This window comes from Hyaena hyaena, unplaced genomic scaffold (genome assembly GCF_003009895.1).
Source record: "Hyaena hyaena isolate Hyena2069 unplaced genomic scaffold, ASM300989v1 scaffold_506, whole genome shotgun sequence".
Lineage (NCBI taxonomy): Eukaryota > Metazoa > Chordata > Mammalia > Carnivora > Hyaenidae > Hyaena > Hyaena hyaena.
The window spans coordinates 349,274-493,452 of NW_024081138.1; the positions used below are offsets into that span (position 1 = coordinate 349,274).

General features: G+C 41.6%; 2 protein-coding genes across 3 annotated transcripts in view; one reads left to right on the top strand and one right to left on the bottom strand.

Annotated features, from left to right (window-relative positions):
* The first annotated feature begins 24,325 nt into the window (after window positions 1-24,325).
* Window positions 24,326-97,535, top strand: SESN3 (sestrin 3). 2 transcript variants are annotated; one of them, XR_005532236.1, is made up of 11 exons: window positions 24,326-24,644; window positions 68,251-68,316; window positions 71,111-71,308; window positions 72,793-72,975; window positions 76,766-77,002; window positions 77,544-77,718; window positions 83,804-83,922; window positions 84,761-84,951; window positions 87,686-87,830; window positions 89,665-91,788; window positions 91,990-97,535. XR_005532236.1 is itself a non-coding variant. In XM_039254994.1 (10 exons), the coding sequence occupies exons 1-10, from the start codon at window positions 24,567-24,569 to the stop codon at window positions 89,749-89,751; spliced, it is 1,479 nt and encodes a 492-aa protein (XP_039110925.1). In that variant the 5' UTR covers window positions 24,326-24,566; the 3' UTR covers window positions 89,752-97,535. The 2 variants fall into 2 exon arrangements, 1 of the variants encoding a protein (XP_039110925.1); XM_039254994.1 differs by having other exon boundaries at window positions 89,665-97,535.
* A 42,499-nt stretch (window positions 97,536-140,034) lies between these two features.
* The window catches only part of ENDOD1 (endonuclease domain containing 1), a 26,137-nt gene continuing 21,992 nt past the window's right edge, over window positions 140,035-144,179 (bottom strand). The window contains exon 2 of the mRNA XM_039255009.1: window positions 140,035-141,668. Coding sequence (XP_039110940.1) covers window positions 140,466-141,668 — 1,203 coding nt within the window. The 3' untranslated portion in view covers window positions 140,035-140,465. The remainder of the gene's footprint in view (window positions 141,669-144,179) is intronic.

Consider the following 144,179-nt stretch of genomic DNA (forward strand, 5'->3'; position numbering starts at 1 on the left):
ACAGGGTCTTTTCTTCTCTAAACCTCTTGCAAGCTCTCAAGACAGCATTCTTCAGGTTTTCTTCAGGGATGTTCTTAGGTACACATTTATTTTAGAAATCTCTAGGCTTTCACAAGCTTTTCCTTATTAAGTGAAGCTTTCAGGGGGAAAAATAGCAGGCTAATAATTCAGATGCACATTTGCATGTATTACATAAGGCTTCTATAAGGGGTAGGATTCTCTCGTTGCAGGCTTATTTTAAGTTTTAATAGAATGACTTTGACAGAGCAGAAATAGCAGACTCCTTACCCAGCTCAGTAACTTAGATGGCAGAGGCATTTCTGCGGTGGAAGGTTGGGCTCCTCCTCCTCCCCGAGGAGACCCTGGATTTCTCTGGTTGATCTCCCGCAGGGCTGATCAACCACCATTTGCTTGGCTTTCATCTTGCCTGGCGGGCTTTGCTTTCATCTCGTTCATTGCTCCAACCCCTTCCTCTCTTAAACTGTTAAGACACATTTGAAATATTTTGACCTCCCTAAGTAATTGGTAGATAAGCAGAGCAAAAACCCATGGAGTTACTCCTTGGAGCCCGCCACATCTGGTTTGCTTAGGCAATACCCCCTCACTCATCTTCATTTTAAAATGAGACAAAAATCCTTCCACAACTTTGGAAGCTAAAATGTTGGAGGAAGGAATGAGGGAGTGAGAGGCATGGATGACTCAGACATGGAATTGTAGGTGTTTATTTCCTGTCTTGATCTTTGTGACTGCAGCCCCAAAACATAGTACTGTGACTTAGGCGTCACAATTTACGTAGTTGATCTCAGGTACTTTGCATGCTTCTGTCATTCTCTCAACAGTTACCTTTTCCCCCTTTGGGGACATTGTGGGGCTGTGTGTCCCTCTCAGTCCTCACGTTTCATGACTCCTGTGTGTGACTTATGTATTTACAGGTCACTTTCAATTTCAGCAAGACACTGTATCTGAAACTGCTTCGTTTTACACTGCTCAGGCGTCCATGTTCTCACTGCCTGTGGAAGTACAAACGTACTGATTCTTCTCTTTCTGTGTTATTTCAAGGCAACAAATAATTTTTCATATTGAAAAATAGAATCGTGGTCTCACGAACCCTCCAGAGGGACCCTAGGCAGTCTCCACAACCAATCCTCTCCTCTCTGTTGAGTGAACACACCACACCTTTACCCCTACGGTCCCCTTGCTGGAAATGTCTGTCTTAAAAAAGGCACAGAGTTAGCTCTCAGTAAATGTTCAAGGAAAAGAAAAATCCCTATGGCCACATAGCTGGTTGGTGGCACTTAAAACTAAAATTAGATCCCGACCTCACTGACACAAATATTTTTTTTTTTGATGAAGAAACGCATTCATGTAGGCTAAGAAATGTGTACAGAAACCATCTCGTTCCAAAGCCCCAGGCATGAAAGTTCTCTCCTGGGATCCCAGGAACCAGATCACCCCCTTTCTCCTAATCCACTCAACTTCTGTTCCCTGCCTTGCATTCCCTATTGGATGATTCATTTTGCCCAGAAAGTGACAGAGCAAACCAGATCGCGAAACATACATCATTTTCCGAGCTCGATAATCTCAAAGGGCACTTCCAGCCTGGCACCCTAAGTCTTCAGGTCTTTCGCAAAATCACATGGACTAGGTTACGAATTCAAGCCCTGGAATCAGGCCTCATGCAAACCTCAACTCTGCAACACACCAGCTGACTGAGAGGAAGGGCAGAAACCAATGTAAACGTGTGGATCGTTTAAGCTCCTCCATTTCCTTCATTTTTTTTTTTTTTATTAATCAAGTACAGTCATGGAGGTACTTTTCATAGATGAGGCTTAAAGAAGATGAGGCCCATGAAGCCCATATCACAGACCTGAGATGTAGGACGTTCCAATAAACGTCACTGTGTATTTTTGCTGAAGAAACAAAAATTCAGATGCAATAAGGAAAAAAATCAAGGCAGTGAGGGATTCAGGAAAACACATTTCAAGAATGAGTGCCTGTGGTACCCATAGTCTCATTAAAGGAAAAAAATGTAAGGACACCTCAGTGGCTCAGTTGGTTAAGCGGCCGACTTTGGCTCAGGTCATCTCATGGTTCGTGGGTTCCAGCCCCGTGTCCGACTCTGTGCTGACAGCTCGAAGCCTGCAGCCTGCCTTGGATTCTGTGTCTCCCTCTCTCTCTGCCCCTCCCCTGCTCATGCTGTCTCTCAAACATAAATAAACGTTAAAAAAAATTTTTTAATGTGAAATATGCAGGGAGAGCACGAAAAACTACAAATATATCTAGAAGCTTAACATCAAAAGGAAGGACTTCGGGTGTTGTTCATGAGCTTTGCCAAATAAATTGTGGCTTTTATTGTTTTTGATATGTTTGTTAATTAGAGCTCTATGGGCAAAATCCAGCCCTTCTGATATGGTCTGTAGATGAAATTGGGGATTGGTAATACATAGAAGGAGTTACACATTTCTTTCCGCCTGGTCTCACCGCATCACTTGTAGAATCTGTAGAATAAACTCCAGAGACCAAAAACCTTCACAAAATATCAGAAAATGTTGCTAGAGAGCAAAGCACATGAGGCTGTGGCGCCGACTCTGGGGAATGAACGTGAGCCTGCGTTACTCAATTGTGGAGACCTGGGAAATGTCTCAAGGACTAAACTTTATATTTCTGTCTTGGAAATGTATCAAATTGCCTGGCTGTTCTGTCCAATTTCTGCAAGCCTATGAAAAATTATGCAGGCTAAGCTCTTGAACAACTGTGGACTGAGTGTCCACCACACGTAATATGCCGGTGCTCGGTAGGCGGAATCCGCTGATGGTAAATCAGCCTCCCATACAGACAGTCAGGTAGGCAACAAAAGTAAAATACAATGTCACAAGTACTGTGACGTGGGGATTCATAGGGGCCCTGAGTTCCCATCAGTAGTGCACTTATCTCAGGCTACAAGGTAGGAAGACACTTCCCAGGATAATAATACCATGTGGTATCCAACATGCATTGATGAATCAATCAATAATCACCCAAAACGGAAACTCTAAATACTGCCATGCTAGGGGGCTTCAGGTCCCTCTGAGACCTGTCACCAATTTTAAAAGTAGGATCTCAAATTAGCAAAAAGAAGACATGTTTATCAGATCTGCATATGGCATAAAGTTGGGAGAGAGCGCTAGTAAATTGACGACTTAAAAAGCAAGATTCGAAAAGATCTAGCAGCCTGGGCGGATGGCCTGATACCAAGAAAAATGTAAAAATTTGTATTAAAAAACCAAATATATAAAAACAGGAGGAGAGAGAACTGGCTCTGAAGCAGCCTATGTGAGAAGCCATAGAGAACGATTAACTGGAAGTTCTTCTTGGTTTGACTCCAAGCTTCTTTAACGAAACAAAATGTCATTATTAAACTGTAATAATCTTAAGGGCAGGGATCACATCTTAAATATTTTAATATCCCTCCTTTGTCTACCGTAGAGCCTGACGCAGAGTAGGAGCTCTGTTGAACTTTCTTAAACGCGGTCAAAAGTAAAAAAGCTTAAAGCAATGGACTCCGCTAAAGAATGGGTTGTGGTCAGAACCACCCGGAAAAGCTACAAACTCTCCTCCTACATACAGTCTTCCTGGTACTGCTCTGGGTTTTGTCCTCCTGTTTTCTTAAGCTGATAATCAAAATCAGGATCCTTCGCATGACTTAGAAGTCTGACCCGATGCCCATCTGACCTGCCAAGTCCAGTCCCGCTTGGCAGGATTCTTCTTGCTCACACACCGCTCCAGCTTTTTCACTTCCTCCAAAACCAAGACCGAGTGCTGGACTCTGCATGAAGACTCCTCCCTCGGGCCCCTCATCCCGCTCTGCCTCACACACATGTTTTTCACCTGTTTCTCCCGATTCAGTACGGCATATTGCTTGAAGTTGCTCAGGGAGCCCTCCCCTGAACCACAGCCGAGACTGGACTACTCTATTGCGCTTTCTTCCAGTTCCCAATGTGTCCCCTTTCTAGCACTTTCTGCAGGCCTCTTTCAACGTTAGCCACGGAAGTATTGTTGAAAATCTGCCTCCCTTGCTATAGCGTGAGCTCCGTGAGGGCAGGGGCATTGGCTGTCCTGTGCCTTCACCACTGGATCCCGAATATCCAGGCCAGTGTGTGTTAAACTTTAGTGCCTAGGATGACTGACCTAGGAGATCCTGTCAATCTGCAGATCCGATTCAGGAGGTCTGGGGTGGGGCCTGAGACCCTGCATTTCTTCCAGATGAAGCTGGTATTACCGGTCTTCTGATCCACTTTGCATAGCCAGGTTCTGCAGAACAGCCTATGCAACACCCTCTTCTTCCCATCCTCACCTCTGTTGTCTTTGTGGACTCCCCTTGCATCTCTCACTCAGATGGTCTGGTCCCCGAGCTGGTCTTCCTGCCTGGGGATCCTAGCGGTCCAGCTCCTGGGACACGCACCTTCAAAGTGTCTTTCTGCAGTGTGAACCCAATCATGTTTTTCCCCTTCTTTTCAAAGCTTTAGAGACTCCTTGCCACCTTGTAGGAAACAAACAAACAAACAAAGGAACAAAAGAAGCTTCTGGGTATGCCGTTCAAGGCTTAACCCTGCCTACCTTTCTGGTCCTACCTCTTCTGTATCACCATTTAACATCCCACAAGCCTGCCCTCTCAAAGCCGTTGCAGATCCTTGAACTCACCAGGCTATTTCATCCCTTTCTAGCTTTGCTCGGACCACTGACTTCCTTTGGAATACCCTCTCCAGCTCCATCTGCCTGTCAGAAGTCCACACTCCTGGGGCACCTGAGTGGCTCAATCAGTTGCGCGCTTGACTTTGGCTCAGGTCATGATCTCATGGTTCGTGGGTTCGAGCCCTGCATAGGGCTCTGCAAGGAGCCAGCTTCGGATCCTCTGTCCTCCTCTCTCTCTCTGCCCCTCTCGTGATAATGCTCTCTCAAAAAAAATAAAATAAAATAAAATAAACTTTCAAGAAAGAAAGAAAGAAAGTCCACACTCTTCCTCTGTACGAGGAACATTTCCAGGATTCCCCTCTCAAGGAGAACTGGCCGCTGCCTCATTTGGGTCTGAGCAACCTGTGCTGTTCCAGCTTATTTGCAGGGCAACCGTCTCCTATCTGGCAGTGAGTCCTCTGAGCACAGAGCTGTGTCTCATTCATCCCTGTTCCCTTTATACCTGGCACATGGCTGGCACTTAAAGAATGTAGAACACGAATGAATGGGTGTTACCGTGCTCTGCTCCAAACGCCATATTTTAAGGGGTATCTTTTGACACAGTGGAGTCCTCCTAAGGAAGGAACACCAGTATTGGTCCAAAGCCCACATAATATGAGAATATGAGTCAAAAAATGGCCTAAACATAAAGCGTGGAGAAAAGATGTGTCGGCATAGTAGGTGCTCGATAAATATTTATTGAATGAATGAATGGCTCAAAATGTGGAGCTCTCAACTAGAAGAGAGATTACCTGCATTCTGAGTCATCTGCAGTTCCAGGAGCTTGAACACTGTGTCAAAGGCAGAGATCTCATTCCAATAAAGTGACAAATTTCCTAACAAGACCAAGATGTACCAAATTTCTCTCTCTCTACTCTAGGAGACATCTACACCACCTCTTTCTTCTACATGACATTACTAAGTCTCTGGACCAGTGAGAGTTATGTTGGTGACAAATGACAGAAAAAAAATAAGTCGTGGGTGATTTACTGCGTCCGATGATGTCACTAGAAGCCCCTCTTTCTCCTCCCACCGCCGGCTCCCTCTGCCCCACCCTCCACCCCGTGCTGGCTTTAGCACAATATCCCATATAGCTCCAGCTCACTTCTCCCAAATCAAGGGAAGGACATCCTCCCACTCCACGCTCCTGTGACGGGTCCAGCTGAGACTGTGGCTGAACAAAGCCCATGGCCCTAGGAAGGCGGTTTTCTGGTAGAACAGGGAATCATCCGCCAATGTTGGACCTAGGGCACCTGAGGGAGAAAGACAGGGACAGGGCTGAGAGTGAAGGAGAAGACGATTTCCCAGACTAAGACTGCAGACGAGTCGCCCAACAGAATAATAAGAGCAGGGAGACAAAAAACCACAGTGAGCCACCAAGGTCCAAATCTTTGTTCCTACTACAAAATGTATAATTGCATTCAATAGTCCATGTGCACATAATATACGTTTGGTTGACCACCACTGGTTATTAAAAACTCCCCAACAATTCAACGCACATGTTACTAACCTGGTAAGAATTCATTAGACCAGAGAATAACAATGCTCTATTTTACTTGTCTCTCTAGCCTCCGTCATACAGTTCAAGTTCGCTGGGTCCCGCATGATGGCAGTGGTAGCTGAATTACAAAGCTTACCAGAATTCTGTTCTCTGCCTTTCACCTGATTTAAACGTTTTTTCCTGTTGCTTATTGAAATCTTAGCTGCTCATAAGTAGCACGCTGTACTTACACAGAGTTAAGGAACATCTAGGAAAGGACTCTGGATTATTTTGTTATCCCTTTCACAGGAAGCACAGATGTGCTACACTCAGGTGATCTAAGAGGCAAGAGGCTCCATTGTAATTGCTGGCCCACACTGTGGGCCCAGCTGGGCTGACATTTTAATTTGTTTCTTTTGTGGCTTCCATTATCCTGGGGACCAAGGTATAAACGTGTCTGGAATCACAATTTGTGGAAAGGCTAGTAAAACTTTGGAACAGTGCCAGGACCATTCAGTGCTTGGGATGGATTCTTTGGATTCTCTCCAAATGCATGGGTTGTCCATTTGTGCCATGTGGCCAGACTTGAGTCTAGAGTAGACAATTAAGACAAAATGATGTTTACTGCAGCCTAGTTGTGCAATGGAAAAAACCAGGGGAGCGGTCTCGAAAAGGTTGCTTCTGTGTTTTAGAAGGCTTCAGAAGGTTCCACGGAGGTATGCTGCTCACATGTGGAGAAGCTCTCAAGTGCTTAGAAAGCAGTTACGATACAAATATAAAGGATGATTTAAAGGGGAAATGATGGCTAAGGATGAAATGGCTCTGTTTCTTGGCAAATGTTCTGTCTACTGAAAACGAAGGTAGCTCTATGTGATAAACCAAAGCATAGCATTCTGGTTCAGCCTGGGTTGGTATCCCAGCTTCCCCACGGGTTGGCTGTAAGACTCTGAGAAAGTGAACTTCTTCTCAGAAAAGCAACAGTATTGTGAAGTTAGGGTTAAATTAGGTAATACATACAAAATGTTCAGCATAGTGCCTGACACTGGAAAGTGTTCTGCTAAGGCTCAAAAGCATACAATCTAAAACATTATATAAATTCAGTGGCTTATAAGGCTATTGGGATCTCAAACCTTCCTAGGAACCTGATGAAAAATACCGGTCCTTGTTCCTCAGGGGAAAAAGGCATATATGCAAAATTTTTGTGCAGTCTTAGGGAGTCCAAAGACACAAGGCTGCACAACAAGGTTAAGAGCCTTTGTTCTAGGGTTAAGTCCATTCCAAAAAGAGAAAAATCCTCAATTTTATTAATTTTGTATAATTTTTGATCGCTTATGATCACAACTTCATAACTTCAGATTAAGAAGGAATTTAGCTAGTTTAAATCCCCTCCCCTTGTTTGGAATAACAATATTAAAATCCCAAAAAGAAGTGTTTCAGATAAGCAGGGAACTCTATCAATTTCGCCTTTATGTAATTTAAAAGATATATTTTCTGAGGCGCCTGGGTGGCTCAGTCGGTAAAGCATCCTACTTCAGCTCAGGTCATGATCTCACAGTTTGTGGGTTCGAGCCCCACATCAGGCTCTGTGCTGATGGCTCAGATCCTGTTTCAGATTCTGTGTCTCCCTCTCTTTCTGCCCCTTCCCCACTCGTTCTCTGTCTCTCAAAACTCTCAAATAAATGCTAAAAAATTTTTTTTAATTAAAAAATTAAAAAAAGATAAATTTTCCTTTTAGTAATTACCATTCATTTTGAGACCTTCCTTAAGATCTATTGTATTTCCACTCTGTTCCTAACTCTATACTCTGAGACACATTTACAGCACTCAGAAGCTCATGTTCATTCAAAGCCCCACGATGGATACAATGACCAGTTTTTCTGTGTATTTTGATTGGCATATCAAAATCTACTCTGCTATAGATTTGATATTGTGCTATTTATTGAACTATATTTCTAAAGCATAACTTCATCAAGTAGGAATTTGTATGAACAGAGTTATTGAGCACCAATACTGGGGCAGTCTCCATTCCCTCCTCCTAGGATATATGAATGCATAGAGCCCAGACATAGATGTGTGCCCTCCGGAAGCTTACAGTGAAATTGATCTTTTCTTTTGGATGAACATAGAACAGGGTTGAGATTCTATTGGCGGACAGGAACAGAGGTAACCTGCAAGTTTCCATTCAAGTGAATGTCACCAAAGCCCCCATTAGCACTCTTCATTTGTCTAAACAGTAGTTGACAGCACAGACAACACTAAACGCAGAAAAGCCAAAGTGTGTCTGGACACAATCCCACCTGTAACTTCCCTCTGGCAGGAGCAAGAACTGTATCAGGTGGTAAATAGGCCGTGATTAGATAGGCCATCCCTTGGTTTTTCACTGCAAAATGTTTTTAAACTCTTTTACTTTGCCTTCAGGGTATTTTGGGTGACTTGAGGAGAATGTGAACAAGAGAGCAAAGGCCTTTTAGCAGTTTGCTGTAGTTTTAGCGGAGCAGGGAATATGGCTGCCAATGTGGAGAAGATGCAGATTCATAAAAGGAATAGGAGACTAGAAGGTGAAAAACTGGAAGTAGGTCAGGTAAGGGACAGGGCCAAAGGCAAAAGACATTAAAGGCTTTGAAGTCATGTAATCTTGTTCAGTCTGCTCCTGGAGCCCCAGAAGCGGTGGTGACCCAAAGTCAATGTCGCTAACATGTTGCTGGGATGCGTGGGCTCTGGGCAATTCACCTGATCTCACTCAGAATACAGGTAGAGTGATGTTGCCATAGCCCTGAAGCCACAGGGCAGAGACAGCAGTGTTGAGGCGGTGCTGACCTGGCTCAGGAGATGGCACGTTGGGGCTACAGCCTCCCTTGACCTCAGCTGCTTGTCCTGTCTAGGGGACCAGACTACTGGCCTTCCATCCTGAAGCTACTTTGGGTAGCACCAGGGCTACGGAAACTATGGTACCAAGACACCCAACCATCTGCCTTCCCTTCTTTGCCTTTTCTACCTAGAAAAATCTTATCCATTTTTGTTGCCCTCCACATCGACAGCCTTCTCTTTGTCTGGTAAATATGCTCCACAGTTCTTTGGAAAAGGGGAAGCACTCTTCTTCACGTTATCAGGAGGATCTAACTCAGCTTTCACTTCAGGCCTTTTACACCTGGACGTGACTGTGCAATAGGCTAAGAACTACAGCGAAAAAGCAACAGTTATGTTCGCCACATCCAAAGAAGGTGAAATTCAGTGAGTTGTGTTATTTGCTTAAGAGAACAAAATCATTTCCTTTTGACCTGTTAGTGCAGTGACCTTTCTTACGTGCACCCATAATGTGCAAGCCACAGTATTTTTGGCAGATGACTTCATCTCCTCTCCCAGTGAACGCTTTGATAGACAACAGTATAAATATCCTGTAGCCTGGGTCCTTGGTTTTGTAAACAACCAGGAAACAAATAAGATATTTTGCCTGATGACCAAGACAGACTCACAAATAAGCTTCTATAAACAGAGGGCAATTTTAAAAGGCAAAGGCAGAACTGATGGCTTGGTCCATGCTTTATATTTATCTTGCCCATTACACCTCCCAGAAGACCCTCACGGCCCAGACTTATGTTTTTTTTAAAAAAAAAAGGACCTATAAATATGGTTAGGCCCTTGCTTGAGTCATGCACAATCCATCAGGCATATTATCTTTCATGATTTTGTTCATATCACAAAAGGTAATTGCCTCCTGCAGACTAAAACTGGGTCCTCAGCTATTGGCTAGTAGGCAAAACTCTTAAAGTACGCCCAGGCCCTCTATCTTAGAATTCTAGCTCTTAAATGGATATAATATTTCCTTTTCCTGAGCTGTCAAACTGCCATTCTTCAGTTCAAACTTTAAGTTAAGTATGACTGGCTATCTCTAGCTTAGCAAAAAGAAAGCATTGAGTACAAGACACATAAAGGTACATACACACACGTGTGTGTGTGTGTGTGCGCGCGCACTCACGTATATACATGTACAAGCCCAAGTTCAGGAGAAAAAAATCTTTCTGCACCCAGAGAGCGGTTAGAATGAGGAATACACCTCACTTCTTCAAGCTCTTAGGTGCTTCACTATTCGACGTTATCTCTGACATGGAGTTCTCTATCTTGGAATGCAATTGGATAGGCTAATGGAAAACAAAAATGTTCTTTGCAAACACAAGTGCAATAAAGATGCTTAATGATAAACCTTGCATGTTATCAAGTACTTGAGGCCCTTTTAAATCAAAACAAGAAGTGGCAAATGGTATGAGGGAACCCAGAACATTAAAATTCAAGTAAACTTCAATTCCTCTTGGAAAAAAGTATGATTGTTGTATGAAACCTTTTAAAAATCACAACAGCTAACATCTGCTGAGTGCTCATAATAGGAGGAACACTGTTCTATGCTCTTGACATACATTTTTCATTTAACCCTCAAAATACCTTCTGAAGTTCAATACTAAAAAATGAAATTTGAAGAGTTGCTGAACAGTGGCTAGATTATACAATGTCATGATAGAACAAAATGTTTTCGATTTTGTCCTTGCAGAACTCTTTTTATTTAATTTTTAAAGTTTATATCCAAGTTAATTAGCATGTAGTGCAATAATGATTTCCAGAGTAGAATCCAGTGATTCATCCCCTACATATAGCACCCAGTGCTCATCCCAACAAGTGTCCTCCTTAATGCCCCTCGTCCATTTGGCCCATCCCTCCACCCACAACCCCTCCAGCAACCATTTATTCTCTCTTTTTAAGAGTCTATCATGTTTTGTCCCCCTCCCTTTTTACATTATTTTTGCTTCCGTTTTGTACCTTAAATTCCACATTTTAATGAAGTCATATGATACTTGTCTTTCTCTGCCGGACTAATTTTGGTTAGCATAATACTCAATAGTTCCATCTACGTTGCTGCAAATGGCAACATTTCAGTCTTTTTTCGTTGCCAAGGAATACTCCATTGCATGTGTATATACACCACATCTTCTTTATCCATTCATCAGTTGGTGGACATTTGGGCTCCTCCTATACTTTGGCTATTGTTGATAGCGCTGCTATACACACTGGGGAGAATGTACCCCTTCAAAACAGCACACCTGCATCCTTTGGATAAATACTTAGTAGTGCAATTGCTGGATTGTAGGGTAGTTCCATTTTTAATTTTTTGAGGAACCTCCATACTGTTTTCCAGAGTGGCTGCACCAGTTGGAATTCCCACCAGCAGTGCAAGAGGGTTCCTTTTTCTCCGCATCCTCGCCAGCATCTGTCGTTGTCTGAGTTGTTAATTTTAGTCGTTCTGACTGCTGTGAGGTGGTATCTCATTATGGTTTTAATTTGTATTTCTCTGATGATGAGTGATGTTGAGCACTTTTTCATGTGTTGCTCTTACAGAGCTCTTAGGCAATATATTTCAGGACACAGCTAAATTTATATCTTTATATTTTCCTATATAAAGGTATATATTTATATACTTATGTGAAGGTTTTTCATTTGCTTCCACTCCTTGGCATTCTAACTCCCCACAGACATGTGAATCTCTGGATGTTCATGCTTTCTCAGAGACATAGGAAATGCAGTGACAAGTTTGGTACACACGGAAATAACAGCAGAGTGATGTCATCAACAGCAAGTCCAGCACAACCACAACCCTTCCCATACAGCCCAGGGAGAAGCGCCATTTCCTTTTCTTCCCCATCCACAAAGTTTTCGAAGGTGTGGCAAGGCACACCTGCAATGATGATCCTCATTGATAAAGTGAAGTACCTCCTTCATTTTCCAGGGGTTTAGCCTATCCTAAGAACTATTTACCTAGGAGATAGAGAACAGTTCAAGGGTTGCTGAATGCAGAATGATCCCAATATAAAGGAGAGAGACAGAGAGACCTTAGAAAAAGAAAGGAGCAGTGGCAAGAGAGAGACAGAGAGACCTTAGAAAGAGAAAGGAGCAGTGGAGGGAGGGAGAGAGAGAGAAAGAGAGAGAGAGAGAGACCTTAGGAAGAGAAAGGAGTGGTTCCTGCACAGGCAAGGATATGAGGAACAGGAATAGAAACCAAGAAAAGCCCAGATCTACCAAGGCTAGCGATTGGCTCTACAGAAACAGCTCAGTTAGTTAGGAACATTCCATATCTGGCAAATTGAATCAAATGAAAACACTTATATGTAGTTTATATTTCAAAACAAAATGACTTCCTCGTACATGCCTGGTCCCCTTGGTACCCCATAAAGACCATCACAACAATTTTTAACCTGCAGACTAACACAAAGTCACCCTCATTCACTTTATCTTTTTCTCGACTACTTAGTTCTTGGAAACTTTTGAAAAAATTGAACTTTCGTTTCTGTTTAGTTTTACTTAAAAAAAATCTTTGTAGTACAAAAACTCTAGAAAATCATTAAACCGGGCTGGCCGGCATTAAGTCTGAATGAAGGATAGAGTGTGGGTAAGGAGAAAGCATTTTGCCTCCCAAAGTTTTCTTCACAGGCAGTTACTGGCATAGGCAGTCTGGAATCACTTTGGCATTAAACCTGAAGGGGAAAAGCAGTTTGGGTAATAGATTACTGATCTCCATTCTCCAACTAGGAACACAAAAAAGTTTCTAAAAAGTTTGAGGTTTGTGCAGAGCAGACTTTCTTAATGAAACGTAGGCTGAAAGAATTTTTTACGCGCAAAAACTAACATGGGGTTTTTTGGCCCAGTGAGTTCTAGTTCTTTCTTTTGGGCTGTCTGACTTTCACATCCATTTACTAATGAGAACTAAAAGTAATAGTTAGTGCTTGACATGGAAATGAAGGAAGACTGTTTCAGTCAGTCTTTTTTTGTTGAAAGAAAGAGAGGTGCATTCAAGTTACTTCAAAAAATTGGTGGTGGGAGGAGGTTAGATGGGGGAAGAGAATTATTACAATATGCGGGAAGGACTGAACAGGAAACACACCAGCACTGAAGGCATCTCTACTAGTGTCTTAGTGTCTTTGCTTTCTTTCTGTGTGTTACTATGGCTTCCTCAACATTCACTCTCTATCTGTTCTGATCCTTCAAAGTTTGAGCTTGCATATGGTTCACGGCATCCTCTTACAATCTGACTTTGCTGCCAACTGGCTTAGCATCTTAGTTTCACAATGCCAAATCTCCAAGAGAAGCATCTGATTGGCCCCAGTTATCATTTTAAGCTAGTCTATACAGATGGCTGGCCCAGTTACAGAATGGGTGCCTTCAAATCAAATGTCTACCCCTTGGTCCACTCATCTGAGAAGAGGGACAAACACATAGCATAAGAGCATGAGTATTTAGAATGAGGCCCGAAGTGGAAAGAGGAGGATATGGATGGGACAGGCTGAGACAGATATCTCTAGTTTGCTGGCAGATTATGGGGAAACCAATTTATCCATATTCCTTCTGAGAGGAGCTAATCTTAACTAATCACTGTAGACCTGGGCTATTTTTGGAGTGGCATGTGAGCGTGACAGCACCATCTTCTTTCCTCTCTCCTTTCCCTCAACTTTATCTCCTTTATCTCCATTACATCTACCACTCAATGGCCGTGACTGACCAAATGACTAGGAATCTTTAGACTTATGTATCAGAGTATTTGGAATTTCAACTTAGAGTGCCAACAAAAGTATTTTTCATTTTCCAGGATCACTCCATTGTTTTATTTTAGAGTAACATGCCAGAAGACAATAAAATATTGGAATAAGGATCATAGATACTCCTTTGCCTACTCCCATGGCATTTGTTTCTATAGGAATCCAATCAACAGAGGTGCCCAAACGACATTTGGTGAGTGTTGGGAGATCTACCTCACCATTTGGTAACCTAATACAGAGAATTAGTTCAACGAATATTTATAATAATGACTGATTGTATAATGCCAAGACATGATTGCATAGCACTATAAGCCCTGGCATCAAGCAAATATGGATTCAAATCACAGCTCTGTCTTATAAAATCTGTGTGACTTTGACAAAACTACCAGTCCCTATAAATCATATGTTAAATGGATATAATAAGAACCACTTCATAGGGGTTTTGTAAATATGTAGGCAAGATAAAGTTTATAGTATTATTTAAAATAAACAAATATTTAGGCAAGATAAACCTGCATAGGTTACTGCAACATGCCTGTCACATAGTAAGCACTCAGTAAGTGGTAGTAATGGTTTCTATTACTATCACTGTTATGATGAGACTATTAGCATGTATTATGGGGATTGCAGAATGTAGATGAGAGATATGAGTATTATCTTCAAAAACTATACATCTTAGGAGAGATGATAAAGATGTACTTATTAGAAGTGGGGCATGCATAGAATTTGTACATACACAAGCAGGACTCAGCAGAATGGTGGACTAAGTGGGAAATGTTATGTGTGAAATAATGTTAAGTGATAGTCTTTAATCAGGAAAAGGAGGTTCAAATTCTGGTGAATTTTTAATAGGAATAATGCCTCTTCAAAAAGAAAGGAGGGATCGCTCCTCATGTGAAAGTGTATCTGCTGTAATGTAACAGGATGCCTAGGAGTTTCATAACTGGAACATGAACTCTATTAAAAGGGGGAATTAGAGCTTGGAGCATTGCAAATGGAAAGGACCTACTGGGTGGAAGACATGGAAGTCATTGTCAGAAACTAGGGGACAGCCTGGTGCGTGGGTGTACATTTCACTTCCCTGGGGAGGCCTAAACCAGTTTAGAGGCCCCTGCTGTATATTCTCTGTGTTGTCCTGTCTAAAATACTCACTACACAGTGGTATTACTTGTTTGAGGTCCATCTTCTGCTTATAAGTTCTGTTTGACCCTGACTCTCCATTCATTGCTTTGTTTCTGAGAGTAGCCAAGTTCCTGGCGCATGGTAGGTGTTCTGCAAACATATGCTGAGTGAATGAACGCATGAATGCAAGACTGAATTAAGCAATGAACATGGAATTCAGAGGTGATTTCATCATATACTGCTCTGCTTTGTTCTCTAATACTTATAAGGGTGAGTCCTACCTTCCTGCTGACACTGTAAATTGCATGGAGACACAGCAAAAATTCTGCATCCTATGCCTCTACCACAACAAGCTATCCAATTACAGGCATAAATGCATAAAGGTCTTTCTGAGCTCTCTACTAATAATCCTTTCTACCCTCTACTCTACATTTTCTGTTCTTTCTATACCAACCCAGAGATTACACCTCCATCTCACTATTACATTATAAACATGTCTTTTGCTATTTTTATCACCAGGACTTACTACTTGGTAAAGGCCCCATAAATAAATGAGTGGCTAAGGGAATATCTGGACAGCATATATTTTAGAGCATACTATCCAAGCTTGCAGTCTTCTAGAACCTCATACGTTCCTCTTGGCATTCCAGGCTTACAGTTCATGCAGGAAAGCATCATCTCGGGTCGCCTGGGTGGCTCAGTCGGTTAAGCGTCCGACTTCGGCTCAGGTCATGATCTCACAGTTTGTGGGTTCATGCCCCGTGTCAGGCTCTGGAGTCTGCTTCAGATTCTGTATCTCTCTCTCTCTCTCTCTGACCCTCCCCTGCTCACCCTTTCTCTCTGACCCTCCGCAGTCTCTCTCTCTCTCTTTCAAAAAAAATAAATAAAACGTTAAAAAAAATTTTAAAAAGCATCATCTCAAGCCAACATTTTACATTGAAATTGCTGTCTTTGTTGTCACCATTCAAACAAATGTTGAAAGTTTCTTCTTACTAACAAGGAAAATTTTACCTTTGCATGAAAATAAAACATTCTGACAATTTTAAGATAACTTGAGAACTTTTGTGGGTAAAAGTAACTCGCTCAGTTGCTTTCTAGTTAACAAACCCTAATATATCCCATCATGGCATCCAACAAGCTTTTCTGAGCACCTCTTAGGTTCTAAGCACCTGAATTACAGTTGAATAAGACTCGTCCCTGAAGATGCTCCAAGTCCTTATGTACCACAGCTGCCTTCTGAGGGCCTGAAAGTTGAAGTGTAGACTATTCCTTTCTAAGGGCCCCTTCTGTCCTGCGTGTTGACCCTTACAAATACCTCACAACAGAATACTATGGCATTTAAGACTTCTGAGTCTATAGATTATATCTCCTCTGTACTGTTAATTAGACCCTACTCCCAAACTTCCTTACTGTCCTGTAGATTTTTCTATTTTCTCCACCCACTTTCCCTTTTAACATCTAGACAGCATATTTTACAATAATCTTGCTTTAAAATATATAAAATATTCCTTTATCTGAGTCTTCTCATCTCTGAAAGAAGGATATTGAGAATTTGGGAGTGATTTTGGAATATCAAGGAGACAAGCAGGTTAACAAGGAGAAATAATCCCTGAGTGAACAAAGGAAAACCAACACAACTCTGGCAATTTTTAAGAGTAAAACTACTTTTACTTTCTCTCTGCCTACTTGAAGAAATTCTCCTCACTTCTCCTTTATCCGTTTTACACTAGATTCTCATGGAAAGACTAAGACAAAAAGGATCCATAAAATTTTAGAGCTTGAAAAGATCTCTGTAATTTTCTACTCCAACATGAATTAACCATAAATAAAATAAAGTTTATGCTTTAGGGTCATTGCTGGCATTGGCTCCTTCCAAGGCCCTGGGAGAGGTCCAAGCAATGTGTTCACATGATTATATTTTTAATTAAATATCAAAAGTAAGGTATTCTTTAAAGCTTATTTATTTATTTTGAAGGAAAGAGAGAGCACAAGTAGGGAAGGGGCAGAGAGAGAGAGGGAGAGTAAGAAGGAGAGAGAGAGAAAATCCCAAGCAGGCTCCACACTGCCAGTGCGGAGCCTTAAGTAGGGCTCGATCTTACAAACTGTGAGATCATAACCTGAGCCAAAATCAAGAGTCAGACATTCAATGGACTGAGCCATCCAGGTGCCCCAAAAGCAAGCTATTTTAACCATTATTGGTAAAGACTAAGTCTCTGCAGCCCAATTTACTTCCTTCAAACTTCCCCCTCATGCTGGAGGAACTGGGGCAGCCATGGGTATTTTTGTTGATCTGGTTAGGAGCAGCTGAAATGGAGATACCCTTAGGCTGGGTATACTGGGTTATGCCCGTGTACATGTGGATCACAGTCATTTCAGGGGGTGGCTGTTCTTTTGAGTTGTTCCAGTATAAGGATGGATTCTAGGAATACTTCCAGGGCCCACCGAGCTAATTAACTGGCACCATGTCACAAAGATGTAGGATTAGAGGCTGTTTCATGATGCATATCTGTCTTAAGGCATTGAGCACTGGCAATGGATGATAGGGAAAAGATAAAATTAACTTTCTATTCTCTCTGGAGAAGACAATATTACAAAAACCATTGTCATATGAGAAGGAAGTCAGCCCCCAAAATGTAGGAAAAAAGTAATAAAGGGTGATATCAGGTAGTTAACTGATAAACATTTATTTGGATTTTCTGATGTTTATGGTATTTCACTCTAAAAATTTGTTGTGATTTTGTTACTGATTTTAAGTAAGTGTTCATTTTCATAGCTAATTTTGCATCTATAATTTTATATTTTTTTCTTTAAAAAAATTCTCATAATATAAGCTTCAGTCTCCCTACCTGGATTAGGCCCCAGCCATACTAATCACCTCTCATGTTTAACAGATGGGGAAACTGAGGCCCAACCATATCCCATGGTTCACAGCAGTACTGAACCGAACCCGAGATCTCCTGATTTTTTGTCCATTGCTATTTTTACTCACATTATCTTACTTTTGAGAAGTACCTAAAACAATCAAATATCTCTGCCAAAAAAAAAAAGAATCAAAATAAAATCTCTTGACTGCAGTATGTGATAATAGTAAACCCTTACATAGCATTTCTTATATGTTAGACATTGTTTTAAAGTGTTTCACATATAGCTCATTTAATACTCAAAACACCCCTATGATTAAGCTAATATTAATATCCTCATTTTCAGAACAAAAATTTGTACAGAGAATGGTGAAAAAACTAAAGTAAGGTCACAGTTTGCAGAGAATATAAGGTCCTTTGTGTTGTGTATCCAGCAGCAAACATTTTTTAAGGGTTTACAATGTTCTAGACACTTTGTTGAGCACTATAGTTAGTGCATTATCTCATTCAATCTTTACAATCACCTGTTAAGATAAGTAGCATTATTACTTCATCTTACGCTTGAGAAACTAAAGTATAGAGAAATTAAACAATTTGCCCAAGGTCATATGTCTGGTAAGGGGCAAAGTCAGGACTCAAATCCAAGCTTGGTTCCAGGGCCAGAGTTTGGAGTTTCTGCATGATAATGCCCATCAAGGAAACACCCTCAATGACCTACTATTGCCACAATTCTTGTGGTTCCTTCCCCCTAAAGTGACCATTAGAATGGGTATGTGGTTAGAATTAGAATAAGGAGTGGGGTTAGCTGCATTAAAGATATAGTAACCCCTTCTTTGACGACCGTTCTCCACCTTGTGGGATTTATATATAATCTCATTGTACACACACACACACACACACACACACACACACACACATTTGGATCTTAGTGGAATATTTGTTCTTTGAAAAATGAGCTTTGATAAGAATTTTCTAGGTGGAGATGGGTGATTGAGAGAGAGAGAGGGGGAGAAAGAGAGAGAGAGAGTGTGTGTATGTGTGTGTGTGTCTGTGTGTGAGAGAGAGAGAGAGAGAGAGAGAGAGAGAGTCAAGGCTGTACATCATGATACTCCCTGCATCTGATTCTGTCCTCAACTTTCACTGTCCCTTAGAGATAGCCCTTTATTTGTGATTCATATTCTGTGATAAAGTTAAGAATGACAATTAGCAGATCAGTGATTTAGATGCTGAAGAAAGTCTATTGAAGTTGCAAAGCCCTACAAATGTCAATAAGATCATGTAAATCAAGTGGCAAAATGTAACCCCCAGAGAGTGACAGAGACCTTGGTAAAGTAGAGAGCGCACGCCCAAACCCGAAAAGCAGATACTGGGCTCCAGTAAATGGTTGTCATGTGGCAACATGGGCCTAGGATGGGGGACCAGATCAGACAATTTTTCAAGAGAAACTAGAAAGCTAGACGTTTGGCGTAAAATCTCCTAAACTGTAAAAATTTTAAAGAAATTCAATTTTTTTAAAAGCACTGTGCGGCCTAACATAGTGCAGGCCAAACACGCAACAACAAATCCCACATCTGTAGGCCTCTGCCTGGCAGTCTGCTCCGAAGGGGGTTAAATGCAGGAAACTCTGAAATGGGAATTACAAGAGAGGACTGATGGAAATTTGGATCTTGGTAGAATATCTGTTCTTTGGAAAATGAGCTTTGGTAAGAATTCTCTTGGTGGAGGTGGGTGATTCAGGGTGTGGGATGAAATGGGCACTAAAGCAGTGCCCTTTTTGGATCAGATCCTCTTAATTTCTCCTTCAGTGTAGCATTGGTCTTGGGCCCTAGGAAAAAATAGCAGGGATCTAATTAACAGCTCAAAGGGAGCAATCAATTTACAATTGTGTGAAGTGCAAATTCCTTTGTGCAGGAAACAAATCACAGTATTTGCAAATTTGTAAATAATGCAGCATTTTCTGCTATCCAAATGCTTTGGATGCCCCCGGGGAGAAGGAAAGAGAAGTCTGAGCAGGCAAAATGTTAGAAAATGACCTATTGTCTCAAGAAATGGAATTTTAAAAATATCTTTAGTAATTGATTTTTTCAATTGAATCCTTATTTAGGAACTATAAAGGGGCCCAGTTCTTAGGTCAGTAGGAGAATATCTGGAGAAGTAAACAAGTTCAAGTCCAAAAGTCACAGCATGTTATGAACAGGGTAATTTCTTTCAAAATTACTGAACATAAAAAGTTGCCCCCAACTCTTCCTACACTCTTAGTTTGTGGCAAGAACTTCCAATGTATAAAAGAGATAGCAAGCCCCAGCCATAATAATCATTATGTTCAATATCAGAGAAGGAACCAGTGATAGATAAGGACATGAATTCGATCTATCTGCTCCATAGCAATAGTTTTGTGAACTGTTCAATTCACAAATATTTATTGGGGCCATTTTATAAGATGCTACAGCTAGTATTAGAGATTCAAAAGATGCCCCAGAAGAATGTAAGGTGTATTTACGTTCATTCGTAAGAGTGAAAACTCACTATTTTTCCCCAGGATTTTCAAAGCATTTCTCTTTGGGTTGAGCTAGGAATTGAGAATAAAGCAACAGTAACTTCATCCCCACCCTGAAGGTGTTCACAGTCTAATGAGAAATAGAATTTAAGCCAATCATCTCAATGCTGAGATCGGTGCTAAAGAAGAGATATGAGGGTGAGAGCATGGACACTTTGACAAGTGCTTGACTCTACCAGGAGATCTTTCAACAGGCGATGAAAATCACCAGGCAGAAGGGCGTGGAAAGCATTAGAGATAGAGGTAAGTGGACTATTTATGGGCCTTATGTAGGAGAATGGTGGTTCAGATTTTCAATCTGAAAACTTTTCAAAAGATTCTCTCTCCTGTGTTCTCATTCACTGGAAGAGGAGTGTAAATTGGTTAAACCTTTCCACACAATATTTTAGCAAATGGTAACAGGACCCTTAAAACATATTCACATCCTTTCAGTTAGAAGTTCCATATCCAGGAATCAGAGAAACTTAGGTATGAGGAAGCTTATCATAGCATTATTTATAACCATGAAAAACTGGAAACAGCTTCCATGTTCAATAATGGAGAAATGGCTAACTAAGTTATGGAACATTCAAGCCATGTGATTTTAAGCACTAAATGAAAAAGAAATCACATCTTAAAAGAGTATTATAAAACAAGCAAAAAATTTATTTTTAAAACAATGTAAATAGGGGCGCCCCAGTGGCTCAGTCGGTTGAACGTCTGACTCTCTGTTTTGGCTCAGGTCATGATCTCATGGTTTCTGGGTTTGAGCTTTGTGCTGACGGTGCAGAGCTGTCTGGGATTCTTTGTCTCTCTCTCTCTCTCTGTCTCACTGTCTCTCTCGCCCCATCCTGTGCACTCTTTCAAAATAAATAAGCAAAAAATAAAAATAAAAACAACGTAAAACATTTAATAAAGTATCATCCTAATTCTGTCATGAAAAAGTTAAAAAATACTTCCCATTGTTGGTTGTAATTTTCACCAATGTCTTAACTTTTCTGAGGTTCTTTTTTATTCTATACATACCACACAACAAAAGGGAAGGGGTTTCTCCTTGTTCTGTGTGAAATCTGAAGAACTGACTTTTGTTTTCTTCCCTGTTAGAAGTGTGATCCAGATTCACAAGTTACTTACCCTTTGAGTCGTATTCTCTTTACAATAACTGGCTTTTCTGACTAGAAAAGGAAGGGAGACCAGGTAAGGAATGGAAGAGAAAGGAAGGAATCAGGAGTCGAATGTTAACATGAGGAGAGAAAAGAACAAGCATGATGAGAGTGTGTGGGAGGTGAGGACCAGAAGAAAGGGTGGTGGTTGTGTGCTGAGGAATTACTAGATTGAAGATTTCAGGGGATAAAATGTAGACACATATGTAAGAGTTTGATGTCAGAAATGTCACAATGCAGTACATGGTTAAATGCCAAAGAAATGGCCATCTGGGAATTACTGTTATGAAAGTTTGGAGGAGTTTGGTGGAGACAACCATCTTTTGGTCACATACAGGAATCTGACTATGCATCGGTGAAGGCATTCTTTTAAAACCTCCCTTTAGCAATCTTTGTCGGAGGGTCTAATTGTGTAGGCCCCACTCTCTTGGCCATCCTTTCTGGGGAATTTAGTTACTGAAGGGCTTAAAGAACTTCATTGTGAAAGGATTTTAACTACAATAGGCTTAAGAAGAATATGATAGAAAACAATTTGAATCTAAAATATTATTTGAGAAAATTCAACCTCTGCACAAAAACTCACTTCAGCTTTCAGTATCTCCTAGCCTTTAAAATGCATTCACATAAAATCTGCTTTACAAGGGAGAACCAGCCAGGAATATAGCCCAAGAAATTTACCACTAAACAGGGACACATATGTGTTTCAGTTCTTAGGAAAACTGCCTTGCTAACTTTCTCCCTAGATTTCTTGGTTCTCTGCACAGGAGAGCCCATGGTAATTTCTCTGCTTCCTTAATGTTCTTGCTTTTACAGTTTCTTCTGATTGTTAAGCACCTTCCCCACACCACTGCTATTCTAGGCTATGCTGTCTACAACAGCACCAAGTGACTTTTAGCTATCACTAGTTAAATGGATCAACACATTTACCCAACCACATAAGTCAGGCCCTTCAGGGGTTTTCCAGTCAATTTCAGTGTATTTCAACCTGACACTGGCAGGTTTCCACTTCCTTTGTTCCTTGTGTAGACTTGGTTTATGTGTGTTGGTCTCTAAAAGGGACAGAGGAGGCAGCTGTTGAAAAATAAGACTGACAGTTTTAACCACACAATTTGGTCTAAAAGCTTTGATATGCTAAACTTGCTAGCTCCTCCAAGTGTACCTTTCTGATTTTGCATTACAACACCACTCTGAATCCCTAAGGAAACTAGGCTCTCTGTGTGTGTGTGTGTGTGTGTGTGTGTGTGTGTGTGTGTGTTAATTAAAAAGAAAAGGAAGAGAAGAAAGAAATGCAAACCAGTGAAACCGTTCTTTTACATCATCTCCAGATTCATTCTGCGGACTGCAAGCCTTCCCAAATCCTGGTACACTAGAGACCTTTACAAAAAGGAGAAGCTGAGAATACAGATCATGTTCTAAAGAGCGAAAACAGGTGATGTCATAACGCACAGTCCTGTGCGGTCACGGCCAAGGCCGGGTGGGGAGCTTGGGCTCCAGTGAGCACGAAGCTCTGCGCCAGTGGGTGAAGCAAGTTGTCTCCGGGGCCGGGAGGACACCGGTGAGGACCCGGCACCAATCAGGTTCTCGCTCGGCGCCTGCCTTTGTTCTCACTGGGGAGCAGGTTTCCGGGCGTCTCGCGTCGGGAACCCGCATCGACCCGCAGGCGTGTTGCTGGCCTCCTCAAGAGACCTGGCTCCCCTCTTTGCCTGTCTCCCCACTCTCTTCCAGCCAGAGCTTTCTCCATTTACATGTGCCTTCTCTCCCTAGAGCGTGGACGCCAAAATCCTGACTCACCATTTTTAGCTTTGGAAGAGGCAAGTCCAGCCCAATAGTTTACAGACGATTTGTTCTTCCTTCCAAGCAAGGCTCTATGCTCTGCATGTTTCTGATGAACTGCCCCCAAAAGGACTGTTGGGTGAGAGGATAACCCTGTTTCTTTGGCCCTTTCGTGCTGGACGAATAAAGGAACTTTCATTGCTGAGAGAATTGCGAGAAGGTGCTTCAGGAGGAGGAGGAAACCGCTAAACCAGAGGTTTTGTGTCCCTCCCCCCCCCCACCTCGATTAATGGTGTAAATCTAGCTCAAACATCTATCCCTACGCCCAGCCCAAGCCTTAGGTAATCGGTCTTTTGCAAAACAAGGATCAAGATAAATGATGCATAAAGTTCTTTGAGATCCCTGGGTGCCAAGTGCTACGTGACTGCAGTCTTCTTTACAGCTAAGATTTTGGCTGAGAGAAAGCCTAATAACTGCCCTGACAATATGAACGTTTTACCGACCGCCCCCTCCCGTTCCTAACATTTCTCAAGAAATCAGCAAATATTTAGCTCAGTCTTAGACCCTCTACTGAGGCTCTAGCTCCCAGCTATTTATCTCGCTCTCCTTACCGTTTTTGCAGGGACCTAGAGAAGGGGGCGTGGCCAGTCTTCGGGGAGGGGCTGGGTTTCCAGGGATAATTTGCATCCGACACACCCCCTTCCACCTATTGGTGGGCCACCACAAACTATTCCCTCCCACCCCACTCTCTAACTAACCCGCCATCTCTCTCCAGTTCCAAGCCTCGGAGATAAACTTAACTTGCCCGGAGATTCAAGGCGTCCTCAGCGTCTGTGATTGGCCGGCGCAGCTCCCAACCGGGCTCTAGTTGCTCATTGGCTGCGGGCTAGAGGCCCAGGGGCGTGGCCGGGGCTGTCCGATTGGCGGGAGGGGGCGGTCCCCGAACGTGGAGGTGGTGAAGGTGGTGGGGAGGCGGGGGCGGGGCCGCACTGAGGCGCTGCGGCGGCGGCGGCGGAGGCGGCGGCGGTGGCGGCTGCTAGTCCTAGCCTGGCGGGGGCGGGGGTCTGGAGGATGGGGGCGGGAGGAACAACGGGCCGGTGAGGAGCAGCTGCCGCCGTCTCCGCCGGCGCTTCGGCAGCCGCCGCGGTGGTCGCCTCGGTCAGCGCCGTTCACTCTCGGGCCGTCGCCTGCCATCCCGACATCCCCGCCCGGGGGAGGCGGAGGCTGAAGCGCGGCCGGCGGCAGGGGGACGGTTCGGCCGCGGCCCCGCAGCGGCGCGGCGGCCACAGTGATACCCAGCCCCGGGCCCGCCGTCCGTCTTCGCCCTCGGCGCCCGCAGCCAAGATGAACCGGGGCGGCAGCAGCCCGTCGGCCGCCGCCAACTACCTGCTCTGTACCAACTGCCGGAAAGTGCTGCGGAAGGTACGGGCTCGGCCTGGGGTCCAGCCCGAGAGGGGCGCTTCCTGCCGACCGGGCTCGGGCTGCTCGGCCCGGGGGCGCACTGTTGGGGCGAGGCTCAGAGGGATCCCGGGGCACCTTCCCCACGCCGAGACCGAAGAAGGGGGCGTGGGTTGAGGGTGGAGGTTTGCACTGCTGCTTTTTATCTCCGCCGGGACAGATGCTCGTCCCGAGGGGTTGGGGATTTTTTTTTCCCTCCGATTTTCTTTTTGCTGCCAGTAGCCTGTTTTTCGGCTCACCTCCCTGCCTTGCCACCTCCGGCCTGCTCCTCGGGCGGAGGGAGGAAGAGAGGGAGCGGTTCGATCCTCTTCCCGGTGCTGTTGATGGAAGTCGGTGTGAAATCTGAACGGCCTGAGCTGGGCTTCAGGAACCTGGCTCCGTCTTTGCTGTGGCTAACTCTTGGCGGGGGTTGTTTTTGTTTATTCGGTCGCTTTTGCCTTCCTTGCGCGTTCTCCCTTAACATCCCCCGTTTTACATTCTTTTGACGGTAGTCTTGTGTCTATAGTTCAGTGTTGAAAGGAACCGGTAAAGCAGCTTGAACTTTATGCCCATGGGAAATGCTGTTCGACCTTACAGTTCCTCCGGGGTTGGGGGAGGAGGAGACGGAGGTGGACGTAGGTTATCACTCCTTAGCAGCCCCCCCCCCACGCCCCCTGTAAGTCCAAAAAAATCAGAAGTACAATCAGCTTATTGCTCCCCAGAGTGACTGATAGAAAGTTTACTCCAGAATTGTTTAGCTTACTTGGCTTAATCACTCCGTTGAGGGGTGGGGGAGGGGAGTGAAAAGATGTCGCTTTAGACCGAGAAAAGCTTTTAATCGGACTTTAACAGCCTCCGCTGGGTAGTATTATAATCAGTTTATTTTTCTCCAAACTCTATTTTTGCATTTCATCAAGTGGAAACATTAGTTGAGGTGCTTCTGTTTGTCCAGTACAAATGAATTAAAATTGCTGAGCTGTGCAAATGCATCGGGACTGAAAGACTCAGAGGAATACGGCACCGTTTTTAGTCAATTTCTCTAAATACAGTTCAATTGGGATTGTTATTTATATATTAAAAATAGAAAGAAAGCATGTAAGTAAGCAAGCTCAAATATTTGCGCTCTTTGTCCAAAAACTGTTTTTCCTTCTCTGTGGGTCAGGCCAAGTGCCAATCAAAGTTGTTTTTCAAGCCTCTTTTCCCTGCAGTAGGGCTGCTTCTCTCACCCCCCCCCCCACTATTTTATTTGAGATCATGAAGAAATCAAAGAGATTGCAGATTTGAAGTTAATCGAACAGTTAAATATGCCTTAAATTGTGTTTATTGGATATTTTTCTCTTGAAACAGATTTTTATTAAATGTGCATGTTGAGTATGTGCAGTTATTTTTTTTTCCATAAACTCTGGGATCGAATTACAGTTGATACTTGCTCAACTCATTGTAGGGCTGCTTGTGAGAAATGTAATGGATCAGAAGTGCAGATCAGCTTAGTTGAATGTTAACTCTTTCACTTCAGGGTCAGATGTCATCAGAACCTAGCTTTAAAAAATTATTATTATTTGCTAACTTCAGAAGTGGTAAGTTATGTTTTTAACACAAAACAATTTGTTGTTTGAGACACATTTACTTAAGCTCACGCCTGGTTAAAAGAACAGCTAGGTTTTTTTTTTTTTTTTAACTGAATAAGGAACAAAAGAACTGTATTGACTTTGACTTTTTTTTTTAATGGCTCTGGCAATTTGGTAGGCCAATAAAATGTTTGGAGGTGATATTAGGCTTCAGAATCTAGTTTTTCTTTTAAGAGAACCATGGTTATGAATCCATCACACTTTGCTAGCATTCTTTATTTCCTTCACTTAGCTTTTAAGAAACTATTACTATTTACCTAGAAAGAACATCCTCATTTCTAGTCATTATTAAAAGAAAGAGTTATAAGGAAAGTGGGTATTCACCATTTTCATATTTGTACCTCTGCCAATATTCCAGTTTTTAGTAACTCCAAGGTATTTAATATTGATTCATGCAGTAGCATGAAATAACTTTAGATGGAAATGGGATTGTTTGAGCCAGTTATGACATGACTTGGCAACATTTGTAGCTTTTAAAGAGTGCTATTCTTAAGTGCTCTTAAAAGATATCAAGTGCTTAGCATTTTAAATTCTTTGTCACTCTAAAAATAGCATGTAAGAGTTTATTTCTAATAAAGAGATGATTCTCTTTTGATAGAACGTATATGACTTTAAAATTCATCTGTAACTCTCAAAATGTGATTTTTAAAAAATTTATCTTGTGTTTTCCACTTAATGATGTGTTCAGTAATGACCAAGTGAGTCATAGCATACTGAATTTTAGTTCAGTGCAGTTCATAATGAGGAATGAAGCTCCAGTGTGTATTACTCTTTGCAGTTATAATCCTCATTAATGATGGGGAAAGAGTCACCTTTTATGTGGCATGAAGCTTTTTCTTTAAAGTAGCTTAATTTGTTGCAATGTGTTGGATTTGGGGGGAACTTCAAAAGCACTGGATTCCTCAAATGGAATAACTTGGTTTAACCCAGTGTCTGAAAATTGAGTTACATATTGTATGAGAGTCAACATTTATTATCAGAAGTGCCTTTACAGTTCTGATTCAGTGTCTTTGAAAATAGACTTCTTAACGTATTGAATACCTAATTTGGTATCTTAGGTCAGTAAAAACAATATATTTCCCAGATAGGAAAACATATGAACAAACAAACAAAAAAACTATCCTCACATCTATAACTATAAGGTCTAACTTGCTCTGTTATCAATGAAATAATTCAATAAAGCTTTTACTAAAAGAGGAATTGCTTCTACTTATACTTACTTTGGGAAAGTTAATGAGTTTTGAAGTGTAATACATTTTACTTGAAGAAATTCCAGTGACGCCTAGATAAATTTTAAAGTGAAGTAGCAAACGGCATTAAGGTAGGTAACTGTCAAGTCCACTCATTTTTTGATGAGTGAAAGGGGGCATATTACAATGTTCTTTGAGTATTGAGCAGCTAGCACTACTGAAGTGAATAAAACTCCTATAAGTTAGAAGATTTAACATTTAAAAATTCTTCATGTGTTTAGGTAGTTCTCGTCTTAGATCTTTACTGCATTTTCCTGCTTTGTTTATAATCACATATATTTTGACAACTTTTGATGGGTTTTTAAGTGAAAAGACTGAAAATAAAATGGGGACTATTAGATGGAACTGTATGAACCTCATTTTTGTAATTAAAATTGTCAATAGAATATAAGTGCTTTGACTGATTGGGTAGCTATAGTCTGCCTTGGTTAATCAGGTTTCTTACACATACATTTTTTATTAAAAAACAGTTTTTTATCTTAAGTGAAGTAGGCAGAGAGCAAGCAGTGAATATATGACAGCAAACCATTAGGCAGTGGTTTTCACACTGCTTTTTGGGGAGCCCTAGGATGCTTCAGTGTTCAAAAGTGAAATGTTGGATTACGTTTTTTGGTACATTTAAAATTATTTTTAAGTTAGAACTTAAAAATACAGCTACTCAAAAATATGTTTTCCCAAATTTTAACAAATTGTTTGAAAGGTTATCTTTTGTTACAGGATTATTCTCGTGCAGGCCTTGAATGAAAACTTGTTCTGCTACCTTTGTACATGTCTTTGAACTTTTTGATTAATGTGATATTGATAAGAAAGATTCTCATTGGTTATGAAGGCTTTGGTCTTCAAAATAAAAGAAAATCCTTCCCACACATATTTGCTCATATTTTTGCTTGTGAGAACACAAAGGCATTGTTATCAGTACTTGTTCCTTTATAGCTAAAGCACATTAAGATTCATTGTTTCGTATGTTTATATGTTTGGTAGTTCAGGTCCAATTGAAAGTTCTTTTTTTAAAAATTTTTTAAATGTTTTATTTATTTCTGAGAGAGAGAGAGAAAGAGAGAGAGAGACAGAGTGAGCAGGAGAAGGTCAGAGAGAAAGGGAGACACAGAATCTGAAGCAGGCTCCGGGCTCTGAGCTGGCTGTCAGCACAGAGCCCGACGCGGGGCTCAAACCCACGAACTGTGAGATCATGAACTGAGCCGAAGTCCGATGCTTAACCTACTGAGCCACCCAGGTGCCCCCCAAAAAAGTTCATTTGTAAAAGGGATTCTGCTGCTTTCTCCCATCTCCCCACCACCCAATAAGTAAAACTGCCAAAACATAACTGCTAAAGCAGTGATGCTAGAAGCCACAAGATGTGCTCATAGGGAGGTCTTGTCATTTGGGGCAAATTAAATTCCTGGAAGGCTAGTTTCCTCTGCAAAATGTAGACAATCTCTACTTGACTTAGAGGTTGCTGCCTAGCGCGGGAGAGGTAATGTGCATTCACGTACTTTGTAAACCATAAAGTACAACTCTAAATCCAAGAAAAACATGAGCCTATTTATGTTCCCAGGATACTGTAGCTCTTGGTGAGTTGTGGCTGTCTATTTCAGTACATACTGACTGATTTGGTTAGTCTTCACTTTTCTGTCCTTTTTAATTATTGTCTATAAGTGAGAAGTAATGATCAACCTCCTGATTGTAGATTTGCATAGTTAGAATGATCAACCTACTGATTTTTGATTTGCATAATTCTATTTGTACCTACCCCACCCCCTCTTAAACAGCGATCCAGTGCACTTTGCTTTTATTTTCTCTGATAATTAAATAAAATGAAATTGCCTTTTGGGCACTTCAGCAGATGAGGGGACTTAGCATTTAGTTTGAAAAGACTATGAGTCAAAGATGATCTTATTTAACAGAAGCTGGGGCAAATCCAGGGTAACACAAAGAATGTTTAATAATTCTGATTTAGGAGAAGAGTTATGGGAGTAAAGGTGCCTTAATCTTTTCATCTTCTCTCTTATCCCTTTTTTCCCTTTTGAAAGTACTGGGTTCTAACTTCAGTTTTTCTAGACTTTCACAGTTTTTCGAGTGCTTTCGCATGATGTCAGCTGTTTCTCACAAACAGAAAATTTAAGTGCCGTGACCTCTGTCATAAAAAAGTCCATTTAATTCTTAGAACTGCTTCTATAATAAAACTCTATTCTAATTGTCCCCTGCAGTATTGAAGCTGCCAGGGACCATCCTCACTTCCAGCTTCTGCATCTGTGAGTGCCAATAGGTCCCCACAACACTCCCATCTGACCATTCTTTTTATTACTAGCAATGAATGTTGTCAGGTGTTCCTGAATTTTCAGGATCACTTTTTGCATTTTGGAGCAAATGGTTATCAACGTCATACATGAGTAATAGAGCCATTAAAAAAAAAGTGCAGGCTAGATTTTCATATATGAGGGTATAGAAAGTTAAGTTTACTGGTAGGGTTTCTGATCCCACGTTGTAACTAACAAGGAGCTCTGCTCGTGGAGTTTTGGTGTGCTATCAAAGAAGATTCAGTTAACTCTTGCATTTCTCAACTTCTTATCTGTGTCAGGCCAGATTTTCCTCACATACTTCAGTCAAAACATTGCAACAGATTGCATGCAGAAATCACCCATGAAATTCAGCTGTCTTATATTAAACAGACACTAAAGAGATTTGCACAAACATAAATGTCGCTCTGCTCAGTGTTTTTTTGTTTTGGAAAATAAAGTTATTTTCATAAAAATATGTGCCTTATGTTATCATGTAATGGTTTTATTATTTTAAGTGAATGAACATTTAACATTTTCTCAGTTTTAACTTCTAATACAGTAAACATTGGCAGTTATAACCCACACAACAACAAAAGCTCTTCAGCGTCCTCAGTAATTTTTAAGAGTGAAGGAGTTCTGAGACCAAAACATTTGAGAACTGCTGAGCCAGAGTTCATATAAATGTGCGGTACATATAAATGCAATTCTCAGGAGCCTATGGCAAAAATAAAAGGCTAATACCATTGACAGAAAATGTGGATAAGGCCAGCCTCTATTCTGTGTGGGTATCATTTGCACATGCTGCCTGGCACCTTTTCAGTGACATTCTAGAGTCTTCTCTACTACCATAGTGAGACTGGGTCTGACTAGAAGTAATCTTTACTTTTTGTCAGCATCTGGTAGAAACCAGGGGGGGGGGGGAACACGCATCTCTTTGGCTCTTAAGGAATATTCTAAGTTCTATGCAATGACTGAAGAATGGTCAGATCCAAAGATTATGTCCATTGTGCTCTAATTGGTCCGTTTGGGGCTGAAAAGGAAAAAAAGGCTCTGAGTAGCCAGGTTAGCCTTTTTTCTTGAAAACTGAGACATGTGGGAGAAGCAACCAAAGAAGAGACCAGAAAGAATCAGAAAAGTATCGTGCAGGCTGCTGATAACAAGCATTGCTAGAATGAAGAAATGAACACCACCACAAGAGACAGGATGGCCCTGAATGTAGGAGTTCCTAAATACTGCAATCCCCAAAGATAGAGGCGTTTTCTATTTATGTGTAGGGGGTGCGGGTGGTTACCCTGTCCACACAAGCTCAGTTCAATGTAGTCACCAAGGCACCTGCATAAGGATCAATTTATCTGATTAGATCTGATGACACCCATAAGTGACAACCGGTATCTGAACTGTTCTTAGATATCACTATGGTGTGGGGGTGGGGATGGGGGAGGAGGTAGAATGCACCATATACAGTAAATACACGGCAAAGCCAAATGGTTAGTCCTGTGTCCCACAGTTATGTTAAACATAGAAGTAGATGCGGTATAAACTATTTAAAAATACATATCCCATACCATCAAATTCTACTGTTAACATGTAGAATTCCTGCTTGTCTTTCAGAAATTTTCTTCAAAACTCTTACAGCATCTTGAAAGCGTTTCCTAATCTTTAAACCGTTTTACTTCTATCTCGACTGCCATTCTGTCCGTTTATCACACTTCACACACTAAATCACAGGGAACAATTTACATATATCTTTCTGCTACTGCATTCCCTCTTACGTGGGATGTGGTTAATAGAAAGTTTATTTTTAGCAAAGTAGAATTTTGATTTAGAGATCTATTGCTCTTATAAATATTGGTCGCATACTTATATTGGATACATAGAATCATGATAAAATGAAGACTTTCCTCTTTTTCCAATATATGTTTGATATTTGTCTGATGTGTCTGTTCTTTACAGCCCTACTTTGTTCTCTCTGTTTCTGTTTATAGGGACACTTTGAGAAGTTCAGAACAAGTTCAGATGATTTTCATGATAAAATCATCTTTGCAACCATGGGAGTCTTTCAGCGAAATATCTATCTACCTTTTGGAGGGAGTTCTGATAGGGAGCACGAATGTCAAGTTCACTAAGAGGGTCAGGACATGGGCATTAGCCATTGGTCCTTTTGAGAAACAGAAAAAGGCCATTTCTTTGATATGGACACCTGTTCTATCTCCTGGAATGTGCTAGTGTTTTGTAAGGGATGACCGTTTTGGAGTACTTAGGACATACCTTCAAACTTACAATGTTCTCTGTAGGCCATCTCCTAAGGTTCTTTTCACATATTATCCTGCTCAGGGCTTTTCCTCTTCTACTTCCCCCAAGTCCTTTATTTTGGAAATCTCCCAAGCCAGCTGTGATGTCCTTGGCCAGCAGGCAATCCCTTGGTAACTGAACCAGAGAACTGGTCCTAGGCCTGGATTGCCCCTTAGTTAGCCTTTACTCTTTAGATACACCCAGAAGTGAGTCACTTACTGGTCCGTGGGCCAGGGTATTGACTGTCCCCTGTGGGACACATCAGTATTCTCCAATATTTAATGGTGGGTTGGAAGAAACCTACATTTTGTTGCTCAAAGCTTCTAATAAGGAGTAACAGGCATTTTACCTTCCATTTCATGAAACATGTATTGAACATACCATACATACATAAGTTTGACCAAGTATAAAAATGGCTGATTGAGGGCCATAGTCTTTCTTGCACCAGATATTTCTTAAGAGACAAAATAATCTATTTGAGTAAGACTTAACTTTTTTCTACTAATTAATAGCAACTTGTAAGGGGGCAAAATGTTCTCATTTCTAGATACATATTTTATTTTTACATCTCCCCTATTGCAAAGATGAAACTAGTGACTTGAAGAAATGAAATCTCTCTTTCTAGTAGATAGAGGCTGAATATCGAGAAGGCTAAAATTAACCTCATAACTGACTGAAGCTGGATTTTGTGGAAGATGATGGTGATTATCTGAGATTGTAACTCCTAGTTTTGAAATGCATTTTATAATAGCAATAATGATACTAGCATCTTTTGAATAGCACCTATGTGCCATAGACTGTACTAAATATTGAAAATAAACAGCATATGTGTCCTGTTTAATCGTCACAATGAACCTATAAAGAATTATTACTCACATTTTAGGTATGAAGAGATTAGGGCTCAGAGAGCTTTAGTTATTTGATCAAGGTCGTAGTACCGAGAGGTGGCAGACTCAGGATTTGAAAACAGGTCTAACTCCAAAGCCTGGCTCATCTTACAGGTGTAAGCACTACATGTCTTTACGTTCCACATTTTCTTCATGTTAACAACTCTTAGGAGATGTAAAATTTTAATGAAACTTAATAGGACTTGGTTACTTAAGGGATTAATAAGAGGGATTTCAAATTCAGATATTTTCTACTACTTTATTTTTACATCAGATATGCAAATTTCTCTAAAAGATTACATCAGCTGAGAAACAAATTGAAGTTCTCATTGACAGTTTGGCCCTATCTAGTTAACTCTTCTATCTCTGTAAATCTGTTGTTAATTATGTGACCTGTTTCTTTAGCCAGTCAGTCAGTCATTAGTTCAGTAATGTTGATTCGCTCAATACTGTTCAAATATCTGACAAGAAACACCGTCAAGAAATATTTTAAGTGTTTTGTCTCTTGAATAGGACCTCTAAGAAATGTTCTCAGCATTTGGTAATATTTTATGGTAAAAGAGTTATTTATGAAGATAAGAGATAAGGTGAATGCTCATTTCCACCATTCATCTGAGCTTTCTGTGGTAAGGCCAAAATGATGGTGAAAGGAAGCAAAGGGCCCTGGGAATGCTGTCCTTCCAGTGGCTTCCCCACCCGCATTCTGTGCTCTACATCTACAGAAGACCTACAGAAGAGTTTCCAGTCTTAACCAAAGGTGTATGTTGGGGAGAGGAGTTTGTGGGAAGATGTGGTTCGGTTCTGCTATTCATAAATTAGAACTCTTGAGAGTTTTCCATAGAAACACAGAAAGAGACCTAGTTAAGTACTATTAATATTACAGATATATTCAATAGGCATTTACTGATTCTCTTGGAAACGTAACCACTAGGTAGAACATTGTTTCCAGGGGAAAATAGGTTCCGAAATCTAAGTAACTGACTCACTGGAGGCTTCCCTAACCTTGGTATACTTAACACTAAAACGGGCAAATGATTTTGACAAAAAAATAGCTTTTAGTATGTTCATTCTGAGAATATGTTTGGTTATTACGTTAAAGGAACATTCTGTTAATGCAGCTCTATCCAATATTCAAGTAATGATTGAAAAGAAGAGGATACAAATTGGTGTATAATCAGGTGTTGGGATAACCAAGGGCCCAGCATCAAGCTGGCTTATCCTTGTGTGCTTTGTGTTTACTAAGGCTCTGTCCCAGGTTGGCACATTTTAAGCTGGGTGGCATAGTCTTTATTACTCATTTTGTCTTTAAGGTAATATAAATGAAAAAAAAATCAATTTTATTTATTTTTATTTTTTTTAATTTGTTTATTTTGAGAGATAAGGAGAGAGCAAACAAGAGCAGGGGAAGGGCAGAGAGAGAGGGAGAGAGAGAACCAAGCGGGCTCCGCACTGTCAGCACAGAGCCAGATGTGGGACTTAAACTCATGAACAGTGAGATGATGACCTGAGCCAAAACCAAGAGTCAGGCACTTAACCGACTGAACCACCCAGGTGCCCCCCAAGAAAATCAATTTTAATACCTTAGCAAGTTTCCTTTTTATATGAAATTAGGAGCTTAACTTGTATATCTTATTTTCAGGTTTATAATGTGATAAAGAAGACAAACCCAGCCAATTTACTCCACCAAAAAGAATTAAAATAAAAGTCACCTAAGCTAATGGTGCCTTAGCTCTAAACCCCAAGTAATATTTGAATTCTTTTATATAAACATTTTTGTGTGTTAGTTGAAATTAGTGAATTCTCAGGTGAGGTAAAGAATATTTGTTGTAGTCTTATTTTTTGAAATACAGTATAACCTATATAGTTAATAATCTTCTAAGGTATTGTTTTGTATTATGTAACTGTTAAGATAACTACGAGGTCTAGGTTTTAATATTCTTGAGGCAAAGTGCATTGTTGAACACCCAAGATTAGCATGAATTCGTAAGGGTTCTTTTATGCAAGAGAATTACTTAATATTTAATGCCCTTAAAGTGAGGGAAAATACATGTTTAGGTAAATAAGTATGTAGAAAGAATTCTCTTTTTTTGGTAAAAATATATACATTGCGATTTTATGCTTATTCTGTATCTCGATGTTATTACCCCTTCATGACCTTCATACTCTTAAGCAGGCATGAAATGTAAAGGCTGTTAACATTTATAAACCACTCCGCATACTATATGAATATGTTATGCTTATTCATTCAGCTCCTACCTGTTAGGTACTGAACACACAGACAGTGATGACATCAGGACTCTTGCCGAAGCTGTGTGATGAGTTGCAACATACATCTGGATCCCATAAAGAGAACTTCAAGGTCATGCCCTGCATTTGACAGATGGTATAGAACAGTGTTTGGCAGATTTTTTTTTTTTTCTGTAAAGGACTAGATAGTAAACAGCTTAGGTTTGCGAGCCTAAAGTAAGGCCTCAGTAGTTCTCTGTGTGACAGCTACTCAGCCCTGTCCTTGTATTGCGAGAGCAGTAGGTAACTCATTACAGAATGGAGGTCACTTTGTTTATGGACACTGCAATTTTGACTTTATTGACTTTATTAACTATTAATTTTAACTATATTTTCACATGTCATGAATGTTCTTGTGTGTGTGTTTTTTTTTTTTCAATTATTTAAAAATATAAAACCCAGACGGTACAAAAAGAGATAGCAGGCTGGGTTTAGCCAGCAGGCTAGCTTGGTGACCTTCTAGTGTAAAGGATGGTGCAGGGAATTTGACATCATCTGAATTGCGCCAGCTCATACTAACATACAGGGAGTAATAGTACCTATTTAAAAAATTTCTATATTATTCTAAATGTATAAAATTAATCAGGGGCGCCTGGCTGGCTCAGTCTGTTAAGCGTCTGACTTCAGGTCAGGTGATGATCTCACGATTCGTGGGTTCAAGCCCTGCGTTGGGCTCTGTGCTGACAGCTCAGAGCCTGGAGCCTGTTTCAGATTCTGTGTCTCCCTCCCTCTGTGCCCCTCCTCTGCTAATGCTCTATATTTCTCAAAAACGAATAAACATTAAAAAAAAGATTAATCAAACACCAACTTTGTAATAAACACTGCATTTACAAAAAACATCTAATTAGAATGTCCTGTCTATTTAGTACCCGGATAAGTGCAGATGGGCCCAAAGTAAAACTTCTAAAAATCTGTAGATACTAAACACACTAGAAAGCACGTGTGTCAAGCCATTTAGCACTTATAAACACAGAGTGCTTTTTCACCTCTTTTGAAGTAACAACTTGTCACACCTTGTTTGATTTTTAGTAGTAGAACCAGTATGTATTACAGACACATTTTAATTACAGTTGCATTTTGAGAGTTTTTTGAAACCTAATTTTATACAAATGGTTTGGATTGATTATGCCATAGTGCAAAACTAGTTTCTTAAGAGTCTGAATGTGTTTTGTGCCGGTCAGAGTCCCCATGTTAGGATTTCAGAGCTGAGTCATTCATATTGTCCTTGAGGTCTTGGGTAAAGAGGACATATGATATTTGCATAGATATTTCTTAGGAATGCAGATAGGCAGAGCAAGAAGCTTAGTACTTTTTCTGTAGTAAATGTTAAAATGTTGAACTCATTGTCTTATTCCCTAACTACCTTCTTCCACCATTATCATAGTGGCCGTCACGAAATGTGTCCTACGGCAAATGAAAAGTAAAACCCACTCCAGAGCCGACAGGGGTAGTACCTGAATGCAGATGTGGGCTCTGTGTGTGAGGGGAGGGTGATTCGATGGAAACAAACCCCACCTCTGGTGAACAGAAGTGATAGCTGTCAATAATTTAAAAATGGAAAACCATCAATTATTCAGAACACTTTTTAGGGCGATGAGCTTTAAAATTTTCACATTATTTAGTCAGTGAATATAATATGGCACCATTTGTCAAGGCTGACCATTTGTAAAAGCATCAGTATGTGATGTTTTACCATGGTTGAGGTCTAATGATATCCAAAGCAATGATGCAGTCAGTACAAAATGCAAGATTTAGACCTTATCCAGTCCAGAACTTTCATTGTAATGAAGATTGACAGCGATGCATTTTAATATTGTGGGCTTCAAACTAGATCTGATAGGAAGTTCTTTTGACCAACTCCTGTTATGATTGCATATTGTTATGATTATATATGTGAGAAATGTACGTAACCCAAGTAATAGATATGGTTGAGCATTCTTTTTTCTCTTTTATATTATGAAGTAACCACGAATTTGAGGCCCATGGTTTTGTTTTAAGTATAATTGACATATATTAGTTGCAGGTGTACAGCATAATGATTCGACATTTATATACATTGCAAAACGATGACCACAATAGATCTAGTTACCGCCTGTCACCATGCAGAGTTAACCCAATTTTTCTCTTGTGATGAGAACCATTAAGATTTACTTTCTTAGAAACTTTCAGTTTTGCTATACAATATTATTGACTGTAGTCACCCTGCTGTATGTATATTACATCGTCACTCCAGGTTTTATACCTGGAAATTTGTGTCTCTTGGTCCCCTTCACCAATTTTGCCCACCCCTCCACTTTCCTTCCCTCTATATCTCCCCTCTCCACCAATCCATTCTCTGTATATATGAGTTTGATTTTGTCCTGTGTGTTCCTTTATTTTTTTTTGTTTCCACACTTAAGTGAAACCATACAGTATTTGTCTTCCCCTGTCTGACTTATTTCACATAGCATAATACCATCAAAGTCTATCCTTGCGGTTGTAAATGACAAGATTTCATTTGCTTCCATGGCTGAGTGGTATTCCATTGTGTATGTATACCGCATCTTTGTCCATTCATCCACTGATGGGCATTTAGGTTATTTCCGTATCTTGGCTGTTGTAAATAATGCTGCAGTGAAGATAGAGGTGCATATATCTTTTTAGATTAGGCTTTTTGTTCTCTTATGATAAGTATCCAGAAATGGAATTGCTGAGTCATGTGGTAGTTCTCTTTTTCATTTTGTGAGGAGCCTTCATACTGTTTTCCATAGTGGCTATACCAATTTACATTCCCACCAGCCGTATACAAGGGTTCCCTTTCTTCACATCCTCACCAACACTTGTTATTTCCTGTCCTTTTGATAATGGCCATTCTTATAGGTGTGAGATATCTCACTGTGGCTTTGATTTGCATTTCCCTGATGATTAGTGATGTTTAGCATCTTTTCATGTGCGTATTGGCCATCTGGATGTCTTTGGAAAAATGTCTGTCTAGATGCTCTGCCCATTTTTTAATTTGGATTGTTTGGTGTTTATTTGTTACTGTATGAGTTCTTTATGTTTTCAATATTAACTCCTCAGATATATGATTTGCAAATATTTTTTCTCATTCAATAGGTTGCTTTTTTATTTTGTTGAAGGTTTCCTCGCTGTGCAGAAGCTTTTTAGTTTGATGTAGTACCATTTTTGCTCTTGTTCCTTTTGCCTTTGGAGTCAGATAAACAAACAAACAGACAAACAGCACCAAGATGGATGCCCAGGTGCTTACCACCCTTGTTTTCTTCTAGGAATTACATGGTTTCTGATTTTACATTCAAGTCCTTAATCCATTTTGAGCTGATTTTTTGTGCATGGGTTAAGATCGTGGTCCAGTTTCTTTCTTGCGTACGTGATTGTCCGGTTTTCCCAACCAGTTATTGAAGAGATTGCCCTTCCCCGTTGTATGTTCTTGCCTCCTTTGTGTTAAATTAATTGACCATATATGTTTGGGTTTATTTCTGCGTTCTCTATTCTGTTCTGTTGATCTATGTATCTGTTTTTATGCCAGTACTATACTACTTTGATTACTATAGCTTTGTAATATATGGCACCAAGGAGTGTGACCTTTGCTCTTTTTCTCAAGATAGCTTTGGCTATTTGGGATCTTGTTGTGTTTCCATATACATTTTAGGACTGATGCAGTTAGTTTAAAAAAAAAACCAACAGATCCTATTATACAAAAGCAGCCATAAATGGAAAATATTTTACTTTTAATTGATGGTAAGCTTTTAAAAGGTAAGTACATCTGTGCATTTTTCTTTTGTTTCCTTTACTAATGGTCTTTATTAAAGCTGTTGCCGAGAACATATTTGTCACAGTGGCAAATGGAAAGAATTGATAACTAATGAATACCTTGATGACAACTCCTTTTCACTGCAGGTATTTATAGAAGCAGTAGAATTTTTTAAAAAACTGAGTAAGAAACTCAGAATCCTGCCATCTAAGTGCTGGCAGGTGTTGCATCTTTTGTTTTAGAGGGCCACTAAAATTTGAATCTGTCGTGACTGCATTCAACAGTTATAGCTCTTAACAAACCACTGTGTTACCATTTATGAAAGGTACTCTGATGTCATAAAAATGAAGTAGTTTGTCCTCTCATACTTCTGACTTGTCCATCACTTTGTCAGTAACAGGTATGCATTTTCATGATCATAAAATAGTAGAGGAGGATTTTGTTATTGTAAAAAAACCACTTCTTTTTATTCAATTGTTATAGTCATTTTAATGCCTTTTAGTGTTTCTGGATGATTAACTATTTGACAGAGCTCTAGAGCACTTGAAAACCAAAATCCAGTGTGCTGCCAGTTGTAGATCTGTCCCAGATGAAGGATTTCTAAAATGAAAATGTAAGTCCATGGGAAGTCTAGACTGGACTCACAGAAACTTGATACATACCTTTTCTGGAACATATATAATGCATAATTGGTTTACGGTTGTTTCTAAAAGAAATTTATATTCAAATACTAAATGCCTTTGCACAAGTTTATAGTAGATAGTTGCTTTTCAAGACCAGATGATTCACAGGAGACACAGGCCATTTTCTGATGGTCAAAGGTGTGTTTTCCTCAGAGTCTTTGTAACCCCAGCAGTTACCTAACCACTGGATAGCAAGTTATAGGAATAATCTTGGTTTTGATTGAATTAATATCCTTTCCAAATTGCTAGGATTGACTCTCCCCTTCCAATCCCCAGACTGAAGCTACTGTTGTATGTAAAATGGTTCATTTGGGGAAAGATTGAAGTCATTTATTAAACAGAATAACAATTCTGTAAGTTAATAAGCTTGTTTAATGTCTAGGGCAATGGTTCTTGAAGTGTGAGCCTGGAAGCATCAGCATCACCTGGGAGATTGCTAGAAATGCACTATTTTGGACCCCACCCCAGAGCTGCTGAATCAGGAATGTTGGAGGTGAGGCCTGTCCATCTGTATTTTAGCAGTCTCTCCAGGTGATCCTGACGTACTCCTAAGGATTGCAAACCCTGGTTTATGATCAGACACTTAGACAAATCAGAATTGTGTGTGTCCCTTTTATTTTCAGTATGCATTATTAATTGAGAAATATGGTTAAAAGAGGGAATTGTTTCAGATTAAATCAATACTAAACCTCTACTCTTTACAGATAGTAAAGGTAGGACCAGCTCTAGAATCAAAAGGATTCCTTTGCCTGTTTAAAAACTATAGATTTGAGACCACCTGGTACAATATGCTCTCACCTAAAGAAATCTAGGGTCATATTTCTCGTTCCTGAATTCTGAACTTTAGCTTCTGGAGAAAAAGAGAGGTGGGTTTTGGAAGCTATTTTATGACTGAAATCAAATGAAAATATCTTTTGGAGTTGCTTGTTTCCATAAAAATAAATGTTTTAGCACCTGCATTGATAGACTTTGACGGGCCTCACCATCTTAGATTATTTTTATCTCACAGAAGATTGATGTTTTAAGCTTTCATGGAGAAGATCATGCTGGACGTTTTGTTCTCCTTAAACAGAAGGAGAAGTGACAATGTTTGTCCTAAAGACAGGTTTAGGATTGAAAAATGTTTGTTTGTTTGATTATTGTTTTGAGTCTTTTAGACAAATTTAAATATGCATGTAAATTACAGATATTCTTTTTTTATCTGTAAACTGGTAGCTTACTGTTCCGTTACACACAGGGTGTCAGAAAGCCGAATCAGGAAGTCTGAAAAGTAACACAAAGGAAACTTAAGCACTATATATTATATGTGGGCTCTATATAAATCAAAAGGATAAAAGATTGCTCGGTTGAAAGGTTGAGAGGAAACATTGTTTTGACCAGTTGCAGTTCTGTCTAGGATAGTGAATGTGAATAATTTTATTTTCTTATTTTGTTGCATATAATTTCGAGGTCATGGGAGTTTTTCTCTTATTGTCTCTAGCTGAGTAGTAAAATCTAACCTGTGTTGATCTAACTCAGGACAAAGAATGGATTGTATTAAATCCCCCCGACCCCATTCCCAAATTCCCTTATGTGTTAGCTGCCCCAGAAGCATATGTAATTACTTGATTCTATCCCATGGAGAGTGATGCTTTTGTATTGACCACTTTTCTATCCTTCTGTGAGGAAAGGACTAATATAGTACCTTAAATAGAACTGTCTCCATGGCAATGGGCAGTCAGCTTTTGACTTTGAGACTCATAAAAAAGGAAATTTAGAGAGGCATTTTCATGGTCTAAAATAGCAGTGCAGCGAAAGTGAGGTATGAGAATATTTCCTGTCAGCTACTGCATGTCTGATTAAGCTAGCATAACATATCTCTTTTTTTACATAGCACTTTTTATCTGAGCATTTCAAAATGCTACACCATTCCTTCCTTAATTAATGAGTGATAATCATTATCTTCAGATTAATGGAAAACTTGAGAAGCTCGGATGTAAGTTTAGGATTGGGGCCTCTACCTACGGGGAGATAAGGGGGTTGCCTAGCTCTAATTGTAATTTTTATTCTCATGAAGAATAAAAATACTAAATTATGGGTCGTTCTTGATTATATTTAAATAGAGTTCTCTGGGGTACCCTGGAAGCACTGACGAGATTACCGATCAACACTTTATGGCTATATTTCCCCCCCTAACTGCTCCCTATAATTTTGAGTCTCTGGATCACTTCTGTTTAAAAGATTTGCTGGCACGCTGCCTGCCTGCCTGTTCCTTCTTGAGTCTACACCCACTTAAGAGGCAAAACTTTGATTCTCACTGTTGGGTCACCTACCTTGCAGTAAAGGTGAGTGAGAGTGCTGTTTCCTAGGGGCTAAAGAATAAGACCACATTACCATTTGTAATCTTTCATCTTTTCTATATTTCCTTCTTGACTACCCTTATCTCAGTATATAGGGTTAATTTCCAGTTGAATCATGTCTCACCTTTAAAGTATCATCAGTAAATGCTTAATAGTCTGAGGTTATTTGTAACACGGGAATTCATGAAACAAATATGTGACCTAAGTGCAAGGAGTACTGCTCTTAGGATTAGATCTATGTATTGAAGTGAACTAATGTCCACAATAGGTTATTGAGTGGAAAAGGCTTTTTTTTAAGGATGTGAAATTTGTCATGTTTATTTATTTTTCGTTTTCATTTTTAAAAAGGTAAAGAGATACAGAAGAGTTAGACTCCAAAATTAATAATATCAATCCCTCTCTGATGGGATTACTGGCAACGACTTTTACCATTTACTTCCCTTCGTTGTCTTTTGTTCATTTGCTTTCACAATAAACATGTATTTCATGAAATTTTAAGAGCTATTACCATTTTGAAATAATACGTAGAAGAAATAATTTAATGGAAGGATAGTGCCGATCGTAAATCCAAGTGAGATGGTAAATTAAAGGCCCATTGAGACCAAAACAAAAGCTCATAGATTTAATAGATATCCATAGTAGCTGTGGGTAAATTGCCAAGGGAATAATAATGTGTGGGTAGGGCTTAATCAGAACTCAGTTCTGTAAACATAGATGTACACAATCTGGAAAGGAATGAAGGTATTGTAGCTTTCTGTTATCCTTTCAGTCATTCTAGGATGTCTCTTTAGGAACTTGATTTACTTACTAATATTTAAACAGAAAATTAGTTTTTCTCTTTAATTTTGGATTCAGAACATAGCTGTAGTTGTATTGCTCTACCTTTTTACCATGTGGTAGATAAGACTTACTGTTATAAGTTCTAGGAATTTATCAATTATTTAACTTGAACACTCTATATTAATCTAGAGGTGTTACTTATTAGGGCCTGAAAATAAGAAAAGATGGTTATTTTATGAAATAATTTACAGTTACTTAATTAATACTTATATTCCAGCATTTTTGAAAATAAGAGGGTATACATAGTATAACCTAGGTTTTAGAGACCTTGCTGTATGGTTGGAGAGAAATATATTTTTTAGATAAGTATGAAAGAAGGTAAAAATGGAAAACGTATATGGCTTGTTATAGATATTCATCAATTATTGCTTGTCTGTAGCAATCGCGAAGGCATGAATTAAACGTCAATCATCTAAATACAATGTGTGGAAAAGGATAGTCAAATATTAAATACTTTTATTAATTTTCAAGGCAGAGTGATATGATCTTGGTGACTGTAGTTTTAATGATTGTTTCAATCTAAATTCTTGAAAATGATCATCTACTCATTAAAGAGTATCTATAACCAATTATTTTGTTAATGAGGGTTTTTCACTTAAGTGGCTATATTTTCCAATTCTGTTTTCCATTTTTAATTGTCTGGGTCATTTGTTGAGCAAAATATTGAATTAAGGGACTCCTGTGAGCCAATTAATAGTTTTGTAAATCCAGTCTATGATAAATCTTTCCTTTAACTTGTTTGATATAACGTTTAAACATTTCGACTAGTTACATTGTGCTTTGAGAACTCAGCGTTGCCTAATTCCAGTAATAGCAAATATGTAGTTGGTAATATGGCACTGTTTTAAGAAGTTTACAGGTATTCATCCACTCATATAATTATTCTCACTGCTTGTTCAATAGCTTGCTATTTACCCCTTAGGTGAGGGAGAGATTCCCAGCTCTGGGTCATGCGGATAACCAGACACACAAAACACTGGACAGGTGAGATCAGCAATTGGTTATATATACTCACCGCCCAAAGGAAGAAAACACTATACATCACACGGGGCCACATGGAGGTTGCCCTCAGGAGGGAACAACCAAGGGCTGTGGGAAAAAGGCTTTGTAGTATCAAGAGGTTGAGCTACACCCTGGTTCCTGTGGGAATCTGTGATTGGCTTGTTTGAATAATTTCCTAGGCTGGTAGGGAACTGAAACCTGCCACTTGGGAATAAGCAGAAATTGTACCTGGTCCATTTGGTGAGGAGGGGACCTTATCCACGTGAACAGTGTGGGGATAGGAATTTGTAGTTAGGCCATTTGAGATCTTCCTTATTTTATTAGATGTCAAGGCAGCACATGATAAGTGAGCCTTAATTTTCGACTTTACACCATCCTACCCTTTGAGGTAGCTACTATTAACAGCCCCATTTCATGGGATGAAGTTATCAAGTACACAGAGTAACTTGCTTAAAACTATGACAACCATACCCTCAACTGTTTTCTTGTATGTTTGCTTTCCCTCAACCTAGATGGAAATTCTCAGTATCCAAAAAGAAAAGAAAAGCATATAGAAATGAACTAACTCAGTATTTTTATTACTAATTGCCAATGAGTTTTCATCTAAGTGCCCTGATGATTTTGTTTCATTTCTTTTCACAAGTCTATAAACTCTAATATAGTTAAATACATTTGTATTTCTTGATTGAGAATTGCTACATATTGTTCTTACCAAGAGAGATGATAGTTTTGGTTTCTTCTTCGGAGAGCCATTGAAAGCAGAAAAATAGTAAGATAATTTGGATTTTATTTTATCTAGCAGAGCAGGAATGGTCTACTAGTCTTCATTTCTAAAGGCTAGTATTTCTAAGAGTAAGTTATATTTTTTATAAATATATAAGATATCTTTTGGTTGATAGAAATTTTGCTGGTTTGTGTGATTGCAACCTTAGAATTTACAGACTTGATGTGACAGTTGATTATCCCTATTGTTTTATAGACATACTTTATTGTACACCAAGAAGCAGTTGGTTGTTATCTGAGATATATATCCTATTTTTTATTCTAATGGTGTCAGGGCATCTCAATATTCTTGATAAAATCGGTTATCTTTTCCTGTAAGTTTGGTTTTCAAATAATGGAAATCTAATTATAAAGTGCCTAAATTAACTGTTTTTGTCCTTTTAAAAAATAGGGCCAAATCTTTGATGTAAGTAAGAGAAGTATTTTTATAGAGTATTATTTACAATAAACTATATGACCCATTTAAAAGCCGATTTTCCACATTTGAGTCCTCTCATTCTCTTCATCTTGCCTGTGAACTTTGTCAAGTGAACCTTTTTTTTACATGAAACAATTTAAACTTCAATGTGTTTGAGTCTGATATAGTGGGATAATGATAATAAATTTCTTTAGTCTTTCTGTGTTTTTTTTAAGTTTGTTTATTTTTGAGATGGGGGAGGGGCGGAGAGAGAGGGAGAGAATACCAAGCAGGCTCCATGCTGACAGCCCCATGTGGGCTCGAACTGAGAAACTGAGATTATGATCTAAGCCAAAACCAAGAGGCAGATGCTTAACTGACCGAGTCGCTCAGGTGCCCCTGTAAGAGTTGTGTTTAAGTGATGTAGTGCTGGAATGCAACATGCTGTCAGTTCTGCTAGAACACTTCTGCAAATCTGTTCCAGTTCATGGGTTACAGAATGATTTGAGCATAACGGTGAATTTTGTATTTACTCTGCACGGTTTCGTCTGTGAGAAGCACTAGGTATATTCAGAGCAGTGCACCCATCTGATCTGAGCTACCTAGGAACACCAGACACACGCACGTACCTCAAACATCTGCCCTCTTCCTCAGTGCGCTCGTGTCATGAGCTCCACCCATACTCCTCTGTTGTTAGAGCGGTCCATCTGATTTCTCATCATCCTCTTTCCACTGCTTTGTAACTCAGAAGTGGGGGTGGGGGGATATAGCACTAAGTTAATTCATTTCTTTTTTCTTTTTTTTTTTTTTAAAGTTAATTCATTTCTTAATGCAGGAGGGTCTTAGGAAAACATAATCCAGAATGAAGAGAAATTAGTAAATCTTATAAGAAGTTCTATTTAAAATTTGAATATAGGGCTACTTTTCATTTTGTGCCCACTGTATTCCTGACCCAGCACTGGGCTTTTTCTTCATACCTTATCTCATTCCGTTTTCATAACAATCTCACAAAGTTGAGATACCATCCTCACTTTATGAAGGAATAAATTGAGGCTTGGAGAGATTAAATATTTACCTGCTTCTTGGATGCTACTGGATTACTGTTACTAATGTATTACCCTCCTGTTTCTCTGGGGAAATGTATATTTTTTTAAACACTTGTTTCTCTTTTTGTAATAAGAAAAGCACTGTCGTTCTCTAAATTAGACAAAGCACATTTTCTGGGGAAAAGAGTTTGTTAGCTTTTGTGGAGAAGGACACCAAAGCCTTATAGTGTAGTGGAATATTGCCATTCAAGACTGAAAAATCTGTATTTTGTGTTTTGTCACTATAGAAGTAAATGTGACTTCAGTGCTTATGAATGAAATTAAACTATGGCCTCTGTTCCATGTAACATTCTTATTTGAAACATTCATGCTTTTCTCAAAGATCAAATAATAACATTAACAAAATACAAAAGAAACTATTGGCTCTCTGAAGTGCAAAAGCCTGTTTAGTATGTTAAAAGTATTTAAATATTTAGCAACTAAATTTTGCTTGTTAAATAATCAGATGTATAATCAAACTGTTATTAAAAATAACTTTATTCACATTATGAGGAAGAGTGATTTAACTTTGGTAACTTCACTTCTGCTCTTGGTCATAATTTAAAATCACCATTTGATTAGTCTTTGTTCATTTATTTAATTTATTTTTAAATGTTTATTTTTGAGAGAGAGAGACAGAGCACAAGCAGGGGGAATGGCAGAAAGAGAGGGAGAGAGAGAATCCAAAGCAAGCTTCAGGCCCTGAGCTATCAGCACAGAGCCTGACACAGGGCTTGAACTCATGAGCCATGAGCCACAGGATCATGACCTGAGCTGAAGTTGGACACTTAACCAACTGAGCCACCTAGGTGCCCCAGCATTTGATTAGTCTTTAACTGCTCTAAAAACTATCCCTGGACTAGTTCTATTGGTTTAGAAATGTAATTTCATACCATTCATAATTGTGCTGAAGAAACCATGTTGTTCCCATTCTAATACACTCATCTTGGAGCAAAGATAGTCTGGGGTGTGACTAAGAAAACTAAAAGTCTTTGCTTTAGAAAGTAAAACTAGGCTTTGAAGGGCTAGCAATAAAAACCCATGGGGAAGATCTGTAGCTTCAGCCTTTGCCATTTGGATGCTGCTTTTTGGAACCCAGCTGCCATACTGGAAGGAAGCAAAAGCAGCCCATGTAGAGGAGAGCATGACACCCCAGCCAGTAGCTAGCACCGGCCAGCCACTTGAGGGAGGGACATTGACCTAGTAGCCAACCTATATACTCTGATAGTTGTATACATTTTTGACTTACTGATGGTCATATGACTCTTCCTTTAGAAGAGAAAAAAAAATGTATTGGGGGATACTGCATTCTAGTGAAGAAATACCTGAATTTGAAGACTGGTTAAGATTATGTGAATTCCCTAAAAAGTAAATTATGGAAAATGGACTCAGTGAGTAATCCTTAATGGTGAAGCTAAGATTCTACAATACATTATTCTTTTAAATGTTTATTTATTTGTGTGTGTGAGAGAGAGAGACAGTACATGTGCCTGAGGGAGGAGTAGAGGAGGGAGGTGACAGAGGATATGAAGTGGGCACTGTGCTGACGACAGAGAGCTTGATGCAGGGCTCGAACTCACGAACCATGAGATCATGACCTGTGCCAAAATTGGATGCTTAACCTACTGAGCCACCAGGCGTCCCTACAATACATTTTTAAATAGAAATATCTGAGAACAAGACCATACATCATTATGAGGGCTTTGAAAAATTATTTGTGGTGTGCCTGGGTGGCTCAGTCAGTTAAGCGTCCGACTTCAGCTCAGGTCATGATCTCATCGGTCATGGGTTCGAGGCTCGCGTCGGGCTCTAAGGTGACAACTAGTTCAGAGACCGAAGCCTGTTTAGATTCTGTAGCTCCTTCTCTCTTTGACCCTCCCCTTTACAAGAAGTAGATTTTTTTTATTTTAAGGTTTTTTTTAGAGTATGTTTTCTTAACTGGATCATTTACACAGAACATAGAGTAGAGAACATTAGAAAGGTTCTTAGATATATTTAAAGTGAGTCATTGCATTATAAGAATACGTAAATTACATAGTATATCTATAACATGGGTTATTTTCTATTTATAGTTCTATAAAATGTTTTATAACATTTTACCAAAAATTCAAAATCTGAGTTTATCCACTTATTAATAGATTAAGTAAAATGGTTATTTAAAATATGATGTTTGTTTTAGAATAGTAAAAACAATGAGAAGCTAATTTTAAAGTATTTTGGTTATTTTGCTTCTGAAAACTCTTTTTTCTTTCGGCTTTTAGAGTTGCTCATGGCATTCTGTAAAACCAGAGAATGTGAATACAAAAAGGCCCTTAGAGATCATCTCTTTCATTTTTCAAATGGGAAAATTGATGCCCTGGAAACTGATCAAGGTCTCTCAGTGCTTAAGAAGGGGAAAGAACCCAGGTTTTTTGTAACCTTTTTCATTATATCACTTTGCCTATAGCTTTTAGCTACATACTATTCTGTTTATTATTGTTTGAGGTATCTATGTCTAATTGCACCAGCTAGTTTGTAAATTCCTTTAGGTAGCTTTTCTACTTTTTATAGTCTTAAAAGAGCAATTACGTAAGCTATTGAACAGTGAAGAATTCAGGTAGTGCATACTGATTGGTTGGTTGGTTGATTTGAATGGGATACTCCGGTTCCTAGTCTATGCCCTTTCAGTGCTTGAAAATTAGTAAAACTTAGATCGTATGGATCATCTTTTTTCTGAGTTAACTAAAAAACTAGGGATTTAGTCTCCTAACACTCAAGCCTTAGGAAGAGGCTGTCCTTAGTTAAAATAAGTTAAATTAGTTCCATAGAAGGCTAAAGAAGAGAAGGGTGTGTGAATAGCACTTGTATACAAGCTAATCTGGAAAATGGGTGGGGGGGGAGAGATCAGAAGAATAATACATTGAAGAAAGTCTTTTTGATAATTAGAAGATAACTTTTCAGAGATTTTAATTGTAACATAATTACAGCTCTTTAAATCCAAACGACACTCTGAGAATTTTGTTGCCAAAACAAATTTAAAACATTTGGATGTGGAATAATTCTACTCAGTTGTGTGTGTGTGTGTGTGTGTGTGTGTGTGTGTGTGTGTGTGTTAGAAGTAGCATGAGTCTATGATGACAATAATTGTTTAAGGTGGTTATTGTCCAAAACTAGCTGCTTAATATCATTAAATGTGTAATAGTCCCAGTAATTTATAGAGATGTTATATGACCAGTCAACATTTATTGAGCATCAGATTTGAATAGATTATCAAGATGGAACATTTCTTTTACTTTTTAAATTTTTTAAGTTTATTTATTTATTTTGAGAGAGAGCACGTGAGTGGAGGGAGGGCAGAGAGAGAGAGTGAGATAGAAAATCATTCTGCACTGTCAGTGCAGACCCTGACATGGGGCTCAATCCCACAAATGTGAGATTATGATCTGAGCTGAAGTTGGTAGTCAGACACTTAACCAACTGAGCCACCCAGGCACCCCTAGAACACTTCTTTTAGAATTATGTTAGTGAAAGAGAAGGAAAAGCCCTTTAAAGGTATGATCAGGTGTCATTTAAGGGAGAACCCAGAAGAGCATACAAGTCACTATTGGTTTGAATGACTCAATGTACAGAATGTAGGAACTGAGTTAGGCCTTATGAGAGAAGTTAGCAACACTTTAATAGGAAGAAGAGGGGCACCTCTGTGCCCCTCAGTCAGTTAAGTGTCAGTGGCTCAGTCAGTTAAGTGTCAATACTTGATTTCAGCTCTGGTCATGACCTCACGGTTCATGGGATCGAGCCCCACATTGGACTATGCACTGACAGTGCAGAGCCTGCTTGGGATTCTTCCTCTTTCTCTGGCCGTCCCCTGCTTGTACTCTCTCTGTTTCTTTAAATAAATAAATAAACTTAAAAAAAATATGAAGGCAGTGCCTAGGTGGCTCAGTCAGTTAAGCATCTGACTTCGGCTTAGTCGTGATCTCACAGTTCGCGAGTTCAGGCCCTCATTGGGCTCTCTGCTGTCAGCACGAAGCTTGCTTGAGATCCTCTGCCGCCCCCCCACCCCACCGTTCTCCTTCCCCACTTGTGCTCTGTCTCTCTCTCTCTCAAAAATAAACATTAAAGTTTTTTTTTTTTTAAATATGAAGAAGGAATGTGGCATTCCACCTAGATGTTCAAGGACAAAGGAACAAAAAGCACAGGAATATGCAGGGGTGCCTGGGTGGCTCAGTCAGTTGAGCCTCTAACTTCAGCTCTGGTCATTATCTTGCAGTCTGTGGGTTCGAGCCCTGCGTCGGGCTCTGTGCTGACAGCTCAGAGCCTGGAGCCTGCTTCGGATTCTGTGTCTCCCTCATTCTCTGCCCCTCCTCCACTCATGTTCTGTCTCTCTCTGTTTCTCAAAAATGAATAAATGTTAAAAATTTTTAAAAAGAAAAGAAATGTGCCAAGGAGTGTTTGGGAGTCAGCACACCAGGGTAGCTGAAGTGAAGTGCTCATGTCAGGAGCACTTGGAAAACAAATACTGAAAAACTACATAAAGGCCAGAATATTGAAAACTTTAACTTCTTCTTTCTACTGTCCCCCTTTTGCCCATAGTTGGGGATATAATGATGTATTAAAATGGGATAGTGGTGGTAGAAATGGAACACATATTCATCCCCAAAAGAGACTTTGTGAACCGGTAGTAAGATAACCTAGTGTGAAGTTATTAAATGTTAGAGTGTTCTGCATGAGGAAGTGTATGCCTTTAATGTTTTATTTTTAAATTTTATTTTAGAGAGAGAGGGCACACGAGCAGGGGGAGAGAGAATCTCAAGCAGAGTCCACACTCACTACAGAGCCCAGTGTGGGGCTTGATCTCAGGACCCTGGGGTCATGACCTGAACCAAAATCAGGAGGCGGACGCTCAACCGACTGTGCCACCCAGGCATCCTGGAAGTGCGGGTCTTTAAGTGTGGATGAAAATAATTAAACACTTCACTCTTGCCAGCAGTCTCATCTCCATGAAACACATATCCTTCTGTACATTTATCTTCTAAACTTATATCTCAGGATTGTTAGAGTCAACCTAAATCCAAGATGCCTCCTTCTCTCGATTTCTTTTTTTATCCATTGTTGTGACCGTTATCCATCTATCTGGGCTTCCAATTCGTCATTCTGTGAGACAGCCTAGACTTCTTTCACTATCTCCTCTCGTATCCAGTCAGCCGATCCATTCCATTTACTCTGTCTCCTAAGTAGCTCTCCCCAGAATGCCTTTTCTCAATCCTCTTGCTTAACTCAAGTCTTCTCTCCTAGAAATCATAGTAGTCCTCTAACACACATTCTGTTCTCCAGCCTCCCCTACACCAGTCCATTTTCTGAATCGATGTCAGAAATGTTTTCTTAAAAGATAAATATAATCTGTTTAATATCATCTGTTATTTACATCCTAAACTCTTTGGTATGGCATTCATGGTCTGACTCTTGCCTATGTCTCTAACCTTATTCCCTCAGAGAATCCCTCGGATAATGTAGAACAGCATATAGTTCCCCAGCCATGTCATGACTTTACATTTTCTGTTCCTTTTACCTGGGATGTTGTACCTATATATACCCACATATACCCATCTGTTTTCTAGGTGGCCTGAAACATTTCTATTCCTTCTTAGAAATGTATCCCATCGGGAAAGCTTTTTTGATCCACCCTCTTGCAGGCAGAGCTAACTAACTGTTCCTTTGGTCATCTCCGCTATAGCTCCTAACGTCTATTGTAATTGTACATCCATATTTATTTACCTGCTGTTTCCTTGAGGTCAGCACTTACGCTTTACTTTGTACTCCTAGTACTCAGCCCAAGCCCTTCCAAATGACAGCCTTTTAAAAAGAAAACATCTGTTGAACAAATTAATAGTTCTTTATAAAAGTTAAAATGTTTAACTTTAATCTTAGTAAGTTTAAATATACGTAACACATTTTTTTCTTCTTTAAGTTGTATTATAAATTACCACAACTTTATTTTAATAATTGCTATTTACTAAATGCCTATTACATGTCAGGTGTACTGCTAGGCACCATTAAGAAAATTATCATAAAAATGTCAAGCTGTACGAAAGCAGAAAAAGATAGCACACTGAACCTCCAAAAGCCATCACCAAATTCAGTATTGGTGAGATTTTGCCACTTTTCATCAATCTGGTGTTGATACTGTTGCTGAAGTAATTTAATCTCAAAACCCATTTTCTTTTATCCTTGCATACTAACATAGCAAGGGTATTCTAAAATATATGAATACATTCTTATATAACTACAGTGGGGATGTCACACCTAACAACATTGGCAATAATTGCTTGATATCATGTAATATTTCATCATATTCAATTTCCTCCTGTTGTTTCATGTCTTTAGAATGGACTTTTTCTGAATTAGGTCCACCAAAGCTATGTCTCTGAAGTCTCACTTAAGAGTAGTCTCTCCTCAGACTCTTGAATACTGAGAACGAACTGAGGGCTGATGGGGGTGGGGAAGGGGGTGATGAGCATGGAAGAGGGCACTTGTGGGGATGGGCACTGGGTGTTATATGCAAACTTACTTGACAATAAACTATGAAAGGAAAAAAAAAGTAGTCTCTCCTCTTTTCCTGTTATTGTTTCTCATGCCTTTAAACAGTTGATCAGTTGTCCTATAAATATTTCATAATCTGGATATTTTTCTGTTTCGTCTTGTCTTTTAAGTGTGCCCCTAACCCTCTATTTCCTGTTAATCTGAAGTTTGGACTCAATGCTTGATTAGATTCAGGTTCAAGTTACTTTTCGTACAAACACATTTTCCTAATCCTTTTTTATGGCTGTATCAATGGGATAGATTCTTAGAAGTGAGATTACTGGGTCAAAGGATAAATGCATATGTAATTTTAACAGACATTGACAAAGTCCTGTCCATGAGAATTGTTTGATTTTGGCATTCCCATAAGTTTTGAGAGTGACTGTTCCCTTAGTGTCGTCAATAAATAATATGTTGCCTAACTTGAATTTTTGCCAAATCTGATGTAAGAAATTTATTCGCTTTTCTCTTTTATGAATAATTTCTTCTCTTAATGCCCATTCCTTGTCCATTTTTTAATTTGGTTTTGGTTTTTTCCTCTTGATTTTTAGGAGCTCATTATACGATTAGAGAATTAACTATTATCTGTGTAAAATTGTAAGTAATTGCCATCTGATTTCACTTTAGGTAATTTTGTAGCATGCAAAAGGCGTGTGTGTGTGTGTTTTTGTCTGTGTGTGTGTGTACACATGCATAGTGTGTGTGCATGTATGGTTGAATTACCGATTTTTATTATTGCTTCTGGATTTTGAGTCATAATTAGGAGAGTTCATTGGTTTGTGAATGTGTTCATATGTCAACATAACTCTTACTTATAGAAATATATTTTACTATATGGTAGAGGTAGCACCCCTCCTAAATTGTGCTTCATCCACAGGGTCTGTTTGGTCATTTGTGATTGAACATTTTACAAATAAGAAAATGAACTCTTCCATAGAAGTTCTGTGACCATGTAGTGAAGAGGAAAACAAATCATAATTGTTCTTAAGGATTTCTTAATACTTTGTCTTAATATGAAGGTTAAATGTAGCAATCCTTTTGTGAGTGACTGAAACCATTTATAAGGACACATAATTAAAAGAGAGACAAGAGTGTATTGAGAACATTTATTTCAATCAGTGGTTCCCAAAGTGCGGTGTGTGGACCTCTAGATCTTAGCACAAGACAGAGCAGTGACATCACGCAGCAATGGTAACCCCTTGTTTTCCTCACCACCCTGTATTCACAGTAGAGAAGTCTGTTTCACTCAAGAATAATCGTGATGAGACAGTAGAGATTATACATTTTATTTAGTCACAACCTATGAATACTTACTTTTCTAAGTCTCTGTTTCAGCACAGAGAATGTGCGCAAAGCTCTCCGGCTTGCCAGAGCATGGTGGCTGTTTCAAGGCAAAACAAGTGTAACTGAGTTGTGAGCCAAACTAGTCATTTTATTGGACACCATTTTTACATGAAAGGATGACTGATAACCTTGGTTTCAGACTTGAGTATCTGGTGGACATTTTCACAAAAATCAACAAAGTGAGCCTGCCACTTTAAGGTGAACAACTAACAGGATTTATTGCCAATGATCAGATTTGAGCTTTCATGAGAAAAGAGTTTTAGAAAACTGGTATCCATTACCATGAGTGAGCTTGACCACTTCTCAGTACTTGCACATGTTTCTGATGTGACTGGTGGTGGTATTAACAAATATTATTTTTAATGTTGTATTAAATGTGTCGATATTATAAAAACCCACAAAGCTCAGGGAGCCAATACTTTCTAAATGACCAGTAGTTAACATTACAGAAGCATAAATGGGTAAATGATCAATTCAAAGTACAAGATAAGCCAATGGCTTTTAATGTAACGGAGTAAAAAGTTTATTGATAAGGCTTCAGATTCCACATTGCAACAAACTTTTAAAAACCACTATTTGTCCAGTTTTAGTGTAGTACCCAAGAAAATGCAAAATTATGTGGAAAGGCTATTAAAATATGCCTCCATTTTTACAACTACATCTTGGTGAGGCCAGATTTTACTCCTGTTGTATGACCACCGCACCGGATACCAACATTTTGAATGAAGAAGCAAATATAAGACTCCAGTTCTTTTTTTTTTTTTTAATTTTTTTAGTGTTTATTTTCTGAGAGAGAGAGAGAGAGTGTGTGTGAGCAGGGGAGGTATGGAAATAGAGGGAGACACAGAATCTGAAGCAGGCTGTCCAGGCTCCAAGCTGTCAGCGCAGAGCCTGGAGTGGGATTCAAACCCACAAGCTGTTGAGATCATGACAGGAGTCGAAATCCACCGCCCAACCGACTGAGCCACCCAGGCACCCCTCCAGTTCTTTTTGATTAAGCCAGATATTTGCACAAATGCAAAATAACGCTTCTCTTCACCGTAATTTCGTTGTTGTTTACAGTTTCCAAAAAACTCATTTGTGTTAATATGTAATGGGTTTCTTACTTCTGCTTTTACTTTTAAATGTAGATAAATAAATTTTGGAAATGTTCTTTGTTTTAATTTCTTAAATTTTGATTATTGATAGATATTACTTACGTTTGAGGTCGATCATTTTAACCTAAAGAGGTCCTGACATCAGAAAGTTTGTGAACCATCCATTTAAATGAGCATAATGATGAATGGTTTTCATTGAAATTACGATAGGTGTTAAGCCTCCCTTGTGTATATTAAAGCACAGTTTCGTAGTCCTCTGTTTATAGACTTAGGGGTCAACAACTTAGAACAGAAATGCAGTTAATGAGAATTTACAGATCAGATTTTCTATTCAGGGCAAAAATTAAAGCATAACAGTTCTTTTGAAAACTAAGCAAAAACTTCTGTTTTTCTTTTAAATTTCATTAAAACTGAAGTTGAATGTAATTCAGTGTAAAATCAAGCATTGATTTTCATTGCCTCAGCTGTTGTTCCTGGAAGGCTGGGTGAAAGGTATTTTCTCAGTTCAAAGTACAGCATGAGTTCTTGCTATTTTTGACTACTCGGTGTGTAAAGGAGTATTGGTTTTCAAATAGTTAAAATGCTTACTTTTTGTGAATCTCTAGACATCAACTGTAATGTTTTCTTCCTTTGATTCCTCTAAGCAAAGCAAGTGATCTGAATTTTGTTAGTCACTGTGGCTTGAAAGATCTGGAAACTGGCCTGGCATTTTGTGTTCCAGTAGGCTAACATAAAGGCCTTTTGATTTTCTTACAACCTAGGCAGTGGATGCTGAGTATAGAAGTTTGATTTAAAACTATGTGTTAAATAGTTGGGGCACCTGGGTGGCTCAGTAGATTAAGCATCTGACTCTTAGTTTCAGCTTAGGTCATGATCTCGTGGTTTGTGGGATTGAGCCCATTGTCAGGCTCTGTGCTGACAGCGTAGAGCCTGATTGGGATTCTCTCTCCTTCTCTGTCTGCTCCCCCCCGCTTGCTCTCTCTCAAAATAAATAAGCGAACATTAAAAACAACAACAACTTTGTTTCCCTCATACATCAAGGGAACTACATTCACAGCGTATTATTTTTTGTTTCTCCAAAAGACTAGTACTATTGACCATATACTGATTATTATCAGAATATTATGCAAGTGTAACTGTCTCTAATAGAAGTCTTACTTTCTAAAATTCCCAATTTTAATTTCCTTTAATCTAATTAGGACATAATTTTAGTAGTAAATCTTTCTAAAATCAAGAAGAGTTTTTATTATTACACAATACAAAACTTTAAAAACTGTAGAGAAGTAAAGCTCTTCATACTTTTGAGGGGCTTGGGGAGCAATCCTATAATCAGTGGTAGAAAAGCATATTGTCTATATGTTAATGGGGAAGTATTGAGTTCAGTAGTTATTGCAGATTCACATTGTCTCAGATACAAAGAGTAATAGTTCTCTTTTCATTTTCTTTTTTTTAAAGATATCTTTTATATTTTAATTTATTTTATTTACTTTTTTTTTTTTTTTGAGAGAGAGAGAGAGAGGGAGAGAGAGTATCTCAAGCAGGCTCCATACAAAGCTCAATCCCATGACTTCGGGATCATGACCTGAGCTGAAATCAAGAGTTGGATACTCAACTGACTGAGCCCACCCAGGTGTCAACTGACTGAGCCACCCAGATGCCTCTCTCTCTCCCATTTTCATGGGCTTTAGCCCAGACTTTTAATAGCATATTCAACACATATGTTTCATAGTTCTGCATCTCTTAAAAAAAGTGTTCAACACTGAAAAACTTACACAGGAGCCTTTGTTGTTCAAGATTAGTGTCATAGTATGTAATACTATTATTCCTGATTTCTGGAAAATATTACAAATCATAGGAAATTGCAGATATTGCTTGTTTTATCAGTATAAGAAAATAAACAGGGGCACCTGGATGGCTCAGTCAGTTAAGCATCCAACTTTGGCTCAGGTCATGATCTCATGGTTCATGAGTTCAAGCCCTGCGTCGGGCTCTGTGCTGACAGCTCAGAGCCTGGAGCCTGTCTTCAGATTCTGTGTCTCCCTCTCTCTCTGACCCTGCCCTGCTCATGCTGTCTTTCTCTCTCTCAGAAATAAATAAATGGGAAAAGTGTCACATAGGGAACCTAGAGGGTACAAGGAAGGTAATGGATTGATATCCAGGACTGTGTTTATTTGTTTAACTTCTTGTTTCTCAATAAGAATACAGAGAATGGCCTCAAGTCCACAGGATGCTCTTGCCCTGTTGAAGGAAGAGAAAAAGGATGGAAGAGCCTGTACCAGACTCCTGTCTCCTTAGTTCAGTTCAACAAATGAATGAGTACTATTATTTTCATGTTGTTATGCTGTAAAACTACAGATGTTGCATCAGAAATTGATCCTGCTCTTTAAGGCACTTATTTATTGTTTGAGAGGAGTAATAAGATAATGATATACATTAGTAGCTATAAGAGGAACAAAATTGTGAATCTTAAGAAGAACAAGTTTAAATTCATAGCAAGGTTTGGGAATTGGTAGGAATGGAGGGGTGCCCAAAAGAGACAGTATTTGAGCCGGGTCTTAATGCCTCAAGGGATGGGTAGTGTTTCAATAGACATAAAAAAGGGAAGGCAGTGTCTTAGGGAATGCTGGTTCAAATATATCGAAGTTCCACAGAATACAGAAAAGACTTGCCATATTAGAACTACTGATTTTTAATTCATAGGCGAATCTAACTTAATAGATTTATGCTACTCTGTGGCATTACATGGAGCATGGAAAAGGAAGTGTGCTCTTTGTTGCTCACCTCTGGATGGCCTTGGACATGAACATGATTTTTAGATTTACTTCCAATTTAAAGGATTACCTAGTAGTATGATGTTACTTGTACAGTTTAAAGACTGTCCTAGCTTCAGATTTATTTTTAATATTTCCACCTTTGTAAATTTGTGCCACTCTGTGGTTGTACAGGGTGCTTGCTAGGGGTCCTTTATTTTTTACAAGTTTGCTATTCTGTAGTCAGTATGAAAAAAGAAAAATTTGCCTGCACTTTGCACAAGTGTTCACCGTGTGTTCTAATGAGTAAAATTTAAGAGATTTTGTACTAGCCAACATTCAGAAATTTTTTCATTTAGAAATTCAGCGATTCTGCAGTGCAGATTTAACTTATTAGCTGGATATACGTGTTTAATTATTGGTGAGATGAGACGTATTCATCTTTGCATACTTAAATACATCTGCTACTTTATTACTGACTTCTGCTAGTAATAAATAATACTAGATGAGTAATAATAGTTCTTAATAGTTTAAGAATAGTAATAATAATGTGAGTCTGTCTGTCTTTAGGCCCACAGTTGGTAAAACAGATTTACCAAATGGGTCCTACTACTTTGGCATACCAAGGTTTTTAATTTTTTAAATGAGAATTGCTCAATCATGGTGTCTCATTATTTCTTGGAGCTCCTTTTTTGAAAAATGAAATAGATAAATACTGCTATTTAAATGATCCTTACATCAAACTTCCAGAAATGAACCAGACGTTTCCCTCACACCATATTCTGTATTAAGATGAAATCCTCAAAGATGAACAAAGCACTTTCTGTGCCCACCTGGAGCGGACAGCTTAGTAAGGGCAGGAGGAGGTAAAGACATCACCGAGACAAATGCACTTGATGAGTGCGTTGCTTTTGGTGGAAGTGTTATGAGACTGCAAGTTAAAATTTTGATCATGTGTGTTGTTAATGCTGAAGTTCACAGTCACCAAGGTCTTTGCATTGTTCTTCCAGTGATTCTACCCAGGGTTGGAGCTACTGTTGCCGGAAGGGCTTGATAGGCTTTGTTTTACTAGATCAGATCAAAGGAGTCCACTCTTGGGCCCAAGCCCTGAGAATGAGGCAGGATACCCCACCTGTGAAGGGGCATTTGAAGTGTTCTTTGGAGTGTCATTGCATTTCTGCAACACCCTACGATGCCTGCCTGGGCTCCTGATGCCCAGTGGTTCTTTGCACCACCCCTAGCTCCAAGGAATAGGACAGATGTTGGTGGGATTTCCCCCCTTGATGCCATTGCCATTTTCTGCTTCCATATCTTTTCTCACAAAATAACCTTAGATCTCCATTACTGCAATATCATGAAGGCTAATACATATTTTAATCTAATGTAGGAGAAGTCACAATGTTGTTAAATTGTCTTTTAGACCATTTGGAGTGGTGGGAACATAAGGTATATTCCAGGTCATTACAGAAATTTAAATTTGAGTTGACTGTAAAATTACCAGTCTATTATAGTTCATCTTGAAGCCTGTTCTGTCCTCATTAAGGTATGAACAGAGAGAGTTTTTGCCTCTCTTCCTCTCCATTTGCCCTTTTCCTCTGAAATATGTAATGTCATCAGTTTCTATAAAGTCAGCCATTATTCCTGAAATTGTCTGCCAAGGAATAAAAAGATGGCATCAGCATTATTTCATAGCATCGAGCCACCTGTCCATCTCTGCCCTTTTTGCAGTGGTTTGTGCCAAAGTGAAACGTCTGTAAAGAAAAGAGATTCAACAACCAAAATGTACTATTTGTATTGATAATTACAGTCACACTTAAAAACTTTGTTTGGGGCATGTGTGTCATATGTAAGATGTTTTTGTTACTGTCATGTGTTAAAAGAATAACATTAAAGGAATTAAACTACCTTCTCAGGATATCTTTAAAAACTGTGGGATTAGCATGCTCTGGAGAGTCAAGTCTCTGTTTTGCCATAATTTTTAAATTTTGTATTAAGTTTATTTATTTATTTTGGGAGAGAGAAAGGAAGAGGGAGACAAAGAATCCCAAGCAGGCTCTGGCTGTCAGTGTGAGCCTGATGCAGGGCTCGGTCTCACAGACTGTGAGATCATGACCTGAGCTGAGATCAAGAGTTGGGCACTTAACCGAATGAGCCATCCAGGTGCTCCTGCCATAATTTTTATATGTTGAAGATATTAAAAATAAAAAGTGTCTTCTTTAAGTGTCTCTATGTAAAAAATTAATTGTACATATTACTCAGTATTTTGCTGTCCTATAGAGATAAAGTCATAAGCGGTTTTTACGTTTTAATAAATAGAATGTGTATGTGTTTTGCTTTTCCATTATAAACTGGTGAGATAGGTAAAAATTAATTGAAAGTATTTAGGAGCAGGAAGTGCAGAAATTAATTCCCTGGGTTATCGGCTTTTTAGGGCCAATTTGTTGATTGCCTCTAAACACTCATAATTTTAAAAATTCCTAACTTCTAAGTGTCTTAATTTCCTGTTGGGATTGATTTATATATATAAAATTATCTGGTAAACTGCTTGGCTGTTACAGTCAAAAGAAGCTTTCTAAATATAATTAATCTTCATCCTTTCAGTGTTTTGTAGCAGATTATTACTTAATAAGCATAATATCTGCTGATGAATGTCAAGCATAATTTCTTTCAGCTATAGTGACATACCTGGGGAAAAAAAACTTTCCTTCTGGTAGCATTCTTGACCTTAAAACCCTTGTAAAACAATCTTAAAACACATAGAACTAAGAGAGAGAATATCAGTTCCTAGTTATAAACTCGGTTTTTTTCCCTTGATTGAAATTACAGAGTTTTGTGGAAAAAAATGTAAACAAACCCTGTGACTGCTAAGGCATTTGAAAGCAAAGCAAATTATATTTACGGTTGTCTAAAGTTTCTTAAAATTTTCTGTACCCTTTGATTTTTTAACACTAAAGTCACTATTTTAGAGCCTTTCTTCTTTTTATTTAGCAATTTGAACACTGTCATCACATTAAGACTCCAGAGAATGGGATCTTCTGACTTTTCTGCTGTTATAGTTAATTTTTTGGTTTTCCAGTTTTAATATGCAAGTCAACTTTTATTTGATTTCCATAAAGTGACTGTAACACGTGATATGTGTTTATTAATGCTTATGTTCATGCTGAAATTTTAACCAGTTTGTATTTTTGCAGCATCCCAGTTGCTAAAATCAGGGCTAATTGATGCTATGCAGCAATGCTGTACCATAGACCCTTTGGCGATGATTAGAAAAATCTAGATTGGCATTGTACAGCGTGACACTCATTAGCAACGTGTGACTGTTGTACACCCTCAGATGTGACCAGTGCAATTAAGGCACTAAATTTTTAACTTTACTTAATGTTAACTTAAATTTAAATTAAATTGCCACGTGTGACTAGTGGCTGCTGTAATGGACAGTTCAGCTTCAAAACCCTTAAGGGCTTGTTTGGGGATTTTAGATTGTCCTTATATTTGTTTATTTTTTTACACCCAACATGAGGCTCAAACCCACAACCCCAAGATCATGAGTCACATGCTCCACCAACTGAGCAAGACAGGTGCCCTGGGATTTTAGATGTTCATAGAAACAACAAGGTCATCGCACAAGAGTCGCTAGTACGAACAACACCATTTGTTTCTACAGAATAAGATACTAGCTTTATACTTAGAAAGAGGAAAATGTGGCACCGTTCTCAAAATTAATGCAGTTGCAGTTTCACTTCTAGAACAACCCATTAATTCTTCTTCTAGAGCAGCATCTGTTGAGAAAATGTAGCTATTCTAGTTTGGGTGTTTTGTTTTGTTTTACATTAGGGAAAATCGGCAGAAGAAAAATAAAAGTAAGACCTTATTTTGTATTGTGCTTTGCATTTTTAAAATATTTTTAATGTTTTATTTATTTCTGAGAGAGAGAGAAAGAGAGACAGCATGAGCAGGGGAGGGTCAGAGAGAGGGAGATACAGAATCTGAAACAGGCTCCAAGCTCTGAGCTAGCTGTCAGCACAGAGCCTGATGCAGGGCTCGAACCCACGAACCGTGAGATCATGACCTGAGCCGAAGTCGGATGCTTAACCAACTGAGCCACCCAGGCGCCCCAATGCTTTGCATTTTTAAAAGATGTTTATTTTTGAGAAAGAGAAAGAGAGACAGAGAATCCCAAGCAGGCTCTGTGCTGGTACTGTCAGTGTGGGGCTCGATGCCAGGTTGGACACAGGGCTCGAACTCACAAACTATGAGATCATGACCTGAACTGAAATCAAGAGTCAGATGCTTAACTGGCTGCACCCCCCAGGTGCCCTGTGCTTTGCATTTTTTATGTGCTGTGTTCTCAAAGCCTCCCGATAAGAGGGAAGGCTAAGACCTCGAAGTGACATTATTCTCATTTGTGAGAGGAAACTATTTCCCAACTCTTAATGGCTGAGGAGGGTCTGTGGAGAGGATGACTTAAAGATTTTGTTGGGAAAAGGCAGTTAGATTTGGCGAGTGTTTGAATGCAGACTCCTAGGATTAAGTGTCAAAGATAACCCTGAATCGGAGCCAGGGCTACTGGTGCATTGCAGTGATTTTATAACTCAGACAGGAAAGTGAGAAGGGATAGTGGGTTTGGCATAGAAGATTAGTTTCAAACTTGGTTTTAAGGTGAAAATAGTACAAACTACTTGGGTTCAGGATGCCCCAAAGCCACACTGAAGGGCAGAGAAGAGCTAGCTCTGAGCCAGGTACAAGACTCAGGAGTCAGTTGGATGGCTTGTTCATTTTCATTCAACATGCCCTTTTCTCTCCACTGTCTTCTCCCCATTTCAGTGGCTGTCACACCGTTCAGTAAATTTTGTTTGATGTAAGGAAGATGTAACCCTGGAAAAGAATACTCACTTGAGAGAATAAATAGTCATGAAAGAAATGCAGGGGATGTCTAGGAAAAGTATAAAATTGGTCAAAGACTAGGTAGATCAGGTGATCCAGCATTACAGAAGCAACCAAGGGTGGAACTGAACAGGAGACCGATCTGAATTGTGCAAGGAGGCAAGAAAGCTGGCCATTATGTAAGCATCTCAGCTGGGATCTGAAGAGCGTGCTTACATGAAAAGGACAAAAGTAGTGGTTGCCAAGGGCTGGGGGGGTGGGGTGCAGTGAGGGAAAAGCGGAGCTGTTCATTGGGTATAAAGTTTCAGTTATGCAAGAGAAAAAAAGTCCTAGACGTCTGTCGTATAACATTGTACTTACAGTTCACAATACTGTACCTGATTTGTTAAGAGGGTAGATACGATGTCATGTGTGTCTTTTGAAACAAAATTTTTTGAAAGGGAGAAACAATTTTTAGTTTTCTGGAGACTGTATGTAATATAAACAGAAATTGAGACAACGATTCTTGGAACTGACCAATTTTGTTTGTTGGTTTTTGCTGAATTGTCCTTATCTGGATTCACTCTTAATTTGGTTAAGAGCATTTCTGCCATTATGTTAAAATGCTTGGTTATGGGATTGAGGAGGTGTGATCATCAAACAGATAGCTCAGCAGAGAAATCATTTTTCATTTCAAAAAGACCTTAAAAATCTTAAGATGTGATTTAAAAAAAAAAATGAGTCTAGAGCAGTGCTATCTGGTAGAACCTTCTGGCTTGGCACACAGGAATGTCTGCACTGTCCTTTACAGTAGCCATGGGCACGTGAAATGTGACTGGCATGATTGAGGAACCATACTTTTAACTTTAGTTTTAATTAATTTAGATGTAGTCATGTGGCTGATGACCACCTTACAAGGCAACACAGGTCTAGGGACTTCAGAAAAGTTCATCGGGGTATGAATGAGGTAGGAAGTCAGTCCTGGACGTTTGTTGTTGTTGTTGTGATATAAACTTTATTTTTGACACATAGAGCATGAGCAGGGAGGGGCAGAGTGGGGGGAGAGTGTCAAGCAGGCTCCACACTGTGAGTGCAGGGCCTGTCAGCTTAGCAGACCGCCACCCAGGCTCCATTTCGTAAAACATTTTTGTTAGCATCTTTGCAGTACGCAGCCAGAACTTTAAAGATATTTATGATCTCAAACCCAGTGAATCCACATCCACAATTCCTCCTAAAGAACCTGTCCTAAATACCACAAAGTCTGCTCTCAAATCTCTTTGTAAAATACTCATCATAGCATTATTTATAGTAGTGAAAGCGGTGCATAACTTAATGTTCAACAAAAGGGAAGTGACTAAGTGGTAATTACTAAAATGACGTCTTCCCACATCACCGTGTGTATGTACCTGCTCTGAGATCTGTCATATGCCGGAGCTGTATGCGTTTCTGCCAGTCTAACCCTTGTGTTCTCTCCCCGTTGCGCCTAGCACATTGTAAATGCTCAATGCATGTGTGCTGACTAAGTGAGCGAATGAAGTTTTCAGCTGCTTCTTATCAGTTGGCCAAAACTAAGAGATGCTACATTCTTTTTAAGTGCAGCAGTGTGCAGTTCCATATGTAATGAAGATATATTTCTGATTTAAACATCTGCTGTTCCAGAAAATATTTTGTGGGCAAAATAACAATTTCACACATGTAGAGACAAATCCACTCGATAAATGTCTCACATAGTGATTTTTATAAACCAGTCATATTAGTAATAAAGCATTCTTTGTCTCCCAAAGTCCCTTTGTATGCTTTTAGTTTATTTTTCCTTCCCTATATTTTCTTTGAATTTTACATATTATTTATAAACGACCTAAAAACCTCCACTCATCTCTCCACTGGCATTTTCCTCTTCAAATCTGTGATTGGTCCTCTTAACTGCTTTTTCATTTGAAATGATTAGTCATCAAGGAAATTGCTTTTCACGTATGACTGAATTAGGCTGTATTATAAAGAGAGTATTTGAAATTTTGTTTTCTATAACTTGCAGAAGCTAGCAGAGGGAAGAAGTCTGTTATTTTCTTTTAAATTATTTTTCTGCATAAAACTAGATTGTGGTTGATGTAGACAGGAAATACCAATATTAAAAATTCTAAATTACTCCTTTTTACATGGAGTCCTCTAGTGTATTTGACCAGTAGGCTGAGATATATTTGCATTACTAGATAAATACAACTAGATGCCTTTCGGAAACTTGAGCAGGTTTAGATGATCATTATTTAACATATTTATTTCGATACGATTCTGAAAATTGATGGGGATTGTGTGCCAGGCTCATGAGGGCAGGGACCCTTTTTGTTTCACTTTCCCTGTAGGCCCTGGCCTATCCCAGTATCTGATTAGCTTCTCAAAAACTTATTGAATGCCTAGCCGTCTACTTTTGCCAGTTTGTTTTGTAACTGCTGCTTATTGAAGTAAGGGATTTGATTAACTACTTTGTGTTTGGTAGGCTCTCTGATTGTAAGGAATAAAAAAAGTTTCTGGTTACCTCATGGAGGGACAGAGAGGGCAGGAGGAGGCAGAAAAAGACACAGGAGAGCCCACGATTAGACTTGACTTCCTCTAGTGACTTCATAGAAGCTCTAGTGCTGTTCTCCTTCAAAGCAGGTAACTACTGTTGCCTATTCTAATGCTTCCTTATTGTGTTCTTTGCCTCTGCTTCTGAGTGCTATTTCGTTGCTCTTCTCTCTGTTAGAGTGCATTACTTTCATCCACGTCTAGTAACTCTAGGATCTTACCTAGAGATCTTACCAGCTGATTACCCTCAGTTCTGTTTGGGCAGAATGTTTCCATCAAGGCACCCATAGGCTGCACGTGAAGCCTCTGTGTTGATTGGTCTAGTCTGCTGTGGCCAGGAGATGAGTCACATGAAATAGATATTGCCATCCTTGGATAAGGAACTGTTTAGAGTGGATTCCTCAGTTTAGAAGTTTCCTGAGGAGGACCTAGGGGCACCTAAAGCTTAATCCTCCTTCCCAGTAGACCTCTGTTCTCATGTTTGGTTTCCCACGCAGTCTTTGTAATCTTTGCCAACCGTGGCATAGTCCCTCTTTGGTTTGTATTGAAGTACACTTGACATACCTTATGTTAGTTTCAGGTGTACAACAAAATGATTTGATGCTCACATACATTGCAAAAGTCTACTTACCATCTGTTACCATGCAGAGTCCCACGTTTTTTGGCCTTGTGATGAGAACATTTTAAGAATTACTTTCTTAGCAACTTTCCAATTTGCTATATGATATTATTGACTGTAGTCACCATGCTGCACATTGCATCCCTGTGACTTACTCGTTTTATAACTAGGAGTTAGTACCTCTTTATCTTCTTCACCACTTTGCCCACCTCTCCACCCTTCTCCCCTCTGGTAGTCACCAATTGATTTTCTCTATCTAGGAGTTTGGTTTTGTGTGTTCATTTGTTTTATCATTTAGATTCCACATGTAGTGAAATCATACAGTATTTATCTAAGTTATGCCTCTTGGCATAATACCCTAAAGGTCTATTCATGTTGTCACAAATGGAAAGGTTCCTTTTTTATGGCTGAAGGGTATTTCATTGTTGTATACAGTATTTTACATCTTCTTTATTCATTCATCCATTCATGAATACTTAGATTATTTCTGTATCTTGATCATTGTGTTATAATGCTGCAATAAACATAGAGGTGTATATATATTTCCAAATTAGTGTTTCCATTTTCTTCAGATAAATACACAGAAGTAGGATGGCTAGATCATATGGTAGTTCTATTTTTTTTTAAGTTTATTATTCATTTTTGAGAGAGAGCGCTCCTGCAATCAGGGGAGAGGCAGAGAAAGAGGGAGCTCAGTACCACAACCCTGGGATCATGATCTGAGCCAAAATCTAGAGTCAGATGCTCAACCAACTAAGCCACCCAGGCACCCTTACAGTCAAACCTTTAATCCATATTGAGACATTTTGTGTATGGTGTAAGCATAGTTATGGTTGTAGAGGGCTTCTTTTTTAGAACTTTAGAATATTGCTTTTATTATAGAAAATTAAGTGGCTCTACTCTCTCTCCTCCTGGCTGAGGACTTCTAAAGACTTGAGAGCCTCCCTCTGACTATTTCTGCTCGTCAGCATGCCTGCAGAGAAGTTACTACCTGATTGAACTATTTGTGGCTTTGTGGATATCACACTTAAACAGGGATATCCAAAATATATTTTTAATTAAAAATGTTTTTAACAGCAAAAACATTTAAACTAGAAAACCTCTAGCACTGAGACACGACATTGGCAGTCTACAGTTCCTTCTCAGCAGAGTAGCAGGTGGAGCACTAAGCATTGCTGTAGTCTCCATTTCTTGGATTAAGTGAACCTCCACTTCTCCAAGTGTCACATTTTTTCTTAAAGCCTCAAAACTTTATCTTGGATCTGTTTGTTCCTATTTTATTCAGGAAAAAAAAACAAAGGTCAGGTCATTGCTTTGAGGAGTTGCAAGTAATCTTCTGTATTCAACCTTTCCTGTAGATTTGATTGAGGTGTAACACTGAGCTAGTGTAATTAATATTAGATAATGATTTTATGAGGGAGATTGACAGTTTTCAGTCATATCAAAAATAGGCTAAAAGTCTCTGGTGCTATTAGATATGACAGAGGGAAATAAAATTTCAGAAGCCTACTGTGTATCCGGCACTAGGGTATGAGCTTGCCCCATTATCTTTCTTTTTAAGTTTTTATTTTGATTCCAGTTAGTTAAATACGGTTTTCATATTAGTTTCAGGTGTACACTGTAGTGATTCAGCTCTTCCATACATCACCCAGTGCTCATCTCAAGTGCCCTCCTTAATCTCCATCACCTGTTCTCTATAGTTAAGAGTGTTTCTTGTTTTGTCTCTCTCTAATTTTTTTCCTTTTGCATGTTTTGTTTTGTTTCTTAAATTCCACATATGAGTGGAATCATCTGCTATTTGTCTTTCTCTAACTGATTTATTTAGCTTAGCATTGTACTCTTTGGGTCTATTCATGGTGTTGCAAATGCCAAGACTTCGTTCTTTTTTATGGCTGAATGCTATTCCATTGTATCCGGTGTATTCCATGTATTGTATATATACGTGTATATAAACATATACATACACACAATGAGATATCTCACTTCTTTTGTGTCCATTCATCAATGGATAGACACTGGGGCTGCTTCCATATCTTCTTGGCTATTATAAATACTGGTGCTATAAACATTGGGGTGCATGCCTCCCTCTGAATTAGTGTTCTTGTATTCTTTGGGTAAATACTCAGTAGTGCAATTGCTGGGTTTTCTGTGATCTGAGACTTAATTTCTTATTTTGATTTTACATAATTCTATTTATTTATTCAATTTGCTTGAGTACCTCAGCAATAAATTTGTACCAATTTAACTTTCCTTAAAAAGTTATCATTAATACATAAAACTTTTCTTTTAAAAACAGGATAAAAGAATCAGAGTATCTCAACCCTTGACAAGAGGACCAAGTGCCTTTATTCCAGAGAAGGAAGTAAGTTTATCTGTGTTAAAATACATTAAATGTGACACACAAAAAGGCAACTTAGTTTTATCAAAGAATATTTCCATTTTTTAAAATGTTTTTATGAGTTTTTTTTATTGGGGAGGAGGGAGAGATAGAGAGAGAGACTCCTAAGCAGGCTCCACACTGTCAGCACAGAGCCCAGCATGGGGCTTGAACTCACTAACTGTGAGATCATGATCTGAGCCAAGATTAAGAGTTGGACGCTCAACCGAATGAGCCATCCAGGCGCCCCTTCTCCATTTTTAATATGGAAGTAAACCTGTGTTTTGCTCTTGTTTCTTACTTATATGTCAGAGAACCACAGAGAGATTTTCTTTTGAATGTCACTTAAAAGTTTATGTGTAAAAGAATCTGCCTTTTTATTTTAGAGTTAGTTGTACTAGACATTAGAAAAATTAAAGTTTACCATATTTGATTTCAGATACAACTTTTCTGAACAAAGCTGCTAACAGTAACGAAATTTTTTTTTTATTAAGTTTAATATGAACCTGAAGGCTTTTGGGTTTTCAGATGGCCATTGTTTCATGGTGATTATAGGTTATATAAATGTTAAGAAAATAAATATTTTGAAATGACAATATGAGTTTCCCAACTAAACCTATTAAACCAAACATGCTGTTAACATCATTAGCAATTACTCTTTTGTTTGTTTGTTTTGGTTCTAAGTCTCCGGGCAGAATGTCAATACAATCTGTATAAGCTGTACCTTTGGTGAGTGTGGAGAGTCAAGATGGTAAATGCAAGAAAGAGAGGTTGTAAAATATAATGCAAAGGAAATTACAACCAGTAGAAGATTTGTGCCTGTTTTGTGGATACACATCTCTATGAAAGATCATAGCAATGTACAGGACTTCCTAGATTCCCAGATGCCTCTCAGATATAAACTTAGGCTAAGAAAAGTTTAAGAACCACTGATTGAGGAGTTTTTCTCTGTTTGACGGAGTTGTTAACTTGAATACGATTGTATATACGAATTGACTATTTACTGCAAAAACATTCATCCTAGAGCACCAGCGTTATTCCTGTGTTGTTCTAAAAGTAGTCAAAAACAATTTACAGAGCACCTCTTATCTGTGGGGCATTGTCCAAACAGAAGAGAAGAATATATGTCAGGTCATTGCTAGTGTCGGTTTTTCTTCATCTTCATTTTACTTTTTTAGTGACCTTACCATTTGGATGGAAGTTAAAGGAAAGTTAACAGTACTGTTTGGAGAACTCAGCATCTCTAGCTGATCTTAACGGTGACCAGACATTAGAAAAACAGCTGTGCTGATGCCCATTTTCTTGGGACAGCATAGGGGCTGCTCTTGGCAGAGTGATTGCCTCATATACATAAAGACTTCCAGAAACAGCTGTGCTCACGCTATGTATCTGAAGGTCATCTGGTTTGCAGAAGCTACCACTGCTTTCAGGACCTATTGCATCTCTTAATATCTTCGGCATCAGTTAAACAAAAGAAACTCTGCTGGGGAAAGCAAAACAAAACCAACAAATCTTCTCTTTTTAATGACACGTGGTTGACCCAGATCCTACTGTTGTTCACATCACTTGGTCCCTGCAGTTGACAAAATGTGGGGAAATGGGCAAGTGAAAGTGTATGTGGCTTTTATAACTAGCTGAACTGAAATTGCTTTTTTATGCCATTGTAATTAACATTTCTTCACAGTTCAGACTTGTCAAACATTGTATTTCCTTTGGGATTACATTTTCCTCAGTCAATAGTGCCTTTGTGTAATTCGTACTTATTTTTCAGAAGAGACTGTGAAGCCAGCCCTAAAGAGTAAACAGAGTTTCTAATCACAGTATGGGTCTTTCTGGACTTTAGAAAAATCTGGATTCCAGACCGTGCTGGGCTGTTAACTAGGTTCATGAGCTCGAATTTTCATTTTGAATCTAAAATGAGGAATATATTCTTAAGTCTAGAACTCTAATTCTGAAATATCAATACATAATGAACCAATCATAGAAATATTCATCTCATGTCCATTAATTCCCACAGAGCTGGGTCCTTCTACAAGGTGCTAATAAGCTCTTAGCACCTTCACAGCCAATTCTTGGTGTGATGCCCAAACTGTCATCATGTATAAAGCTATATAGAATTATCTATTCTTGAGAAAGCTCTTTTCATGTCCATTTTAATAACTAACCTTGTTTGTAGTAATTAATACAATAGGCTGAAAATAGGAATGACCATATTCTAATGTCCTTATTCATTTTTCAATTAACACTTTCCTACAAATTATCGTGTTTTCCTTTGTCCCTAAAAAAACTTCAGAAAGCTTTTTATTTTATGTTGAAGGAAAACAAGCAAAAGATCAGACTGAAAATATTTGTCTTAAGATAATATGATTAAGTATCTTTATAGGCTGTTGAGATAAAATTGTAAATACAGGAATCAAATGCCGCTGCTTTTGCCTCACCACAAATTGGTATAATAGTGGCCAGGCAAATGGGCTCTGAAAATTTTGCCTATGTGCCTGGCACAGCAGATGGAAGCTTCTTTTCTCCAGCCTCATAGCCGTGTGTATAATGTTTGATAATTTGACATTTGTTGTTTAATAAATGGTGGTCCCAGAGCCAAAAATGAGTGGTGCTTTTTTTTTTTTTTTTTTAATTTCTGTTTCTAGTCTGAGCAACTGCATAATTTCAGTGTCTGTTCATATCAAAGGAACATTCCTTTGCTTCAATAGTAGCATCATTTCGGTAAACAAAAGATATGTGAGTTCTCAGTAATCATTTTGTGTGTTTCTTGGCTGTTAAGGTTGTCCAAGCAAACACAGTGGATGAACGTACTAACTTTCTGGTGGAAGAATATTCTACATCCGGTCGCCTGGACAACATCACGCAGGTCATGAGTTTGCACACTCAGTACCTGGAGTCTTTCCTGCGGAGTCAGTTCTACATGCTGCGCATGGACGGCCCCCTTCCTCTGCCACACCGGCACTACATCGCAATAATGGTGCGGTTGGGTCCCCGTCTCCTGATTCGTCTCCTGATTCGTGGGCCGTCATCCTCACCCACTCCGTCTCCATGCTACTAGTGTGTGTGTGTCCGTGTGTGCAGAGCTATGGATCATTTTGTAAAAATAAGCATTGAAGAAGCCCGTGGCTTTTCGGATACCGTCTCTTGGCTACATTTTGAATGCTTTCAACATCTTCATGTGCTAAATATTTCTCATTTAAATATCCGTTTAGGCTCTTATTAATGAGGCTTGCAGGGTCCAATAATAGCCCTAATAGCCCACAAGTTTTGTTTTTGCTCCTGAGACCTTGTTTTTATTATGAATATCAAATAGGTTGTTTGTGACATCCTGTTTAGTCCTTTAATACGTGAAGAATATCACTGATGTGGCCAAAGGAGAGGGAAGTATCCGCACCAGTGGAGACAGTGGTTAAGAGAATTCTTAAATGAATTCTAACACTGCCAGTACAGTGCTTGGTTCAGATTAGTTAATTAGTTCATGTTTCAGTGGGGTCGGGGAGAGAATTATAAACTGGGATGGTGGGCAGCAGGAGGGAGAAGGGTAGAAAGAAGCAGTGTTACAGTTGGACTGTCACTGGAGAAAAAGAGAAGGGACATGGCCCAAGTGCCATTTGTTGAGAGAGTTTAGGAGAACAGCTGGGGAATTAGCAGGTTAGCTTCTCTCAGCTTTAACATGATGATCTCGTTTCTGCACTCCCTGCAGTTTTAAACAAGAAAAGGGCAGCATTCTGTGTTCTGTTGACTGATGAACATGCCCAAGACTGTTAATTCCAGCTTACAGTTCTGATGTCAGTAAGGGCCGAAGATAGATTTAGAATGATCACAAACTAAGAGATAAACAAGATACAGAAAACAGAACGAGCAAACAATACTGAGAGGCAGCCCTGGGGAAGAGAGTTGTGAAAAGTCTGCTTTGCGTCAATTTCCCAGATTGGTGGTGTCAAGGCTGATTTTGACTGCATGGGAAGGAAGAGTGTCCACCAGCTTCAGGCTTATCTCAGTAGGGCTGATGTGCACAGATAAGGCTGAAATCACAGTGATCATACGGGGGTAAGAGAGGCACCCAAATTAGCCTACCTTCTGAGTAGGGGGAATACAAGTTAGTGAGCTTTTACTGTGTCTCAGATAGAATATAGCCTGTGTCACTTACCATAATGAAACGGACATGTATTTTATTGACACAGCTAGAAAGTGGATTCTAGGTTGATGTGTACCAGCTTCTGGATGAAGAAGTAATTGCCTTCAGGTGACAATTGTTCATTTATACAGATATCAGCCTCGTGTATTGATTCAGGAAACTATGGCAGTATTATGATAGAAGTTTTAGAAAGAGGAGGAATCTGTAAAAAAAAGAATTATTGGTATTAAAATTATTAAACTCCAAATAAATTATTTGTTTAGAAATAATGAATAAGACTTCTTCCATGATAGTTCTATCAACTAACTCTTTTTGTGTTTTAGGCTGCAGCTAGACATCAGTGTTCTTACTTAATAAACATGCACGTGGATGAATTTTTAAAGACAGGAGGGATTGCTGAGTGGTTGAATGGTTTGGAATACGTACCACAAAGACTGAAGAATCTTAATGAAATAAATAAGCTGCTAGCGCACCGACCCTGGCTCATCACAAAAGAGCACATTCAGGTACTGAGTGCTGGGTTGTAAGAAAGTTTACTAATAATTCTAACTACGGGCTTTTTTTTTTTGCTTTTGTTTCTGTTTTGTTTTTGGAGGGGACGTTTGGTTAAGACTTAGTTTTAAATACTTGCACGTTAGAAACTTAAAAATAGTATACCAATATGTAGAAGAGATAAATGTAAGGAAGTCTGTAGTTTAATTTAGGTGCAGATGAATAAGCCTCTTTAGATAATCAATAGTTATCTGTAGGGTACTTTAGTGAGTGGCTATGAGAAAAGTTGATTTCTGTTTTCAAGCAAGAGGTGGAACAAAGAAAATAAACTGGCAGTTTAGGATACCTGGGTTCTCACATGCTTGTGACCTTTCGCAAATTAGCTTCTGTGGGCCTCAGTTCCCCCATCTGTAAAATGAGGGACCTAGATTAAATGAGTTCTAAGCCCTTTTTTAGTTCTTACATTTCATGATTTTAAGATTTGCAAAATACAGTTTTGCAGATACAAAGTATTTGCCAACTGGTGCCAACACTTAAATGCTCCCTGGAAGAGCAAGCTTAGATGAGAAATAGAGTTGTAATTGACTAGAGCACTTGGTAGCGGAAAGAAGCTAGAGTGAGGCCATTACACCATATCCTGGCACTGTGCTTGTCACTTGGTAACCATTCAAGACGTGGCAGCTGTCATCTAAATTACTATCAGAGAAGTCTTAGGTATTTGAAATCTCTGCTTCTAATGTATAGAAATGTCCCTAGTTTTTTGGATACTCCTATTAGACTACATTTTTGTTAATTATTTGCCCACTTAAACCAAATTGAGCTTCTGTCAATCTTTCTACTCTTAGCTTTTGAATATCTGTCTGGGAACATGTGAAAACATAATGCTGTCCTGAAGTTTATGTTCTGATTCGATAATATGTTACTTAGATAGAAGAATTAATCATTTTTAGGTCCTGTGTTAACGACCTGGTGCCATGTGGTTTGGTGGGTCTAAAAAGGTAGACCCTGCCCTTAAACATGCTTGGAATCTAGGGGAAGAAAGAAAGAGAGGTAATGACAGTGATCACAGCACTGGAGTGTATGAAGGTATCACTAAAAGGAAAGGGATCAGGAAGCTGCGTGAAAGAGGTAACATTTGAGATAGGTCTTGGAGAGTAAGTGGGAATTTTCGGGTAGAGGAGAGTATTCCAGAGACAACAGAGTGGGAAACATTTTATGTTGGAAAAGCAGGTAACAGCTTCAGGTTACTGAATGAAGGGCAGGCTGTGTGAGGTGGGCATAGGAAAAGAATTGGGAGCATGTTGTTATGACGCAGTGGATCTTGTTCTAAAGAATTTATGTTCTATCCTCAGAAAGCTGTGTCTCCAGTTATGTTATGTCACCTCGCGGGTGCACAAGGCAATCCTTCAAAATGTTAGTAAATTGTGTGTGAGCGCGCACCTGTGTACACATGTCTTCTCACCGTAATAAATTTATCTATTTGTATATTTTACTAGTATCACAGTACATGTGTAAAACTAATCTATATAAAATGTACTTTATAAGTATCTTTTAGTATTAATTTATACGTAAATGTACATATTCTCAAGGACTGGGCCCTCCAACTGTTACTGTCAGAAGCGTATGTGATCAAAAGATTTTGGGAATCGGTATGATAAAAAATTAAGCACCATTAAAGGTTCTTGAGCTGAGTTGTAATATGAGTGGATGTAGTTGGTGGTGCAGAAGATAAATGATAAATGGTACAGGCTAGACACAGGGAGCCAGTCATAAAGCTGTTGCCGTAGTCCTCTTGAGACATAATTTTTTTTTAAGCCATGGAGAGATAAAGAGGAGCGATCAGACTGTTGGTAAGCGGTCTGCATGAGAAGAAGCAGGGCTTGGTGACTCATAGAATGTGAGGATGGATGAGCTGGGTGTGATGAGAGAAAAAGTAAGGTTTCTACCTTTCTCGCTGGGCAAGAGGCAATGCCATGAGTGGGACAGCATACACAGCCCCGAGAAAGGAAGATTGTGAAGTCTGTAGAGATGTCAAGTTACTGAGAGAAATACAGGTCTGTGACTCAGGATAAAGGATAGATTAGAGATAAAATCAGATAGTTATTTACATATAAGCGAAGATCAAGTTGATGGAATGAACGATCCTTCTAGGGAGATACTGCACAAGGAAAGAAGATCATGAGTAGAAGAGACTCAAGCCAACATTTCAGAGGCAAGCAGGAAGAGAAGGGGGCTGGGAGGAGTTGGGGGAAACATGAATCTCAGGGTAGCAAGGGTGCAAAACAAATTAGTGAAATTGTTCAAGTCACGGGAGGTTCATTTCAAGAGAGGAAGTAAGAAAAATATAAATTCTACAGAGATCATATGAGATAAGTACTAAAAAGAAATAGCCCTGTTGGAGGTCATATGTGCCCTTAGTGAAAGTAGCTTCAGGAGCTTGCTTTAAAAAGCAGATTCTAATGAATTAAAGAAACAGAACTGAATGTGAGATGAGAAATTCAAGATGATGAGTGTTGGCTGTCTGTCCTTTCAGGTTTAATAATTCTTGGAGAAGACTGACAAAGGCCTTGTAAATTCTACCGATCCTTTTGGAAGGCTCTTTGGCAGAATTGTCAAAAGTCTTAAAATTACAGTTACCCTAAAAATCCTATTAAGGGTTGTTTCTAGAATATGAACACAGCTATAGCATGAAGATGCTGTTTATAATAACAGATACGCACACACAAAATATTGAAGCAATTTGAATATCTGACAGGATATTAGAAGATGGAGAAGTAGTTCCATATTTCCCTGCTATGAAATATATGGCCCATGCTTAACGTTAAGACAGGGTAGTCTGAAAATTGAACATGTCAAAATGTTGGGCCTGAAAAATAGATATATTCTGATTATATAATTACACTTATAAAAATAAAAGAAAATGCATAAAAGCTGTATTAGGATTAGAATATGATTCATTCTTCCTTTTCTTTTCCCTTAGCCTTTGGTTAAATTTCGTGTGTGTGTGGTTTATGGAGAGTAAAGCAAAAGAGGTGTTGGTGGGGGGTTGCCTGTGAAGTGAGCAAAATTAAAGAAAAGTATAGATGTGTGAGGAGCAGCAGGACACACACATGTGCCCCAAGCAAGAGAGGAGAATCCTGATCGGGAAAGAATCCCCGATGGATTGATGGGTGAATTGGCCCTGGGAGAAAATGGGGATGGAGGCATCACTGTTTTTAATGGCTTCACTGGTGAGTCCCTCATTCAGCTGGAGGATCAAGTAAAATAACATAGGCAACAGTGCTCTGAAACGTTTGAAGTTCTTATTCAGAAGTGAGGTATGGTTTCTGTCATCTGCCTTAGGGCCTTTCTCCATCAGGAAAGATATCTAAAAGACGACTAACAAAGTTGACTTACTGAATTGGGTTTTTTTGTGTGACTTTTAAGGGAAGAGTCTTTACCTAAAAACCTTAAGATGAATGGTTTTGCGAGATCATCCCTAAAGTCTCTTCTAGCTTCAGTGATCTTTGATTCTCTGAAATATCTCATGAAAACAACATAGTGTTTTGGAAGCAGAAGTTCCATTGAACATATAAGGGATTTAGAAGAATCTGCCACAAAATTATATTGTTAGGTTTGACAGTTTAATGCAATATTGTTTGGCCAAAGGCATCTCTTTATTATATGAAACATTTTTAGAGGGGAGTTTTGTGTTTGATTGCTATAAATGGACATAAAAATTTGGTGGACTTTTCTTTTTTTCTAAAATTGCTTTGCATCATTATGTGATTTTCATTTTTACTCTGATTTGCTTTCTCATTTCAGAAACTTGTCAAAACTGGAGAAAATAATTGGTCTCTGCCCGAACTGGTACATGCTGTGGTCCTACTGACACATTATCACGCTTTGGCAAGCTTTGTTTTTGGGAGTGGCATCAATCCAGAGAGAGATCCAGAAATCTCCAATGGATTCAGGCTAATATCAGTCAACAATTTCTGTGTTTGTGATCTTGCTAATGACAACAACATAGAGAATGCATCCCTTACAGGCAGCAACTTCGGGGTCAGTTTCCTGAACTTTGTTTTTCTTTACTGTTTTGCCTTTAAATTTCCCAACGTTAAAAACATCTAGATAGAATTCATTGTCAAAAAAGAAAAACTTTTTTTAATTAAAAAAAAAAAAAAAGAATTCATTGTTGGACTATACAGGATATACTTGAAATATTTTTGTACAGTTTTTCTTACTGTAAAAATGTAACCTGTACATTAAGTTCTGAATTGTCTTGAAGAGGCTTTTAAAGCAAATAGATATTATGACAAATCATAAGGCTGCCTCATTTTTAAAAATTAACTATAATTTAATATATACCAAATGCTAGAATTCTAGACTAAATATATTTATACATTTTCTGTGTTTACAACTGAAGCAGAAACATCATACTTCTGAAAATGTTTGAATCTATCATTTGATTTCCTTTGGAGTTAGTGAGAAACCCACCTAAACTGTGCCTGTGCCACTGTACATAATAAGGTGACATTGGGAGACAGAGACATGTACTAAAATAATTTTTAATAACACCCAACATTATCTTACCTGGCTTCAGATTGTAGATTCTCTAAGCGAGCTAGAGGCCTTAATGGAAAGAATGAAAAGGCTTCATGAAGAAAGGGAAGATGAAGAGGCATCTCAGGAAGAAATGACCACTCGCTTTGAGAAGGAGAAGAAAGAAAGTCTTTTTGTGGTCTCTGGAGATACTTTTCATTCATTTCCTCATTCAGGTGTGCTTCTCCTTCCCCCCCCCCCCCCCCCCCCCCCCCCCCCGCCGATCTTTGCCTTTGAGTTGTTAATATCCCTGACAGACCACCTTCAGTATTTTTCATATAGACATGTAGAAGCAACTCTACGACCATGTGCCTCTTATTTAGGCCTCCTCCTCCACCCTGACCGAATGCTGGTGCTCTCCTGTTAGGTTCGTGGATCTCTCAGTGTGCCCCAGGTCCAGTTGACAGGAACTTATGGTTCTGACAGTACATGCTCTGTCCTGCGTGCAGTGTTACTCAAAGCAGAACAGTTGCTTAGGAAGTTAGAGATACCTAATTCACTCCACTTTTGTGATGTTTTCAAGTGATAAGTGAAATCCTGTTTCAATAGAAAACATTTTTATAATAATATCTCTGCCTTTTGTGTGTGAGGGGGAGTATGTGGGAGGATTGTTCTTGCACTGTTAATTTTCCACATTAGTTCTAAAATTACATTGGACTTGCCTTTGCAAGATTTCTTTGGAGAAATCTTCAGAATTTAATAAAAATGTATTATTTAGGTCATATTCTTATATTTGGAGGAATTCATTCTGTTTTAAAAGGGGGAATTCATTCTGTATTAAAAGTTAGGCATCTTTGTTCTAGTCTTGAAAATGTACTTTTTTCCCTAATACTCTAAGAGATTTTGAATTAGACTTTTCAGTTCTGACTAAAAAAGATATTGAATGCCACATAGTAAATGTTATTAAAATAGCATTGACTCGTTAGAAAGCTGAAACCGTTCAGAGTCATCAATCTACCTAACCCTTTAAAAATAGGGTTCCATTGATTTAAAAAATTTTTGGTCTTTTTAAAAAATTTTTTTAATGTTTTATTTATTTCTGAGAGAGAGAGAAAGAGCGTAGGCAGGGGAGGGTCAGACAAAGGGAGATAATAGAATCTGAAACAGGCTCCAGGCTCTGAGCTAGCTGTCAGCACACAGCCTGATGCAGGGCTTGAACCCACGAACCATGAGATCATGACCTGAGCTGAAGTCGGACGCTTAACCAACTGAGCCACCCAGGCACCCCAAAAAATTTTTTGGTCTTTAGGCCAGTCTCATAAATTCCAAGGGTAACTGATTTGGCCATAACTTGTTTGTTAATATTAACATGGCACCGACCAGTAGTCCTCAGAAGTTTTGCCAGGAAGAGCAAAAACCCCTTTTTATCATCTCCCCTGATGATCTTTTTTATGAAAGATTTTATCCACCAAATTGAGTATATTAAGTTCTGGTTTCTTAGAGCTTCTAAGCAGCAGGAAATCCCAAGTAAAGAAACTCGGTGTTTTGGTTATTAGCTTAATAGCCATTCTACAAACATGCCTTGAGTTCCCTAGATGATCTCCGCATGGTACTGGGCGCTAAGGCTTTCAGGCCAAATAGGACACGATTCCTGCCCTTGGGCGCTCTCAGTGCTCATGAGAGAGAAACAATTTCATTATGTAGCAGAATGTGAACAGTGTAGGAGCCTAGAAGAGGACCTTGAATCCAGTGTTGGTGGGAGAGGAATGTGCACAGATTGGGGCTCTTCGAGACTTCCTCCAGCCACTTGGCTCTAAGACATAGAGACCTGAGTGCAAGGGGGTTAGTGGCAAACCGTCAACTGTGCCAGGGCATGATGGTAAGGAAACAGGATGCCGGGCACAGGAACAAGTGGTTCTGTGGTGTTCGGGCATAGATGATGATGTAGGTAATCACATAAGCTTGTTACGTAAATAGAGGCTTAATCACGATGACCTTTCTAACCTTCAGGAGCATGCAATCTGCCATATTTAGGACATTTTGAGCTAAGAGGTCTAGAGATGTCTTAGTACGCTGCTTCTCAGACTTTCACTGCATGTGAGTCCCTGGGGGAATCTTGTTGAAATGCAGATTTTGATTCAGTCAGTCTGGTCTAGGACCTGAGCAGGCCATATTTCTATCATCCCCTCAAGTGACCTCAGTGCAACCAGTCTGCAAACCACACCTGGAGTAACAAGGGGCTGGCAGATAGTCTGAAGGTCGGGAAAGGGTTTTATTTGTATTTTTAAAAATTGTTTCAACTTTGTTTATTTATTTTGAGATAGAGAGAGTGTGCGTGCACACACAAGTAGGGGAGGGGCAGAGAGAGAGAGAGAATCCCAAGCAGGCTCATACTGTCAGCACAGAGCCCAAGGCAAGATTTGAACCCATGAACCATGAGATCATGACATGAGTAGAAATCAAGAGTCAGATGCTTAACCGACTGCGCCACTCAGGCGCCCCAAGGAGAGGGTTTTAAACTCAGGATGAAATTTTGGAAATTATAGGCATGTAACTGGGAGTTAAAAGAGTTGTTTATAAAAACCATCCAGAGAGAATACATGGGATAAAGGAAAATCATAAGCCTAGGGTGAACTTTCTGGGTAAACCAATATTTTAAAATGTAAACGTTTTTATTAATTATTATTATTAATTATTAATTAATAGACATTAATTTTTAAGAGCTTCTCTAACATCACTAGAGCTTGAAGGATAAAAATATTTTATTTCTTTTAGTCAGTTTTGTTTTTAATATTGAAAATATATTTTGGACCCCAGCCTCTACCTTCTTGGACCCTTGAGCAGGGACTCCTGCCTTCTACAGTGAATTTTAACTAGCAAGTCTTAAATCCTAGCTAGAGATTATGTTCTAATTTTGACAGGAGAGGCTGTATCCTTTGTAAATCATTCAGGGAAAGAAATCCGTTTGCCATTTACTCTTAACCATTCCCAATACTACATTTGCTGGTCCCACAAATGGAACAGCAAAGGGACTCCATACGGTGGCTCACTGAGTCATTTTTATAACCTTAACCATGTTTTACAATGGAAATAGAAATTTATATTTTTTCTATAATGAATTTCTTGGTTTGACCAATGTGATAAAGCATTCCAGACTCCATGTGGAGATTCTAAGAACAGCTTTTCAAGCCTTTTGAAGAAAATGTTTAAAATGTTCTACAGAGGTAGTATTCTATAGCTTGGTAACCGAGTTAACTAGCTTTTATTCTTTTTTCGTTTCTCAAGTTAGAAAGCCATCCTGCTACTGTTTTCTGTTCTGTTAGGGGCAGATGAATGTAGCCCATGTGCAACATGTTTCCTTTGAGTCTAGACCTTGAAATATTTTTTTAGATAGAGTTAAAATTGGGAGTTTTAGATTTGTTGATCAGAGTACTAATTTTAACTTCCTGAAATAAATTTAGAAAAAAGCATTTGTAGTTCGAAGACCTTTGTACATTTCTTTCTGTGGATGAAATCGTCTAGAAAACAGGTTTTGATTGACTCTAATTTTATCTATTTATTTACTGTTTTAAGTTTATTTATTTATTTTGAGAGAGAGAGAGAGCAGGGGAGAGGCAGAGAGGGAGAGACCCAGAGAGAGAGAACCCCAAGCAGGCTCCACACGGTCAATGAAGAGCCTGACACAGGTCTTGAACCCACGAACCAAGAGATCATGACCGGAGCCGAAGTCAAGAGACATTTAACTGACTGAGCCACCCAGGTGCCCCGACTCCCAATTTTAAAATGAGTAAGTGGATATTGATTGTAGATTGTAGAAGATAGATTCTATCTTATTTGGTTAGTTACTCATTGTTGTTTATTTAAAGAAATTTAAAAGTCATACGACAACTTAAAAATGCATATGAACAGAACAAGAACTAACTAACATCAGCATCAAATGAGCCAGCTGTTTAATAGTCAACTTCAGTATCGGTATTTGCCAAATGAAACCCAACTGGTTTCTACCCAGCGTGGGTAGAAAGATCACGTCAAGAGAGAAACTGTTTTACAGACTTTAGTTATCACTCACTGCTCTTGGTTTGATTTTACTTCACAACCCACAAAACACCTCATTTTCTTAGCACTGCAGTGATAGCTGCCGCATTTTCAATTTTTTGCTTCATTTCTATTGATTAGTATGTGATGGGCTGAATTAAGGAAAGCCTGATAATGCCGTTCATAAATGTTATGAGATAAAGGATCAAAAATGCCATTTTCAAAGTGTTTCCATTTACCCAAACAGAATTGTGCAACGGGAGGAGACAACGCAGTAGTTGTGGGTTAGGCTAAGGATAAGCCTGAGATTTCGCTTTAGAAAACAGACAGTCACTTAAAAGCTTCAGATCACATTAAGTAGTACAGTGTTTCCAAGTTTTCCACATCCTCCTAAATGAATCCACAAGGTATTTCTTATTGATACTCAGTACTGACAGTGGTATTAGTAACTTAACAGTTAGTTTACTTGTTTCTTAAGGAGATATTGGAGATATTTCTTTTTGCATTAATGAAACAAAAAAAATAGATATTAAGTACATAACATAGTACCCGGTTTATAATAAATCCTCAGCAAATGCCAGTCTCTTCTCATTAGGTATAATAAAGAAGTTAGGTAATGGGCACCTGGGTGGCTCAATCCGTTAAGTATCTGACGTGGGCTCAGGTCATGATTTCATGGTTTGTGGGTTCAAGCCCCGCGTTGGGCTCTGTGCTGACAGCTCAGAGCCTGGAGCCTGCTTCAGATTCTGTGTCTCCCTCTCTCTCTGCTCCTCCTCTGTTCACGCTCTGTCTCCCTCAAAATAAATAAACATTAAAAAAATTTTTTAAAGAAATTAGGTAAGAATTGTAACATTTCCAAAGTTGGGTAGCCTGGGTGCTTGATCTCTCCTGCCATTATTGCTAGGATTTTTACAAAGCAACAGAGATTATAAATAATGAAGGCACTACTAATTTACCATGTCTTCTGGATGAATTGCTATAATTGCACTTGTTTATTTAAATTTCTCGAGACCGTCCAGTTAAGAATTAGTTTTTTATGACATCAAATTATTTTAGGAGCTATTTAATATTTGTTTATTAATTACTTATTAGATTTCTTTGATACTGATTAAAATAACTTAGTAAGAAAATATTGGTCTTTGCATAGAAGGAGTATTTTTTCTCTTATTTTGAAAACAATATGTTCACTTTCAAGAGTAGAAGGTAGTAAATAAAGGGAGGTCATTCTCTTTCAGTGGTTGAAATCAGAAAAAAAGTAATTATAAAGATGGACTAACTTAAAAAAAAAGGTGAGTTAGGAGAGAATTCTTTTTAAACCAAATTAACATTGGGCATTTAAAATTTTTCAGCAGTGGGCTCCTGGGCTCCAACCACTCGGTTGGGCGTCCAGCTCTTGACTTTGGTTCAGGTCATGATCTCCTGGTCTGTGGGTTCAAGCCCTGCATCAGGCTCCGTGCTGATGGTGTGGAGATTGCTTGGGCTTCTCTCTTGCCCCCCTCCTCTCTCTCTCAAAATAAGTCAACTTTAAAAAATAAAATAAAACTTTTTCACTGGTAAATTTTTACTCTTATCAAGTATGCGGCAGCCAGCTGTCTTAATGATTATTATAGTCTTCCTATCTTCCTCCATGCCACGTTTATCATATTCTAATCACAGTCTCCTCAACACATTGTTTACTTCCTATGTTGTATGCCTTTTTAAAACTCAGTGGATTTTCCCAAACTGAACCTTCCTATTTTAGCACCCAAGTCAACTAAGAATTACAACAGTGGTACCCAAAAGGCCACTTTCCTCCCTGCTGAGTTCCCTTCCCAGCCCCTCTCCCTGAATGCCGGCCGGTGAGCTGAAAATGAACTACATTGCACTAATTTTCACTATGAACACATGCAGATGAAGCACCATTGAATTTTAACAAAATCTGCCTTAACTTTAAACTCCACTGAACTGGTCTTTTACCTTTATCTCCTCTCTTTCCCATTTCATCCTGCACAAGTTCAAATAATGTTTAAGCTTTATACTCAAAGGCCTGCGCTAGCAAAACCAGTGTATTGATCCTTTGCTAACTATTGGTTAGATATTTTACTGTGGCCATTTTCTTGCCCAGACAACTACACACATGTTAATGGCCACTGTGTGGTAATGAAATTGTATTCAAAACTTAAGCCATAAAGTCAATATTGTCACTTCAGAAATCCATGGAAAAACTAAAAAGTGGAGGGAAATGGAGCAGTTCCATTGTTCTATACACAGTTTCCTTTATACTAAAATGTTCATTATTGCCCTTAGATTTTGAAGATGACATGATTATAACATCTGATGTCTCCCGATATATTGAAGATCCCGGTTTTGGGTATGAGGACTTTGCCAGACGAGGAGAAGAGCATTTGCCAACATTCCGAGCTCAGGTAGAAGATGCCTTCATTCAGAGGAACTAGAGAATAAACACTGTCCTCTTAACTGTGAAATGCTGAAACGTAAATCCATTGACTTCTAAAGAAATTAATGGTCATTTTGATAGAGTCTGTAAATCTTTTCACGTAACCTAGTTTTTAGCCTAGTCTAATTTGATCACCCAGTAGACAGATTATTATTTTATTATTGAAATAATAAAATTTCCCCCTCTAAGAAAGCAGAAGGAATCTGTCTTCAGTTACTTGCATTGTTATATGGTAATTGTATAGTGTTCATACCACTTTTTTTTTCTTGGGGAGGAGCAGGGAGGAAATCAAGTGATAAAGTTCCATTTATAATAAAATGGCATTTTGTAATAAGATCACACACTGGTATCTCTGGGCTCCAGCGCCAGCCTGCTCCCATCCCTAGAAAATGGAGCCACCGTAGTGATGTGGCTCCTAACGAGAGTGTAAGTTTGAATTAAGACAGACTCCGTAGCACCTATCCACGTGATCTGCTGATCGTGCGTGTCACTGAGCAGCTTTAGTCACATAGGAATATTCCAATATTCTGGAAGGCGTTCTTCCAGGTACGGGTGTAGCTTGCGTACTAGCTGACCCTAGGAGGTGGCCAGAGTTCATCCCAACATGTCTGACTGTGGTCCCCACTGAGGAGACTACCTGGCACTCTCATCTACAGACTGATATGAAAGGTTCTCAGGAAAGCTATCAACTTAGAATTAAATTTAAAATGTTTTCACGTCCTTGCATCGGTAATTATATTTAATATACATACAGAGTTTAAACACAGAATGACCGTTTTGTAACTGGATATGACTTCCTCCTTTAGGACTATACCTGGGAAAATCATGGGTTCTCCCTGGTGAACAGACTTTATTCTGACATTGGACACCTTCTTGATGAGAAGTTCCGCATGGTCTACAGTCTCACCTATAACACTATGGCCACCCACGAGGATGTTGACACCACCATGCTGCGCAGAGCTTTGTTTAACTATGTTCACTGTATGTTTGGAATCAGGTATGTTCGTTCTCAAAGACAGTTTTAACCATTCCTAAGTGAAAATTCTGACCTGAGTCTTGCTTCGGTCCTCTTCAATGTTATACAGTACTGGGGAGAAAATATTACCTGTAGACATCTGATTTTTAAAAATTGCCTTCATCTTAGAGAAAAACTGTTTTCTTTGTTGGGAATTTTAGCATATACCTGTAAATACAGTAATAAGAATGTATTGAGGAGGGAAAAAGATCAAAAATCATTGGAGGCTAGGATAGGATCAGACTCAATTTAAGAGTCCTTCCTGTAAGAATTAGACAGTTAAAAAACCATCTATTGTGTCCCTTTAGCTCAGTGTAATAAATGTTGGTTTGTTTATTTACTTTTAAAGGAGGTGTAATTAGGGTCTAAATAAAACTAGGATAGATTGTATCCTCATAAAGCTCACATGAGAACACTGAAATGAAAGTATCAGTCAGTATAAATTAATGGCCTCTAAATTTGGAAAATTGGCATGGAGAGAACAGTGAGTAAATGAGCGAATAAGATTGAATGGTCTAATCAGGAAAGCTTTTTTGGGAGAATGTGCCTTTTTGAGCTGAGTTTTGAAGGCGTTTATGGAGATAGATTTGCAGAAAGAGAAGATTCACAGTCATGAATACATTCAATTTGACTCTACTATATCCTTTCTGATATAGTATCAGAAAGCCTTTGTGGTGTGGAATTAGAATTCAGTTTGTTACGCAAAGTGTCTTCTGTAGTTTTAATTTAAAAAAAAAATTTCCTGAAACATCTCCTAATAGGAAACCATTCTACCTAGAAGACACTATTAGGATGGTAAATAATAACTGTGCTGTTTACTCACTTATCATTCCAGGCAATAAATTATCACAGAACCATCACATTTTGAAACACATATATTGTACCTACCTAATTAAGAAACACAAATACTAACAATTTAATTCAATTATGATATATTATATTGAAGACAATAAATAACAAATCTTATGGTGATTATATTTATCTGTTGGGTGCTACCAAAAAAGGCTCATATAACATTTTTGAATACTTATTTTTAACTAAGCATATGTTTGAGTTAAAAATGAGCTGAAAACATAGAAGAGAAATCCCACAACCTCCCAATACTGCATTTACCCTCCTGTCTGCCTCTGTGCCCATTTACTCTGCTGTCTCTTCTCTCATATTATGGATGAACTGTCTGTGGCCCTGTGCACTTGGCCACAAAATCCCATCTCCTCTCATTTAGCATCCCTATCCTAGGATAAAGGAGATGCGGTATATACACACAATGAAATATTACTCAGCCATAAAAAATAAGGTCTTGCCATTTGTGACCAAGGGATGGACTCAGAGGGTATGCTACTAAGTGAAATAAGTCAGAGAAAAACAAATACCATATGATTTCACTTATATGTGGAATCTAAAAAACAAAGCAAAGAAACAGAAACGGACTGCTACAGAAAATAAACTGATGGTGGGAGGGGGGGTGGGGAGGGTTGGAGGGAAGGCCAGAATAGGTGAAGGGAATGAAGAGGTAAAACTTGCAGTTCTAGAGTAAGTAAGTCATGATGATGTAATGTTCAGCACAAGGAATCCAGTCAGTAGGATCGTAATAACCTGTATGGTGGCAGATGGTAACTACATTTGTGGCGAGCGTTTTGGGAAATATGTTAATGTTGAATCACTGTGTCATACACCTATAACTAATACAGTATTGTATGTCAACTGTAACCAATAGTAAAAATTCAGGGTGCCTGGGTGGCTCAGTCGGTTAACCATCTGACTTCAGCTCAGGTCATGGTCTCATGGTTTGTGGGTGTGAGCCCCGCATCTGGCTCTGTGCGGAGAGCTCAGAGCCTGGAGCCTGCCTCGGATTCTATGTCTCCCTCTCTCTCTGCCCCTCCCCTGCTCATGCTCTGTTTCTCAGAAATAAATAAACATATAAACATGTTTTTTAAAAAGTAAAAATTCTTCCTTCTCTCTCCTGCACATCCTCTTTACCCTGTTCATTGGATCGTTCCCATAAGTATAAATAAACAATGCTGTTACTTCTCTGATCTTTAAAAACAAAATCCTTTCTCCATCCTTCTTTTCCTTCTGGCTGCTGCCTCATTTTTCTGCTCCCATGCACAGCACATCTCTTTCAAAAAGCGTTGTATATCTACTGTCACCATTTTCTCCTCCCCCATCCCCCCTCGAATGCACTTGGGTACCACACCTACAAAACCACTCTTGGCGAGGTTCCCTGTGATCTCTGGACAGCTGCTTCTCAAGCTCGGTGCTCGTTTCCTGTCTGATCCTGGCTCCTGCCTTGCGGCTTTACATGTGCTCCTGTTCCTCCTGGCCTTTGCTCAGGTGTCGGCCACCCTCCCCCAAATCAGCAGCTCCGCCTATCACAGCCTCCAATTTTCTTTTCTCTCCACAGCAGTTATCACCACCTGACATTATATGCTTGTCTTTTTTTTTTTTTTTTCCTCTTTTTTCTCCAGTAGGACTTCATTTCCATGAGACCAGGGATTTTTTTTTGTTTATTCTATTCATCAGTGTCTCTCCAGTACCTAGAAGAGAACATGCAAAGTACATGGCACGTAATAGGCGCTCAGTAAATATTTGTTAGAACAATTAGCTGATGAGGGTTTGGTATTTAACTGCTAGACAATAAACGTCTCTTGAGACAAACCGAGAAATCAGAAGTTTTGACTTTGTCATTCTAAAATTGTTGTCTTCCTGCTCATAGGTATGATGACTATGATTATGGAGAAGTTAATCAACTACTTGAACGAAGCCTGAAGGTTTACATTAAGACCGTGACCTGCTATCCTGAGAGAACTACCAAGCGCATGTATGATAGTTACTGGCGTCAGTTCAAGCACTCAGAAAAGGTGTGTTTCATGACTAAACGTTCCATATACCTTAGACACGTGTCCAATATAATTAGGAATGATTATGAAAAAGTTCATAAATCAGTGCCATTAAAGAAAAGGAAGTGGTGTCATGTGGCTATACTTTAACAATGTTTTTAAATCAGGTTTATTGAATATTAACCAAATTTTTGTGGTATGTTTTGTCCAGTGTGGTATGTGCAGTAAAAGTGTAGCATCAGCCTTTGAAAGATTGGATCTGGATATTGATAGTTTTTTTTTTTTTAATTTTTTTAATGCTTATTTATTTTTGAGGGAGAGAGAGAGAAAGAGAGAGACAGAGTGTGAGCAGGATAGGGGTAGAAAGAGAGGGAGACCCAGAATCCGAAGTAGGCTTCAGGCTCTGAGCTGTCACACAGAGCCTGATGCAGGGCTCGAACTCGATATCATGATCTGAGCTGAAGTCAGATGCTTAACTGACTGAGCCACCCAGGTGCCCCATGAATATTGATAGTTCTGAAGTACATTTAGGAAGATGTCTACCAGTCTAGTGACTAATAAAAATCAAAACTACTGAGATGTGTCAGGTATGATTGTGCCACACCCAGAGGTTTATCCATTTAGAGAGTAACTCCGGCCATTAGAGTTAACCTCTTAGGCAATAGTTTCTTATTCCAACTTGGTAATTTTGTATTTTGACAATAATGCAGGACCTTTGAGCCAAATATATATACCCTGATGTAAGAATATGTCTTTGGATGAAATATATAGGAATCATTATGTAAGGCCTAATAAATGTTAGGATCTTTAACAACACTGTAATAGAGCTGGCCTTAAATCCTAGGTCTTTTTGACCTTTAAGTCCATGGATTTTCCATTTACAGCACAATTTCCAAGCTTTTGCAAGTCAAAAAATCCATTTAGGGTTCTGATTCGCTAATGAATTCTGTGACCTTGACAGAGAATGTTATGGCCTCCATACCTAACAGATTCTATGAAGTCTTAGAGTCAGTCATACATAGGATAAATAACCCATTTTACTGCCAGCATCTCTTCTTCATAGATCTTTATGTCCTATTTATATATTTGCATTACTTTACTAGGCTGTATCTAGAAATTCCCTTTACTGGTCAAGAGAATCTATCTAACAGTATATCTAAACTGTAGAATGTTATCATAATAAATATAATATCAAAACACATTTCTCTGTAGTACGTTTCGAAAAATACATAGGTATTAATTTTAATTGATCAGTTAAGGTATATCTCCCCCAAAACTTAGGGGCTTGTATCTAAAAGATTCCAGGGATGCTACCCATATCTAACAAAGACCAGACAGTTATCACAAACTGCCTTAAGCTTCAGGTTTTCACTTCAGCATCTTTCCAAGTACACAGGAAGAAACGTTTTTAAAGGCCTTCCAAGGACGGAACATAGACTCTAAGAACAGTAGAGCTGATTTTTAGCCACATAAAACTGGAGGAAAGGTATAACTTACAGGAAAGTTGCAGTTTGTTAAAAAATTGAACACTATGTTATTTGGTAATCCAGAAGACTGTTTAGCTTTACACATCATGTACATTCTGACATAATGCTTGGTATTGCAGAGACTTGTAGAGGTCATTTTTGCCACTCACAAGATCCGTTTCTTTTCCGTAGACACAGTTTTGTTATGAATGTTACATCGTTTACATGCATAGATATGCCGAGACATGTGTGTTCGTACATGTGTCTGTATACACAGGACAAACCTTTGTGAATGTCCCATATGTTAAAAAAAAAAAAGAAAGAAAGAAAATGTAAGCTTTTTCAGTTGTTTGTAATGGCCGCTAAGTTGCTAGCATTGTCATTTCTAGGTTCACGTAAATTTGCTTTTAATGGAAGCACGGATGCAAGCTGAACTCCTTTACGCCCTTCGTGCCATAACTCGGCATTTGACCTGAAGCATCACCCAGCGAAAACATCACCTGTGTGTAAAGACCTTTTCACACAAGAATATCCATCAGAAGCTGTTTGTGATGAGCATCAAAGTTATTCAGTTCTCTAGTGTCAAAGTCTAGCCGTTCTCTCTGGCGGCTGTAATGTGCAATGATGTGTTTTATTTTTCTTGATGCTTAACATTACTAACGATTGCAAAGATAATACTGAGGAGCACTACTTGGCATTGTTTTATAGTTGGAGTTTTGGATACTGATCATAAATCACGAACCTGGTTTATTAATGCTTAACTTCAGTGCTTTTGGGTTTGTATGTATATGTATTCTTTTCTTTCCTGTTTTTTTTTTTTGTTTCTTTTATTATTTTTTTTTTTTGTAATAAGGAAAAGCGCTTACAATCTGCTCAAGCAGTTGTTTTTCAGATATTGGAATTCAGCAAAGAATGGCCTCTTCTGGCCATTCTAAACTTTTAACGTTGTGTCCTAAATCTGGTGGAGGAAAAGCATGCGCTGTTGAACTAAGCTGCTCACAGGACACATTATCTGTGTCCCCAGGAGATTATTTGTCAGGCACTGTTTGTGGTTTTGTTTGTTTGTTTGTTTGGGGTTTTTTTTGTTTTTTTTTTTTTTTTTACTGCTATTGGCGATAACGTGAAATGTGATACAGCCATTGTCCATAATTTAATGTGAAATTAATCATGATGAATTCTAAAGCATGCTACTGAAATGCCAAATTCAGCTCTTTTCTTTCTCTTCTGAAACAGAAGTTTCCGTTTTCCATATCAGATGTGTATATTAAAAGCAGAATTATGCACAATCCTTTCTGTCACTGACAGTCCTAACTCATCTAAGTCCTCAGCGCTCACAGAGCTGCTCACCGCTCATTCAGTTGGCACATGCAAGCCTGTACCCACACAGGACTGACCAAAAAAGTTTCTTTGCACATTTTTCTTTTCTCATAGCGCTTTCTATATCGCAGTAAGCAGAGGAAGGTTAATATACTTGTATTTTTTCCTGGTAGGCTTTTAGAACTTCTTTCCCATGATTTTTCTTCTAATAGGCTGAGCAGTTGAATATTCAGAGGTAACAAGTGTGTTTCTATGCATTAATGTGATTGAACAGCAACAACAAAAAAAGTGCAATATGTTGGGAAAAAATACTCAGCTGAACTTTCCCCCCATTATGTCATTGCAGAAGTGTCCTTGTAAACAGAGCCATAAAGAAATTTTGTTCGAATTTCTTTATTGCACAAGGCTTTTGCCTTACTGGGGTTGAACAATGTTCTTTTCCTAATGCCAAAGCACCCCCTTCCCCAGAAAAAAAAAGAATCTCTTTGGACAACTGGTTTAAAAAAGCTATCAAGTCTTAGGGGAGGAAGAAGCATCCAAAAAGTCACATTTTTGCATTGGTCTGTGTTGCCTGATTAGACTATCTTTACAGAGCACAACATTATGTGTTTCTAGCTTTAATTTGTATTGTGTTAATGAACCAGTGAAGTGCCTAAGAGATGCTTACAACTACCCAGTAGGACACGACCGCACAGCTTAAACACTTTTTGGTTAATTAAGGGTGACTTGAATTTTCACACATCTGCTAATTTTTTAAAAAACGACTCCATTTTCTCATGGTAGATAATAGAGTCAAAATTCTCTGCTAGAGTTCCCACAAAGATTTCATTGAAGACTGACTGAATTGTTATATAGGACTTTTTCTCTCATGAAAGGATCTTGGGTGATTGTTTTGTTAAGTCACTTTATCTTCCCGTTCACTATCCTTTTCTGGTACAATCCATTAGGTTGCTTTCTTTTAGAGTTTGTCCCAGATAAGACAATAGAAAAATGACTGCAAACCTACTAACATAAGGTGGTTCTGCCTTTTTAGTTTCCAGGATCTTGTTTGAAATCTTCCATGTGAGGAAAAAATTACTAATATTTTTTAAGGCAGGGTGGTTTATTTAAAGATACCATTCAAAGAATCCATGCCAGATCTCTTCTGTTTATTGCATATACCGTATGTTGACTTTATTCAGCATCACATCATACAGGTATGTCTATTGACTGCAAGGAAGGTATTTAGGAAAATGACAAAACACAGGTGATAACATAAATGCTCATTTGACTTCCCTAACCTTAGAACTTCTGAGTTGAGGATATCTTTTATTCTTGACATTTGTGGTTTTTTGTTTTGTTTTGTTTTGTTTTTTAACTACATTCCTTTCAGTTAATAACCCTCTATTGTTGCGCAGGTGACCTGTATTGCAGGATAAAAAAGGATCTTTATAAATGGAAAAGGAGGAGAAATTCTCACATAAAAACCATATGAGCTTTAGACCAAAAGGGGAACAAGGTGTAAGTAATGAAAATGGCCACTTAGTTTTTGTCTTTTTTTTTTTTCTTTTTACCCCAGAAATGGAAGTAGTTGGAGTTTGGGGTTTGGAAATATTAGTGCCTTTACTAGATCTCTTTTCTAGCAGAGTTTCTTTTTAGCTCAGCATTGGCCTCTCTCATCAGTAATCAGGAACGTAAGTCGACTTGGAACGATAAACAAAAACAAAACAGTGTATTTATGAACCTCAGTGAACCAGCCTAGAAAAATTGACTTCCGAAGGTGCTGGAGCACCTACTGAGATGCAGCACGCACAACACGAGTACCATTTTACAGCAAGTTTGCTGTGAACTTTCTCTAATGCAGACTTGAAATTCTGATGCGGTTTTCCAGGGTGGTGTTTTTTCAGAGTATTGAATTTACTATGTAGTAATTTATAGTATAGCTTTTTATATTAAAATGTGATATTTTTCAAAGAGATATCTGGTTCAATTAGTGTAACGATGTGATTATACGATACGCTAACCTCCACCTTGGGGCTCACATTGTGCCAAACTTAAAATGTGCAAGTGTACTTGGAAAAACAGCACATGTGGCTGTGAATTCTCTAACTTCCTTGCTTATTATGTTGAAATCCGTCTAACACGCCACTGATGATCTGCCTGGTGATGTCTATTTACTTCCCGTCTTCACTTGTGATTCTTAATTTCTCAGATCACCTTAGGAAATACCTTAAAATACTCTACCAACTGAACATCAGTCTGATCTGTAAACCCATCCCTTGACCATGGAGGTGGCCAGGCAGCTGCCCTCTCAAGCTTAGGTCTCCTCAGATGGACCCTTGATAATCAGAGGAAACGAGGCTTGCTGAGATGACACCACTCCTTACCTTCTTTACCTTTTTGAACCAAGTATGTTGTCTCAGTCTCAGGAAGAATCTTTGTCCCATCCAGGGTACTTTCACAATAAAAGATGGCTAATGTGGAATCTGGGCCATGGCCTTGGCCTTTCATAATGGCTTTAAACCCAAACAATGGCAGAGCAACACAGGGCTGTTTTAAAACAGTGAACTCAGTGGAAGCTTTATATTAAAATCATATTTGAACCAGAGCCCCTATTTTCATTGTGTTATGAAATCCTCTATGGATTTTAAATTCTTCTGAAAACTAAATCACATTATTCCAGAGCAACTTTTTCCTTTTCCACCTTACAGAGTTTTGGTGGCTTTTTTCTTTTTAATCCCAAATCCTAGATTATTAGGCCGCAGCAAAATAAAATGATCAGCAAAAAAGTTAAAGATCTTTATTTAAAAATAGTTCACCACTTTAGTGCAGAGTGCATGCATGTGTGAAGGTAAGATTTTTTAAACTCGTAAATCTGGTTCATCAGGGACAAAAATTAATTTCAGTGCATGTTATGAGAATGATTTGCACTGTGGTAGTAAAATGAGGTTTTTGTGTTGTGTTGTGTTTTGGAGACAATTCTAAACCTTCCCTCTGGAAAGCAAAACCTTAAGCTCTTCTCTTCTTTTTCTTCTTTTATGCAAATAGACAGTCTTGCATGGAGTAAAAAGCGTGCAACAGTAATGTTGTGTGAATAGTGTATGAAATTTTTTTAGTATATGCAGCAGCACCCTGAAAGACACGGGGCCCCTCAGTTCGGCTTGAGTGTTAAGTTACCTACTTTGTATAATCAGAACCTATTCTCGGTGGCCGTCATTTTAATCTGTTTCTCTCGTATCCCTCCGGAGACCGAGAATCAAAGGACGTTGTCTTTCCTCAAAGCAGTACTGTAACATGACTATATCCCCCTCAGTCTGCAGAACTGAAATGTCCCCTGTGTGTGGAGCCTATTTCCACGCTAATTTGGCTTAGTTAGCACTGTCTGCTCAGATGAGACCTAGAACAAAAATCGCTGGGGTGAAATGGATCCTAGAGGTGGAGGCAGAGCCCTGTGAGGAAGGAGAAGGTTTCCAGTGAACGCGGGGAACATTTGAGTGTGGCCATCCTCAGCATCGCACACCTAATATAAGGGAACATTCCCGTGTGGGAGTTCCCATCTGCATTCAGTCCACCCTCTCCTGCCTGCTTTCTTTCCCCCAAGTGCCTCAACCTCTACATGCTTGCCGTCTTCCTCTTCCCTCGGCCCATCTTGTCTGAAGGCCTTTTCACAATCCAAACCAAACATCACCAGCCACCTGCTGATAGTCACCAGCATTTACTTTTCTGAGTTCCTTTTTCTCCACTCATTCAGAACAGGACTTTGTCCCCACTCCCCTCAATCCCTCAGTCATCCAGCTACATGTTGACTAACCTTCGCCCTAGACACCCTAGCAGATATTATGCAGCACCGAGTGTAATCCTGACCACCCCATAGTCCTCTACCCTGTCCCAGCTGCCTCTACCTCATCCCCAAAGAGCCTATAAATTCAGAGTATCCAACCTTTTCATGGATTCACTCTCTGCTGTTCAGTAATGCTACTTCCATATTTTAATAAGTCTTAGAAGATTTTAGCCTTCTCTCAAAGTAGAAGTCTTTATATTTATACATGATACAGAAATGGAACTATTTCTACCGTGCAGAATTTAGCATTTAGCAGGACTGTAAAGTGATTGATTGAGCTACCACCCTAACCTGGATCTATAGTAGGTAATAAATACTGGTGTTAGTCCAAGTCATTTGAATGTAAATTTAAAGTTCTCTAGCAATCCAGATTCATGTGTAACCCCTCGGGGGAACAGGAAACTTCTGGCACATCCATGGATGGTGTTTCAGATATTTGTTTTATTGTTGTTACTTGGGCCTTGAAACACATTTCTAAGAGAAGAACGTATGATAAAGGGCGTTTAGGTGGTCCCGTTGGATTGCAGAAGCCCATTTGATATATTATATAGATAAAATACCACAGTTGGGTACATAAGGGTTTGAACAAGCTTTCCTGGATTAGACTAGGCTTCTAGTCCCCATTCCTACCCTGCTCCCCATGGGGGAGAAAGGTACTATGGGGTGAAAAGGGAGCACACTGACTTTGTAGTCTTTATCCCCTTGGCTGCAGTTCAGGTTATTTCCAGACCGTGTCCTTAAGGCACAAGTGCGCAGAAGAGGGTGAAGTGGCCGTTCTTCCTCTCCAGCCAGTGTGCACTCTGTTCACGGCTGACAACTCTGTCCGGTATCTAACATGGGGCATGTTCATCTACAGATGGCTGTCTGACCCGGCAACGAGCCACCCTGTTTGGAGGTGTAGACTAATACAGTCTGTGGTGGCGTTTGGCATTGGAATGCTCTACGTTCCGTTCATGAACAAGCCGACCTGATGGCAGAGTCTAGTAAATGCCTTTAAAGTTCCTAGGAGTGAATCGATGCCTCATTGAGAAATAAGACTTAATAATAGACACCGAAGGGATGGTTCTTACTAAATCATATGTCATGAAGTGGTCATTCTAGCTTAAATGAATTCTGACTGCACCACCATGAACTACAGAACTGACAAAGAAAACATACAGGGACGGGGGTGGGGGGTGGGAAGAAGGAAGATCTGATTTTTTTTAGTGCTTGTGGAAATGTTGGAAATAATGATATGCATATTATCAAATAGCCTTTAGAACAAACACCCCATGTTACTTATAGCTTACAGGACAACATCAAACATTAGTGAGTCTAAGTACGATAAATATAATTTTTGGTATATAAATTTTGCTAAGACAGTCTATTTTCTTGCACCCCTCAGCTTAACCTCTTAGAAATGAATGTATAATTTCCACAGAAAGATTATCAAAGGGAGAGAGAATCTCTGGTATTTAATGCTAAAGTATTGTTCATGAATTCTGATTATCCAAGTGTACGCATTATGACATTTAGCAGATCTCTTTCTTAATCAGTCTTTACAGATTTTTCCACTGACTTTCAAATCTTCTTAGGAAGGATCCAAAGGTAGGATAAAGGAAACCAATCAGTTGGGTAGCCAAGTCGTTTCCTTTGCAATGTTGAGAGACTATTTTCTCCTTTCTGAATTTCACTGGTTCTCTAAAATAAAAGGCAAGAGTTCACTGGTACTTGTTTGTCAAGGAAAGTGATCCAGACTCTATCTAGTGCACATATTTTCTTTGCATCCATATATCTTCTCTGGAAAGAAAACACGATTTTTCCCTTCCTCTTTCTCTTCGTATGTACTCTTTTCAACTCAAAATAATACAGACACAGGAAGCAAACCAAGCCAGTTCGGCATCTGCTCCATGCTAATAGAATAGTCCCATCCACATGCACAGTTTGAGCAAGGTGAAGAAGAACCTTGTCAGGTCAACTTGGAACATGGCCTTGCTTCTTGAATTAGCTCCTTCGAACCTGAAAATAACTTTCCTGGTCATGGAAGAACTGGATGTATCCTTTAGCTTATGAAATAGGATTTGAACTTGAAATCTCTCTTTTTTTTTTTTTTAAATCCTGATTCTGCAGGGCAGCTACATAATGAATGTATATATTAAGACTTTGTAGCTGAATTGCACATGAAATCAGATTGCCAACTTCTTGACTTTCAATTTTAGACATCATTTTATCCTTAAGTTGTGAGCGATATATGTAGCATGCTGTGAAACGTCTATTATAGTTCTTTAATTCATCAGTATTAATACAGAATTATCTTTTGCGTTCTTTGGTACTTTTTATTCAGTGTAATCAGAAGCTGTGATGTTTTGCCTTTGTAGTCCTGTGCTTTGTTACTGTAATTTTTTTTTTTTTTTACAAAGCACGTGACTTTGGACTAATGTGAGGCAGATGACATGATCTTTAAGACTGCTATATATATCAGTCTCTTACTATATAAGGTTTTCAATTAGAATAAGCTTTTATCAAATAGATCATTGATGCAATTTAGGATTCACGCAGTTTTCAGCGTCCAACAGCGGTCTCATATTTATAGTTTCAATTCTGAAGATAGCAAACTTGATAAACAGCCACTTTAAACTTGTTCCGGCAACCCAGATCCTGCTCTAGATGTAGTAGTCTAAGGTAGTTAACCATATAAGCCTTTTCAACTATTATGCCCTCCACAGAGTCAGCAGTTAAGGAGATTATAGAACCCATGAAAGCTTTTTGTATGTATAAGTAGGTTTTATTTTTCTTATGTTGCTGATTTTACAATTCTGACTAAAGCTGACCTGAATGGATCAGTTTATGTGTAATATTCTAGTGCTTTAATGGCTTTTTTTTTTTTTTTGGAGGGATGGGTAATATTATTTGAACAGATGCAGAAGGAACTGTTAGTGAGTCAAGACAAACACGTTTGAAATAAAGGAACTGTGTATTAACATGTTAACAATTCATAACTGCACTTTTTATGACATTTTGAAAATCTATTTATAGGTACAGAACAATGGGTTTTGTTAAACTGTATCACATTTATACTTGCAGAAATTTATTTCATTGTTATTAGTAGGAATTTTATTGGTTCAATAAAATTGGCAAAACCGATCCCTGATTATTTGCTTTTATATATATTTACATTTATATTGGAGTAGCATTCTTGCCTAGGTTTGTTTCTGCTCAATTATTAAGACGTGCATTCAAAAAGACATCACAACAGTAAGTCATTTTTTCCCCTAATTCCTGACCCACAGATTTCTGGTGACAGTTATTATCACTTGATACTGTATTAATGGAATATTGCAATAGCGTACTTTGTGCAAAATATATAATTCCTGTTGCCTTTTAAAATGTCATTGGAGAAGGGCACCTGGGTGGCTCAGTCAGTTGACCGTCTGTCTTCGGCTCAGGCCATGATCTCCCAGTTCATGGCTTCAAGAACCCCATCATGGTTCTTGCAGTGAGCCCACTTCAGATCCTTTGCCTTCCCCTTCCTGTCCCTCCCCTCTCCTGAAAAAGTATAAAATATCAGTTGTGATCGCAGCAAGAGGCAAATTAATTTCACCATTGTCTCTTATGAGCCAAAACGGTAATGTAGAATGAGAACAGAGCATTGAACCTGGGGTCAGAGCCCGGCTTCGGAACTTTTTCTTCACATTCCAATACTAGCTTTGTGGCCCTAGAAGTAATTTAATCTCTGTGATCCGTGATTTCCACACCACAGTCTGAGGGGAATAATACCTTCTTGACATGGTTATTTGAGAAGTAGGTGGAATGTAGCCACGTATTTGAAATATACGTACAGTAGTGAGTTTGAACAGCGAAATGAGAACGCCTGAGAACAGGGTTGTTGCTCGTTGAAACAGATGAGGAGGAGAAGAGATGGGGAAGGGGAGGTTATAATGTGTAACGGGAATAGATGGTAAGGTCCCAAGTAGAAATGTAAGATAGGCTTTTGGAAAGATACAGAGGACGTGTAAAGTCTTTCATGTAAGGTTTTCCCAAGGCAAGTCCTAATTTTGATTTATGCTGATTACATAAAAATCCATATCAAAGGCGAGAGCTCTCCCTTTGTGCCTCGTGTCCAGCTGTAAGGGAAGTTGGGCAGAAACCACCTCCTTGCTGATTAGAGTCTGTCTCTTTCAGTAATATGCAACCTCCGGGGGAGGGCACGGGGAGGGCACATCCGGCCAACTCAGCCCGCAGCCTGGCCCTCCCCCATGGCCTCCCTCAACTCAAAAATCCCCCCTTTGGACGCTGGTTTCCTGAGAATTTATTAACAACCCTGAGCCATTTTTTAAAAAATATTTTTTATTTATTTCTAGGAGAGAGAGAGAGAGAGAGAGACCGCGTGAGCAGGGGAGGGCCAGAGAGAGGGAGATACAGACTCCGAAATAGGCTCCAGGCTCTGAGCTGGCAGCCAGCACAGAGCCCGACGCGGGGCTCGAACCCACGAATGGCGAGATCATGACCTAAGCGAAAGTCGGACACTTAACCAACTAAGCCACCCAGGCGCCCCTGAACCATTTTTAAAAGTGAAATAAAAGTCGATGTTCCTGTGTGCGCTTGGTCCTTTCACATACAAGATCTCATTTATGTCTCCAGGTAACTTTGGAAAGAGCCGTTGTGTCCATTTTGCAGATGAGGAAGTTGGGCCTCAGTTTTGCCTGCCCAAGAGTTGGCACCTAGAAAAGGCACAGTGAGGATCTGAAGTCATCTTTCTAATAATCACTTTTTAAATTTTTTTTTTTTTGAGAGACAGAGCATGAGTGGGGGAGGGGCAGAGAGAGGGGGAGACACAGCATCTGAAGCAGGCTCCAGACTCTGAGCTGTCAGCACAGAGCCCAGCGCAGGGCTCAGACCCACGAACCATGAGATCATGACCTGAGCCAAAGTCAGACGCTCAACGGACTGAGCCACCCAGGCACCCCTCTAATAACACTTTTTATACTGAACTTCCCCACCTTTTATTCAGCCTGTACTTCTTGCTTGATGATGTAAGTACCATCACCATGAGATTTTACTGAAAAGTGAAAGGATAGTCCATGTTCCAAACAAGAGGTTAGAGAACTTTCCTCTCCTGGTAACTTGCAACTTTTTTTAGTTTTAAAAAAATAAGGTATTTTTTTTTTACCTCTCCAGTCCTGTAGGGGCACTTCTATTTAAAAGATAGTCCCCAAGGAGAAGGTTCTCAGACCAATTATATCAAATCAGTAGCTGTAAATTTAAAAGCTAAAAATTTCTCCCAAGAGAACCGCAAGCCTAATCCTAAAAAAGACTCAGGAAAGCTTAAGAATGTATTGCATTTTGGGGGCTCCTGGGTGGCTCAGTCCATTAAGCGTCCAACTCGTGGTTTCAGCTCCAGTCGTGATCTCACAGTTCGTGTCTTCAAGCCCCACATCAGGCTTCATGCTGACAGTGTGGAGCCTGCTTGGGCTTCTCTCTCCCCCTCTCTGTCTGCCCCTCTCCTGCTTGCTCTCTCTGTCTCTCTCTGTAAATAAATAAATAAGCTTAAAAAAAATTTTTTTAATGTATTGCATTTTTAATCTTAGGACTATTCTATTTGGTGGAAGGTACCATTTCAAACTCATAGTTTCTAATGCACCTTTCCCACTATGGATGGAGAAAAGAGTCCGTGGCAGAAAATGTCTCTTCTCCCTAATCTTACATCCTTGACCTGTGTCAAAACCCAGGTGAGCCAAACCTGTCCACAGAACTCTTTCAAAGGAAGTTGAGGCCGGACTTGTTAATACTCCCTCTTTGGCACCAGCGTGCTCCTAAAATGAACACTAACAAATCTTTCATCTTCGATTCAGGGGGAAATTTAGGAAAACGGCCCTGGGGTACACAACCTTCCACCACCCACGGACTCTCTCCTTCCCTTGCATAGAGGATTAGTGCACGCCTCTTCTACACCATTGCACAGTCACGGTGGTCTCTTGCTCACTCCCTCCCGCCCTGCTGCTGAGGCCGGTTGCATGCAAGTACTGGCCAGGTTCAATGGGGGAGAGTGACTCGGGGCCCTGGACTGCTGGCTTCCAGCTTCTGACTCTGGGGCCGCTCCGAGTGCTCATGGCAGGATCCCAGAACGATCCGCCTTTGCAGTAGGTGCGTACAACCAGTAGTGACCACTACGTATACAAGGCTGTACGAGATAGGAATTTAGAAAACATCCCAGAATAAATTCAAATCTCAATGCCACCGTTGCTGGCTATCTGGCCTTGAACAGGTAACTTAATTCCGTGGGTTCTCTGTTTGCTCAACTGTAGAATGCAGATCACCGTATTAAGAAGGACATAGCCGCTGTCCTTAAGAAAGGGGAAGTGTGGGTAGGAAGAAGGTAAGATAGCGACATTAGACATCATGGAAAAGAATAAGGTCATAGTTTGTCGCATGGGGTCATAAAAATAGCTATCATTTACCAAGAACCTTCTCTAAGTGTTAGGAACTTAGAAGACTTTTTTCATTATAATCACTCTGCCACTGGTATTTCCCCCAGTTTAAAGAATTTAAAAAAATAAAAAAATAGGCCGAGGAAAATGAAGTGACTTGTGTAAGGCCAAAGAGGTGAATGATGGAACCACACTCAGGTTTGTCTAGCTTGAGTCGCTCTTCTGTTTCTTCTACGCCAAGTAAAGGGGAAAGTATCACATTCCACTTGGTGTTAGGAGTGAAGGTCTAATAGGCACTTGTAGAATTGCTAAGATTTGGATTTGCAGATTGCAGAATGGCACCTTCAGGCCGGGAGGACAGAGAGAGCCCCTGAGCACCAGGTTCGGGCCGTGAGGGTAGGACTTTGCATTAGAAGATGAATTTGGAAAGTGTCATTTGCTCAGACTGTGCAGGGTCTTAAAGGTTAGTCTTAAAATGTATTTACTTATTTAGAAAAGGAGATGAAAGCGTTTCAGTAGGTCTTTAGCGCAGGAATGGACGTGTCCCACTTCGAAACCACACATCTCCTTAACAACCAGAGCCTGACCAGAATTTCAGGGCCTCATGGAAGCAGGTAGCTGGGATGCCATCTTTGGGAGGTTTCCTGAGGATCTTGAATAATTCCTGAATATTTTTGCACATCCCGCACGGTGATGTACAGCAGACTCTCACTGTACTGGAAAGAGACACTGGAAACCACACTGTGGACATGCAAGGCCTTCCCTTCCCATGCAAGACCTTTCTGATGCCGGGGACCCACCCAAGAGCTGTCAGAAGGGAACTTTGTGCCTTCCGGCTATGTATTAGCTAAACAAAGTTTAGGTAGGTTGTTTGCATAAATGCAACAATGAATGTCCTTCCAGCAGCCACAACCTTTGAAATGTGACTTGACACCTTCTCTCATCAAGGGGTAGAGCCTATTTTTCTTGAATCTGGGTTCCTCTTGTGACTTGACTTGGCCAACAGTGTGGCAGAAGTGACATTGTACAAGTTGCAGACCTAGGTTCTAAGAAACCTTGCATGCTTCTGCTCTCTCTCAGAATCCTGCTGTGCCTGGGGCCAGCCTGCTGGGGGATGAGACACCTGCAGCAAGCTGACTCCTTCCAGATGCTCTGGCCAAGTCCTTGGGTAGAGAAACTCACCCAAGATCAGTAGTCAGTAGCCGACCTACAACTGATCACCAAGCTCAGTCCAGATAAGCAGAATCACCCAGGTGGCCCAGACACATCAGCATAACTCACTACTTCTTGTTGCACTATTGAGGTTCTATGGTTGAATGTTAGATAGCACTGTTGTGGAGATAGGTAACTGGTGTCATGTAAATGCTGGATGCGGTCAGTACTGCATTCCATACAGAATCCGCATTGGGATATTTCTTTCTCAGATCTCAGTTTATTAAGAGAGACTCCCTTGAGAAAAGTCTTAGGGATTTTCATTTAGATCTCTAGAGTCAATGGAGTTAGAAACTTAATAATCAGCCCTTTGCTCATCCCTGTCCTCAGAATGTCTATCTTTGCGAGACTGAAATATATTACATTCCTATTAAGCTTGTTCTTAGGTCCTCACCCTCAATATTTTGGGCCCTTAAGCATGACTGCACTCATACCTGGACTGGTGAGTTCAGGGCAGAGATGTCCAAACTTCAGAGGATAAGAATCACTGAGGAGCTTTTTAAAAATCCAGACACGGGGCGCCTGGGTGGCTTAGTCGGTTGAGCGTCCGACTTTCGCTTAGGTCATGATCTCGCGGTTCGTGGGTTCGAGCCCCGCGTCGGGCTCTGTGCTGACTGCCAGCTCAGAGCCTGGAGCCTGTTTCAGTCTGTGACTCCCTCTCTCTCTGACCCTCCCCTGCTCGCGCTGTCTCTCTCTCTCCTAGAAATAAATAAAACATTAAAAAAAATAAAAAATAAAAATAAAAATCCAGACTCATGGAACCACTCCCAGCAATTCTGATTCAGTGAGTGTGCGCCAGAGACCAGGAACCTCCGTTTTTAAAATCTCAGGTAACCGGGGGCCACATATACCTGGAAAGAAAACGGTTGTGTTATAAGAATTTTACAGTTGTAGGGTGCCCGTAATGCCCAGTCAGTTAAGCATCTGACTCTTGATTTCAGGTCAGGTCATGATCCCAGGGTCATGGGATGGAGCCCTGTGTTGGGCTTGGTGCTGACAGCATGGAGCCTGCTTGAGATTCTCTCCTCTCTCTCTCCTCTCTCTCTCTCTCTCTCTCTCTCTCTCCCCCCCTCCCCTGCTTGTGCTCTCTCTTCTCTCTCACTCTCAAAAAAAAAAATTAAAAAATTTTAGAACTTTACAGTTCCAAATGTACTAAAACTACAATACAGGTACACACTACAGAGAAAGAAGAAAGGAAATCAACCACAGAAGAAGAAGTGGATACAAAGTAATCATGAAATCATGAATGGGGGTAGGTACAAGGAAAAGAAATCTTCTTCTCCTGGCATTGCAGTGAAGGTTCCTGCTATACTTTTATTCCTCTCTCAGGTGGAGTGTAGGCCAAATTAATAGTTCTCAACTCTGATGTACCAAGAACCACCTGGGGACTTGGAAAATACTGGTATCTGAGAATGATCCCCCACCTTGAGATTTTGATGGAATTGGTTTGAGTTGCATCCAGGACATTTGACTTTGACATCTCTCCTGGTGATTCCAGTGTCTGGCACATTTTGAGAACCAGTGGGTGGAATTATAACACGTCCCACCGAATAGATTTCTTCCTAACGGGGGAAAAACTTGCAGCCCCAATGTACCGCATCGACCTGCAGCTGGAAAGGAATTCCCAGCTGCTTCTAAGACCACATCCTTCCGGTGAGATCTCAGAAGCGCTGGGAAGGTGAACAGGGAAACACACACCCATCTCATGGGACCCCTAGGTAAAGAAGGCAAGTGCCCAGCTCATTTCCGAGCAGAGTGCTATTGCATACTGAAGTCACTCTAGAGTTCTCCACATTTTTATAACTGTATTTCTATGTATCTAAATTTCTGTGTCTATATGTGTATTTACACGGATGGGGCATCAGGTACATAGTGTCCTCTGTCATCGCCCTTCTTCCTGTAACTTTGTGGTAAGAATGAAATACACCCATGAAAATAAGACATAGGGGGAACCTTTAAAAATTAAATGGACTATGCTAGATTGCAGTCTAAACTGTGGTTCCCAAACCTTCCCTCGGAGCATCAAAATCTACAGGCAAGTGCCTTAAAAATAAACATTCCTGGAAACACCCAGATTTTCCGGATTAGACAGGAAGGTAAGAGCACATATAGTTTCCCTTTTGATGAGCTCTGCACACAAATTTTTATGCACTCAACACCATCCCTCAAAATCCTCCTTTTGAGAATCATGTAGCTTTTGGGAGCAAGTCCCCTTAGACAATATTATCCACAGAGTTACAAGGCCTTAAATCCACCCTGATTGCCTATACTCTCTGTGCTCAGTATAGGACTGGGAAACCAGATGGGGTCCAGGAGCTGACTGAGATGCTGGGAGGTGAGCAGGGGAGGGGGAGGTTTGGGGCTTCAAAGGTCCCTGCACCCTGACTTCAGGCACCAGAAGTGGTGGTGATGGAGGCGAGGTAGCTGGTACAGCCTGTCTGCTTCCTGGGTTCTGTGGGGCCTCTAGCTGCTCAGAGCTGTACCAGCCTGACTTCCCCAAAAGGAATATGCCCCTTCTCATCGTAGAATAGTAGATTCTAACTGACTCCTTCCACTGAGCCCCTGCTATGCAAAACAGGATTCTGTAACTCCTTCTATCAATTCTGCCTGTAGCCCCGAAAAGGACTCAGGAGAAGGTAAAGTGACCCCGTATCCCAAAGTGAAAGGAAGCCCCATGTACTCAGGACTGGCAACAGGGGTGACCCCAGTCTTCTTTGTGACCCTCCCTCCAGCCCTGCTACGGGCTGTGAAAGAGCCAAGAGGGAGAGTTCTTTCTTTAGAAAGGACTGGGCTTGAGTCCCAGCTCTCTTCACAGAGGCCACTCAGAGGAATTTATACTTGTCTTGTGGAGTTTAGGGAAACTTACAGATTGCTATTCAACTCCGCTCTAAAAGAAAGCACACAGCTAAACTGTGGCCCGGGCTTCCCTGGTGGGCAGGCCAGCGCTGGAGGGAGGAAGGGAAGGAGCAGGCACACCTTCCCGCCCCACCCCTGCCGTGGCCAGGAGGTGCACTGTCCTTATGGAGACCAGGAGGGGTAACCAGGCTGCAGCATTCGACGGGACACTGTCTAGGGGAGGCACCTGCCAGGGACGCCTGGGTGGCTCAGTGGATTGAGTGTCTGACTTCAGTTCAGGTGGTTCTTGAGTTCGAGCCCTGCTTCTGCTCACTGCTGTCAGTACTGCACCTGCCTCAGATCCTCTGCCCCGTCTCTCTCCACCCCTCCCCTACTCATGCTCTCTCAAAAATAAAATGTATACATTAAAAAAATAAAAGAAGAAGAAGAGGATCTGCCAGAGCGCGGTTCCCACCCCCTACTCGCCACACACACACTAAGGCCAGGCTGGGGAGAGGGTCCACAAGAGACCACTCCCAGAGTACATCTTCCGAGTCCATCTGCTATGGCCTGAGCTGTTGCCTTTAATTATAAGAGCAACAAAAGCTACAGCAGAGTTTTAAACTATGTGTGTGGAGGAGGGAGGAATGATAGCAACATTATTGGATTTGCATTTCAGGAACATTCTGGCGGGAGCACGGAGCATGGAGGGGCCCAGAATAGAAGTGTGAAGGCTGGTTAAGGAGGCAGGCAGAGCAGTACGAGGAGCAGGTAGCACCCAGTGGGGTGGGCGTTGCAGAGAGGGTGACAAATAGATGTAATTCGGGACACGTGAGGAGGAGCAGCGATCAGACAGAGAGGGGCACAGGGATAAACAATAAGACGGTGTCAGGATGACTCCCAGGTCTTTGCCTGGCCCCAGATGCCGCCTGATGGAGCCACTCACTCAGAGAACACCGGAAAGGGGCTGAGTCCTAGGGAAGAGACCATGTGTCTTTGCCTTGGTCAGTGGGGATCTGGGGTGCCTTTAAGGCACACAAAGATGTCATGTGGGTGAGCTGCAGCTCTGCTCCTAGGTGGGATGGCTTAGGAAGAAGAGGGAGGGATGAAGGTGACCTGAAAGCCAGCCTGGAGCCCAGGGCAAGAAGACACTGTGCCAGGGAAGGAGGTAGCAAAGGAACTCCCAGAGACGCAGGCAGAAAGGCCACATGGGCCACCTGTTCTTAGTGGGAGCCACAAAACGGGATAAATAGATACTCTCCCTGCCCACAGGGACTTCACAGTCCACAAAATGATAGAACTACAAATTGCAATAAGTGTTGTAAACGGAAAGACAGGGAATAAAGGTGAATCGTGGGGCAGGGAAAGGTTGCTGGAGGAGGGGACATTCTCCAGATCAGCTCCTCTCCACCGGGATGCTAGATGCAAATGGGGGCTCGCTGGTCTGGAGTAAATATGCCCCAGGATTCACGTTGATTTCTGAAACTCCTGGGTTGAAGATACCAGTGCACAGGGAACAGGGAACGGGGGGGTGCTCCCTGGTGCCCATTGTCTGCTTCCCCACTGGAACCCATTCTTTCCTCCCCAGCAACTGCCAGGAGGAGCTGAGGACCCATGGGAACCCACTGATTGTCTTTGACCAGTGTCTCCCAAAAGAAGGGTACAGAACTGGCAGATTTGACCCAGAATAAATGCGTGGCCGGCCATAAATGGGTGGAGAGAAGGTACCACAGGCCGTGGTCCTGGTGGAAGATGATTGGGCTCTTGTCCACAGCCTGGGGACATGTACAACCTGGCCCACACTGACCCCTGCGGGAGTCAAGCCCTTGTTCAGAGTAATGTGACCGAGAGGGTATCAGGTACCACTCAGCCCTGCCAAGCAGTCAGCGAAGAAATGCTAACTGGGGTTGCCATGGTGATTTTGGTGGTGAGCACATTCGGATGGCCTTGGTGATACAGCCCAAGACTTCCCCTGCCCAGGCTGCCCGAAATACACTCCAGACTAAAGGTATATTTCTTCACCCAAGGTCTCTGTCAGACTGCTTTATTAGATTCCTTTAATCTAATTCTTTGCAAAGTAAATGGTATAGTATTAGTCATATACAATCCCATTTAACCAAGGCAAACAAGAGGCACCCTGGTAAGGCAGCAACTTTAAACACTATGAGAAAGTACCAAGTCACAGAGAAGGGAGTCTTTAGGCTCTGACCTCAAACCCAGATTCAAATGTTTATTTATTTTTGAGAGAAAGAGAGCAGGGAGGAGCAGAGAGAGAAGGGATGGAGGATCCATAGCCTCCCGGCCTGACAGCAGCAAGCCCAATGCGGGGCTCGAACTCTCCAACTGCAGTATTATGACCTGAGCCCAAGTTGGATGCTGACCTGACCGAGCCACCCAGCCCCCACCCCCAGACCCAAATTCAAAGCCCAGCTCTGCCACCTACTGGCTCTGCCCCCACTTCGGTGACCTTGGGCCGATTCCACAACTTCCACCTTCCTTCAAGGTCTTCTTGAGTGGGGGCATGAGAGAACTTAGGACCCAGGGATGTTTTGAGGATTCAGTAAGATAACGCCTGTAAAGGACTTGATGATAATAGTAAGAACTATGATGCCAATGTTGACTGAACACTTAAGAGTACACCGCATCTGGTCAATGTGGTTTACATGAATGAATGAATGACCTATTAACTAGAACTCTTGGCCTTTTTGCCTGGTCCCGCCTCTCCACCTTCCTCCTTGTGCCCTTCCCACCTCCCCAAGCCGGGCACAAGGCCTTGACTGTAGCCACACTGGCCTCCTTCTTCTTACAGCCCCCACCTTCTCCCCTGCCTCTGACCACAGAGACCAACTGGTCTCCCTCCCTCCACCTTTGTCTCCCCAGCTTCTACTTGCTTTTCAGGTGCAAATCAAATGTCCCCAGTTCTTTGAAGCCTCCAGGGCTTCAGGCCAGCAGTCAGCTAGCTGCACCTTCCTCCTCCCTCCCACACACTTCCTCCACACCTGACTGAGAGTAATAAGCCCAAGCCCCAGCAATGTGCTTAAGTCCCTTAACTTTGTAAACCCATCAAATAAGCGCAGGAACCCTATAATGTAGGTTTTATAATTAACTCTGTTTTAGATACAAAATGTGAGGCACAGAAATGTTAATTAACTTGCCCAGTGCCACACAGCCTAGAGGCCGCAAAGCCAGTGCACAAACCCTGGCCTTCTGACTGCAGAGTGGGGGCCATGGCCACCACACTATGCTGCTTCTCCCTGGTGCAGGGTGCCTGGGCCCTTCTCTTCCGTGTCAGGAGAGGTGGGGGAGGGGACTGTGTTCCATTCATTTGTGCTCCCCACCCCCACCCCAGGCTCCCTGCACAGCACCTGGCACACAAGCACATGCAAACTCCCCCCCCCCGCCCCCCGCCCGCCGCAAGACAAAAATAGACTACTAAAGGAAAAACCACTAATCCAAGAAAATTCACCCATGTGTCCTGGTCTCTTTTTCTTTCTGTCCCTGATTTCTGATTGGGAAATTCCACTCTGAGTCCTGTCCAAGGGACCAAGTACAGTCTCTTTGAAGTTGATGTATAATAAAGAACTTCTAGTTCATCCAATTTTTTTTTTTAAAAAAAAGCTTTTATTTTTCCCCATGGAGAGAAGTCTGGAGCCTAATTATAAACAGAGACATAGTATTTGCAGTGACACCTTTTCCCATTGAAAGGAAAGGATTCGGTTTTTATTTTATTTTATTTTTAAACATTTACTTATTTTTGAGAGAGACAGAGACAGAGCATCAGGGGGGTAAGGGCAGAGAGAGAGAGAGAGAGAGGGAGACAGAATCTGAAGCAGACTCTAGGATCTGAGCTGTCAGCACAGAGCCCATTGTGGGGCTCGAACTCTTGAACTATGAGATCATGACCTGAGCTGAAGTTGGATGCTTAACCAACTGAGCCACCCAGGTGCCCAGGGATTCTGTTTTTAAAGAAAAGAGTAATGACAAAATTCAAAAGGCAATGGGGCTTCCAGAAAGGTCTCTCTCTGGGGTATAGCCCCATGCTCGCTCCTCAGACAGAATGTAGTGGTGAAGACAAGCAGTCCTGAGAGAGAGACTTGGGTGAAATCCTTGCAGTTAGCAAGACGGAAAGGTTGCCATGAGGGTGTTTGTCCCTTTTCTTGCCCCCCAGTTTAGGGTCTAAATTGCATATCTCCAGGATTCTTTCCTTTCTCCTCAGAAATGGATCAGGTCTGGGGCCAACTGGTCTTTTGCCCTGAGTCATCCATGTTCCTGGGCGCCTCCCCCCCTGCCCCCACTCTGCCTTAGAAACAAAAGGTGTGGCTTTGCCAAGATTAAGTGGCATTCCTTTCAAAACTCCATGCCTGGCTCAGTTCAGTGCACACAAGCAGACACCTTTGAAGGTGCTATGGCTTATTTTCTAATAAAGCAAAACTATCCAGCAGGACCGAGGCCCAGAAAACCAGACACCTTTCAGATTCACGTCCTCATCAGCTCTGTAAAAAATGGATTTTTCAGCCAAAGCTTAAACGTGTGCTGAAGCCCCAGATTTGAAAACTGTTTACAACCACAACCGGGAGAGGACATGGGAGGCGGTAAGGAAGTGTGGGGGCGGGGGAAACACTGGTGTGGGCTTTGGCTTCCATCTGCAATGACTGGGTTCACCAGCGCGCACACTCCTGGCCCCACTGGCAGCTATATGCTGAGCACACCGTTGTACTAAAACTCCGTGTGGGATCTGAAGGGGTCTGCCGCGGGGTGCCGCCCTTTGAGTGATTCATCATCTCGCCACGGAGAGGGGGCCCAAAATAAGCAAAGATCGGCGCAGAAAGGACTTGGCACAGGGTATGGGCCTTTCAAAGTCACTTCCTGTCTTTTCTTTGGGGTGTTGGAGAGAAAGTGAGGTGGCCGCTAAAGATGTCCGTGGGCAGAGAGGGGTCCTTTTCATGGTCCCCTTAACCATGGTCCCTTTGACCATGAAAAGGGAAAGCCCTCAGTGGGCCTGGGTGGCCAGCAGGACCAGCAAGGGTGAGATGGCAAGGGGTGAGTTGAGCCGTGACGAGGGGGCACAGAGGGGAGGTGGGGGAGGGGCACAGAATGCTCAACCAGGGGCCCCCAACACCACGCCAAGTGGTTTGGATTATCCCGGGTTCCAGATGGGATGCCAGACTCTGAAAGCCGTGGATGTGTGTGTGTTTGCTTTTTGCTTTAATAGGGATTTATCATATACTTTCAAAATCTGAATTTGAATATTTGGGGTGGGGAAATTTTTGCTCTTCAATTTTCAATTTCACTCCAGACCCCATTCCTCCTGTTGAGCACCAAATTCATACATTTCTGTTCCCCTCTCCCAGGCCCTGTAGGAACTTGAGTTTGTGGTCCTCACCCAGTGGGTAACAGGAAAATTGGGTGTTTTCAGAATGATGGAAACGGTGTTTCAGAACTCTCACTCACATGTACGGTTGGCAGATCAAATACCGATGCCTAGTGAAATTTGAATTTCAGGTGTACAACAAAAATATTTTTAATGCAAGTATGCCCCATACAATAAAAGTATTCACTGCTTTTCTATAATTCAAACTTAGCCAAGGATCGTGGTTGTGGTTTTGGCTAAATCTGGCCACCGTACTCATGTGGCGTATATCCGATTATTGGGAGGAAAGAGAGGATGAGATCAAGTGTGGAGGCTGTAGAAGATCCCCCAAAAGAGATCGATAATCGGCTCCCCTCACTGGGCAGATGGCTGGACAGGAGGGGACAGAGGTTCTGAAGAAGGAACGGGCAGAACACCCAGAGGCGCCTGGGTGGCTGGGTGGGTTCAGGGTTCGACTCTTGGCTTTGGCTCAGGTAGATCTGCTTGGGATTCTCTCCCCTTCTCTGCCCCTCCCCTGCTTGTGTGTGCACGTACACACACTCTCTCTCAAAATAAATGCTTAAGAAGAAGAAGAAGAACCCACAGCCTGGTTAGACATGTGGAGCAAAGACAAAAAAGTTACCCAAGAGTTAGAGAAAGACAATTCACACTGTAGCTCCACCACTTAATTAGGCAGGATTCTCCCAGCCTCAGTTTCCCCATCAGCACCTCATAATGTGTCATGAGGAGTAAAGAGATGGTGGAAAGGCCCGACAGGTGCTGGACAAACATGAGTTGTTATCACAAGGCCCCAGCCCTGTTCTTTTCCACATTCACGGCTGCCAAAGCCGTGTCACTTGCTCAATTATTTTGAACACAAGGGTGAAACGTCACCTTGTTCCATTTCCCCCATTGGCCCACACTGCTTGGACTTGTACAATTCCCCGCTACCCCACGTGGGCTCTCGCAATTGATCAGAGATTCGTTTCCCTGGCAAACCTGATGAGGTTTCCTCTGCTTTTTAGTGAGCCTTGGTAATAATATTTCTTAGGGCAGAGTTGGGGACAGAGCGCACTATAAATTCTGGCCCTGTACACACACCTAGCTTCTCTGCTCAGCCATCAGGCAGAAGCCTGCTCTGCAGATGACAAATGGCAATGGGTGCAGAGACCGACCCTCCTCTCTGCCACTTTCCACCTCTGTCACTCGGGACAGATCACGTGGCTTTTCCATCCAGAGACAAAGTTTCATTTCACCTTTTGATATCCTTTTATTTTAATAGTTCTTTTTCTTCATGTCAATTTTATGAGTCTAAACAATTTCTCTCCGAGTTACAAGTGATGGAGGCATAAGATGCTCTCCCTTGCCTGGATTTCTTCAGGTCACCTCGCCCCTGCCTTTGGCGTGGGGGGTGGGGGCTCTGCCTTCCTCACACACACCCCTAAACAAGGGGTTCCCTCCAAGACACCACACCTTTCCCTGGCCTCTGTTGCCACCTGCAGGATCATTTGGGGGAGAATTCAGTGACCTTGGATGGCAGTGGAAAAAGCAGGTCCCCAGGTATCAGAGACTACATGAGGCACAACCTAACGTCATCATCTCTCTGGAGCTCAGCCTTCAATACGTAATTAGCTGAGTGACTTTGGGCAAGTCACTTCTTTGAGCTTCTCCTCATCTCTAAAACAGTATTTAATACCCATAAAATTGCTTTAATAGTGATTATTGGTTATTATTTGATAATGACATATGTATTCACTTATGTATTCATGAAGCAAACATCACGTAGATATGAAGACATGAAAAATAAGTTTTCCTAGAGGAAATCGTCATCTTATACAGTGGCATCAGTCAAATCCACAGGACACTCTCCATTTGTTGTGACCCTTGCTACAACAGAGGTATGAACAAAGTGTCATATGAACTAAGTAGTGACTAACTCTGTCTGCTGCAAGCAGGCAAGACCTCTCGGTGGAAGAGACATATGCGCTGGGTTTGGGAAAACACATAGGAGTGCACCAGAATTTGCAAGAACACGTAGGAAATGCTCACCATGAAGAGAGCAAGGGAAAGGGCATTCCAGAGAGAGGGAGCCATGAACCAAAATGCTTTGACCCCTCTTGCTCTAGAAAGTTCCCAAAGAGTGACTGAACTTTCAGATCCTGCAGTGGGCTTGGTAGGAGAGAAGTGTAAGGAGAGAGAATTTTGCTAGCTTCAAAGCTAGAAGGTAGCCACTCACTTTGCCTGTGGTGAGGCTCAGCCCCGGCAGGAGACTAGGATGTGGAGGAAGGGAAACCAACCACAAGGTTGGAAAAAGAACATTCAGGTCAGGATCAGAGGGAGGTCTGCTTCATGACCCAGGCTCTGCCACCCACTCAGCATGTGACCTTGGCTAAGTTAACCACCCTTTCTATGCTTAGGTTCCTCATTTGCAAACAAGGATAATAATATCCTCCTAAGAGCGCCTTTGCAAGATACGAGCAAGAGAGTTAACACAGTGCCCCACCAAACGTGCTCAAATGCATTAGCCACTGGTGATACTATTAGATGTTCACCTTTAGGAAGTTCTTTAACCTCACCAAGCCCACTTTCCTCATCTATAAACTGAGAGTAACAATGTTTTCCCTGCAGGCATCAGGAATTGTGAAGATACCGTCAAGTAACAGAATGTGACGTTCATAAAAACCCAAGTTATAAATAAGAATGAGATAATCAAGCCTACGTTTAAAAATATATACTAAGTGCCTACTATTTTGTAAGGCATTTTCACTTTTGTCACCTCATTTAACTTTTCCAGACAGCAATCTTATAAAGTAGGAATCATGTTTGGGTGGGTCTTACATGTAAGAATCAGATGCTCTGTAAGCAGATAGATACTGATGGAGCTGTGAAGAAGAGAGGATCATGGGAACTACAACCAGCAAAGGGAACAGCCGTGCCTGTTGGCAGCCCCGGGCTCAGTGCTTACACTCCCGCATCCTAGTCACTCTTTCTGGATCTCTCCAGACCCATGCCTCTCAGTGCCACCTCTATGTACCCTGACAGCCCCACATTCCTATCTCCAGCCCAGCCTTCTCTAGACAACCTCTCCACTAGATCTCCTAGAAGACACCTCAAACTGGATGTGTCTCAAACTTTAGCTCTTCTGTGCCTTTCTCCACAGTCTTCCAGTCTCGGTCAGTGGCAGCTCTATGTCCACAATCAGACAAGAATCTTTTTTTTTAAAGATTAAAAAAAAAAAAACCAACAACCCTTATTTTAGAGAAAGAGAGTGAGTAGGGGAGAGGGGCAGAGAGCTCAAGAGAGAATCCCAAGCAGGCTCCATGCCCAGTGCAGAGTCCATCACAGGGCTCGATCCCACGACCCTGGGATCATGACCTGAGGTGAAATCAAGAAAGAGTTGGAGGTTCAACTGACTGAGCCACCCAGGAGCCCCAAGAATCCTTTTTACTCTAGTTTGAAATGCACACCCACTATGTGACCACTTCTCTCCACCTCCAGCACTCCCCACTGGCCTGAGAGAACACCCTTCTCACCTGGCTCATTACTGGGGCCTCCGTTTTGCTTCATTATCTCCCACTGTCCATTCTCAACATAGCAACCAATGTGAACCTTGTGAAAGGCAAATGTCCACCTGCTGCTCAAAACCCAGGAATGGCTCCCCATTTCACTCACATGAAGGCCTATGTTGCAAAATGTCTGCCAAGCCCTATATAATCGGCCCCCTTCCAACAGATAGGATTTCGCTGCCGTATGTATTGCCTATCGTCTGACTACAAGCTCAGCAAGGAATCATTTACTGGCACATAGTGGGCACTCTATAAATATGTGTTGAATGGCTAAAGTGACTGTTCAAGCATTGAATTGTAGAGTGGCAAGTGCTATAAAGAAGATGCACTTTGGTAAGAGGAAATTCACAGGGAGAGAGGGGGAATTCCAGTGGGAGGTAATAGCTCCCAAGCTAGGGCTTCCTCCACCAAGGCGCTGTGCGGAGGAGTGCCTGGCACACAGTAGGCGCTTTCATATGCTACCTGAATTGGAATCTGAGGGGATTTCGGAAAACGGGGAAGGTCTTCCCTCAGCCTCTGTCAGAGCCTGCCAGCTAACCGCACGCACCCCGCCCTCCCCGGCCCGCTTTCTTTATGTGTGAAGACTTTGTGGCTCCTTAAACTGCAAACAGCTCTCAAGGGTTGGAACAAAAGTACAATCACCCGGACTCAACGGCTCTGCCGGAGACAGGATGCGCAGGAGACCCTCCCCGGAAGCCTTACTGCAGGTGACGGAGATGGCCGTAAAGGAAGACACCTAGTCCCTCCTCACCAGTTAGGGAGAGAACTTGGGATAAGGTTGCCCTCTGCTGGCAAACCTGTGAAATCAGCGCACAGAGGAAGGGCGCGGGCATAATGGGAGCGAGACACTGCCCGACTCCGCGGAAACCCCAAGCACTTGTTAACGCAACTCAGATGGGGCGCGTCGCCAAAAAAGGCACACGGGTTTAGGGAAGGGCAGGCCCTAGGGGTCCCACTGAGAGGGGATAACAGACTGTCCGAGCCTGACGCAAGTGAACCTTTGGTTCACTTAACTCCCCTGCTCTGAGTTCACGGTGTTCCAGCAACTTCGCTTGCTCCGGCCCCCCCCTGGGGCTTGCCTCCAGGGAGCGGCATTGCAGAGGCGGATTCGCAGGTGTGGACCCCCCGCAGCCCCGTTGCGGTGTAAGCGCCGGGTCCCCGCCAGGTCAGCGCCACCCGGCCCGTACCAGTCGGGTCACCAGGTGAGGCCGCTGGCGGTCGGAGGTGCGGAGCGCCGCCGGAACCGCCGGCGCTGGCCGGATAGGGTCACCCTGGGGCGAGCCGGGGTGTCGACCCTGGAGCGGAGCGCTGGCCTCCCAGCGCTTTCCGCCCTTCCCGGGATGGGATCGGGCCCCACCGGGGTCCTGAGCGGGTACAGGGGGGCCCCGGGGGCAGTGCGGAATTGGGTGGATGAGAGGGCTCTTTCCTGGGAGTCTAAGGCTTCCTTCCGACCCACAGGCTCGCAGCCGGAGGCCGGGGAAGATCCCGCGCCAGGAGCAACGACTCGAGGTCCCACCAGCAAGGGCCCGTGGCCGTCCGGCCCGTCGCGGCCGTTTTCCTAGGGCCCATCTTCCCCGCGGCGGCGGGCGTCGCCAGGGATGCAGGCCGCGGGTGGGTGTCGGGAGTGCGGTGGCCGCGGCACCCGGACGCGCAGCGCGGCCAGGACCCCACCCGCGCCGCTGCTGTCAGACCCGGAGGGCTGCCGTCACGGGGTGCGCCCCCTGACGGCGGCGGGGCCCACTGCGACCCCACTGAAGAACGCCGCTCGCCGCGGCGCCCCCGGACCCCGGACGCAGTCAACAGCCCAGAGTGGAGACCTGGGCGCCCCGCCGGCCTCCTCCCCGAGCGTCCCCCCCACTGCTGCCCTCGACGACCCCGGGAGCTGTCGGAAGAGGCGCCGGCCTTCCCTGCAGCTGGGCACGAAACGTGCACATTTGTTCCCCAGTGGCAGCTGCGGGACCGCCAGCTTTCGGAACTGAGCGCCCCCCCCCCCCTCCGCTCAGTCTCCCGGCACTGGACTGGGATAGGGGAGGGGGTTCATCCCGGCTTGGGCCTTGGTGTCTAAGCATCAGCCTGCACTTTTTGCGCAGGAGGCAACAGGCTTAGCGGGCTCGGAAAGACCTGCATTCGCCCCGAGGAAGGGATGGTGCGGTCACCTGGCCGCCTCTCCGACTCCGGAACTCGGTGCAGCCACATGTGGAGGTCGGCGGGGGCGTGGGGGCCAGACTCCGTGCAGCCCAAGAAAAGGAGTCGCTCTCTCCCCCCACCTACCCCAGGGGGAAATAAACAGTCTCTGGCATTTTCCTGCATTCCTGATTTTCAACCAAACCATTGTTGGAGGTTGGCCACCGTGGCCCGGAATGGACGACTTCCCCTCGGGAGAGTAAAACCTGCCCCCTCCCAGGCCGGCGGCGGAGTCGGCGCCCCCCCCCTCCCCCCCAGCCCGCCCTCCCACAACAAAGCCGCTTTGTAGCCTGCCTTCCCCCGGGCTGAGGCTGCCCCACCACGCCCGGGGCTCCCTCCCCTTCGAGGGCTCCAGAGATCGCCGGAGCCTCGCCATTCTTGCAGGTCCCTCCCTGGGAAGGAAACAAAGCAGCCTTCCTCGTCGCTCCGGGGGAGTGGGAGGGAAGAGAACGTTTCCTGCGCTTTGAGTGTGGGCGCCCTTGGCGCCTCCCGGACAGCCCGGTCCCGAGGACTCCGTGCTCTCAGGTCCTGCGCTTTTGTGCGAGGTCCCAGAGTTGGCGAATGGCAGAGGATCTCAAACCCATCAGTGTTCCAGAGACATTATGTACACCTTCATACACACACGTATATATGAGTATATGCACATGTGCTTTTATACGTGTACATGTTTTCTTCCTTTCCACCACCCAGGGTTGAGAACTAATGCCATTTTGACGTTGTCCGCTTTCCATCTAGAGCCTCCAGACCTGTGGCTGGAGTGTGCTTGAGTCCGGTTCTTCCATGTGCCGCAGCAAATAACGCCCTCGCACTCCCTCCTTCACCCACCTTCCTTGTACCTGCCCCGCTTCCCTGGTTGCTTCGTAGCGTTTGGGTCACAGTGTCACTGTTTTGGAGGTCCCCCCTCAGAGACCCCCGCCTCCTCATTTAGATCTGAGAGGCGGTGCCTTCCTGGGTGTGCCCCCAGAACGGTCCTCTCCCTTCCGCTCGGGCTCCTCAGCCCTCCCGCAGTGCCCCTGGCAGTGTGTCTTCAGGCTGCCAAGGCCTGGGACGACCTGGTCGCTCCCTCTCTCTGCAGGAGGCCAGCGCCTCAGGGGTGCTGTGAACAATGGTCACCCCCTCCACCTGCGGGCACCAACCTTTGGCAGCATCCGCAGGCATTCACACGAGCTAGAGCTAATCCAGGCCCAGGATGATTGCCAAAGGCACAGGTCGTGGGTGCTGGCTGTGGGGTCACTAAGGGACCACAGATCACAAGGACAGACTGAGTGTCTCCTCGGGGAGAATATTCACATGGGGGTGTTGCTTATTTTGCGGGAGGCAAAAAGGAGGTGCTTGAAGTCGCAGCGCCATACATGACGGAATCCCCCTCCCACCCTCCCTGTTCCCTGCCTGTGCTCCTCCCTGTTTGCATTGGCTGTGGCTCACTTCTTCCTGCCAAATGACTCAGTACAGTTGGGAAATTTTGCTTATTGGAGGGAGGCCTGTATACTATATGGGTGCCCCAAGAGTCACACACAAAATCATCTGAATTAAATAAACATAAAATGCCCAGTACTGGGTAACCGATCGCTCCCAAATTTGCAATCCTTGACGGATGCTGAGTGTTTGGATCAACCAAAAGCAAGACTAGGGCCATCCATGTGGGGCTCAAGGACCCCAGTAACCCTGAGGCAGGAGGAACAAGTGAAAAACACGCAGGCTCCAACCTGGCTTAGAATCTTGGTTCTGCCACTGGCTGTGCAATCTTGGGCCAGTTAATCAACCTCTCTGGGCTTCCGATTCATCTTCCACAAAAATAGAAATAATAATCCTTTGTCTTGGCAGGGTTTCTGTGAAGAGTCAATGAAATAACATATTTGGAAGCGTCTCATGTACCGCAACTGCTCGGTTGAGTGTTCACTTCATTGTTGAAAATTCTATTAGAAACAAAGCTGAAAATGATTTCTGTCATCAATCTCTGGAAAGACAGTCCTTCAGAGGTCTTTGGGCACCGCAAGCAGGATCTGGAGATATTTAGAAAGGAGGAAAAGAAGGTAGTTATGAAGATCAGAGGGTTCAGGGACATATTTCCTTCTTGATTTCTCAGTATGAGTGCAGAGGGAGGAAGCATAGTTTTCTGGGAGCATGGGGGGGGGGTTTGGCAACATTTAAAAAATTGTCTTCCCCCCCAAAAAAAAAGAAAAGAAAAAACATTGTCTTCCCTTTCTGCTACATGGGCCCAACTCTAGTCTCCCCTCTTCCCCCTTCCATTCACCCCCTTTTCTTTCTCTCCCTTGTTTCTCCCCCACACCCACTGGATCTCAATTAGTCTTTTTGAATCTCAGTTTCCTCATGTGAAAGCAGGCGATCAGAGTAATTAATTCAGAGGGTCACAAGATAACATATTCAGTAAGTCAGCCCTATCTCCCATCAGCCGCCTCATATTTTCTTCTTCCCTGTTGACTTCTAACTTTCCCTCCTTCTCCTTCTTCCCATTCTCCAAAGAGATGGAAGGTAAGGTTGGATCAGCCACAGAGGCGAAGGGTTCATCTGGGAAATGTGTGCTTCCTTTATGTTATTCCACTCTGTCTGGCTGCTTCCGTTTGAAGACGACTGCCATTATGACTGGCTGTTAATATCTTATCACCTACCAAGCTCCGTCCCCACTAGCAGTGTCTAGGAGTAAACAGCCCCTGAATTATTTACTTTTAGGAACTTTTCACTGGGTGTGTGGTCACGACGTGGAACCCTACAATAAATAAATTCAATACTGTAAGTTGACTCAGTTTGGGGCCATGCCGGAACTCGACAACATTAAAAATGTACCAGCCTGTGCTGACGGCTCCTTGGGCAGGTTCTTTAAAGGGACTTGCAGTGTTCATCTTAGTGCTTTGTTTGGGCTTAGAGATCTGGCTTCTCCTTTTGAGGATTATCTGGAAGTCAGGGCCTGAATGCTCTAGTGTCCAACAGGAAAGACCGTCCTCACCCCCTTAACTGTCAGCCGGTCCTAGGACTCCTCTGTGGGGCTGCCTCCCTTTACAGTTCAATCTGGATTGATCGCTTGATGCAGTTGTTTATTGGGCAACTATTTGCTGTGATCCCTGCTGGGGGCGGGGGTGGTGGTGGTGGTGGTAATAAAGCCCTGACCCCTTGCTCTCTATTCGGGACAACCCTGGAGAGCTATTCCAGCTTCAGAGCTCTCCTACGGCCTGACTGCCGAGTCCTTTGCTATGACAGCCACAGCCCACTTCCTCTCCTTGACTCTGTGTCCTTAACTTCTCCCTCAGGGGTGCTCCCTGAGCACTCATCAGTAATCTTCTGTCATGCTGATCTCATCTCAGAGTCTGATCCCTGGGGGCCCAACCTGCAATATGGAGCTGCACGGAAAGTGGACTGAGACACACCTGTGTTTCAATCCTGGGTCTATCACTTCGTGGCTGTGTGACTTTGGGCACATTATTTAACCTCTCGAAATTTCATTTTTCATCTGGGGGAAAAAGATGATGGTAAAGATTAAATGAGTTTATACATAGTGTGTAAACTATACACACCATAGGGTATATGTGTGTAAACCGGGACCACTGAAGCAGCTTAACAAATGTAACTTCTTTCTCTAATAATACTTGTCAAACAAGCCATCCCAGATCCTACTAGAACTGGGCTTTCAAGTTTATACATTTAACTAGAATTTACATTTTTATATTCTTGAAAATAATACTGCATCTTTGAAAGGGGTAACTCTTTTTAAAATTCTTAGAAAAGGTTTTTATTTATTTTTGAGAGAGAAAGAGAGAGATTGAGTGGAGGAGGGACAGAAAGAGAGGAAGATACAGAATCTGAAGCAGGCTCCAGGCTCTGAGCTAGCTGTCAGCACAGAGCCTGATGCAGAGCTTGAACCCATGAACCTTGGGATCATGGCCTGAGCTGAAGTTGGATGTGTAACTGACTGAGCCACCCAGGCACCCCAAAAGGAATAACTGTTTCATTATTAAAGTTTTTAAAATTATTTTTATTATTAACATAATAAGGGTTAAGAAATCAGAGAGAGTGTGGATTTGATTGCCCTTAAATGAGCAAGCTAACCTTATGACCTAGTGAATCATTGCAAAATGTCCTCATCTGTAGAATTGGATATTAATAGTATATACTTATGACAGATGGTATTTTCCTTGAATGCCTCCAATAGTATTTCTCATTCCAGCTGCTCTTCTAAAATGGCCTTGCCATTCCTCCATCAACAGATGGAGTCTAATTCCCATCCCCTTGCATCCAAGCTGAACTCAGTGACTTGCTTGACCATAGAATGTTGCAGAAACAATATTCTGGGACCTCTGAGGCTAGATTACAGGAGACCAAGTCATTTCATCTGGGTGTGTAGCATCCCTGTTGGAGCCCAGTCCGCATGCTGTAAGAAGCCCAAACACTTGGAGAAGTTGTGGTAAAGGTATCTAGTCCCAGCCGACGGTCAGCATCACCTGCCAGTCGACAGAGTGAGCCACCTTGGACATCAGGCTCCATTGGCTTTTGGGATGCCTGTGGCCCCAGCCAACATCTGACTACGGAGGCCCCCCAAAGAATGGCCCCACTGGGCCCACTCAAACTAGACTATGACAGGTAATAATAAACTATTGTTTTAAACCATGAAGTTATGGGTTGCTTTGTTCTTCAGCAATAGAAACCCAAACACCACCTTCTAGGGCTGTTGTGAAGTGCGATGAGATAATGCATACAAATTGATTGGTAAATGATTAGTACACTTGGAAAAAATGGGTAAGCTGATTTATACGGGGAGATAGAAGATTGGGACAAATAAACCCAAGACCAAGCAGGCATGGTCTGATTCAACCATCTGTCACAATTCAGGCTCTCTACAGAATCATAAAATCGCTGAGTAGAAAGGAATCTTGGAATTCTTCTAGTTCAGCTCTCACCAGTGAGGACATTCCTTCATGAAGGTTTGTTTAATCCAACTGTTACTTATTAACCTCTGCTCTGTGGTCGAAGGTAAGGACGGGAAGTGGAATAACGAAGATAACTAGGGCCAAGGTCAGGAGCAGGGGCTCCTCACAGACCGGGCCGTGGTGGCCCAGTGTGATACCTACATTTCCCCGGCACCAATTGGCCATTTCGTTGCTGGCCAGCTCTGGTTATACACCTTCCCTTCCCCGTGCTCTGGCTCCTGCTGACCTATTCTTTGTGTACCAATTCACATTTTAAGTGCTAGTTCTCAGGCTCTTTGCGTTCTTGCTCCACATCCTGAAGTCGCCCACCGACACATCCACTTACCCACTTCGGCGCATGCTCACCCTTATCAAGGAAGGCGGGCTTTGCCTGGCGCTGCTGGGACACCCGCCTGCGGGCTCTTCGAGGGATCTGCTGTCACTGGGGCCTCAGCTCCTAAACCACCAAAACCAAACAACAAACAAGAAAACCAAACAGAAGAAAAGAAACAAGAACAACCAAAAATGCATCCAATTATGTGTGGGTCCAGAAAAATACCAGACATTCCCTTAGTTCATGTTTATTTCAGTATATGTGCTGCCAAAGCGAGTTCACAGTTCGTGTTCATTTCAAGCAACGACAGCATAATCGGCTTTCTCAAGCTCCACCAATGACACGAAGTTTTTAACAGGCTGGAGGTTTCACAGACAGGTGAAACCAGTTTTAAAAAAAAGCAAACCAGAAAGAGCTCTTTACAGCTGAGCGGTTAAAACCTGCTACACGTACAGGCTGTCCCTGTTTTCCACACACAGCCGTGTTTTATGGCTTCTTGAAATTGCCTATAAAAACGTCTCACACCCCATGAGCTTCACACAAGTATCGGGTTAGAATTTTTATTTTAAACAATAAATGTAAGTTCTGTGTCCAAGCTGAGAAAGCCTTTGTCTCCTCTTGAGAAACAGAGAACATAACCCACCAGAGTTTGCGGAGCGCAAAGCCCTCTGAAGCCAGCCTTCCCTCCTGCCCCCCCCCACCCCTGCCTCCCCAGGCTCCACCCCCACCCCACTTGCTGAGGGGGCCACCCTGCCTCACAGGTGTTGAGAACAGAGCAATCTCACTGTCCCTAAATCATCAACCCCCTCTCCTCATTCCCTTCTTCCTCATTTGAAAATGTTATCCCTTGTTTGTACTACTGTTCCTCTGCATATTCATAATGGTATTTTATGTCCAATATCACACAGGGCTTTTTAATTTGGCAATTCATCCTAGTTTCTGTTGCCATGATGTATTCATACAGTGCGGTGGGGGCAGAATCTATTTCATCGTCTCTGGAGATAGTGTAGTCCCCTTCACAAAATCAGCAAAACTTTCCTACAGAGGAAAATGTAGGAAATCCTAAGAAAAAAGGAAACCCGGTGGGAAAGGGCCAGCTTCTCCTGTGGTAGAGGGCAGCAACGTTTCCTGAAACTTTGGTGACTCATGGGGACTTCCTCATCAGGAAGCTGGGAATCACCGTGTGCTCTTGGGTCAGTGGGATCCACTGGGAAGGTGCCGGAAGCTGCAGGATAAAGCCCAGAAGCAGGGGGACCTAGGGACCTGAGGGGAACCGCAGTGGTTGGTGGATGGACTTGTGGGCTGGGTGTGAACACCAGCAGATGAAGGGTGAGCTCCAGGAGCTGGCAGAAGCCCCCAGGAGGTGGTGTTGAATATCTTGGTGGCAGGATTGGACCCAGGGAGCTGCGGAGGTAACAGGGCAGTCCAGGCGGCTCGGGGGGTGGGTGCAAAAATACAGGACAGGAGGAAAATTGTTTCTCAGTAGGAGGGGGGCCCTCGTTCCAGGAGGCTGAGTGATGTCTACTCCCTCTCAGAGTGCAAATGTGGCGGGGGGTGGGGGGGAACATTAGTTCCAGTGTGTCCACTACTTGCCAGGTGGGCCTCTCTGCTTGATAACCGATGGTCTTGTGGGGACTCAGTGGCTGTCAGCAGGTACTTTCAGCATCTCCCTGGGAGTTCAACTGTCTGTTCCCAAGCAGAAATGAACCAATGGCAGGGCATGGTGCCCTTGGCAATCTCTGGGTAATCAATCTAGAAGAGAAGGCAGCTCCAGGCCACCGCTTAATTTCTCTGCTTGATATTTTATGGCCCAAAGTGCTGATTTTCATTAACTTCTTCATCTCCACGTTGACCCTGTTTAGCCCTGGCTGGGCTATAGACCCGGGAAAGTCTTTTGAAGTCACACTGCTTCTTATTTTCAGCATAGGATTTTTGCTTGCTTTCCCTCCCCCACCCATGTACTTATATTTGCTGTTCTTTGGGAGTAACTAATGCAGGGTCCTCAGCCCTTCCCGTATGGAAAAGACTAGCTGGCGGCCCTTTCTGGTATCTCATTGCTTTGGGTTCTGGACAGGAAGTGATGGACCTTAAAAATGAAAACTAGGGAATCATGATAGCCCTTCTGGGTTGCAAGGAGGTGCTGGGGCATCAAGAGCCCTCCTGGATTGAGATTTGTCTGTGTAGTTATGGTGGGTCCTCCTGAGTAGGAGATGGATCTGGAAAGCGATGATCAGTGCTCCTAGAAAGAGATGCTTCTGGAAAATGCTGATACATTCTCCTAGTTTGCATGGTTTCTGAGCAGCCAAGAACCCTCCTGGATTGAGATGTGTCTAGGGGCTCATGACAGATCCTCCTCTGGGGAGAGGAGTCTGAGATGTTCTGCTGAGCCTTCCTAGGATAAGAAGGAAGTGGGAGTTCATGCCACCTCTCCTGGAGAGGGATGGATCTGTGGAGTCGTAACGACAATGCCTTTGGCAGGACAGACCTTCGTTCTTGCTTCCATTTGGGGTTGGCCCCAAAGGTCTCCATCTGCTTTCCCATTTGCGCCACACCCCACAAGCAAATCTCTATCATCTTCCTCTCTCTCCCTTCCTGCTCAGGGGTGAAGAGCGCTCACACCCTGGTCCACAACCTCCATCCTCCTGAAGCTGGCCCTGGAAAGCTGCAGGCGCTTTCCTGCCACACTTGCAACTGAATCTAAAGCTCACATCAGCCCCAGTGACAAGTGACACAGCAAATGCGTGATGGCTGAGAGAGGTGGAGCTGCTGCCGGGGCCATAGTATGTTGGGCTTCTGTGCTTTAAAGGACAGGGAGAAGAAACAGCAGAAGGTGCACCCAGTTTCTCAGGTGCCGAGGCCAGATGGTGCTGTTAGAGAGTCTGAGAGGAATGCAGCCCCCGCCTGGGGCTTCGTGGCCTCAGGAAACTCCTTTTTCAGTTCCTAAGAGGGTCACCTCCATCTTTGCAAGCAAAGCAGTGATGGGATTAAGATCAGCCACGAGCACAGTGTTTACCAACAGCCCGCAAACACTGCCTAGATACTCAGACCTTGTCCAAGTGGTTGATCAGAGTATTCATTCAAAGGAAAGAGTATTTGTGTGCTGAAGGTTAGAAGCAAAAATAGTTTTCAGTGATGAGATCTGCCTACATTTTCCAGCAATTAAAAAAAAGAGCACTAAGTAGATCTTGCGTCTCTTTCTGATCAATTGCATTTTCTACATTTTCATTGTATTCACAACACTCTCTCCCTCAGTGGGAATGGACTTCATTTCTCATTATTGAGCAGTTTCTTTAGTCTTTGATCTTTTCATTGACTCGGTCTAAGCCAACCCCCTAAAATTGTACTCTGTCTCATGAAGCAAGAGATGTCATATCGTTATACAATGTTAGCATTGGGAGAAATGCCTATATAATATCTGGTTGCTAGAAATGAGCATTTCTGAGACTCGGTCCCTAGTTAAGTGCACTGAAGAAAAGATATGTGTTCATGATCAGATCACCTTCCTTATCTTCTTTATCCAACACAGCAGCTTGGAGAGGGAGGCCTGCGTAGAGCAGCATGAAATGCTTCCCCAGGGAAGAGCGTGGCCCCGAGGCCTGTTGCCTGGGAGCACTTGTGGTAGTATCAGAAATGTGCCCCTGGACTTGACACCCTGCCTCACCTGCCTGCCTGTGGAGTTTAGAAAGGAAGATGCATTGCTCACAACAGGGCTGGCATAACAGAGGTTAGGAAGTACTTTCTTTGTGCCCAGCAATGGGCTAGGCACGTCTCATCCATCTCCTTGCTCTCCCACCACAATATCAGCTTCCCAGCTGGCAACAAATACATAATTCTCTAGGTTATGTTGTTCTGGGATGGTGTAAATAACCCAGCTAGGAGGCAAGGGCACTTGGAGAACCGGATCCAAGGTCAGCTGGACCATGAGTTCCTCAAGATTGGGTTCCTCAACCTCATCTCAACTTCATCTCTGCAGACCGAGGCATTAGAACCCTCACTGACAGGTCTGGGCCATGATTAAACAGACTTCAAGGCTGAAGGGAGCAAGAGGCAGTTCAGGGTATCACTGGAGCCAAAGTCCTTTTCCTCTTCAGACAAAAATTGGATTTTACCAGAGATGAGTCTGAACAAGCGACTAGGCCAGTTTTCCCTGTGGACCATTTCGCTGTCAAACTGGCAGCGCTGTGAGACTGGGCAAGGCCGCCTGGGCATACTCCCTCTTCGAAGGAACCCAGCTCCAACATTTTCCGGGGCCCCACAATGTTTATGATCAGTGCCGCTCAATCTCCATTTTTCTGGAGATGACTCTCCCCAGTCCTTTGAAATCAAATGATCCAAAGCAGGCTGGAATTGCTCAGGGAAGCCGGGAGTCTTTAAGCACCTGTCCACAATGATGGAGGTTTCTCATAAGGGGATACAATATATAGACCCCTGTCCTACGACCTCACCTCTAATCAGAGTGGTCGAATGTATTTGGAAAACTGAGTCCCTCCTTAAAGTTAAGGCTTTTTTTGTTATGAGTTTGCTTATTCCCTCTCAAAATGGAAACTTATTTTGAAATCCTTTGCCCATTAAAAAAAATTGTGACAGGGGCGCCTGGGTGGCTTAGTCGGTTGAGCGTCCGACTTTCGCTTAGGTCATGATCTCGCGGTGGTGGGTTCGAGCCCCACGTCGGGCTCTGTGCTGACTGCCAGCTCAGAGCCTGGAGCCTATTTCAGAGTCTGTGTCTCCCTCTCTCTCTGACCCTCCCCTCTTCACGCTCTCTCTCTCTCTCTCTCTCTCCTAGAAATAAATAAAAATATTTAAAAAAAAATTATGACAGTTAAAACACCTCGAAACCAGGGTGCCTGGGCGGCTCAGTCAGTTAAGCTTCTGACTCTGGGTTTTGGGTCAGGTTATGATCTCACGGTTCACAGGGTCCAGCTCTGAGTGGGCTGTGGGCTCTGACAGTGAGGAGTCTACTTGGGATTCATTCTCTCCCTTGCTCTCTGTCCCTCCCTAGCTTACATGTATACCTGCACGGTGCACAGGTATGCTCTCTCACAAAATAAATAAACACTAAAAAATCCGTATAAATAAAATATGTCACGTGGGAAAGATTGCATTCCCAGTCTGCCCTTCTATAAACTCAATTTATTCCCTTGAAAAAGATAAACTCTGACTTTATAGAACAACTATAAAAATTGGTGATAATATTCTTCTTAGGCACTTTTGTGAGCTCTGTACATATTAAGGATGTTTGCTATCTGCCTGCATATTATATTATCAGTTTTCTCCCTCTCTCGCCAGCATTAGTCTGTAAGTTGTACAGGACAAGTTTGCAACTGTATTTTTGGTCTATTCTTGTGCCTACTAAACAGCGTGGTGGACATGAGTGTCCAACAAATGAAGAGTAACTAGAAACTCTAAAAGTATATCATGTCACATTTGGCAGCCTATCTGATAACCTAATCTTATCTCAGTGGGTTTATTTTCAGAAGCTAAGGAAAAGTACTTGTATGGAAAGCCCAATCATAAATGCCCACTCTCATCTCCAGATAGCATAGAAAATTCTAGAATAAACATTCATGTTTCCTGATTCTTAACAGAGCCCAGCCTGCTTTGGGATGGAGAGAGGAGGTCTACAGAGAGCACCTGAGTCATTTCTTAAAATTTTGAATTGAGACATCCCTTTGTAAGAGAAAACTTAGCTGGTTGTATTATGTGCTTTGGAGCTGGACAGTGGCATTCAAGACCCAAGCCTACTTGCTGGCTGTGTGATCTTGGACAAGTTGTTACCTCCCTACTAGCGCTTGTGCCTTCTTTTGTAAAAAATCCTTTATAAAATATAGATGCCCTTTAGTAGAGTGTTGAGAACATAAGTGCTCAATAAAATCTAGCTGTTATTATTATGATGATTATGGGAACACCCAAGTCATGTAAACAGCAAGTCAAGTTTCAGAAGCTGTGTAATGATGTTATTCCTCAGGCTCATCCAGTTTCCTACCAATTGCGTCTACACCTTTGCTTCTCTCTTCTGTAAAACCCTGGGATGATCATAGTAAATAATAGTGCCTTTATGTTTACAAGGCCTGCTCACACTCAGTTTCTCACATGATCTCCGCAGTAACCCTGTCCAAGTGAATGAGAAAGACTTTGTAATCTCTATTATATACGGAAGGAACTGAAGGCAAAAGACAGGTTAGCTGCCTTGCGCAAACTAATAAAAAGTACAAGGGGACCTGAAACAATTTGCGTTGAAAGCCCAACATACTCCCTTTGTCCTTCTCCCTGTGTCTCAGGGATAAGTAGGAAGGGCCTTGGTAAAAAGGCTCATGCCCCTAATTCTAGCTCCCGATTGCCCATGTTCCCTGGTCCATGCCAGTGGTCAAGTTTTGCTGCCATCGCTGGGAGCATCAGGATAGGGAGCACTTCTCCCCCACTGCCTGGCATTCTGGACCCCCAGTCAGCTGCCTTAGCCCTGACTCCTAAGCATCTGGTACCAGCTTCTTATGCCCAAGTTTGTATCAGCAGGTGTTACTAGTAAGCATCTGGCTGGGGAAGTCACACTGCTTCTACACATACAAACACTTCTAACTAACATTTTTTTCTACCCTAAGTATCAACATGCTCACCAAAAGCATGTTTGGGGAAAAAAATGTCACAGGAAGGCATCAGGCTGGAATAGATGGATAGATACTGGAGGAGGAGGGGTGTTTCTATTCTGTGAGAGGCCAAAGTAGCTCCAGCTTTTAAGCAGCCAGGCCAGACCTCAGGAACTGGGTGATGGATTTAAGCACTTTGCATCCTCTATTGCATGAACAACAGCTTTGAGGGGACCATCCTTCCGCTCTCATGCACAAAGTGGGGAAGGGCTCTCCCAGGATTCCCAGGGCCCAGAGCAGTTGAAATGACCTAAAATTATAGAATCAACCTTGGGTGTACAACAGAATCATAGATGAAATTTAAAATTTTTAAATTTTATATATAAATACATAGAGAGACAGACAGAGTGTGAGCAGGGGAAGGACAGAAAGAGAGGGAGACACAGAATCCAAAGCAGGCTCCAGGCTCTGAGTTGTCAGCACAGAGCTCGATGCGGGGTTCTAACCCACGAACTGTGAGATCATGACCTGAGCCAAAGGCTGACACTTAACTGACTGAGCCACCCAGGTGGCCCTAGATAAATTTTTTAATAAATACTGATGCCCAGACCAATTCAATCAGAATGTTTGGGCCTGAGACTAAGGTACCAGGTTCTTTTTAATAGCTGCATTGAAATATGTCATATTAAATACACTGTATAATTGGAATACAATAAACTGCACATATTTATAAAAAAATTTAAAAAAAAAATTTTTTTTAATGTTTTATTTATTTCTAGGAGAGAGAGAGAGAGAGAGACAGCGTGAGCAGGGGAGGGTCAGAGAAAGAGGGAGTCACAGATTCTGAAACAGGCTCCAGGCTCTGAGCTGGCAGTCAGCACAGAGCCCGACGCGGGGCTCGAACCCACAGACCGCGAGATCATGACCTAAGCGAAAGTCGGACGCTTAACCGACTAAGCCACCCAGGCGCCCCCCCTTTTTTTTTTTTTAATTTTTTTAATGTTTTATTTATTTCTAGGAGAGAGAGAGAGACAGCGTGAGCAGGGGAGGGTCAGAGAGAGAGGGAGTCACAGACTGAAACAGGCTCCAGGCTCTGAGCTGGCAGTCAGCACAGAGCCCGACGCGGGGCTCGAACCCACGAACCGCGAGATCATGACCTAAGCGAAAGTCAGACGCTTAACCGACTAAGCCACCCAGGTGCCCCAAACTGCACATATTTAAACAACTTGATGAGTTTTGACTTGAGTATATATCCTGATCCGTCGCTAGAATCAAGATGACGAACATGAACATTACCTCCTAAAGTGTCTGCACACCCTTTGATATTCTTCTCTACTTCCCCCATCCCCACAGAAAGGCAAAAATCAATCTGCTTTCTGTTGCTATAGATTTATATTTCTACTTATATTTTCTAGAATTTTATATAAATGGAATCATCTAGTACATTCCTTTTCTTGTTTCTGGCTTCATTAACTCAACATTATTTTGAGATTTACCCACGTGGTTATGTGTCAATTCCTTTTTATTGCTGAGTAGTATTCCATTGTGGGATATACCACAACCTGTCAATCAATTCACCTGTCACCAAACATTTGAGTTCTTCCCAGTTTGGGACTATTATAAATAAAGCCACCATGAACACACAGGTGCAGGTCTTTGTCTGGATATGTGCTTTCTTTTTTCTTAAACAGAACGGAGTGGAATGACTGAATCACGTGGCAGGTATATGTTTAGCATTGGAAGAAGCTTCCAATGAGCTTTCCAAAGTGGTTGTTCCATTTTATATTTCCACCAGCTGTACATGAGAGTCCCAGGGGCTCCACACCCTCTCCATTCTGTGGGCGATGTGTGCAATACATTTAAATTGCACTTCCCCGATGACTGATGATGTGGAGTATCTTTTCATGTGCTTCCCCCCCTTCTTCGACATTATGTATATCTCTTTTAGTGAAGTCTTAGTTCAAATCTTTAGGGATGGGACCTAAGAATCAGTTAAAAATAAATAAAATCTCCCTGGTGATTCTAAATGTTTACCGAGGATTAAGCACTACTCACTGAAAACTTGAGTGCAAACCTCCCATTTAATCATGTGGAAACTGAAATCTAGAAAGATATTGGGTCACTTATAGAGCAGGGAAAATTGCAAGACAAAGAGATCACTCTTAAAAAGATTGTGGCCATTGGGGCACCTGGGTGGATCAGTTAGTTAAGAGTCTGACTCATTTAAAAAAATTTTTTTTAATTTTTTAAAATTTATTTTTGAGAGAGAAACAGCATGAGCAGGGGAGGGTCAGAGAGAGAGGGAGATATAGAATCTGAAGCAGGCTCCAGGCTCTGAGCTGGCTGTCAGCACAGCCAGGGGTTCGAACCCACGAACCGTGAGATCACAACCTGAGCCGAAGTTGGACACTTAACTGACTGAGCCACCCAGGTGCCCCAAGTCTGATTCTTGATTTCAGTTCAGGTCATGGTCTCAGGGTCATGGGATTGAGCCCCATGTCAGGCTCTGTGCTGAGCATGGAGCCTGCTTAAGATTCTCTCTCTCTCGTTCTCTCTCTCTCTCTCAATCCCCCAGTCCCTCCTCCGCTCACAGACTCTCTCCTTCTCTCAAAAAATAAAATAAAATAAAATAAAATATTGCGGCCATTAGAGAGCAATTCTTCATTGCACACCTGTCTCATTTCCATAAGTTGGACAATGTATCTATCTGTGGTAAGACTTATTGTGTCAGACTTACTGGCCCATGTTTCAATCTGATCATTCTCTGTTTCACCTCCTCATCTATTTGTTCTATAATAAAAATTTGAAGGAAATGACTAATATTAAGTGTATGACAGTATTAGAACTATGGTGAAATGGAAGGGAAAATGGTCTCAGGGCTTCTACGTATAGTGTGGACTATAAAACTCTAGAGGGCTCCATTCACACAGACTATGTGTCAAAGGCATTCCTGGAGTTGTGCAGTATACAATCTGCACAACTTTATGTAGTGACCCTGAACAGCCTTGAACTCTAAGAACTGGGTCTCACCTAAGGAAGTCAGCTGAATCTCTGAATCTTAGCTTAAAAATCTATAAAATGGGGGTGATTAGTGCTCACAGGATGGATATGACTGATATGAGGTCCTGTTAGGGATTGGCAAACCCAAGTGGCTATGGGAGCTAAGCAAGTAACTTAACTGAGCAAAGTGGGTCAGGTCAGAGAGGTGATAAGGAAGTGATGGAGCTCACGACAAACCGTCCATTCAGCGGTAGCTGATTATGGCCTTGTAAAAATGCTGGCACAGTTACCAGAGCTTCTGTTTTTGAAAAGAAGTCAAAAACCAAAATATCTGTGGTCACACGTAGTCCACTGATGAACGTGAAAGTGCTTTATAAATTATAAGTCACTTAATATTTATATAGGGCATCATTCTTTGGCTTAAGTTGAGCTGTGGGTCCATCCGTGAGGGAGTATCATAGAGGCTTATCGTGCGCCCCTCCTCTCGCCTCAGAGGCAAGGCAACCTGAGAAGCCAGGTCATGATGAGAAGGTTGGATGGTCCCAACAGGATTGAAAAGAGGCCTTAGGTAAGTTGAGGTTTAATGGCACTGAGCTAAAGTTACCTGATGCATTCATTTTACAGGGCAGGTGATGGATCTGGATTTGGAAACACTCAAAATTTAAGTTGCCAAGACTTCGTCTCTTGTGGTCAGTGTCTGTCACAGTGACCTTTCTCTGCCATACAATGGTTGATCGACTCCTTCTCCACTGGAAACACCTCTTCTCTATAGGCCTTAGTGCACTCAACTGGGTTATAAAGTTATGGTGTGGTGGAGTGGTTCCCGGTGACTTGCATCAGCTCAGGAGCCCTGATTAGACACGTTTCTTCTCCATTCTTTCGGTGACATCACACTGGCAGCTTGAAATGAGCCATGGTTGGAGTATTTGTACCAGAGAAAATGAAATCAGGTTTGTCCCTCCCACTCCAGAAAGCTGGTGGTTCGGCATTAACCAGCACACCACTGGTTATGAGCGTCATAGAGCTTGCAGCCTAGTTACCTCTTCCATGTATATATTTCTACTTTGATCTGCGAGTGGCTGATCTTCTATTTGACCCGGAGAGAGCAATTTGCTGGCATTATTTCCAAGATCTTAGATTTTTGTCCCCAGCCCTCACAGGAAAGGGCTCATCTGGGCAAGGGGCTTCCCCCCCTGGGAATCTGCTCCGAGGCGGGCTCCTCCTGACCCCCAGCCCAGTGCCTTCCATCATGCCCCTCGCTGACCAAAACAGTTCCTGTGTGAGGCCGTTGCTCCAGCTGTGGGAAGGACTGCAGATCATTTATTCTAACTAGCTCGTGGTGACACAGAGTGCTAACTCTTCTCAGACTCTACTTTCACATAAACAGAGACAGCCCAAGGAAAGAGAGCCAATGGGTGAGACTGCAAGCTGCTGGAAGTTCTCTGCCATCCAGGAGATCTTCTTAAATGCTCTCAGGTTGGCTACCATCTGAGTAACCCTGCTAATCAATTTCGTGAGTCTGGGAAGAAGAAATGCTAACAACGATACAACAATGAGACAATTTCACTATCCTTCCCAGTAATATCCCAGAGAATTTACCTGACTTTTGGTAACCCTCACGCAGAAGAGATAAATTAAGAACACTTGATCAGAAACATCTGTGATTCAGTGATAGAAAATTACCTGTTGAAAAGCAGAGATTTATTACCTGCAATTTGGCGAGGCCCTAAGGATGGTCCTGCCCATCCATCCCTTCTTGTTTTGCAAATGCACCAAGGAGTTCATCCAGAAAAAGTCAAGTAACTCAGAGGAAGCAAATTCCGGTTTCTTGTGTCCCAGGAGCCCCCTCCCCTTTGACCAGCCTGCTTATTCCTCACTTCTGAAACTTTTACTTCCCTGAACGTTGACTTCCAGATGCAGCGAACAGGATACACCTGGCTAGGCCCAGTCAACAAGTGTGTTAGGGAAATACATACTTGAGAGATGCTCCAGACACACAATCCTGGAAGTCACTGTCTGGTGTTCTTGGAAATAGATGACTCAGTGGCAGGCCAGGGCCGACCTTCAGTTTGCAAGCTGGTCTGGGCGGCTTCTGTCGGTTCTCAGAGGCTCCCCTGTGGCTTTTCACTCTGGTGTGTTTTGTGTTCAGCTCTATTGTTATATGATTCATATAGTGTCTTCTTTTCAATACCTAATATTCCAGGGACTCAGCTGACTCATACACGAGGGATGTGCATGAGGTAAATGCAGACCAGTCGACTGAAGACAGGATTTACTCAGTTTTGAGAAAATAGACTTAAGGATGGATAAGAGGCAGAATTCTGAGGACCTTAAATCCAGAGCCTTCCCATGTTCAACATGTCTGCCAAACCCGGTCCCGGGCTAAACCATTTATGCATTCTAGAAAGCAGCTTTAATTTTCACTTGTACCTACTCACATTTTAAAAACTGAACCAGGGGCACCTGGGTGGCTCAGTTGGTTAAGCGTCCAACTTTGGCTCAGGTCATAACCTCATGTTTACTGAGTTCAAGGCCCACAGTGGGTGTGCTTGAGCCATGACAGTGCAGAGCCTGCATGGGATTCTCTCTCTCCCTCTCTCTCTGCCCCTTGCTCACTCAAGCACCCTCTCTCCGATAAATACATATGTATATACTTGCACAAATTAAAAAAATCTTGAAAAATAAATAAAAAAACGAACCATGCACCAAGTTTTGAGGGAAGAGTACCAACTCTAGAGCCTCCTATAATAATAAATCTTCATATTTATATGCTACTTTATAGTTTACAAAGCTTATTATCTCATCTGATCTTTACGGAAACCCTATGAGGTTGATATTTTTATTTGGGGACTTTCCTAAAAATATCTCAGGAGAACAAAGGCTTGAACCCAGGCCTATGGAATTCAGGGTGCAGGCTAACAAACAAACGAAACAACACCGAGGAACCAGGGGCACAGCTCTTTAGGGAAGCGTGTTAGCGCACAGCTCCCGGCAGATTTGATCTTGAACTCTTTTTGCCTTCCAAAGATGCTAGAGATCCTGGGACCTCTTGTTAGGATGTGGCCTTTCCTATGACACTGAATCTTCAGGATGGCTCTAGATAGTGCTTTTCCAGATAAGAGCAGTACTGTTCAGTACAGTAACGCTTGGGACCTCTCTGTACACCCATAAAGTAAAATAAATAATCTGTTTTTTATGGTGTATTGGTCCATCTTAGCGAGTGTGCCCTTTCCCTACCCAAAAAACAATCACATACTCCCTAAAAGGACAGCAGCCCTAGACTCCTACCATCAAAGTCTAGATAACTGTGAGTGTACCTGCCAATACAGAATGTTGGGGCAGGTCGGATGAATTCCTGTAGGTGACAGTACTTCTGCAAACTCTAGGGTTCTAATAGGTGAATCTACCATTTTCAGATGAAAAAGAAACCAGTAAACTTTTTCAGATGGGCAAGAAATATGCAAAATTATACATGTATTTAGGAAGGACCTATAGACAGGTATGAGAGTCCTTATGAGTGCTGATTCAAGGCATCACCCTGTCCCACTACCAAAATATTGTATTTATTCTCAAACCCCCTTTCATTAAGCATAAGTTACATTTTTCTATACTTTTAAAGTCACATGAGTTTAACTCTGGATGGAGGCATGAGCCGGAGTCCCCTCGGTACTCTTGTAAACTTCTCCCCGCCTCTACCCCAGGAGTCTTCCAGTGTTTTTAAGGTGTTCACAAAACAGGACTTGTCCCAGTTGGGGCTGTCTGAGCAGGTCTCCAAAGGGAAGGGGCTCTGGCTTGGAAAAGTGATCTTTCAGGAGGTATAACTCTGTCAAGATAAAAAGAAGCAAGAGTGATCCTGAAGAGTCAAATCTTAGACACCCAGAAAACACTGAATACGTGTATCAGTTGGAGCAAAAACCAGAGAGGGATGGAAAGATGCTCAGTTAGAGGTGGTCAAGAGGTGGGTGGGAATCACCAATGAAAAGGGTAGTTCAGGAGCCAAGTCCAGAAGCTCTGAACATCTGTCAACATGGCTCCCCTTTTTTCTTAATGTTTTATTTTTTCTTGAGAGAGAGAGAAACAGAGCACGAGAGGTGGGGTGAGGGACAGAGAGAGAGGGAGAACAGAATCTGAAACAGGCTCCAGGCTCTGAGCTGTCAGCACAGAGCCCAACGTGGGGCTTGAACTCACAAACCACGAGATCATGACCTGAGCTGAAGTCCGACACTTAACCGACTGAGCCACCCAGGTGCCACACCCCCAACATGACTTTTTTTAAAAATTTGAACCAAGAGTGATCCATTAAGTGGGCCAACTCAGGACACACAGAATAGGTAGACCTCTTATAATTTCTTAATTAATCATCAAAATTATCTTTCAGTTCATCTACGTAATATGGATTCTTCTTTATAAAAATAATCTCTTATTTTGAAAGTGATTGTGCAAACTTCAGAGAGAGCATGCAGTTTTCTATCATACTCAAGCCTCCCCAAGTCCAAACATGTTGTCAGCATCTTCTTTGGATATAGGTATTAAAGATCAATTAGTGGGGCACCTGGGTGGCTCAGTCAGTTGAGCATCCAGCTTCAGCTCAGGTCATGATCTCAGGGTTTGTGAGTTCGAGCCCCACATTGAGCTCTCTGCTGTCAACAGAGCCTGCTTCAGATCCTCTGTCCCCCTCTCTCTCTGCCCGCCCCCCACTTGTGTGTATGTGCACACTCACTCTCCCTCTCTTTCAAAAATTAACACTAAAAAACAAAAAGGTTGGTCTTTGGGTACTAATTCATGACATCTTAACTCACAAGAGGCTGAGGAATAAAGCAGAATGACTATTTATGCTAAGAGCCATCATTTCTTCCAGTCGTTAAAATATACGTACTCTGTCTAGTTACTTCCCTTCCAATGTCAGGGTTCCTGGGGAGCTGAATCTGTTATCAGACTGCAGACTCAGCAAGGAAGGGGCCAGGAGGGAAAACTCCTCTATTCCAGAGACCAGAAACACTCATGCCTCCCTTCCTGAATAGTGCTGGAAATATGGCAGTTCCCGGCCTCAGAGCCTCCTTCGTCTAAACTTTAGGTCCAACCCTCACCTGTTTCCTCAGACATAGGGACACCTCTGATGAGGCTCTGGATTCCTTCACCTTCATTCATGGCCTCAACTCCCAGACTGCACTTTAACCTCAGCCTTTCCAGCTCAGATCTACAACTATCCTGGGCTCTAAGGCAACTTCCAGGCAATTGCATCCAAGATGCATGGATATTATTACCAACAGTAGCTGTATCAACAAGAATTAACATTTCCTGAGCACTTATCACATGGCAGCCATGTAATGAATGCTGTATCTTCATTAACTCAATGAATTCTTATAACAACCCTCTGAGTTTAGAATAATTAACCCTGTCTTACAGACGAGGAAACTGGGGATTTGGGTGGTAACTTGTCCAGTATCACATAGTTGCTAAATGTGGAAGCCAGGATTCCAGCTGAAGTCATTTTGACTCCAGAGCCTGGGTGCAACCGTTGGGCAATACTGTCTCCAGGCTTGACCTTGACCCACCACCTCCCAAGAGTGTCTCACAGTGGACTCCTGTATGCTGAACACAGCCAACAAAGACAAGTGGTCACGAGGGCTTTCTTTGTTGAAATTTAAGCTTAACAATAATTAGTTTGGAGCGTAATTATTAGAAATCAAGCCACGATCTGGGGAAAATGCCTACAGAAAGAGACAAGGAGAAATTCTGAGAACCCATGAAAGTCAAGCAGTCCACACTGTATTGCTCCTGGTGGAGTATGTTTTAAAAATACTCCACCAGGTGAGCTTGGGTGAAAGGCTGAATAAGACACACAATCCCACATCAGGTCCTGCCCAAATGGGAAAACAGCCAAGAATCACCTCCTATGGGGTGCCCCACCTAAGGCCACAGAGAAGACCTACTCAGTTCTACTCAGAGACTGCTTGTGGCTTTTCATGCTGTGGGGTATTCCTAATGAATGAATAAGTGTTTTTTGTTTTTTTATAATTCTCTATGTGATTCAGAATCAGTGAAGGAATAAGCCCTTGGTGCTTACTTTTGAAGGACAGACCACAAATACCTGGTGTCCCAAATAGCTTTTCAGAGAAAAGAACATTGAACAGTAATGCTAAGGCCCCCTTCACTGATCTAACCCTCTCGCATTATTCAACAACAAAAAAATTTTTAACAAAGCTAGACGAGAGCAGAAGCCACTTGAGTTAATGTGGATAAAGAAGAGAATGGGAAAAAATAAAAATCACAGATAATCCCCAAAGTTCATCTCAACCATCAGGATTCTCCTCCTGTAGTTATTTTATGGTTAATAACATAAATAGAATGACACAGATTGACAGAACGGCTCATGGGTTGTCAATAATTACTTTATTGAGCATTGCAAGGTGCACAGCATTGTACATAGCTCGAAAATGTCCAAAATTGGCTTTTGTCACACCCTCTGTAAAGGCTTCCCCAATTTCCATGGTTATGTGGGCTTTCTTCCCATTCTCCAGGGAGCCTGCTGCTAGTATGTTCACTGAATCTCTAGCCATGATGTGTTATAGGTTATCCACTGTACCACATATGCCCCCCACTAGATTTCTGAACTCCTCCAAGATGGGATCCCTGTCTTACTGATCTCTGCAAACTTGATGTTCAAAAATACATGTCTGATAGATGAAAGGCTGATTGAATGATGAGTGCTTCATTCTAGTTCCTTCTCCCAATTCCCTAGTCTGCATTTAGGTGGAAGTGCTGATGGTGAGTGAGAAGCCAACATTCAAAAGGCACAATGGAAAAAAGGAGTGTCCGAAGGCGAGGCTGATCCACAGACTAGAAAATGAGCTCCATAAGAATGAAGAGTTGGCTGACCTCCCCTGGGCCTGAGAACATAACAGAGCCACAGAAAAATCTTCAAGCCAGAGACAGGGTTCATCAATCTGAATTCTCACCTCAAAGCCCAAAGTAGCTTGGTAGGAAAGGTCAGCAGTCCAGACACCTGCAAGAGCCACTTGTAAATGAGAGGCACAGCCAACCCTCACGGTCCAGAGTAGAGGATCTCAGCCACCTACCTTTAAGGATATATTTTACTTTATTATCCATTCCCAGATTTCACAAAAGGCCGCACAAGAATAAATAAATAAGACACTAAACAACTATAGGTAAAAAAGGAGACATTTCCAAATGGCTCCTAAGAAGCAGTTTGGATGCCCTGTTCCTTGCATGGTGCCAAGGGGCTCAAGCTGCCATGGAGGCCCGCTTTGGACCTGTCGGTATACAGATAATATACTGTGAGGGAATACAGATTTGGCAGGAGGCGGTAAACATGAGGCTGTGCATGGACGGCTAATCATTTCATCACAAAGGCTGAATCCAATTGATGAGTCAGGGCCGAGACTCTGCTGGATGGATGATGGAGGAAACCCCAACCACGGTCCAGGAGGCAGCTGAGTAGTAACACACACACACCACATTATGTGACATCGCAGGTGTGGCAGGACACACACAAAAGACCTTGGCTCCTGGCCTGTCATCAGCCAGCAAAGAAACTAAAGGCAAGTCTGGCACCTCCCTGTACCTCGGTGTTTTCATAAGTTCAGGGTTTGGCCAGACCATCTCTCTTGTTAGATTCCCTTCCTTTCATCCAGCAGGATTCTTGACCCGTTAGTACCAAGGCAAACCCTCACCCTTCTACGTACCTTCACGCTGCTGAAAAGAAGGGAAGCCCAGCTACAGATGTTCACACTCACGAACAGAAGTGTTGGTAAACAACTGCTCAAGAGTCTTGAAGAAATCTAGCACATATCTCCCTGTCATGGGCTAGCCTGATGTTTGTAACTCCCAACATCGTACCCCTAATTGATCAGGATGGCTACGCTTCTTACTTTGGGTGCAATTCAATTATTTTTCAGCAAAATGTAACTCCCTGCACTCACATTTCTTGTCTTACTGACCCGCTGCAAATAACTGGCTCATTATTCTCTTCTTGTTGCCTTTCTGGATCCCAGGTATTTGCAATGACTTTCAGATGAATGGTACCCTGCACCCCCAAGATCGGTACTTTACAGTTGGCCCCTTTCTATCTCACAGCAACTCTTTAGAATGTTCAGAAAAATCCAGATGATTCCAGCTCAGCTGCGGAAGGCAGGGCAAAGTTTGGAAGATTCTGCTTTCTCTTGCAGGGCACAATTTAAAATAGCAAGTGCTTGATCAAAAAAAAAAAAAAAAAAAGGATTAGCTCTCAAATCAAATTTGCTTTAAGGGGAGACTTATGTTTTCTAGCCTCAAACACACTAGAAAAATAATTTCCTAAGACATAGTGATTGTTAATCAAGTTTAGACCTATATAAACTTAGATACATATGGATATGGACTTTTTTTCTGAGATAGCTAGAATAGTTTTTCCTTTGTGGCTCTTTTGTACACACTTAAACCAAAACAATTTAAGGACAGAGGTCTGAGTGCTTTACGGTAATGCGTACTTCCTTGGTGTCTAACAAAGACTGATTGAGAATATTAAAGAATGCAAATTTTCCTATTAGCTTAACATGTCAGTCTTTGCGCTCACTCTTGCCAGCGAGAGATTTCATTTACATCAAGTTAATCCAAGCTTGGTTAAGGATATTCTCAGACCTGCAGCACCAACTCAGGGCAGGGCTCTCTCTGACCCTTGCAATTCTCTTCTTTACACCCAAGAGGACTGTACTAGACTGTTCCAAGGGCGAAAAAATGTTGCCCTTACATTCAAACTTTGTTATACCACATTTAACATAAAATGCTTATCATTACCTAAAAGAAAAATGCAGCAAAATTCATCTTTGGAGGAAAAAAACCCCAAACAACCTTATAGGTCCTTGGAAGCCATGGAAAACTAAGGGATAGAGCAAATTCTTTATCTCTAAGAAAGTTATTTTTCAACAGGGAAGCATGTCTGCACACTCCCAAGGTCAGCCGAGTTGGAAAGAAAGAGAAGCAAATGAAAATGAAATCAATATCGGGGCGCCTGGGTGGCTTAGTCGGTTAAGCGTCCGACTTTCGCTCAGGTCATGATCTCGCGGTTCGTGGGTTCGAGCCCCGCGTCGGGCTCTGTGCTGACTGCCAGCTCAGAGCCTGGAGCCTGTTTCAGTCTGTGACTCCCTCTCTCTCTGACCCTCCCCTGCTCACGCTGTCTCTCTCTCTCTCCTAGAAATAAATAAAACATTAAAAAAAAAAAAAAAAAAAAAAAGAAAATGAAATCAATATCATCTATATCGGTTCGGCCTTAAGTCTCAGAGAATAACAGAAACAAGATTCCTTTCTCATTTGCTTCAAAATTCTTTGGATTGCAGTTGCCTTCTAATTCTTCCCTTCTCTGTAATTCTTAGTTATCACAAATGAACACCAGAGAATCTCGGGTGGTCCATGTGTAGCAGGATGAATAAGGATTCTAATGCTTGTCCTATACATAATCCCACCCTCAACCTTTCTCTTAGGTCAGTTCTAAATTATACCATCTTCCTTTGCAAAAACATGCAGATACCCCTACCCAAGGCCAAAATATAGTGGTAATTGACAGTGAACAGAAACCCATTGCAAAGACAAAATATTCCAGCTTTCTCTATTAAAAAAAAAAAAAAATCAAATTCACTGTAACTGGACACTACTAGGTCTTTTGCGTTCTAGAACTCCCCAGAATTGTCAAAAGTAACCTTATAGCCAATCCTCTTGCAGATACTAAAAAGAACCTGAAATAGGCCACCCATAGTACCAACAGCAGCGTCAAAGAGCAAAGAGATGGTGCCACCAAGTCCCACTGCTATGTCCTTGCACACAATCGGAACCGCAGCGATGGTGTGCACAGGGAACGTGGCCACATCCACAAGGACTCGGACAGGAATGCCCAGAACGCGGCAAACGGCCTTCAGCAGACAACAAAGGATCCGGAGAATGGCCCTGATGATTTTGACCATGACTTTGAGTACCTTCCAGGGAATGCTTGCCAGCTCTTCCCCAATGGCCAAGAAGTAGGAGACGGTGGCTGAACCCAGGCGGTAAAGGCCACTTTCTATGCCATTAATCACTTGCTTGGTAACAAACCACAGAAAGTACATCATGTTCTTCAGGATGCCCACGGCAAGATAATAAAGTAACTGGAAAAGCCTGATGATGGGGGTCGCGAGCAGGCCCATAAACTTGCCCAAAAAGCTACTCCTCTCCTCAGATGCCTCTGGGGGCAGCAGAGCAGATCTCTCGCTCTTTGCGCTAGGGAGGGCACTAGCACCCTCTTCCGATTGCACCGTCCGCTCTTCGTCCTGAACCTGGTTAACCATTTCCAGGATTTTTTTCATTCTCTCCGTGTCTTGCTCGGTTTCACCGCAGTTGTCCCGGAACAGCTGAGGGTTAAACGGAAGCAGTTTCTCCAATTCTTTCACCATCACGTCTTCTATGACGTCACCGTCCCGGGTATGCTTGACAAAACCCATGGCCCAGCCGCTGCCAGGGACAGCACAACAGGCCGCCAGCCAAACAAACGCAGGGATGGACACTTTGCCATGCACTCTGCGGTCTGAGGGCACAGCGCCCGTGAGGATATACAGGTCTTCCCCACTGCCACACTGAGGGCTCAGGGCGCGGTCCATTAGGCTGTTGACATTCATGTACCACCGCTCCCGGAAGGATGGGGTCATCGGAGCTGCATTCGTGAGAGCGAAAGTAGCCACGTGTAAATCACTGCCAAGCGAGAACGGGTACAGCTGTCCTCTTTGGTAATCAGAATCCACGTAATCTGCACTCAGGGCTTGCTTGCTTCCCAGGTTGTTCACGGAGGCGATGGCATCAGCCTCATCAGTCACCTCCTCCAGGTTGCTGGTGGGATCGTCAATCTGAAAGAAGAGAGCAAGTATTGAGATGCTGTTCACAGTGGAATCGCTGCGCTTGAATCCTTCCTCCAAGGCGCTAGGGTCCCTATGGCATGAACCCTCTGAGCACTGGGGTTTGGAAGCGCTTGGTTCTCTGGTGCACACACACTTCGTCTGAATATCCCACGACTCTGGTGTCCGATAGCGGCTTCCAGCTAGGCTGTTTCCTGTTTGATGTCCTGATTACACTCACCCCTGCTCTATGATAACACCCTATCACACACGCACACCCACGCACTTGCACATGCCTGCACTTGCATACACACACACAACACACAGACACACAAACTGGGTATGATCAAGTCATTTTACCATATCATTTATAAAACATTAAATCCCCAGGTCTTCTGACAGTCCGCTAGCTGACCTCCGCTGACAGAAGTGCCCATTACGATTTCTATTCCCTGTCTTAAAGCCAATTTTTTAACCTATGACAAAACAGTCTTCTGATCCCAAGCTGACTAGTATTTTAATGTCATCCGTTACAGTATCATCTGAAAATCTAAACAAAGTCAGTAAAACAGCTTGCCATCATCATCATGCTTACCTAACTCTGCAGAGCAATCAAGTATGTCTTGGTAGGCTTCACTTTCTGAAGGAGTCAGTGTGTATGAATTAAAATACCTAACTCAGGTATGGAAAACTGTACTAAAAACAGTAAACATATTTGATTTAGAAAGTCTAATATATTCTTTGACCTGCTGTCATGCAAAGGGAGATGGATTTTTCCACGCTCTCTGCATAGTTTAATGACCTGGCTATTGCCATTATAGTAAATTACTGACAACACTACTCTCTGAAGACAAAAATACGCCTATGAGGTAAGGGGTAATTTCAGATTACATTTCTAGGTGACATCTGTCCTTTTGCACACACCACTGAATCTTACTCCTTGGTTTCCCAGCGGAACCTGTGGGCAGAGGCACAGGTACAAAGCTCTCTCTGTGTAATCCACCTCCCCAATGACCCGGTCCCCCTGGGCCGCCCACGTCATTTGATACAGTTCCTGTGTTTAATGGAAAAATTTTTTCCTAATCACAACATGGTAAGTAGGTTTTAGAAAAATGAACTCTCGCCCTCCACCAGCATCCGGCCCCATAAATAATCTTATAATAAATTCCTTTTTCAAATTTAGTACAAGAAAAAAAAAAAACTGTCTCAACCAATGAGTTGGCCTTTATACCGGACAGTAAAAGCTATTAAAACCCATGGGATTTCTTTTGTGTTAGAATTAAATGAAAGGAGAGTTTCCATTTTCTTGCCAACATGCGTGTAAGAAAAATAGACTGACAGAAAACTGCAAAGGAGTACTGGAGGGGAAATATTCACCCACTCAGCAATATTTATTAAGCGTATATTGTGTGGGACCAGTACTATAGAAGGAAGCATTAGGACTGGTAACAAAAACCACCACTACCACCACCACCACTTAATAAGCACTATATGGCAGGCACTATTCTACGAACTTTATGTGGATTAAATCAGCGAGTGTCTATGCTAAGTATTCACTCATTTAAACTTACAAAACAAACTGGGTACTGTTATGATCATCTTTTGACAGATGAAGAAACTGAGGCACATCAAGATTAAGCTTACTCAAGGTCACACTGTGAGTGGTGACATCACCATGTGAATGCAGAAAGTCCAGCCCCATGGCTGGTGTCCTCAATCACTGCCTTATATGCCTCAAAATCGGCCTTCACATTAAGAAATTCACCATCTATTTAGGGAAACAAGACAAAGGTACAAAGTTAAATAGGAAACCAGGAGAAAAACAACAGTGCAGTGCGGTTTATGTTAATTGCTGAATACATGAAACACAGAAAAATAGCAAATCTATTTTCGGAGGAAGGAAGGGCACAAGGAATGCAGTCAAAGATGACTTCCTCCCGAAGAAGACAGAAGCTGAGGTGATATTAGAAGGATGTGCAAGATGGGGAGAAATTTAGTGAAACAGAAAGGTCAGTAAGACTTAACAAGACTTCTCCACCAAAGAAGGCATGGGGGCAGAGACCAGCAGCCGGTGAAAATCAGATTCTGACTAAGGAAAAGTGAAGGCTGAATTAGAAATGATAGCAGGAAGCAGATTATAAATGGTCTGATATTGGGGCGCCTGGGTGGCTCAGTCGGTTGGGTGTCCGACTTTGGCTCGTGTCATGATCTCACGGTTCATGGGTTTGAGCCCCACATCAGGCTCTGTGCTGACAGCTCAGAGCCTCTGCTTGCATTTCTGTGTCTCCCCCTCTCTCTGCAGCTACCACTCCCACTGTTTCTCTCTCTCAAAAATAAACATTAAAATGGGGCGCCCGGGTGGCTCAGTCGGTTAAGCGTCCGACTTCGACTCAGGTCATGATCTCGCGGTTCATGGGTTCGAGCCCTGCATCGGGCTCTGTGCTGACAGCTAGCTCAGAGCCTGGAGCCTGCTTCAGATTCTGTGTCTCCCTCTCTCTCTGACNACTCCCAACAATAGCAAAA

What these genes read in the sequence shown, in the direction of transcription:
- SESN3 (XM_039254994.1), top strand. Translation starts at nt 24,567, where the DNA reads ATGAACCGGGGCGGCAGCAGCCCGTCGGCCGCCGCCAACTACCTGCTC. An exon ending in GCCGGAAAGTGCTGCGGAAG is followed by an intron (nt 24,645 to 68,250) that starts GTACGGGCTCGG and finishes TTTTAAAAACAG; the next exon opens with GATAAAAGAATCAGAGTATC. An exon ending in CACTGTATGTTTGGAATCAG is followed by an intron (nt 84,952 to 87,685) that starts GTATGTTCGTTC and finishes TCCTGCTCATAG; the next exon opens with GTATGATGACTATGATTATG.